The 127,131-nt window shown below is 49.4% G+C and overlaps 1 protein-coding gene across 1 annotated transcript; it reads right to left on the bottom strand.

Annotated features, from left to right (window-relative positions):
- Positions 1-23,637: 23,637 nt before the first annotated feature.
- Positions 23,638-125,340, bottom strand: RPH3AL (rabphilin 3A like (without C2 domains)). Its single transcript, XM_035721422.2, is given in 10 exon segments — positions 23,638-24,756; positions 26,487-26,516; positions 26,518-26,633; positions 29,590-29,703; positions 50,427-50,601; positions 76,962-77,048; positions 103,226-103,355; positions 106,767-106,910; positions 112,217-112,328; positions 125,322-125,340. Coding segments are annotated over 9 exon segments (1,056 nt in total). The 5' UTR covers positions 112,294-112,328; positions 125,322-125,340; the 3' UTR covers positions 23,638-24,573.
- Between the last annotated feature and the right edge of the window lie 1,791 nt (positions 125,341-127,131).

The raw sequence follows: 127,131 nt of genomic DNA, 5'->3' as shown, positions 1-127,131 counted from the left end.
ACAACCATTAGGTCTATCAGTGGGGAAAAGTTAACACTTACCTGATGATGTTTTGCAGATGTCAAATGTTCTTGGAACTGCCATCATGGGCTAAATGGCTTAGAGATGCTCGTCGTCTTCCCCTTCTGGGACGCCTGTTCAGTGGTGTGTGGACCACAGACGTGTGAGCCCCTCACTCGCCCCCCTCGATTCCTATGTGAGGAAACAGGCCTGTGGAGATGGAGAACCTGGCCCAAGGTCACACAAGGTAGAGCCAGACTCATACCCAGGGGTTTGGGTAGAAGGACCACAGCCCTGTCTCCCTCATGCAGGGTGTGGTCTGTGCTGCTGGACAGGAAAGAGACCCCGGTGAGAAGCTCATCTGCTAGGAGGGGGCTTGCCTGGGATCAGGCTCCCTCTGGCTGGAGATCAGATGCCAGCAAAAGATAATGCTGAATCTTAAGGGAAGCTCCAGAAATGACCTGCTGGAGGACAAGAGTGTAGCCTGAGGCTAGGGTGACAGCACAGAGGAGGCAGTGGCCCCACCACCCTGCCCTCAGAGACCTACGGGCCCCTGGAGCCAAGGGTCTTGTCTCAGTGTCTCTGGGACTGGGGTGGTCATGTCAGCATTATGGGAGGTTAGAATGGGCAGGAGCTCTAACTGGCAATTTTTGTTCATTTGTTTTGTTTTAAAGATTTTATTTATTCATTAGAGACACACACACAGAGAGAGAGGCATAGACCCAGACAGAGGGAGAAGCAGGCTCCCTGCAGGGAGCCGATGTGGGACTCCATCCCAGGTCCCATGCCCTGGGACCAGGGCACCCAGAATCATGCCCTGAGCCAAAGGCAAACGCTCAACCACTGAACCACCCAGGTGCCCCTAACTGGCAATTTTGAAATCCAGGTCAATAGCCACAAATGTTCCCTCAAACAGCTTTATATTAATGATGCAATTCAGAAAGCACAGCGCAAATAGTGGCTTCCAATTTTAACTCATTCTACTTTTAATGTTCAGGTAACTCATTCTACTTTTTAAAATTTATGAAATATTTCTTTTTAAAAAAATTTTTAAAGATCTTATTTATTTATTCATAGAGACACACACACACACACAGAGAGAGAGAGAGAGAGGCAGAGACACAGGCAGAGAGAGAAGCAGGCTCCATGCAGGGAGCCCGACGTGGGACTCGATTCCGGGTCTCCAGGATCACACCCCGGGCTGCAAGCGGTGCTAAACCACTAAGCCACCAGGGTTGCCCTAAAATTTATGAAATATTTCAATCATACAAAAAAGGCCCAGAGTTTAATGTAAAGATTGCCTGAACCCATAAGCCAGACTTCAAATAAAACATTACAGGCTCCTCAAAAAGCTAAATATAGAATTATCACAATTAAAAAAAATTACAAGGGGGATCCCTGGGTGGCGCAGTGGTTTGGCGCCTGCCTTTGGCCCAGGGCGCGATCCTGGAGACCTGGGATCGAGTCCCACGTCGGGCTCCCGGTGCATGGAGCCTGCTTCTCCCTCTGCCTGTGTCTCTGCCTCTCTCTCTCTCACTGTGTGCCTATCATAAATAAAAAAAAAAAAAAAAAAAAAAATTACAGGGCAGCCCAGGTGGCTCAGCGGTTTAGCGCTGCCTTCAGCCCAGGGTGCGATCCTAGAGACCCGGGATCGAGTCCCGTATTGGGCTCCCTGCATGGAGCCTGCTTCTCCTGCTGTGTCTCTGCCTCTCTCTCTGTGTCTCTCATAAATAAATAAAATCTAAAAAAAAAAAAAAATTGCAGATGCATTTAAAATGCCCCAATATTTCTCCTCCATCCTATTGCCCTCCCCAGGGGATGTCGCATCTTGGAATTTTAAAAAAAGATTTTATTTATTTTTTCATGAGAGACCCAGAGAGAGGCAGAGACACAGGCAGAGGGAGAAGCAGCTCCCCACAGGGAGCCCGATGTGGGACTCAAACCCCAGGACCACGGGATCGCGCCCTGAGCTGAAGGCAGACACTCAACCGCTGAGCCACCCAGGCGTCCCCACATCTTGATTTTTTTAAAAAAGATTTTTAAAATTTATTTATTCAGAGGGAGAGAGAGAAAGAGAGAGAGAGAGGCAGAGACACAGGCAGAGGGAGAAGCAGGCTCCATGCAGGGAGCCCGATGTGGGACTTGATCCCAGGACTCCAAGATCACACCCTGGGCCAAAGGCAGGCGCTAAACCCCTGAACCACCCAGGGATCCCTGATATTGTTTTTTAAATAAGATTTTATTTATTTATTTGGGAGAGAGCACAAGCAAAGGTAGTTACAGAGGGAGAGGGAGAAGCAGGCTCCCCCCTGAATAGAGAGCCCGATGTGGGACTGGATCCCAGGACCCCAAGATCCTGACCTGAGCCAAAGGCAGATGCTTAACAGATTGAGCCACCCAGGCGCCCCTCTATTGATATTCTGATGCACTAAAAACCTTTTCATCTCAGAAGTATGGTTAAATTAAAAAAGAGGAGGCATAAACAGTATATAAAATGATGCATACACACATGGATATTTTCATATCTTTCAGATACCTCTGGGACTCTTGGTTTCAGCTCAGGTCATGAGCTAAGGGTTGTGGGATAGAGCCCCGCATTGGGCTTCACACTCAGCATGGAGTCTGCTGGTCCCTCTTCCTCTGCTCCTCCCTGTGCTCTTGTTCTCTCTCTCTCTCAGGTAAATAAATAAATAAATAAATAAATTTAAAAAATCTTTAAAAAAATAAAATAGTTCATCTGGGAAGGGAATTGGGGGATAGGGAGACATTTTTCTGCTCTGTGCACTTTTACTACATACATGTATTACCAACTCAAAAAAAAAAAATCAGCCTGGAATAGATGAATTGAGAGAGATAGAAAGTATATAGAAGTTACCAGAGGCTTGAGGGGCGGTGGTTATTTTTTAATGATTATGGAGTTTCTCTTTGGGAAGATGAAAAAGTTCTAGAAATAGCAGTGATTCTTGCACAACGTTGTGAAAGTACTTAGCCCACTGATCATACTCTTAAAAATGGTGAACATGTGGGTTTTATGTTATGTATATTTTACCACAATAAAAAAGTAGGAAAAAAATAAGCCCACAACGTAAACACGTTTTTAATTGCACCATTAAAAAATAATAATGATGGGGCAGCCCTGGTGGCCCAGTGGTTTGGCGCTGCCTTTGGCCTGGGGCATGATCCTTGGGACCCGGGATCGGGTCCCACATCGGGCTCCCTGCGTGGAGCCTGTTTCTCCCTCTGCCTGTGTCTCTGCCTCTCTCTCTCTCTCTCTCTGTGTGTGTTTCTCATGAATAAATAAATAAAATCTTTTTTAAAAAATTAAAAATAAAAATAAAATAATGAGAGAGTAGGTCTTCTGTAAGTAGGCTCCAACATGGGGCTTCAACCCACGACCCTGAGCTCATGACCTGAGCTGAGATCAAGAGTCAGATACTTAACTGACTGAGCCACCGAGGCACCCCAAGAGAATATCTTAAAAGTTCTCACCATGAAGGGCAGCCCAGGTGGCCCAGCGGTTTAGTGATGCCTTCAGCCCAGGGCCTGATCCTGGAGACCAGAGATCGAGTCCCACGTCAGGCTCCCTGCATGGAGCCTGCTTCTCCCTCTACCTGTGTCTCTGCCTCTCTCTCTGTGTGTGTCTCTCCCAAATAAATAAATAAAATCTTAAAAAAAAAAAGTTCTCACCATGAGACAAAAAATGAGGGGTGCCTGGGTGGCTCAGTGGTTGAGAGTCTGCCTTCAGCTCAGGCTGTGATACTGGGGTCCTGGGATCGAGTTCTGCGTTGGGCTCCCCGCAGGGAGCCTGCTTCTCCCTCTGGCTCTGTGTCTGCCTCTCTCTCTCTCTGTGTCTCTCATGAATAAATAAATAAAATCTTTAAACAAAATAAATAAAAAGAAAATGAGACAAGAAATGATAACTATGTGTGGTGATGGATGTTAACTAGACTATGTTGATCGTCTTGCAATATACACTAATATTGAATCATGATGTTGTATACCTACATGAATATATGTCAATTATACCTCAATAAAAAATTATAATTGTTTAAACAGTCACTGTCTGTATTTCCAGCCCCCAGGGCAAGTCCTAAACCTGGATCCAGGGCTGGAATGGTGGGATTCAGGAGAAGCACGGGGATCCACCAAGGCAGGAATCCCCACGGGAGGGCGCTGTGACTTCCCAGGTCCTCCACTGGGCTGAGGCGGCTGCTCCAGAGGCCTCCCCTTGGCTGAGCACTGCCTACCTCCCAGCGGGACTCCTGTCCACAATGACCCAACCGACAGACTGACCGACGGACCGGAGCCCTGGGTGCCCAGGCATCTCTGAGCTTCCCTAGCTCCACGTTTCCTCCCACTGCTGGCTTCCCTCTCAGCCCTGTCCCTAGGGCTCAGAGATTCTTGCTCCTCTGTAGGTAAGACTTCTGAAGACCTGGGCCTTCCCCACCATTTCAGCACCCTCCTCCATCCCTGGCAGTGGAGTCTCCCCAAATCCCTCTGAGGCTCCTCCCAGCACATCCCCCGCATCCCAGGCCCTGTCAACACCCACACTATCCATGCCATTCCAGGGGCTCCCGACGCCTTGGCGGCCAACACAACAGATCCAGGCCTGGACACCTCAACCGCCAACCACCTTCCTGGTAGCTTCATTTCAGTCACCATCCCCCATGGTCATACCCTGGGCCCTGCTATGTTCCTAAACCACATCTGTGAGCCCAGACAGGGTGCAGGGATCAGGCACCAGATGTGGGAGTGCCTGGCTCACAGTCCAGAGGTGCTTCCTTCATGGCCCTCTGCTGCTATGGACCACTCTGTCACCCAATAGGCCATGCATCTCCACCTGCCCAGGCTTCTGGGGTCCCAAGGTCTGAAGAACAGTTTGAAAACCATTACCCCTGTGAAACCCCAAAGCGGAGCTAAGCAGGCCCTGAAACTGGCATTCCTCAGGCTCTGTTGCTTATGAGCCAGCTTCTCAACTGAGACCTGCATTATTTACTTTATAGTTTTCTTTACAAATCAACTTGTTTTATTTTTTTTTTAAAGATCTTATTTATTTATTCATGAGGGACACAGAGAGAGAGGCAGAGACATAGGCATAAGGAGAAGCAGGCTTCCTGCAGGGAGCCTGATGTGGGACTCGATCCCAAGACCCCAGGATCATGCCCTGGGCCAAAGGGCTCAACCATTGAGCCACCCAGGTGTCCCAAATCAACTTGCCTTAAAGCTGCTTTAAATATCCAGCTTAGCTTTGTCCTAACAATAGCACCTGTGACAGAAATCGATGTGTCAGTTATATTTCTCTACCGCACACTGACATAAACATGTAGTTATTACAATGAAATATTTTTCATTAAGTACATGAGGGTGAGTCAGTTGCCCAAGGTCTCACCAACTGAAATGAGACAGAAGCCACATTTGAGCCCAGGCAGTTTGGCTCCAGAATCTGTGCTCTTAACCATCCCCTGTCCCGATGTGTTCAGCCCCATCACCCTGGCTGTGACAGCGACTGTCCCCCAACTTCCACGGACAATCCAAGTTTGCCACACATATTTAAGCTGAAGATAACAGAGCACAGCTCTTTGCAAGTGTGTTAGGGGGTCTGGAGCCTGGCTGGGGTTTGCTTACTGTCCCCCACGGTGATGGTCAATCCCAGGTCAATCCCCTGCCTGCATGGGACAACCGTTCTGGGGCCCAGGCTCCTGCAGGGTAGGCCTCAGGGCTCGCCCCCAGCTCTTCGGAGGACCCAGGGTCGGTGTGGGGGAGTGGGGTTAGCAGCAGCAGCCCTGCCTCCCTTGCCCCACTTGCTGGGTCCCCGAAACCCAAGGCTGAGAACGAGTTAGCCTCGTGAAGGCGGTGGAAGAGCGAGAAGGGGTCCTTGCAGGGGGCACAGCCCGCACTAAAGGCCGTGTGGGAAGGTGTGGCTGCTGGCAGAACTGTTTCTGGTTGAGTTGGCTGGAGCGTGTGGTGTGCAGGGGCCCAGGGGATGGGGTGGGGGGGGGCCTGAGGCCCAGCTGTCACCCCCCCCTTGCCCCCATGCTGCCTGCCTTCTGGGTGAGTGTGTGGAGCACTTGGTGGCATCTGTACTTAGAGTCAAAGAGTTAGGGACAGTGAAGGGCTCCTCCAACTCCTTGGGCACCTCTCCTGCTGCTCAGGCCGGTGCCCAGACAGCCGCTGGCGGGGCTGCCTCTGCCCTCACCCCTCCCTGAGCAGCCAGCCCCTCGGTGCCCTCCGCGCCAGCACAGGTGTTCTTCCCACCATGTCCCCTTGTGGCCACGTCCGTGACATGTTACAGGGCTTGTCACACATCTGGTGATTTTAGTTTAAGAGTCTGTCTCCCCAACAGGGTCAAATTTCTTGAGGACCTGGAGGGAACCGCTCCATCTCTGTGGCCCTTGAGATGTGGGGTGTTACTTCAGGTGACTTTGGACCGCCCAGGAGGTCCTCGGGACTCACCCTCAGAGAGGCCTGGAGCTGGAGTGGGGCCTGGGAATCACCCACGTTCCCAGGGTTCTGCAGTCAGGGGCAGGCAGGGTCCACAAGCATGGCACATCTTGGCTAACATGGAAACCGAGGTCCCGAGAGGTGCCCCAACCTGTCCAAGGTCATCCAGTAATTTTGAGGCAGGGACAGGGCTTGAGGCTCCCTACCTCCCTCTGCTCTGAGGGGCAGAGAGGGTGGTCGTCCCCTCTCCTGCCATCTGGGATCCTCTAGAAGCAACCTTAGGTTCAAGGCTTAAAGCCCACTCAGTAAGCCAGTGGGGGTTTCCTGGGGCTCCTCCCTTGGCCCTGCCTGGGTTCTGGTGGCCCTGGTGGTGACTCTACCTTGACACCTCCCCTTGCCCCCCAGGGCCATGGCAGAGGGTATTCAGTCTTGAGGAGGAATCCATTTCATTTCCTTCATCCAATCCTCCCCTGAACAGAAGCATGGGCTTGCCTCAGGGCATTTGTACTAGCCTGCTCCTTTTCTCTTTCCCTCCCTCCCTCCCTTCTTTCTTTTCTTTTTAAAATATTTTATTTATTTGAGAGAGAAACAAAGAGATAGGGAGAGCGCACCATGAGCAGGGGGCAGGGGCAGAGGGAGAAGCAGATGCCCTGCGAGTGAGAGCCCCCAGACGGGACCCAATCCAGGACCCCGAGATCATGACCTGAGCCTAAATTAGTTGCTTAAGCCACTGAGCCACCCAGGCGGCCCCAGTCAGCTTCTTTTCTAAAATATTCTTACACCAAATCACTTGATGGGTGCCTCATTCTCACCTTTTAGATCTCTGTTCCAGACCCTCTTCTAGAGAGGCCTGACAACCCCACCGAAGCCAAGGGTGCTCATTGTTTACTGTCCAGGGGCTCCCTTGGGGCAGGGATCTAGCTCAGGGCCTGGCCCCTGCTGGTGGAGCTCCGTTCACAGGAGTTGAAGGGGAGGGATCTGAGCAAAACAGCACCCCAGGCCTAGCTCTGGCTGTGGGTGAGACCCCGGGGTTACTGGCAGGGCAGCTTGGGTGGAAGGAGGCCGGAAGGCCAGCCCAGGCCCTGCCAGCCCGCCCAGCTCCTCCCGCCTGTGAACGTGCTCCCACTCTGGGCGGGTGGCCTTGGAGACAGAAGCATTTAGAGGGAGGAGAGAGGGAAAGCACAGGTCATCCATCAGCAGGGAGACGTGGAGAGCCTGGTAAATCAGGGAGGCTGTCTGAGGCCCCTTTGGCAACTGTCTGCCAGCGCTCAGTGCGTCTGGGAGCCCGGGGAGGGGGTGAGGCTGAGGGGCCGCTGCAGTGCAGCTGCTCCCATGGGGACTGAGAGCAGCCAAGGTAACCCCAGGGCCACCCTGGTTGAGGAGGGAGGACCGAGGTGATGCTCAGGGCTCTGCCCCCCTCCTGTGCGCTTCAGTCTGTGGTCCCAGAAGAGTCTCATTACCCTCTACAACCCTCACCCCAGCCCGCAGGCAAGCCATTATCTTGTTTTAACTATTTTGAATTTCAACAAATAAGAGTATAGAGATTAACATAACAAACCCCAAAACATTCTCAACAAAATGAACCCTTTCATGTTTGTTTGTTTGTTTGTTTGTTTGTTGAGGGTTTCAACTTAAAAAGAAAAAAAGTGCTTGAAAATTGCCTGGAGCACGGATGCATAATCACATTTCCAAGTCGTGAAATAAGGAAGTGACTTCTGGACGCCAAGCCTCCAGCAAGGGTCCTTCAGTCACGCTTCTCAGCTTCTCCTGCCCCCTTGTGCTCTGGTTCTGTGACACCATGGCCTGGATTTCCCAGTTTTAAAAATGTCCATATTGTGAAATACCACAGATAAAACTTTCCCTTCCTGGGTCTCATGGCCAACCCCCTCTCCCGCGAGTGAACATAATAATGATGCAGCTGATGTGGGTCCCCTCGGGGCAGACTTCAAGATTTTTACTATGGGTATTTGTATAGCAGCAGTATTGTTTTATCCAGTTTAGAACTGTCCATAAATGGCACAATACTGCATGCATTATTCTGCAACTCAGCTCTGAATGCCTTATTAAAAAAACAGCTTTAATTGAGGCATAATTTATATGCTATAAAACTCAACCGTTTTGTGTACGAGATAATGATTTTTAGTAAATTTACATGGTTGTGTAACTATCCGCACAATCCAATTTTAGAACTGTTTCATCCCTCCTGAAAAGTCTAAATAGTTTTTTGTTTTCTCTTTTTCTCTAAATGCTTCTCAACACACATTTTACTGGCTGCCGTTATAAAGCTCCCACTGTGTGCCAAGCACTGTTCACACAGTATATCACTCACTGAGCCCTGACAGCCCCTGTGTCAGGGAGGGTCTCTTAGAGACCGGGACACGGGGCACAGAGAGGGCGAGAAACCACCCGAGCTCACACTGCAAGAAACCTGCAGGACAGGCTGTGAATGCGGCCTCCTGAGCCCAGAGCCTGCAATGCAACAGTCCCATGTGTGCCTGCTCCGGCGTCCGAGAGCCCGCGTTGGCCTGTGGTGCAGTCTGTCAAGCAAACACCCCCAGAAGGGACTCTGAGGCTTTGGATGGGAACTGGCCGAGCTGGCATTCAGACCCATGGCCCTGTGACTTCCAGGTCCCCTGGCCCTCTTCTAGTCTCCTCTGCAGCTTGTCTTTTTTTATTATAGGGAAGGGAGAAAAGGAGAAAAAAGGAAGGGGAGGACGGATGGAAAGAGAGAGAGAGGGAGAGAGAGGTCAGAATTTTAAGGGGATCCCCGGGGGACTCAGCAGTTTAGCACCTGCCTTTGGCCCAGGGCGTGATCCTGGAGTCCTGCATCAGGCTCCCTGCATGGAGCCTGCTTCTCCCTCTGCCTGTGTCTCTGCCTCTCTCTCTGTGTCTCTCATGAATAAATAAATAAAATCTTAAAAAAAAAAAGAACTAACTTTTAAATTCTTTTGTGCTCATGCATATACCACAAAAACACATATATACCTGTATCTGTGCATGCACACCCACACTTGGACATGTGACCGCATGTGCTTACATGCTTGTGCACACATCTGCACATACCCATACAAATGCACATTCATGCTCACGTGCACACATGGCCACGTGTGCACAGTGTACACACACTCAGCTGACCAGAGTCAGTGTTCAGAGATCCTCTGGTGCTGAGGGAAGAGACTGTCAGAGTGCATACATGCATGCATGGGTGTGTGTGCATGTGTGTGTGTGTGTGCGTGTGTGCATGGTAGGAGAGGGGGTTTCAGCCCCGCCTCTGTACCCACAGCCCCCTCTTCTGCCCCATGCCTGCTGAGGACCTTTGTTAAAGTTTCAGCGGAGCCGGGCATGGTCTCTGGAGACTTCCTGGAGCTGCTGGAGCCACAGGGCCAGCCCCACCTTGCACTGCCAGGAGTCCAATCCACCGTGTCTCTGCTCCCTGGCCTGGATGCTTCCTGTCCCCAATGATCATTCCTGTCCCTAGGCTCTTTTGAACATACACAGACCTGCAAGGAACTGTGGGAGCTCATTGAAAAGCACCTCTCTCTGTGCTCCTCCCTCTGCTCATGCTCTCTCTCTCTAATAAGTAAATAAAATTTAAAAAAATAAAATGGTTTAAAAACAAAAAAGAAAGAGCACCAGTAAACATCGAGTGAGCAGGCGCTGTGTGCCAGATATGTGGCCTCATCATAGGCCCATGAGGTGTGCGTGGTCACTGCTGCCATTATAGATGGGAAACTGAGGCATGCAGGTCTTTAGCAGGATCTTACAACTAACAAGAAGAGAGCTCTTGATGCAAAGCCAGGCTGTGTCTCTGCTCTGGCTGGCTGGGGAACAGCCAGCCCCATGCCATGCAACAGCACAGGAGCTGCCCTGGGCCCAGACCCAGGAGTTCTGGCATCTAGCTCCCAAGTCTTGGTCCTGCCTGGTGGTTTGCAAAGGCTAGGAAGCTGACGGGTCGTGACGAAGGCTTTGCCCAGCCATGGTAAAAGAGGAAAAGCAGAGGACAACATAGTAAGTTTTAAACAAGGTTAAATCCCCCCCCGCCTCTTTTTTTTAGATTTTATTTATTTATTCACGAGAGACAGAGAGCTAGGCAGAGACACAGGCAGAGGGAGAAGCAGGCTCTTCAAAGGGAGCCCGATGTGGGACTCGATCCCCGGATCATGACCCGAGCCAAAGGCAGACACTCAACCACTGAGCCAGGTGTCCCGAGAGTGATCTTCTACAGTGGTTATGATTTGATATTCTTACTTGGCAAGACAAAAATGTGGGCAACATCATGCTAGTCCCCAAATCCGGGGGAGATTTTTTCTGGTTTGTGCCCCCCCTGAAAGTTTGGGTCTCTTTGGGATGACCACCACTTGGCATACCTCAGCCTGCAACTGGGACCTATCCTGTATCTATCCTTCCCCGTTTCATATTTGCATTTGCCAAGACAATCTAGTTGGGGAAATGCTATCCAGGATGTTTGCAATTTCTATGTTACCAGCTCAGACTCTGGATTGAGTTAACAACAAAATGGACGGAAACTCTTTCTCCTTCAGCAATCAGACTTCAAGGCAACCTCAACCCTGGGAACTCAGCCAGTTCCCAGGAAGTGAAGGAATCAAAGGCCTCTGAACAATAAAAAAAAAATAAAAAAAATAAAGTCTTTAGAACGGAGCTCAATTCAGAGCCCAAGCTTTGGCCTCACTGCAAATTAAGAACAATGAGTTGGTAAAGCTTGTTTATCTCCCTTGCGCCAGCCCCAGCCCCGGGGGCAGTGAGCATCAGGTTCCAAAGGCAACTGGGAGGACTGCCGAGGGCTGGTCTGCTAACAAGAGCATTTACTTATTTATTTATTTTTTAAAAGATTTTATTTATTTATTTGCCAGAGAGAGCAAGCGCAAGCAGGGGGAGCGGCAGACAGAGGGGGAAGCAGGCAGAGGGGAAAGCAGGCTCGCCACTAAGCAGGGAGCCTGAAGCGGGCTCAATCCCAGTGATGAAGTTTTGGAAAATAGGTGAGGTCTGGAGCCGACGACCAAAAAAGAATTCTTGAGACATTTTTGGTGCAAAATGGTGGTTTTATTAAAGCCTAGGGACAGGACTCTTGGGCCTGTGAGGGGAGGCTGGGAGTTGGGAGGGGTTTGAGGATAGCGTCCTCTCTAAGGTATTTTGGAAGCAAGGTTTTAAGGACCTTGAGGGGGCAGCTATTGTTGGGAAAAGGTCACTTACTACTGCCCAATAAAACCTGAGTCATGAGACCCTTCAGATGAATATCGGTGGGCCATGTGCTTGGGGGATGATCGATGGCCAATATATATCTTGGGGGTTTAGAGATAAAGGAAATTTCTAAAGGAATTTCTATATGTTTAGGTAGACTTACAGGATCCTGGGGGTTGGGCTAAGATTCCCTTCTGCCCTTAGCAAAGTATAACATCCAGGCAGTTGAGTCAGTTGAGTCCGTAGAGGAATGTCCCTTTGCCTGTTTCAAGGATTGTCAATGTGTTGCCCCAGGCTCGTGCCTTGTCCTCAGCTAGCCCTGTGTTTTCCCATCACCAGGACACTGGGATCATGACCTGAACCGAAGGCAGATGCTCAACTACTGAGCCACCCAGGTGTCCCTAACAAAAGCACTTAGAGGGAAGGCTGCTGCCCCCAAAACCGAGGGTCATTTAGTGTGGGGGCAAAGAGCTCTCATTTCCACAGCACCCTGTATGGTCAACCAAAATGGACAAGACACTGATAGGCTGATCTGGAGAAACAGGATGCTCTTAATACATCTCAGGAAGTTTCCATAAAACTGGCTAGGAAGCAATCATAAAACCAAAACAAGACCCCACTGGCAAGAGAAAGGATGAACATCAGTTCTCTGGCAGCTTCACAGAGAGTGGAGAGCACCCCAGGGTGAGCGCCTCGGCTGGTGTGAGGCAGACATCAGCATGGGCATGAGCTTTTCTTTGGGAGCTGGCCTTGGAGTGGGCCCGGTACCCCGGGGCCATGGGTCCAATTGCTTCTGGTCCTGGCCTTGCTGGCTGAACCTGCACCCGGAGCCCGGTAGCCATCCTGTGTCCCCCTCTGATTCTGGGGAGTGGGCAGAGCCAGAAACAGTGGGTGTCAGGGCATTTCCCGCCCTCCCCTTGGACGAGGCAGTGTTGAAGCCCGCGCCATGCACGGGTTCACACTTGTTACTCCCGGAGACTGAGTCCTCACGGGGGTTCCCGGCCTCCCATCCCGCCGCGCTGCGCCCCCGGAGAGGACACAGCTCTGCTGCCCGTCCCCGGGGCCTGGGCTTCCCGCCGTGGCCTCTCCAGCCTCTTGGGCCAGCGGGCCGCAGGTTCTGCTGCCTGGGGATCCCTCTCGGGGCAGCCAGCCGTGGGCCCGGCCTGGGCTTGACCTCACCTCCTCTCTCACCCCGAGAGAGGCATGACAGCGCCAGCAGAGTGCTTTCATTCCTCCTTCCCAGATACCAGCTCCGACACCTCCAATTTCTACTGTGATCACTGTTTTCTGAGTCAAGCAGGGTATAAGGGAAATTGCTCTTTCCCTGGCATAATTTATCATCTTGTTATTTCCATTAGCTGACTCTGTTTGAGCCTATTCCATGCTGAGCTGTTTGAATTCCCTGTTTGGAAATCCCTTGAAAATGCTGCTTCCCACTGGGGGCGTGGCTGGAGGAGTGCTGTGGTCAGATGGGGGACGGGGCTGAGGGTAAGAACCAGGGCAGGAAGCAGGGGGCGTTCTTGCTTCTGCTGACTCCACACGCGTGCGTGTGTGTGTGCGTGTGTGTGCGTGTGTGTGTGTGGTGGAGGGGTTCCACAGGGCCCTGTTGGCTGATGGTGGGGGGTAGCAGAGCACCCCTTGGGCCCACAGCTAGGGGACATAAGGAAGGCAAAGCCACTGGAGGGTTCCAGAAAACGGGACTGTGGCCCTGGACCAGGGCCTGGAGTGAGGCTGGGAAGGATGCTGACTTCAGTTTCCGTTTTCCACCAGTTGCGCATCCTCAAGAGACCATGGACAGGCGCACACAGCTTGAGAGCAGGAGCCTTGGGTGCAGGCCCCGTGCTGGCTATGTTATCTTGTGTAAATTGCTTTCCCTCTCCCAGCCTCAGTTTTTTCATCTGCAAAGTGGGAGGAATACTAATGCCTTCCTCTCAGGGTTGTGAGAACTAATGGGGGGGGGCGGGGGGAGTACGGGAGGGGTTTAGTCTAGCAGCCAGCCGTGGCATGTGTGACTCAGATGGACATGGGCTCTTCCCAGGCTGCCCAGGGACTCTGCTGGCTTGGGCATTTTTATTGTGCATCCTGGGCATCCTCTTAGTTGTGGGGAGACTGGGACGGTGGTCGAGCTGGCTCCAGGATGGAAGCTCTCAGAGCCCACCTCAGCGCCCTGGGGAAGGCCAGAGCCTTTGCCAAGGTTCTGTATAATCCTGAGCGCCAGCGTCACTCGGGCTCTGAGCTCTTGCTCTGGCTGAGGGAACTCCTTGTTGGGGGACAAACTTAAGTTTCCTTATTCAAGATTCTGAACCACAGAGATCCAGATGTGAAATTCGGGCCCTTCTTCACTCAAATCCATATGCATAAGCTTCCGGGTGTGCAGGCGACCCTGGGGGCGATCAGGGTGGGGTGAGGAGTGGCTTCTATTGCTGCAGCACCCATGGCACCAAAGAGAACATGGCACGCTGCTGCTTCTGCCACCCCTGAGGGGAGAGTGGTCATGTCGGGGGCAGTAGGGGTGACAGTCAGGGATCCCCATCTCTCTAGTTTCGGCCTCTGACCTCTTTCCCTTCATTAAATACCTGTTCACTTCTGATATCTTTTTTTGGCCTCAGTCCCCTGGTGAAACATGTTCTTAGGATCATCTATGATCATCAGCCTTTAAAAGTAATTTCCTAGGGCAGCCTGGGTGGCTCAGCGATTTAGCGCTGCCTTCAGCCGAGGGCGTGATCCTGGAGACCCGGGATCAGGTCCCACGTCGGGCTCCCTGCACGGAGCCTGCTTCTCCCTCTGCCTGTGTCTCTGCCTCTCTCTGTGTCTCTGTGTGTCTCTCATGAATAAATAAATAAAATCTTTAAAAATAAATAAATAAAAGTTTTTTAAAAAAGTATTTTCCTAAACAAAGACAGTTCCTCCCTAGGGGGACTCCCGGGGCCAACCGCCCAGATATTAGCAGCTGTGCTTCACAGGGAACGGTGCTGAGTCATCTGTTTAGATTTGGAAAGCCCTGCACATGGGAAAGGCCACGTTTGGGATCCGTTCCATCCCTCTCTCCCTCCCTCTCTCTACCCTGTCTGCCCACTCATCCACCTGTCTGCCTCCCATCTACCAATCTCTTTCTCTCTCTTTTTTTAAAGATTTTATTTATTTATTCATGAGAGACACAGAGAGAGAGGCAGAGACACAGGCACAGGGAGAAGCAGGATCCATGCAGGGAGCCCGACGTGGGACTCGATCCTGGGTCCCCAGGATCACGTCCTGGGCTGAAGGCGGTGCTAAACTGCTGAGCCACCCAGGGATCCTCTAATCCAGCAATATCTCTTGCCAGCTAAACCAAAGATGAATAAGGCCAGGCCTCTGCCTTTAAGTCGGTGGGATGTCTGGATGCCAGGGAACCCAGCCCTGCACGCACACAGTGTGCAAGCAGAGTCCAGGCAGTGAGTCCCGGGCACTGATCTGAGCAGGCCTGTGTGCTGATGGGGGGAGGGCAGGAAGACAACCCCCAGCCTTCTGTTCCTCTGCCCTCCTGAACCATGATGAGCTGGAGAGCTTGCAGTCAGGAAGGAGGGAGTGAGCAAGGGAGAGGCTTCACTTGTCAGCTGCTCTGCAGGTACAGTCAGAATTAAAATGTCCCCAAAGAGTGTCTGCTGAGAGGCAGGGGGTGAGCACGCTGAATTATTTCTCCAGTAATTGGCCCCGAACAAGCCGCAGACATCCTGGGGTCTGCCCAGAGCTCGCCTGTCTGGGTGAAGATTAGGGGGCAGCTTGTCTGGGTCTCCTGGGGCTCTGGCAGCCCCACCGTCCTGTCCTTTCCCCTCCCCCTTCCGACTGATGGGGTGAGCGAGCTCTCCTTGGCTTTCTGCGCAGGCAGCCGGGGGTGGGGCTGGGTGCGGGCAGGTCAGAGCCCTGGCTGTCTGCAGTGGGGCCTCGAGCCTGCTGCGGAGGAAGGGCCAGGGATGAGCACACACATCGAGCATCATCCACCGAGCATCCAGGCCCTTCTCTGCAGGGAACAGCCTTGCCAGAGGCTCTGTCTCTGCCCGGTAGCGGTGTGGGCAAGGCCAGTGCTGGGTTTTCCTTTGGTCCCATCCTTCGGTGCAGAAGAGCCTGTGCTGGCATTTTGGATGAGCAATCTGAACCGACCGGTCAGACAGTTTGTCAGTGGTTAAATCTTTCTGTGTCTGTTTGCACTAGCGTGTGCATGTGTGTAGGTGCTCGGTGTCTGTCTCCCTAGGCAAGGGTTTCTGGCTGGCCCCTGGGGCACCTGTCCCACAGCTGGGCCCTCCAGCTGGTAGCCTCATGCTGGAGGCTTCTCCTCCCTCCTGAGAGGCAGACTACTTAGGTCGGCAGCTCGGGGTGGGGGTTCCAGACAGGCCAGTTCCTAGCCATCTCTGCCTCCTTCCTGCCGTGGAACCAAGGATTGAGAACAGGTCAAAGGGGAGCCCCTATGTTGGCAGAAGGGGTGGGCATGGGTCTGAGACTGCCCCCTAGGACTTCCTGTGCCCCCACCCTCACCCCAGGCACTCTGGGGAACATGATTAGAGAAAACTTTCTATTTGGTTCAGTTCCCCCGTCTCATGGATGGGGCGTGACAAAAGCAGAGGGCTGGCAGCAGGGCCAGGATGAGGGCCCATGTCCCACATTGCCAGGCAGGGGCTCCGGCCCCCAGCCCAAGTGGAGAGCTGAAGGACTCTCTTCATCCGGCCTCCACGGAGGATCCGGCCCTACTCACAGAGTAGTAGTTCTTCAGCCATAAGATGGAAGGAAATTCTGACGTAGGTTACAACGTGGATGGACCTTGAAAACATTCCACGAAGTAAAATAAGCCTGATGTGAAAGAACACATGGCGTCTGAGTCCATGTACACGAAGTACATGGAGAGTGGAGCTTGTAAAGGTAGAGGGATGCGCGCTGGCTCCCCGGTGGTGGTGGTGGTGGGGCTTGCTCAGTGGGTGTGGAGTTCAATTTGAAATGACCAAAAAGTTCTGGAGATGGATGGTGGGGATGGCCGCCTGACTATGTAAAGGTAGTTAATGTCACTGAACTGTACATGTAAAAATGGCTAAAATGGTTAACTTCTGTGGATTTTGCTGCAATAGGGAGAAAAAGGAAAGAAAGGCAGGTGGCATGGGAAGACAAGACAGTTGTGGGGCTAATAAGATGTGCTGGGGGCTGAGGAAAGGTAGCTCCCCCTCCTGGAGTTCAGGAGCCAGGTTCAGGTGCAGCTCCCCTAGGCCTTGGAGGAGCTGCAGGGCAGTCCAGAGACAGGCCCTCGTGCCAAAGGCCCCGAGAAGCTACTTGATGGATGGAAGCTCTTGGAAACCCTCTAAGCCAAATCCATCCCTGCCTGCAATTGCCTATACATTGTGGCCGGAAAAGAGCCACTTTACCGAACCCACCCCGGGTGTCCCCAAGAGGCATGATTTATGAGAGCGCCTGGTGTTCTCAGCCACACTGGGCCACGGGCACAGGACAGCGTCCAACATGGGGGCAAAATCTCTGGGCTGTGCCTGAGCCTAATTTTCATTTATTACATTAGCAATGGAAAAACACCCCAGTGGGACAAGTGGCTGACTTTACCCTATTTATCTAGAAGTTGGGATCTGTGCTGCTGACGCAGCCCCACTCCCCTTCTATCTGTGCCCAGCTCCCCCAGTCTTGGAATCCCTATTAACCCCCCACCCTGCACTGAATGTGGTCTTTGGCATCCAACTGCCCTGCATTCAATATGGGCTCTTTTGACTCCTCTGGGTCTCAGTTCCCTCTTCTATTAAACAGGAACAATAGAAATATCTGCCTTATAGGTGGGTGAGGATCCCTAAAGCTGGTAGGTAATTGACTCACTAGATGGTGGCTATAATGGTGTTTGGTTTTTTTTAAAGATTTTATTTACTTGAGAGAGAAGGAGAGAGAGCACCAGCAGGAGCTGGGGGAGCAGGGACAGAGGGAGAAGCAGACTCCCCACTGAGCAGGGGGCCCAATGCAGGGCTCTGAGATCATGACCTGAGCTGAAGGTGGATGCTTAACCAACTGAGCCACCCAGGCGCCCCCATGATGGATATTATGCAGCAAAATGCGCCCTCTCTCCCTGGCCCTGGCTCAGTGGACTTGAGGGCTCTGCTTGTCCTCTGCAAACAAAGTGGTGTGAGGAGGTTGGGGAGGGCAGCGAGGGAAGCCAGGGAGTCCTTGCTGGGCCTCCCTCTGGAGCCCGCCCAGCAGCTTCTCTCTCAGTCCTGCTGTACCCGCCCTCAAGCAGAACACAGAGACAATTCATGGGAGAAGCAGAGACAGGCAGAAACAGAGACCTCCGGCTTCTGGGAGCCTTGAGCTGCAATGCCTGGAAGGGGGTGTTTTCTCATTGGGGAAGATCTCGCCCCACTTTGTGGGTACAACAGCCCTCACCTGCTGGGCTGTGCATGCTCTCGGCTCCAGGCAGCGCATCTGTCCCCCTGCTGATATGGCAGCAGGACTCTGTCGGAAGTTTGTCCCCTCAGCTTGTGGGGGCCGCGTTTTCTCTGCCGGTTCAGTCCTCATCACTGCTTCCCTGCCTGGGTTGGCCTAGGGATGGCTGTCCAAGAAAATGCAGGTAAACTGGCTCCCACAGACCAGTCCTTTTTTTTTTTTTTTTAAGATTTTAAATTCATTTATTCATGAGAGACACAGAGACACAGGCAGAGGGAGAAGCAGGCTCCATGCAGGGAGCCCGACGCAGGACTTGATCCCCGGTCTCCAGGATCACGCCCTGGGCTGAAGGCAGATGCTTAACCGCTGAGCCACCCGGTTGCCCTAGACCAGTCCTTCTTGAGGTGCGATCTCCCAGTGAGGAGCATTGACAGTGCCCAGTGTTCAACAAACCCGTCGGGTGATTCTGATGCTACCGGAGGGCAGGGACCACGTGTTTTGTCCACGCCTGAGCTTCAGCCTCTAGCCCTACACTTGACACCAGGCAGCTGCCCGGTGAATACTGGATGGAAGCAGATGAGCATCATTATCCCAAAGGGAAGAGTGTATCTAGTATGCCCCCGACTCCATGCAACCACGGCCCTCATATTCTTATGTCATCTGAACACCTTGCGGGGCAAGCACCACATCTGAGTTCTACGGGAGTCATAGGTAATAGCAGTGGTTGGAGTTTTATATGTGCTTTCAGGCTTTGAATTTCCATGATGGTCCTGTGAGAAGTATGATCCCATTTCATAGTGGAGGAAGCTGAGGCACAGAGAGGTACCCATAATTTCAGCTACTAAGTGGTAGAGTGGGATTTATAACTAGGTGTCCAACTTCATGAGCTCTCCACTTGCTATGTGTCTTAGGGACTACTTGGGTTATCCAGTACTGATGACAAATCAGGTCATGTCTCTACTCCCTGATTTTTGCAGATGACATAACATTTTCCACCCCCCTGCCAGGAAAGGCCTAGTTCTAAAAGTTAATTTTTTTTTAAAGATTTATTTATTTTATTTTTTTATTTTATTTTTTGTGAGAGGCAGGGAGCTTGGGTGGCTCAGCTGGTTAAGCATCTGCCTTCCACTCTGGTCATGATCCTGATCCTGGAGTCCTGGGGTCGAACCCTGCATCGGGCTCTCTGCTCAATGGGGAGTCTGCTTCTCCCTCTGCCCCTCCCCCTGTTCATGTTTGACTCTCTCTTTCCAAAATAAATAAATAAAATCTTTAAAAAAAGATTCACAGGCCAGTATCTGGATAGAGACCTCCCAGGTTGTATATTCACCAGGAAGGTCTTCATTGCTCCCTCTCCCTCACCTGCTATGGCCTCAGGATTCTCACTACTACCCTGTGCAGTTATTTTGAATTTGACATGTTTCTTCTTTTAAAAAGAGTTCAGTGTTAGAAATGCAATATGCTATAAGATGAAATAAGGGCAACCGTCCTCCAAAGTTTATAACATAGGGCAGCAACTCCTTCCTCACGTCCCTCTCTAGGCTACCTTCGAATTCCTAACCCCTCTGCTGGTATTCACGTGTGTGGTTTTTTTTTAATTATTTATTCATTCATAAGAGACACAGAAAGAGCGAGGCAGAGACATAGACAGAGGGAGAAACAGCCTCATCACAGGGAGCCCAACATGGGACTTGATCCCAGAACTCCAGGATCATGCCCCAAGCCAAAGGCAGACACTCAACCACTGAGCCACTCAGGCCTCCTGTGGTATTCACGTTTGTAACTGAAATTTCATGCTGATTCTATTTCTTGATTTTTTTAGTTTATATATTTTTCAGTATTACATATTATATGTCACAATATAAAATATCATACCATATACAATCTCTCCAAAACACATGTGCTTCTTATACTTTTATATCCTTATATACCTCCTCTGTGCTCATGCTCCAGACTGGGCTGGCTGGCCTTGGCTGCTAGCCTGGCACGCAGCCACTGCCATCACACTGGGGATTCTCTTTCCTCCTGTCCTGTTTGGATCTCCAGTTTCCTGTGTCCCCATATCCACTTTCCTAGTTTTCTCTCTTGTTTGGTTGGGGTACATCCTCTAGTAGCTGTTTGAGAAAGAATGTATGGGAGGTAAATTTTTAAAAAAACTCACGTTCTGAAAGTATCTTTATTCTACTATCACTGAAATTTGGCTGGATACAAATCTAGATTAGAAACCATTTCCTATCGGGACACCTGGGTGGCTCAGTGGTTGAACATCTGTCTTCAGCTCAGGACGCGATCCCAAAGTCCCGGGATGGAGTCCTGCATCGGGCTCCTCACAGGGAGCCTGCTTCTCCCTCTGCCTGTGTCTCTGCCTCTCTCTGTGTGTCTCTGATAAATAAATAAATTAAAAAAAAAAAGAAACAATTTCTTATCAGAATTCAGATCTTTTTCTTTTCAAAAAGATTTTATTTATTTATTCATGAGTGACACAGAGAAAGAGGCACAGACATAGGTAGAGGGAGAAGCAGGGTACCTGTGGAGAGCCCGAAGCAGAACTCAATCCCAGGACCCCAGGATCATGACTTGAGCCCAAGGCAGATGTTCAATTACTGAGGAACCCAGGTGTCCCAGAATTCAGAAGATATTACTTCAAAATCTGCTTTGAGAATTTTAGTGTCATTTAAAATCCCTGATCCTTGGTATGTGACTTGTTGGTTTTTTTCTCTTTTTCCCTTTCAGATTTTTAATCCCAGAATCCTGAAACTTCATGATAAGAAGTCTTGCTATAGTTCCTTAAATTGTTTAATATTGAAAGATTTCAGACCTATAAAAATAATGCATATGTAATAATGAAGTATTATAATATAAATATTGCAAAACCATCTATCCATCATTGACATTAAAACATTAACACGTTGAAACCCCCCCTTAGCTGGCCCTGTCTTCTCAAGACATGCCTTGAGATCTGTTGTTTATCCTTCCTGTGCATTTATTCTTTCGCTGCATAAAATATATGTTAATATATGTCATTTCTCCCTGTTTTAGAATCTATATATAGATGGTGTCATAAAGTATGTATTTTTCTGCCATCTGTTTCTTAGCTCATGGTTGTAGAGTCATCTACGCTGAGAATACCCACTCATTTCCACCAGCATGATATTCCATTGTTTGACTACACTGTATCACCACTTATGCATCTATTCTTCTGTTGATGCTATGTAGGTTGTTTTCTTTCTTTCTTTTTTTTTTTTTTGTAGGTTGTTTTCAATTTTTAGCTAATAAAAAGGTACTGCTCTAAATTAACACTCTGTCCACATCTCCTGGAGCCCACTTAGAGGAGCTTCTGTATGAAAATGGTTCTCAGTTTCACTAGCACATTGGAGTCATGTATGGAGGTTCACAGAATCCTACTATCAAGGTTGTGCTCCCAATTTTTTTTTAAGATTTTATTTATTCATGAGAGACACACAGAGAGAGAGGCAGAGACACAGGCAGAAGGAGAAGCAGGCTCCATGCAGGGAACCCGATGTGGGACTGGATCCCCAGACTCCAGGATCACGCCCTGGGCTGAAGGCAGACACTCAACTGCTGAGCCACCCAGGGATCCCCTGTGCCCCCAATTTTTTAAAAAAAGATTTTATTTATCTTTTCATGAGAGACATAGAGGCAGAGACAAAGGCAGAGGGAGAAGCAGGCAGGGGAGCCTGATGTGGGACTTGATCCCAGGACCCCAGTCAACCATGGAGCCACCAAGGCGTCCCTAGAATCCTACTATCAAGGCTATGCCCCAAATTGATGAAATCAGAATCTCTCGGGGAGGTGGAGGAGGGGAAGACTGGTGTGATGTGCTTGTAAAACGTCCCAGGCAATTCCAGTTAATAGCCAGTGGTGACAACCACTGCCCTAGACTGGTGCTACAGAGTGTGGTCCTCCAGCCTGATGTGGGACTGGATCCCAGGACCCAGGGATCATGACCCAAGCCAAAGGCAGACGCTCAACCGCTGAGCCATCCAGGGGTTCCTATATTTTAATTTTTAAGAGTCTTAACACTTCCTTTTTCTTTTTTAAAAAGATTTATTTATTTATTTGAAAGAGGGAGAATGTGAGCAGGGAGAAAAGGAGAGGGAGAGAAAATCCTCAGACTCCCTGACAAGCATGGGGCCTGACTTGGGTCTCAATCCCAGGACCCTGAGATTGTGATCTGAGCCAAAATCAAGAGTCGGATGCTTAACTGACTAAGTCACCCAGGCACCCTAAGAATGTTATTTTTTTTAAGAAGGAAGTGTTAAAAAAATAAAAAATAAAAAGGGACACGTGGGTGGCTCAGTGAGTTAAGCAACCAACTCTTGGTTTCAGGTCAAGTCATGATCTCAGGGTCATGAGATCGAGCCCCACATTGGCCTCTGCACTCAGCGGTGAGTCAGCCTGGGGATGCTCTCTCCCTCTGCCCCCTCCCCCTTCACTTGCTTGATTTTTCTCTAAACATAAATAACTGAATAACTAAATAACATTCTTTTCCTGTTTCATGGGTAGGTGTCTTCAGAGGGTTGTTCCCTAACTCCTTCTTCCTGTTTATTAGAATCTCTGTATTTTTAGTTGTTGGTTTTGGTCAACTGTTGGTGCCTTTGGCTGTTTCAATTGAGTGTAACACAGCCAAGCTACAAGCTAAATTGTACGTGCAGGTGGGGCTTGCGGAAAGGAGGCCTTGCAGGGGGTGACTGGGCAGAGAAGGGGGAGTTGCTGACAGCAGGATCTATGTCCATCTTTTCTCTTTAGTCAGTTCTCCAGTGATGGGCTGAGTAACATCTTGCCTGGGGGGTGGGTAGATGGAGAATAGCCAGGTGTTGGAGGGGGAGAGGATGGAGGGTCTCTCCATTAACTGCTGCCTCCCTCCAGCCTTTGGCTGGGCTTGGGGTCCCCAGTACCAACTTTCTAGTTCACCCTTGGCCAACAGTAAACCTGTTTTCTCCCAGGGCCAGGGAAGGGCCCTGTGGGCTAGGGAAAGGGACTTGGGGGTCTCAGTGCTTGCAACCAATATGACTTTCATATCCATCCTAGTTTCCACCTTAGGAACACCTGGTCCCTCCAAGTTCTCCAATTTGGTGGATTCTGCAAAGCAAATGGACTGGTTCATGGCTGCCTTTCTCCCCTGCAGACATTTTGGGGAGCTGGGGAAGCTGGCACTAAACAAAGTATACTCTTCCATCTTTCAAAGTTTTCAGACCTCTCCTCTCCTTTCTGGCTTTGTAATTCACGCATTTCATTCCTTTAGGTTACTCTGATAGAGCCTGGGGGGCAGAGGAGATATAAATGTATCCAGCCCAGTGTATTTAACCACAAGTCCCTGTCTGCTTTACAAGCATTTTCACATCTGTGCACAGAAGTTCATACAATTCATTTGGTTAATTTTTTTTTCTAAATGTGAATGGCCTTGTTTTTCCATTCAACACCAGGTTTGTGAGCTCTACCACACGGAGACCGAGCTCATTCCTTTCACTGTGGCTCAGAGAGCGCTCCAGCGGTCAACATACGACATTCTCTTCCATCCATTTGTCTATCGATGCATCTCGGAAACACAAGTGACTACAGCCTTTTGATCAGCACACTGGCTCAATGCAAATTCTAATTTTTATTGTTAGAATTCTGAAGCGTAACTTGTCACAGGGAAAACAGTCTTTTTACCATCTGCCAGCGGCAAGAGCCAAAAAACTAATGGTGGGGGCCTGAGAGCCCAGAGAGGACTTTCAAGGACCAGGTATGAGGGGTGGTGGATGAGGGGCAGGAAGAAAAGATATGGACACAAAACACATGCACGCGCGTGCGCGCGCGCACACACACACACACACACATTCTCAATCTCTTTCAATCTCTGTCTTCATTTTCCAGAAGCATTTGCTCACATGCTGAATTAATTATTTTTCATGCCAAATCAAACCTACTGAAGAGAAGTGAATTAAAGGCTTCGGGGGGCCTTGTACCCCACCTGGGGATGCAACAGAAGGCTGTTCTTCAATGAGTGAACTCATAGTATCCACTAGAACCCTTCCCCACTCCACAAGCTGGGGAGAGGCTGAGCAGAGCCTGGGGAGGCTGTCAGAGGGGTTCCACAAGGAACCCAAGTGAGAGCCAGGTCTGGATACTGCTCCTGAGCCAGTCTCGAGCAAAGGGCAGGCGACCTTCACTCTCTAGGATCTGCTGCTCATCTCTTGGGGCCAAGTTCAGCCTGGAAGGGCAATGTTCAGGGATGGATTCCTCTTCCATTAATACAAATATGGAGAAAGCCCAGTCCAGTGTCCTCCGAAACTGCAGTGCATATGGGAGGGCCCCCTGAGTTGTCCAACCAGGACAAGGACAAACCTAAAATGAACGTGGAGGTAGCCTGGGGGAGGGCGCGGAGGCGAGCGGTAGAGAATAAATAAAGGTCATGGCTGAGGGTTGTGGCAGTGGGGGGTGCCTCCCAGGACAGAAGGGTGCAGAAAGGCACTGAGTGGGGGGAAAGGAGACTCAGCACCCCCAAACACTGGTTTGCTGGGTCTGAGGTCACGTCTAACAGGGCTGGTCCACTGAGGGCTCCAACACCGCTCCCCAGACCCACCCAGCTTGCTTTCTCCCTCGAACTCTTCCACTGGGACATCTGCTCCCTGCACCAAGCGGGCCCGTGCCAGGGCTGGCGGACGGAGCTTCGGAGGCCGTGTCAGCAGCGGGGGATTGTCCAGGTGTGCTTCTTGCCTTCAGGGGAGAGAAAAAAAGGCCACTATAGGGTGAGCAGAGGTGGGGATCCTCCCCAGTGACAGGCGGGCTCCAGCCTGCACCTGAAGCAGCTTCCCTTTCTGCCCCTAAACGGGGGTGGGCGGGGAGGACTGGGGCTGGTGCCCTGGGCAGGGGACACACGCTCCAGCAGAGCTCTGCTCCTTCCGCTGTCGCTGCCAACAAATCATCTACTCCCTGTGCTTCAGCGTGGCCATTGAGACGGGGGCAGCGAACACGGGCGATCTTAGATGCCAGGAAGAACAAACGACGTGGAGTCTAAAACTCCCCTCGGGTTGTCTCACAAGCCCCGGGCCCCTTCTAGGCTCTGGGCCACATGGCCTCCCCCTTATTGGATATATGTTTCATCTCACCCTCCTCGTGGCCCTATGAGGAACACAGCTGGTCCCCACTTTTGCAATAATGGAAACAGGGTCAGTGAGATGAGATATTAGGTTGAGTCAGATCGATGCCAATACTTGACTATTTTTGATCAAAGGATCAAAGGAAATTTCCTATGGTTGAATCTGATGGCTTGCCCAAGCTCACGTGTCTGTGGGTGGTAGGGCTGGGACACAAACGTGGTTGATTCCAAACTGTCCTCTGTGGAGGATTTCAGGAGGCCAGGCGGAGGGGAGCTGGTCTGCTCCACGGCCCTGCCAAGGGGCCTACCTCTCCCAGAGACCTGCCCACCTGTGGCCTCTCTTACGTGCCCTGCCCTGCAGCTTCCTGGCATTATGACGGTAGAGAGGGGGAGGAGGGAAGACAGGGAGCAGGTGCGGGCACTGGGGCGGGGGGCTCCCGCAGGCTTGCATGCAGATTCCCGCAGTGAGCTGTCCTCGGACCCCTGGGGAGGTCAGCTGCTGTGCAGATCCATGTGTGCACTACATGTCCCGGGGTCTTCTGGCCCAGAGGTCCCAGGTCCAGCTGGGGCTTTTTTCTTGAAGGAGACTGAGGGCAGGACTGAGGACCCTCAGCCTGCCCACCCCCATTGCACGATGATCCCAGGTTGGTCAGGTAGGGGCAGTGGGCCTGGTGGGATAGAGCCTGGGTTCCCACCCTTAGTTTCCATACCCATCAAATGGGGATAATAAGCTTTCCATCTACTGCTCCAACAGAATGCAAGTGGCCCTTAGGGGTGCGAGGGCAGGCTAGGCTCCACGCCACCAGCTCTTGTGGATCTGAATTCTCACATTGATTTAGGTCTGGGTTGTTTTGGGTGAATTGATTGGGCTTCTTCAGCCACGTGGTAGGTAGTTGTAGGTAGGTGACCTTTCTGAAGGTCAGGGACTGTGTTGTACCTGCCCAGGCTGGGCACACGATTGGGCCTGGTGAGGACTGGTTGCCTGGTGCATGGCAGGTGTTCCTGAAACAGTAGTTACTAAGGCTACTGTGGAGATGGGTAGATGCTTTGAAAAATGACATGTTTCACAAAGCAGAGGATGGTAAGAACCATTGTTAGGATTACTAAGAATGGATAGGGGTGGTTCCCCTTATTATTTTGGGTCCCTTTCTCTGTTCATTGCAGGCAGGGGTGGGGTCTGGCTCACCTCTGTTCCCCCCAGTGCCTGGCACAGCGCTCAATAAACAGAGAATTGCAAATATCATCTAGCACTCTCCAGTTTGGGTGGATTGAGTAAGGAAGGAGGAGGAGCATGGGGAAGCAGAAGAGGGAGAGGCCGGTAGGTTAGAAGGTATGGCTTGGTACTCACTGGGGCCCTTTGGGTCTGGCCAGGATGGGGTGCCCAGCTGTGGGTCTGCAGAGCCCATTCCAGTCTCACTTGCCAGGCTGCTCTGGCTTCCTGAGAGGTGGCTGGGCCGGCGGGCAGGCCCCATCCTGGGGGACTCCACACTGCCACCTGCAAGAGACATGGGTGCTCTTTGGGCCTTGAACAGAGACAAGGATGATCTCAGACTGATAAGGAGCTAGTCTAAAGTCTTCTCATTTGTGGGACACCTGGGTGGCTCAATCAGTTGGGGATCCAACTCTTGATCTCAGCTTAAGTCTCAATCTCAGGGTCATGAGTTCGAGCCCCATGTTGGGCTCCACACTCAGTGTGGAGTCTACTTAAAAACAAACAAATCTTCTCATCTAGAACTGTGGTAGGTATCTGTGGGATTGTCTGCTCAGAGCCCATCAACCCTCTGCCCCCACGTGGTTGCCATGTTCTAGTGAGATCTTCCTCTCTGGCCAGTGCTAATTGGTTCAGGATATATAAAGGCCACTACATAGGTCCCCAGATTGGTTCAGTAAGGAACAAGTCATCAACATGAAAACTTACAGTGAGGAGGAGTTTTTCTTGCCTTTATAGAATGAGGGGGAAAGGTATATATCTCCATTAACCCAATGACATTTTAAAAAACTTATTTATATATTTAAGTAATCTCTATATCCAATGTGGGGCTTGAATTCACGACCTTGAAATCAAGAGTTGCATGCTCTACTGACTGAGCCAGCTAGGTGCCCCCCGCCATGGGTTTTTTCTTTAAAAGCTGGCTGTGGAGCCTAATATGGGGCTTGAACTCACCATCATGAGATCAAGACCTGAGCTGAGGGCAGCCTGGGTGGCTCAGTGGTTTAGTGCTGCCTTTGGCCTGGGGTGTGATCCTGGAGACCCGGGATCAAGTCCCATGTTGGGCTCCCTGCATGGAGCCTGTTTCTCCCTCTGACTGTGTCTCTGCCTCTCCCTCTCTCTCTCTCTCTCTGTGTCTCTCATGAATAAATAAATTTTTAAAATCTTTAAAAAAAAAAAAAAAAAGACCTGAGCTGAGGGGCACCTGGGTGGCTCAGGTCCTGATTGGAGGGTCCTTGGATCAAGGCCCACATTGGGCTCCCTGCAGGGAGTCTGCTTCTCCATCTGCCTATGTCTCTGCTTCTCCCTCTGTGTCTCTCATGAATAAATAAGATCTTTAAGGAAAAAAAAAAAAAGATCTGAGCTGAGATCTAGAGTTGGACACCAACCAGCTGAGCCACCCAGGCTCCCCCCCACCAATGGGGTTATTCATTGCTGCCTTTATTAACTAAGGAAACTTCCTTCAGATATGGTTGCTACCTTGCTGTCTGGGAGCACAGAGGCGGGACCTGTAATACTGCACTCCATCTTCTCCCTGTCTCCCAGACCACCCTGGTCATAGCTGAGAGCTGGTGTTAGTGGGGTTTAAGAGCTCTATAAGGGGAACAGGTTATAAAACCTGCCCTGGAAACCAAGGCTGGCAAGTAGGTTTCCTTCCTTCCTTTCATTTCCTTCCCTTCCCTTCCTTCCTCTTCCCTCCTCCTCCCTTCCTCCCTTCCTTCTCTATTCCTCCTCCTTCCTCCCTTCTCCCTTCCTCCTCCCTTCCTCCCTCCCTTCTTTCTACCTTCCTTCTTCCTTCCTTCCTTCCTTCCTTCCTTCCTTCCTTCCTTCCTTCCTTCCTTCCTTCCTTCCTTCCTTCTTTCCTTTCCTTTCCTTTCCTTTCCTTTCCTTTCCTTTCCTTTCCTTTCCTTTCCTTTCCTTTCCTTTCCTTTCCTTTCCTTTCCTTTCCTTTCTTTTTAAAGATTTTCTTTATTTATTCATGAGACACACACACACACACAGAGAGAAAGAGAGAGAGAGAGAGAGGCAGAGACATAGACAGAGGGAGAAGCAGACTCCTTACAGGGAGCCCAGTGTGGGACTCGATCCCCAAACCCTGGGATCATGCCCTGAGCCGAAGGCAGACACTCAACCATTGAGCTACTCAGGTGCCCCTCTTTTATACTTTTCTAAGATAGAATCTTTAGCTTGAGAAGCCTAAGAGATCATCTGGTCCAGAAGCTGGTGTCGTCTCTTGTGCTGTTTCCACCTGATACTAACCACTTGGAAAACTATGCGGAGGAGGACTCTGAGGCCATGTCAGGCTCTGTGGGAGAGTACCATGATCAACTAGTAATGTCTGCCAAGGGCACAGGAGTGGGAGTGGAAGTACGTGTGCTAGGCATTTGCCATCTCCCATCTAGCCTGAATTCAGCCTCCACCAGGAATTTCTTCCATAACAGCTCTAGGAGATCACTCAGCCTTGGTCCTAGGACAGCACCCTGAGGTGTTCCAGTTTGGAAAGTTATTATAAAGCTCTCTGCTTATGCACTAAAATCAGCCTCCCTGAACTTTCAAATATTCTGGTTCTAACCTCTGCAGTAATTCTGAATGACATTGGTCCTTTTCCCAGGAAGGCCCTTCCAGTGTTTAAAGGAAAGAAAAATGTGCCCCCAGGCTATCTCTGCACCAGCCTCAAGGCCCTGTTAACTCTCTTCCATATGAGGTCACAGAGGAGAGCTCTGGTGTTAAATCCGGAAGACACTTGGGGGACCACCTGCTCCATCACATTTGTGCTGAACAGAAGGGGACAGGAGCCCAAGAGGTCAAGATATGTGTTCAGGGCCCCACTGTGGTTTCATGGCAGAGCTGAGCTAGCTCAAGGAACTGCATACCTGATTTTTTGCAGCTCTCAGCGTTCACGAGACACAATCTCATCTAGGGAATGCTCACAGGGAGACTGAGGAATTCTGGGTGTGCAGGCAGGCTGGCTAGGTCTGCCTCCCTCCCTCCACCCCTGCACACACAGCTGGGTCTGCCCTCCTCCCTCCACCCTTGCAAGTACAGCGGGGTCTGCTTTCTGTCCTGCTCTGCAGTGGTGCTAACACTTTAGCTCCTAGCCATCCCAGCCTCAGGCCCCCTCCTCCTTCCTCATTGAGAGTGGCTCTGTAGACATTAGCTGGGGAGCCATGATCTGAGGAAGCAGCAAAGCCATCTGCACCAGGGGGGCTTCAGAAACAAGCAGTATCCTTGCTGTGCTTACCTGGTTCACTGTAGGGTTTGTCACTTTTGGGCTCCTTGACCACCGACAGAGGAAGTCGGTCCTCCAGGCTAGAGGAGCTGAGATCCGAGTCACTGTCGCTGTCACTGGAAACCACTGGAACAGACACAGGCATAGGAGATTACCCTGACCAGTCACTCTCAGCAGACACATGGGACGGAGGGGCTGGGGCAGGCCTCCCCTCTGCCTGGACAAAGCGGCACACGACTTCAGCTGGTCCTTGTGTTTGGGACACAGAAAAGTGGCCTGGGGACAGGGATGGCAGTTCTGTCAGCCGAAGAGGCAAGTCCTGGTGTGAGGAGGCCCTGACTCGGGGCCAGAGTGACTGGCACCAGCGGGGAGGGCTGGCCCCTCAGCCAGCGGCCTCCATGTGTGACCCCATCCCAGGGGCAGACTCAGAAGCCTCTCGCTGGAGGAGGAGCCAATTATCCTCTTTGGTGCAGGCACAACCTCTCTGAGGCTTGTACCCGGTAACGCTCAGGGGTGCAATGCTGCTCTACCTTTTAATGAGGCAGCTCTGCTTGTAACAAAATTTCCAGTCCTCGCCAGCCCTTATGAAGCACTCCTGGCACTCTACATATGCTAGCTTGCTGAAGCCTCAGAACATCCCTGGAAGACAGGACTGTGCTCATTTTACAGGTGAGGAACCCAAAGCACTTGCCCAAGGTAGTAAGTGGGAGAGCTCGGACGATTACCCTGGCAGCTGGCTCTACACCTTGTGTTTGTAACCACTGTGATTTTGCTGGAAGGAATGAAGTGGGGAGGCCTGGGCCCTCATTTCAGTTCGTCTAGGAATTCACAACAGGGCCTTGTGAATGCAGAGGGGAGCCAGACTGATGGGGCTGGTGTTCCAGGAGAGGGGAGGGCAGGGAGCTCTCATGGGGAACTCCCACTGTGGTAGAAATCTTCTTTTCTGGACTAAATGGGACCATATTTGGCTGGTTGGTCAATCATGAGAGTCATTATACAGGATGTATTAATAGATTAAACATCCTATATTGATTTTAAGCATAGACATGTACATCCATTCACCAATCCTCTGATGGAGGGCTTTGAGATAGGGCCCACATGGTCTTTCATGTCCGAGCTGCACCCACATTGCACCGTCTGTGATCCCTGTGCTTAGTGTCTCTAAACTGCAGCACAGCTTAGACACTAGCAAATCCCTAGAATCCCTCTCTGCTGTTCCATTTCTTTCTCTTGCTTTTTACAGTTGTCCTGCCCACACCTGGTCCAATAGCTTTTTTAAGCAAGTAGGCTTCTATCAAGACTTTCCAAAGTCCTGGTTTTAATGAAACAACTCTGTCTTTCCTGGCTCTTTTCATCTGTTTACATAACATTTGATTATGCGATGTAACTCTAATAACAAGTTCAACAGCACAGAAAGGTTTGGGATCACAGGTAAGGAGCACTCACAGATGACTGACCTGGTGGATGGGGTAAGAGTCAGTGTGCCTTGCTAGTGAGTGTGCAAAATGCTGATTACAGAGGGAGCTGAGGAGAGTTTGGGCACTCTGCTTGGCACAGTGCCAGGTGCCCAGATGGCACTACTGCCAATCAACCCTATGCCACAGGGACCAGTCTGGTGGGAGATGAGACTGGAAATAAAATCGGTCTATGCCAAGAGTGGCTAAGAGGTTTCATCTGATGGTCCGGGCTCCTTGTGGAGCAGTGTGTAGAGGAGGGCCCTGAGACAGCATTAGCAGCCCACAGCAAGGAGAGCCTGATCAGGTAGGGAAATCCGCTGTGGGCACTGGAGCAGCAGTGGCAGGACTTGTGTCATGTAGCTTCTACCCGGAAGGGTCTTTTGGAAAGCCTTTGTGCCTTCAGCCCATGTCAAAAGGAGTCACAGGTCACAGAATTTGGGCAACCAGACAGATGGAGCTGGCCAAACATTTCAGCTCTAGGAGATTGTCAACCGTGTGCTTCCATAGCAGAGCATCTGGTACCTAGTAGGTGCTTCGGGAAGCACTGAGGACTACTTCACTCTTTTCTCCCCCTCACCCCACATTCTGCCAGCTTTGCCTCCTAAACAGTTCTTCAAACAGTGGCCTCCTCACCTTGGCCACAGCCCTTGATTAGCTCAAGAGCTCAGTGTCTCCAGCCTGGACTCCTTCAATAGCTTCCCACCTGGGCCCCACCTGTGGGCACCTCTCTCTGCACAGAGGGGAATGCTCCAACTAACACACAAATACTAGCTTACCCGTCTTAGAAGCTCCCTGTAACCTACATGCCCATGGCCCTGTTCTTCATCTACTTCTTGAGCCTTGTTCTGCACAATCTTTTTTTTTTTCAAGATTGCATTTATTTATTTGAGAGAGAGAGAGAGAGAGAGAGAGCATAAAGAGCGGGAGGGGCAGAGGAAGAAGCAGACTCCCCACTGAGCAGGGAGCCCATGTAGGGCTGAGTCCCAGCATCCTGGGATCGTGACCTGAGCCAAAGGCAGATGCTTAACTGACTGAGCCACGTACACGCTCCCATCCTGCACAATCTTACCCAGGTTTTTCCACATGGCTGAATTCTTACCAAACTGCTGGTCGGTACCTCCTACAGCAAGTTACTTCCTACCGCCCAGAATGCCCTGCTCATGGCTCTTCTTCTGGCTCATATTATTTTTTTAGTTATCTCAACACTCAACATGGGGCTTGAACTCACAATCTCAAGGTCAAGAGTCGCATGCTGTAATGACTGAGCCAGGGATCCCTGGGTGGCGCAGCGGTTTGGTGACTGCCTTTGGCCCAGGGCGCGATCCTGGAGACCCTGGATCGAATCCCACGTCGGGCTCCCAGTGCATGGAGCCTGCTTCTCCCTCTGCCTGTGTCTCTGCCTCTCTCTCTCTCTCTCTCTGTGACTATCATAAATAAATTAAAAAAAAAAATGTAATGACTGAGCCAGCCAGGTGCCCCTTTCCTGGCTCCTTTTGGACACCATCTCTTCCAGGGAGCCTTCCTTATCTCCTGTGCCTGGCTGGCTGAATGCCCTATGCATTCTGCTACAGCCACTCTCTGCTTTCAGAGTGTGTGTGTGTGTACATGTGTGCGTGTGTGTGTATGTGTGTGTGCACGTGTGCGCTTCCCCCAGCAGACTCCCAGGCTCCTAGTAGGGGCCAAAGCACACTGTGAATGATGTGCTTTTCCTGCACAGCCAGGCCCACACAGGCGGGGCGAAAGTGATGCTAACCTGATTTTTCCCAGCTTTTTCTTCCTCTATCTGCTCAAGGATCTTGCCTTTTCTGCTCTTTCCCTCCTTGCCTTCATGAGAAAGAGTTTTGCTTTGGCTTTTTGGGCTTTCGTGCTGTAGAATCAAGAGGGAATTCAGAGGGGCTGTGATCCACATGCCCCTTCATAGTATCTGAAAAATGCAAAGGCCTGATTTATTTTGTAATTGCTTTGCGGGTCCCAGATTGGGTTTCTTTGATCACGACTCCCCCGACTGGACCTTGCAGCGTTGGTTTTATAGGCATTTACATATTTTTGACTCACTCGGTGACTGACTAAGCACCAACCCTGTGGGTCCCCAGATAAAGGGAGTGGGAGGTAGGCTAGAGGTAGCAAGTGGTGCCCCCACCAAGGGAGACCCTTGAGGGGGCAGCTGTAAAGGAATCAGCAGAGGGTCTGGTAGCCTGTTAGGCAGACAGAAGTCCCTGAGGAGAGCCAGGACTCCTGTCCACACTGGCTTCCCCTTGTCTCTGGCAGCCGTTCTTCCTGATCTGGAATGCAGGATCATCCTGGGGCCAGCCCACAGCTGGGGCAGGGGGAGGAGGGGTGGGCAATGTGCAGCACCCGAATGTTGAAACAATGCCTGGGTCCTTTGGTGCTCTTGTGCCGGTGACAGAGAGCACAAAATACTTGGAGCTCCAAAGGAGACAATGGGGAAGTGTGTCACCATAAAACCCAAACCTGGGCTAATTTGCCATTGGATTGCTGATTGCCACCTTTCTCGCTGCGCGGCAGCTGTGATTGTAAATCTTCCAGGTCTATTAACAAAGCTTTCAAGCTCATAAATCTTCTGGCCCTTGCTCTTCCATCCTCAACAGAACACTCTGTGTGTCTGAAGGCTGATTGTTCCCTTCTAATTCCCCAAAGACAGTCTAGGATGGCTTGGCGATGAGTGCTTGCCTTCAACCCACGCCTCATTTTTCAGATCGAAGTTGGGAAAACACCAGGGAGAAGACTGTCCCACTTGTCCTCCCAAGAAGGAGGAGTCACCAAATGGACTCACCTGGGCTCTGCCAGGAGGCAGGGAGGAGGTTGGGCCTCCCCCACTCCTGTGGCCTGAGACCCTGGACCTCTTGCTTAGGGAGCTGTCATCTCTGAGATTTTCCCATCATGCCCCAGAAGGGGTGCCCCCCTCTGCTTGGCTCTCATCCTTAGCAGCGGCCGGCCCCAGTGCCAGCCATGCCCACTTCTCTGGGGATAGGCCAGATTTTTTTCTTTCCTGGCTCACTCTTAGATGGATCTGCAATTTGACTGTCACCATGGAAACTTAGAGTTTTGGTACATGAAGGTGGGGGGAAGTCTTCCCTTTTGGAAAGTCTTTTCTGACTCCCTCAAAGGACACATGTGGCAGCTGCCATCCTGTGAAGACACCTCGCCTGGGATGGTCCAGGCGAGAGGTAGGATGCTGACCACTTGACCTCATAGCACCATACTGGGATTTGGGTGACCTAATTTCTGGCTCTTCTCTGCCACCACCTCTCTTTGTGACCCTGGGCATCTCTCAGGGGTCACACACAGAGAATCCAACCTGGACAGCTACTCGGTCTGAATCCTAGGATTCAACTTCAGATTAGCTCTATTTCATCAGTAGAGGGATCCCAGTGTTCCTCTCTGGTGATGTGACTTCTGGGCCACAACATCCGCCTGCCTGGCACAAGAACAGCCCAGGAGCCTGGGAGGCACTTGCGAGCTGCTGCTGTTCCACCTGGAGGCTTCCAAAGGCCCCCCAAAACTACGGGAATTAGAGAGGAAGAGAGATATTTTCAGCAAACATTCTGCCAAGGCAAAGCAGATGGTGGAAAATTTTGCATACTAAAAACAAAATAATTTTTTTTAATGTAAAGGGAAGATGATAAGGCCCTGGGGAATGCATAGACATCCCCAATTAGCCTTACTCTGCCTACCAGGCTGCAGAGGGGAGCCGCAGGACTGTCCCCTGGGACAGGCGAGAGCTGCCTCACTTCTAAATAGAGCCAGGCCTGCAGACTGAATCCCACTGAGATGCCTCCCAAGTCTGGGGCTCTGGTGGTAGCAGGAGGAAGGTATGGGGTGGTGAAGAGGCACTGGCCTGGTTGGGCCCTTTTCTGGGTTGTTAGTATCATCAGTAATGTAACACAGGTATCTGGCACATGGTAGGAGCTTTTTACTTGAGGGACTCTTCCTGAATTCGTGGCCCACACCACATGGCGCGTGGCTGGCCTCTGGAGTTAGAACGTTTGGTGCCAGGGCCAACCTCACAGGGGTGGACTCGCCTTCCCCAAGGGGGCTTAGATTCCTAGGTTGTGTTGCACAGGACATTGGAGGCACGAGATGCCTTCAGGGGCCATTTGCAGGCTGAGCTGAGATGTGAGCCCAGGCCTAGCTCCTGCTGACACCTCTGCTCTTTCCTCCCCACACAGCAGGCAGGGCACCCCGCAGTCTGGCCTTGCCCTAAGGGCTCTGCTCCCTCAGGAGTTCCCCTCTCCAGGCATGCCAGCTCCTCCTCAGTCTCCGCAACATGCCCTTCCCAGGCTTCTGTCTGGGCCTTTCCTTTCAGAGGTAGGTGCTGCGATGTGAGTGCGAGGCTCCCTGCTCCCTCCGCACATCGTGGGTGGAGTCCAGCCTCTAACATTCCTGAGCAAAGACCTTCATCTCTCTGAGCCTCAATCTTCTCATGTGGAAAACAGAGACAATAGCCACCCCAAGGAAATATGATCGAGCAGGACAAAAAGCATTACAAGTTCAAAAAACTATGCAAGACTGTATATATTTTTAAAAATTCGATTCCAGTTCATCCTCCAGGAACCTATTTAAATCGTGCCTCTACTGAAAAGTGTCTCTGGCCTGGGGAAGAAGAGATGGAAGACAGGCCTTTCCTCGCTCTCCCCATGACTGCTGGGGCAGCTCTTCTGGCCCCCCAGACACTGCCTGGCATTGCATTTCTTTACCATGGATGCCTGCCTTCATTTCCCCAACTGTACCAGGAACCACTTGAGGGCAGGGCCGCATCCTAATCTGCATCTGGCTTCTTCTGGGCTCCCAGCACTGAGCCTTCAGTCAAGCAGGCACTCAGTAAATACCTGACTGCTTCCTGGAAGAACCTCCCAGGAGAGGACAGGGCACTCACTGTACAGAGACAGCAGGACCGGACGGCGGTTGGCACGGTTGGCACAGTGGTGGTGAGCCAGCTCCATCTCCAGAAGAGGTGGACTCCCCATCAGGCAGGCGCCTCCTCACAGCCTCCTCCTGCTTCAAGGACACTCAAGTGGGACAAGCCAGGCTGCTGGTGGAGCCAGGGACAGACTAATGGGGGGAGGGGCTGTCAGAGGCTGCTTGTCACAGACATGGGGTGATGGGCCCTGGGCGGGTGGTGGTAGGTGGGAGGAATGATGCACTGCTCACAGAGAGCCTGCTCTTCTTTCAAATCCAAGGCCAAGCCAGAGGAACAGGTTCTTCCTTTGTTTGGCAAACTCCCTCCAGGGCCCGGACAAGGAGAAAGGTGGCCTCAAGGCCAGGGGAGGCCATTCCTTCTCTGTGAAGGAAGAGGTGGAGGTATCACAGGACCACCTCAAAGCGTGGGTGAGCCTGTGGCACCAAGGGAGGCCCTTTGCCTTGGTCTCCCTCCTGGGCTGCCACCAAGGACACCAGTAGGGATAACACAGACCAGGCTGGGAACTGACAGCTGGGGGATGGAGGGTTTCCTGGGATTGTTTGTGCGTGCCCCATTGATTTTAATTAACTACCTCCTTTGGGCTCGCAGACAGACAGGAGGCACTGGGTAATGAAGACGAATCAATCAATAGTGATGTGGTCACCAGCACTGAAATCCTGTAGTCCTGGCTTTGCTGGAGGAGCTCCAGATAGAATGAGAGGTGGGTGGATAGAAGACAAGAACAGCTTCCTCCAGAGAGAACCGGATACTCTCAAGGGGAGGCAGAGAGTGTTCAGGGAGAAGGGAAGTCAGGGAAGTGCATGTTTCCTGCCTTTGCTGGGATGCAGAATGTGCCTTGGTTCTGTCCTTGACCACAGCTCTCTCTCTGTCTCCTTCTGCCTCTGTGGGTCTTTGGGCCTTCATCTTTTAGTTGGTCTCTTGGTGCCTCTTTTAAGGCTGATGTTTTAAAAAGCCCCTCTCTGCCTTTGCTTTCCCTCGTTCTGCCTTGTATGTCTGGTGTGTCTTTGTGTTCTGGGGCTTCCTGGTTTTCTCTTGGTTCCTCTTTCTGCTTTCAATCAGGTTCTCTCTCTCCTGTCTCATCTCTTGGCATCTCCACTCATCTGTCTCTGGGTCTCTCTCTCTCTCTCCTCAGGCCTCACTGAGGAGAGAGAGAGAGAGTCCATTCCTTAAGGGTCTAGCCTTCCTGGCCTCTGGGTTCATCCTTCCGGCTCCTGCACCTAAGCAGAGACTCAGAGCCTAGGGGTTGGGGTGGGCTGCTGGATCTACCTGGACCCTGGGTGGACCCAGAGACAAGTGAGGCAGGAGAGGCCTGGCCTCCTGTCCTGCATGGAGATCTGGGCTCGGCCAGACTCTCTTCTCCTTGCTGTGGTTGCCAGGTCAGCAGTGGGGAATCAGCTCAGCCTGTGTGCCAGGCCAGGCTTCACCTATGATGGACAGAAGACCCCAGGAGACAGCTGCGGAAGAACGGAGCCAAGTTGGCATGGCTATCTCCTTGGGCTTTACTGGAGTCAGACAGGGCAGGCAGGCCCAGGTTTATTCACTTCAGCTAGGCCCCTGAAGGCTGAGAAATCTAGAGTGGGTAGGATGGGGTTATAGGTTCCCACAGTGAGACAGGTGAATAGCTGGAGAGGGTGCGCACCTCACAGGGTTGGAGCCCAGCCCTGCCTGGCCCCTGGAGGCTGTGACAGGAACTCTGTGCACATCTACTGAACCAAAGCCAGAGGCTGGCTGGAAGCCCTGCTTCCCTGTGTCCATTCAGATGGGGTGGGAGTGGGGACAAAGAGGCCTAAGACCTTGCCTTGCACTTGGAATTGGCTAATCAACTGAGGTTATTACTGGCTTGGACAAATCAGAATGGACAGCCATGCCCCCGACCTCTGTGGTGTGGCTAACGAGGGCCTTCTGCTCTTGGGGAATCAATCCCCAAGCCAGTGAGGATGCCCAGGATAAGCAGGAGGGCTTCTGGGGCAGGAGTGCAGTGCAGCCGAGGTGCTTCTGTTCTGAGGGTGTCCCTCCCATTCCCAAACACTGGCATTGGGCTCGTGTTTGGCTTCACCAAGGGCTCTGAAGGTCAAGACAAATTAGTATGCATGGGTTTTTCTTTCAAAATACAGCCACATAAGAGATGGCCAAGCCTCTACTTCCCTGGGATTTAGGGAAAGGACAGAGTTTCCTGAACACTGAGGGGATCCCTCTGTCCACACTGAGATCACCTCTCCATGCCCTACTATGCAATGGGACAAGAGTAGCTCCCCCCACTGCCCCTGCCCCAGTTATCTGGGGATTCCATGAAACAAGGAGTGCACAGAGCCTGGCACAGGCTGCAGTGAGCAACCATGCAATCCTTGGCAGCTACAGTTGTTGCTGATTTTATTTGGCCACTCAGCACTGAGGCCTGAGGCTGCCTCTTTCACCTGCACAGACCTACAGGCAAACAGCACCCGGGCCCTCAGAGCGTGGAGAAATGGTGGCCACGTGAGAAGACTGCCAACTGCCTGACTATGGGTGTTTGCCCTGGTGTGGTCCACAGGGGTTTGGGCAACCTAGCACCATCCCCATCACCTTCTCCTGCTCATGGAGAAGGATAACATTCAGTTCCCCAAATGGCTGGTGGGAGCCCCAGACAGCGCTGTCTCTGACTCTTCTTTATTTACCTTCTGGACCCAAACAGCAGACCTACACCATGCAGACCTGAGCCAGGGGGTGTCTGGGGTTCTGTGAGGGACCCACAGTGCCTTCTCAGATGGCTAGAAGCCTCTCCCGCCCTCCTCTCTAAACCTCCTGGCTCGTGTGTGTGTGTGTGGTGTGTTTAGTGGTTTCTATTAACTTTATATATAAAAAACTACCAGGTACTTCCACCACCCTAGGACTCCAGAAGCCATGCAAGGAGTAAAATGGACACGACAGAGAAGGCCATGATTAAGTGAGTGACATGATCCCGGGGACAGAACTTTGAAAGGAAGATTCAGTCAGTTGATAGACACTTAGTGAGCACTTACCACAAGCACCATGCACAGGTGTGGTGGGGGTGGCACGAGGTACTCGGGGGTCTGAGGGGCTCCACTGGCAGTACACACTAGGGACTGTGTGTGTGTGTGTGTGTGTATGTGTGTACACGCGTACCCACGTGTATGCACAGAGGGCAGGGTCAGTGCTGAAAGGAGGCTGATCTCTGCAAGACGGGCAGCCTTAGTGTACGATCTGCAAGCTACCTCACCACCTGCCAGAAATTTCTCCAGAAAGTTTCCTTCCCTTGGATTTGGAACCATAAGATATGAAAGCTGGAAGAGAACAGACTCTGTCCTGGCTCCCTGGTCTCCATCCTATTCTTGGGGCAACCAGAGTCCAGAGAGAAGGAAGGACTTCCAAAAACTCATTTCCCTAGCCTGGGATCAGGACTAGGAGTGGGAATGCACAGATGTGATACGATCAGGCCTGTCCTTGGCTGGTCAAAGGGTCAGTGGGTGACGTGGGCTGGATATGATATTTATTTTGATATACTTATTATGATATTTCTGGATATGAGTAGTGATTTCCACAGAGAAGTGTGTCCACTTTTGTTGCAACAGATGCTCCCACTGGTCTAATTCCTATTGTTCCTCTTTTTTTTATAAAGATTTTAATTTATTTATTCACGAGAGACACAGAGAGAGAGGCAGAAACATAGGCAGAGGGAGAGCAGACTCCCGGCGGGGAGCCCAATGTGGGACTTGATCCCAGGACCCCAGGATCATGCCCTGAGCCGAAGGCAATGCTCAACCGCTGAGCCACCCAGGTGCCCCTTGCCCCTCCTTTTGTAGGGATGTGGAAACAAGAACTATTTCACTTTCTTCTTAATAACCGTGTAAGGTGGTGATCAGAGTGCCAAGGGACACCAGAGAATGGTGGGGACCACGGTAAACCCAAGACTGCGAGCCCAGCGTGGAGGGGGAAGCTGCTACTTAAGCCTGTTCAATTTGTCCAAGGAGGGGGAAGTATTGGCAGACATTCTGATTTTCAAAAAAGTAGCCAGAATTCCATAATTTTTTAGTAAGAATTCTCCATGTTTAAAAAAGTTGTCAGTGAATGTAAAGCAGTGAGCCAGATCGAGTCACTGCTCCACCAGTTTGCAACCGCTAACACCAGCAAATGTCTAACCCTTGGAGGACAGATGGCATCCCACCTCCCAACCTGGAAGCCTTCCTGCTCTGATGTCCTCTGCTTCTTTCTCCAAGCCTCAGCCAGCCTGGCCCCCCTGCACAAACATACCCTCCCAGCTGCTCCAAAGGCTGCAGGGAGTTCACATGCCATTTTTGGGCCAATGTGACAGAAATGGCAAGTCCAGAGTCTGCTGGGGAAACGTTGGGGGAGGGGGTGTTGAGTCGTGGGTGGGAGAGGGCAGCTGAGCACTCGGAGTAGCTTCCAAAATGCTAATTTCTTAGGAACAGAAGAAGAAGGAAGGTGGCATAGCAACAGCTGGCTCTGGGCAGTGAGCAATCCTGTATGAAAATAAAACATTTTACAATCTACAACCGTGGCTCATTAAGAATGAATGGATCTACTGGTATAAATAGCACGCTGCGTTAAGAAGTCAGGAAACAGCATATGGGTTTGATGGAAAAACGGCTGCCACCGAACTGCTGATTAGCTCAGTTGGCTGCAGCTCTGCACTACCGAGACAGAGGTCTCTGGTCCCAAGCTTTCAGGAGCCATGTGGACTTCTCTATCTTGTATCCCCATCTCTCCAGCCCTGATCACAGTATGGGGGCTAACTCTGGGCACACAGTAACAAATCCATATTGAATTTCTCTCAGTATCTAAAGCATAGCATCCTCACTATCATAGCCCGTCTCTTCTCGAATGCTCCCAAAGATAGGGAACTCACTACCATATCAGATACAAGATACCCAATTCTGTGACTCAGCGGCTACTGAGCAAGATATGCGAATTCCTTCCTATGCTGTCCCAGCCTGCTTTCAGGGAAAGTAGCCCTAACTAGCCATGTCATCTATTATATCTGATAGGACACAAGCTATATGCAAAAAGGACAGCCTGAGTAGGAATGAGTTGGGCCTATCACCTCCTCCTTGAGTGCAGATGTGGGGTTCTGAGGAGAGCAGGCCAGAGGAAGGGCATATGCAGATGTGAGACTGAAGATGGAGCTGATCTAAGAGTTCCCTGAGAAGCAGAAGTGGCCGCTGCCATACTCCTCTCCACCACAGGGCTTGCAAGCCTTATCTCCTTCCCTGCTCTGGAAGACCTCCCCGAGTGCCTGGCACTGATCCCTCTACTTGAGCTGGCCTCGGTGGTCTCTGTTCCTGGCAACCAAATATCCTCTTGCCAAGTCTGAATGGGGACAGCCAGTGTTCGTGGTGATTTGGGCAATAGCCTAGTCGGTGTTAAATTCGGGGGGCTGGGGGGAACAGGCTGGGATTCAGAGGCTTCTTGGCCGCAGCCTCTAGGACAGCTTCCCCCTCCTCATCCATCCTGAAGCTGCCCCCACGGGCTGGCTGAGCACCCACAGAACTCCAGCTGTGCCAACATGGCACCCAAGGAACGTGGTGGCATAGGGGTAGGTGGGCCAGCCGGGTTCTTCAGGAAGGCTGGCCCAGGGCAAACATGTGTAGCCTGACTTGAACCAGACCGCTCAGCCCAAGCAACCCTAAAGCTTGCTTTTCTGGACTGCAAACAGAACTGCAGCTGAGGATTTTTAAAAAATTGCTTAAAATGTAGTGAACCAATGAAGCGATAATGAAACCCCTCTATTTTTCTCAAAACGATCCAACTGGAACAAATCCAAAACCTTGAAGTATTTTTCTGGAACAGACCTTGAAAGTCAACTGGTGTGTAAATCTGTTCAAATCCAGGAAGCCCCTGCTCTGCTCATGGGCTGCCAGAGGGCGGGAGGTGGGGGAGGGCGTCCCTGCAGAGGGACAGTGATACAGCCTCATGGAGATGGGATGGGAAAGTGCACTTGCTCCATGGCCATGGGAGCTTTAGAGGTCTGCTTTTGCCTCAGCCAGGGGCCTTTTGGCCTACCATGGTTTCTTATCCATCTTGGAGGAGATGGAGTGGGAGGAAATGGGTATTTGTACCCTGTGGGTAGGGCTTTATGGGGTCTAGGGTGGAAGGCAAAATGAAAGGGCCTCCCTAATCCGGCCAGGCCACAGGGCAGTGATGAAGGCTTTAGACAAGGGGTCCCCTCCCACCTGCCCAGCCCCAGGCTCCCAGGGAGAGGCTAACACAGCAAAGCTTCCCAAGCCAGGGTCACTCATCTCTCTGGTTCCCATCTGAGAAAAGTATACAGATCCTAGGAAGCCCTGTGAACAGTATATGGACTCTAGACTCAGGGCTTCAGGCCTCTAATTTCAGGAGCTCAGACCCACTTGGGTAGGTTGGGGCAGACCAATCACAGAGCAGATCCAGAGTAATGTTGCCTCTAGTCAGAGGTGGAGGCTGAAGAAAATAAGAAGCCCCATCATGTTAAGGATCTTTGCCACTGGAGAGAGAGAAGCACAAAATCCTATCTGAGAATAATGACTTCAGTCAGATAAATTCAGCTCTCTCTCTGTCTTTTTTTTTTTTTAAGATTTTATTTGCTCATGAGAGACCCAGAGAGAGAGAGAGAGAGAGAGGCAGAGACACAGGCAGAGGGAGAAGCAGGCCTCCTGTGGGGACCCTGAGCTGGGACTTGATCCGGTGACTCCTGGATCACATCCTGAGCCAAAGGCAGATAGATGCTCAATCACTGAGGCACCCAGGTGTCCGTCTCTCTAGCTCTTATAGGGAATTAGGCTCATCCAGTGTCCAGTACCAGCCCCTCCCCATTGCCTCCTTCTATTATAATGCAAGGCTGCAGAAGTGGAAGGCTTGATTTTTCAGGCTCCCCTTTTAACTTTCTTCCATTTATAATGATGGCTGGAACTGCAGCAACCATCTTGTGACCATGAGGGAAAGGGCATTACGGAGCTGCTGAACCAAAGTTGTGGGCGCCTTCTCTAAACTTTCTAACATATGACCAGAAAAGTAATCTGATTAATATGGTACCCACCACCACTACTGCCAGCAAATACCTCTGTACATAGCCCAAAGGTGGGAATCCAGCTCAAAGGAAAGAAGTTTGCTGAAGAAGTGGGCCGAGCTCTACAGCAATAAAGACCCAAGAACCCACAGTACTGGTTCTACATTTTACACCTTTTATTTCACAGGGGAACAATGAGACTCACGAGTGTGCAAAAGCTGGCTTTGGTCATTGTTGCCATACACTTGGAGCAATGATCTGCCACTGAAAAGTAGTATGTAACACGCACACTCCATTTAGACTGATCAAGTGGGAGGGTGGACCTCTCCCAGAAGTATGCAGGTCACCCCAGGGCCACTCAGGTCACACTGTTCCCTACCCCATTCTGGGGAAAGAACGAATGACCTGGTATAAGCAAGCTTGCAGAGGGCTCACTGAGGGGTCTACAGGCAAATGCTTGCCCCACAGGAATACCCACTGTCCAGAAGAGGAAGAGAGTAGCAAACTCAGGTAGTCAGCCAGTCTGTCCCGCAGGTGCTAGAGTGTCACCAGCTCTCTTTGAGATAACACAGCAGAAAAAAATAGTTTGGATATTTCTCTAATGCATTCTTTGTCTTTTTTTTTTTTTTTAAAGATATTATTTATTTATTCATGAGAGACACAGAGGGAGAGGCAGAGACATAGGCAGAGGGAAAAGCAGGCTCTATGCAGGGAGCCTGATGTGGGACTCGATTCCAGGACCCCAGGATCACAACCTGAGCCAAAGATAGATGCTCCACCACTGAGCCATCCAGATGCCCTAAAAAACATTTAGGTTTTTATTTTTATTTATTTTTATTTTTTATTTTTTATTTAAAGAGAGGTAGGGGTAGGGAGGGGCAGAGGGAAAAAGAATCTTAGGCAGGCTCCATCTCAGGACCCTGAGATAGTAACCTGAGCTGGCAGCAAAAGTCGGATGCTCAACCAACTGAGCTACCCAGGTGCCCTTAACATTTAGATCTTTAATCTATCTGCAGTGTGTTTCTGAATACACATGGAATGGGGTGGAAATCTAATTATGCTAATTCTGGTTGTTACATAAACCTGTTATTTTCTCACTGAATTGAAAAACTACCTATGTTCAGCTTCCATACATCCTTAGGTCTATTACTTCTCTATTCTGTTCTACTTCTCTATTCTATTCACTTATTCTATAAATAAATATTCTATTTATTCTGGTGCCAATACTATACTATTTCTATTGATTATAGTCACTTTATAGTAACCCTTATCATTTGGTCAGGCAGCTCCTTCTACTATCTTGCCACACTTAAAAAAAAACAAGCAAACCATTTTGTTAAATTGAAATATAACTCATATACCATAAACTTCACTCTTTGAAAGTGTATGATTCTGTGGTTTTTTAGTATGTTTGTTGAGTCGTGCAACTATCGGCACTATCCAGGTTCCAGAACATCTTTGTCACATGTTCTCTGTACCCATTAGCAATTGCTCCCCTGACCCCTGCTTCCCTGGCCCTGGCAATCCGGAATCTACTTTCTGTCTCCGCGGATTTGGCTGTTCTGAACATTTCGTAGAATTGGAGTAATGCGTTGTATGACCTTTGTCTCTGGCATCTTTCACTTAGCATAGAGTGTGCACATTGTAGCCTATGTCTGTAGTTCAATTCCTTTTTAAGGCTGAATAATATTCCACTGCATGATTATGCCACATTTTGTTTATCTAGTGGATAAAAGAAACTTTTGAATCCATTCCTTCCTAAAACCTCCACTGGCAATCAGACAGGAATTATTACACTTATTAATTTGAAGGAATCAAGATCTTTGCCTCTCTGTTTGTGTCTTACTTTTGGTCCTTTGATAAGACTCTATATAATTTTCTTCAAGTTAGACCTCTAATTGTCTTTTTTTTTTTTCTAATTGTCTTTTCAATTTCACTTCTAGGCATCATTTTTGTTGCAAAGATGAGTGAATTTTCCCATTGCTCCTTCTAAATTGTCAGCATAGAGTAAAACTACTGTTTTTTTTTTTTGGGGGGGGGGGTATAAACTACCGGTTTACTTTGTATCCTGTCAGTTCCCAAACTGTCTTATTAAACCCACTAGGTTGTTTTAGTAGGTTCTCTTGGGTTTTCTTAGTATGCAACCACATCATCTGCAAATAAGATCATTTCTTCTTTTTTCAACAGCAACAGATTATTTCCTTGCCTTATTATATTAGTTAAAGACTATGAAACACTGTCAAGTGATGGTGGTGATGGGGTGGGGATTTGCATCTCAATAGAACATGGCTTCAGTTCTTTACCAATGAATATAATACTTGGTGTTAGATTCTTTTCTTCTTTGGTAATTTTATCATGTTATTTAATTTCCTTTTATTCTTATATTAATTTTTTAAATTTAGCATATACTTCTTTAATCTTGGAGAGGAAGACATTTAGAATTAAGACAGGAAACCTAGAAACCACAAAACCAACAAAAGACACACTTGACTTCACAAAAATGAAAAGGAACAGGTTTTGAATGGCCAAATACTATGAGTAAAGACTAAGGTCAAACAAAATGGGAAGTCAAGGAGGAAAGCATTGTTAGCCATTTACCATCCCTAACACAAGAGCAGCACTGACAAATTAATATGAGAAAATAAACCACTTAATAAAAAATGAGGAATGGATTAAAACAGGTAATTTTTAGTATCTGTGCTACCAAAGCAAGCACCAAGATTTATTCATTTGAGAGAGAGAGAGAGAGAAAGAGAGAGAGAAAGAGAGAGAGAACACACACAAGCAGGAGGGAGGGGCAGGAGAGAGAGAATCTCCAGCAGACTCCCTGCTGACTTGGAGCCTGCCATGGGGCTCGAGCTCAGAACCCTGAGATCATGACCTAAGCCGAAATCAAGAATCAGATACTCAACCAACTGAGCCACCCAGCCACCTCAAATGTGTATGAAAATTTGAAACACACATCCCATTTTTGGAAACCCACCCCATGGAAATAAAAGCATCATATACACTTAAAGACTTCTCAGTATTGCCTGCATCAGTGAAAAGCCAGAAACAATTTGAAATGTCCATCAATAGATGAATAATTAAATCATAATACATGGTAACATGAAAAAGAATAAAGTAAAATATCTATTAATTTGGAGGGATGTTCACGATGTTCTTTTAAGTGAAAAAAGTAACATGCAGAGTTATAGGTAAGAGCCTATTTTTGTTGTTAAAAGCAATAAAACAAAGAACCAATCCTACATAAAGTGTTTGTAGGAATAGGGACAAAGGGGTTGGGGATGACAGCAAGCAGAAGAGATTTTAAATTTTCATACATTTTTGAATTGCTTAACTTGTTAAAATATATTATGTATACTTATGTAATTAAAAATCAACATGGAGCACCTGGGTGGCTCAGTCTGTTAAGCGGCTCTTTGATTTCAGCTCCAGTCATGATCTTGGGGTTGTGGGATTGAGCCTCACATTGGGTTCCGCACCCAGTGTGGAGTCTGCTTGAGATTTTCTCCCTCCCTCTGCCTCTGTCCCTCCCCCCTACTCACACTCTAAAATCAATCAATCTATCTTTTTAAAAAATTAGTACAAAAAATTTAAAGGAGAAAAAAAAGGAACCTGCCTCAAAAACATCAATATATATTACCTGATTGACCTATGGCCTGAAAAGTTCATGGCTTATATGTGTTGATTATTCTTCCTCTTGTAACAGGGCACGAGAAAGAAAGTAGGGTGGGGTGGACTGGGGAAGAAGCTGGAAGTCACAGGTGTACGAGTGCAAGGGCAGAGAGAGAGAGAGAGAGAGGGAGAGGGAGAATGAAAGAGTGAGAGAGGAAGGGAATAACAGGGGCAGGGGAAGAAGAGAGCAGCTTTTTTTTTTTTTTTTTTTTTTTTAATTTATTTGAGAGAGGAAGAAAGAGAGAGAACACACAAGCAAGGGTGGGGAGGGGCAGAGGGAGAGGGAGAAACAGGCTCTCCACTGAGCAGGGAACCTGATGTCGGGCTAGATCCCAGGACCCTGAGATCATGACCTGAGCAGATGCTAAATCCACTGAGCCACTCAGGCACCCGCAGGAGCAGCTTTCTCCCTGGGAAGCAGGGACTGTGGGGCAGGAGAGGGATGATGACCCTAGGGTTCCCAGAGGCAGAGCCTGGGAGTGGGGGTGGTTTGAATAGTCTTCAAGGGTCTCTTGGGGCTGCCCAGAACAGAACTCTGATCCAGGGGAGCCTGCAGGCCCTAAGGAAAATCCTTCTACAGTTTTTCAAATATCTTAGCAGGGAGTGGGTGGTTCATCCATTCCTTCATCCACTCATTGACCTAAGAAGCATCTGTCCCATGCACCTCCCATGCTAGGTGGTAAGAAATTGGCCTATTCAGGACAGACAGGGCCCTGCTCATAGGCAGCTTCCAGGGTGGTGGGGGTCCACACCCCAATGCAGATCACTGTATTTCCGCCCGGCCCTGAGCTCAGTTTGGGCTGGGCTTACCCGACAGGCCCTAATCTGGACCACAAACTACAGCTTTGACCCCAGCCAGCTGCCAGGCACCCAGGCATCATGGTGGGGCGGGGGAGGGGAAGCCACTCTTGGAGCCAGAAAAATGCTTATTGGCTCCCCAGCTGTCAGTGGTCTGGGAAGGCCCAGGGGTGCCCCCACGCCAGCCTCCCAAGGCTGCCAGCTGAGGGCTGTCTGCTGTCAGGAGTCTGACAGCCTGGAGACCAGCTTGAAAAGGAATTGGGGCTGAGGCAGCAGCCCCCCCAGCTTGGGAGACTTCCCAGACAGGCCAGGCCAACATTTCCCTTGTGGCTGCCACAGACTTGACCTCTAGGTCATGTACACCACCAGAAAGCCACAGAAGGGCTTGCATGGGGCTGCCCTCCCTAACCCCCAGGCCCAGGACCAGCTATAAGGAAGGCTATAAGGATGGTTCCAGTTGGCCTAGGGCCTCTAGTCCCCTACAGGTGTCCAGTAGCCACCTGAATGCCTCTGTGAGTACATGGCCATGTCTGCAATGGCCAGGGGACCCCAACTCAATTGGAAAGCACAGATCTGGGCAGCCCGGGCGGCTCAGCGGTTTAGTGCCACCTTCAGCCCAGGGCCTGATCCTGGAGACCCGGGAGTCCCACGTCGGGTTCCCTGCATGGGGCCTGCTTCTCCCTCTGCCTGTGTCTCTGCCTCTCTCTCTGTGTGTGTGTCTCTCATGAATAAATAAATAAATAAAATAAAATCTTAAAAAAAAAAAAAAAGGAAAGCACAGATCCTGGCTTCCACATAGGCCAATCAGAGGACCACAGGATCAGGCGTGGAAGCTGTTCAGGAGCAGTTGGCTTGTTAGTGGCCCCCTCCTTGCAAATGCCTGGTGCTCTGGTTCCCTGGTTCCTGTGGCTTAGAATCTCTTGGCTTTCCTCCTCCCTCCTCAGCAATGCCTCCTACTTTGTCTCCTCTGCCAGCTCCGATTCTTCCTTCCTCTCCTCTTGACTGTGGGTTTCTTTGAGTTCAGGTACCCCCATGCACCCCCAGTGTGTCCCATTTCTGGGTGTGTGCAGATGCTCCCTGGGCCTCCCCAACCAGCCTGGGGCCAGCAGCCCTCACCCTTCTGCTGTCCACAGGCAAGACACATAGGTCATCCATCTGGGCCACCTCCTCCTGCTTGGCAGGAAAAGGTGGGTGGTCACATAGCTGCAACATGCCGCCGGGCCCTGGACCTGGCAGGAAAGATGCACTGCCTCATGCTCTGGGGTCCTGGAGGCCTCTGACTCAATCTGCAGAAGGAGCTCAAGTTCACAGGGAGACCTCCACATAGCCTAGCCTGGCCACAGTGCAAACTCAGTTAATAAGCCGTGCTGGCTGCAAGCATGTGGGCCGCTGGCCTCCTCGCTCGCATTATTAAAAGGCCATCTGTGCCTGCGTGATCGAGGAGATGGAGGCTCTGCCCTCCCCAGGGGTGTGTCTGTATGTGTGTGTGCATGGATGCGTGCTCTGTGCTGAGTCTGAGCAGACAGGGCCCCCCACCTCAACCCACTTGAAGCCACATTGTTTCCCTAGCTGCAATGTCCCCCCTGAGCCCGAAGGACAAAGATGTGCCCTGACAGGGATGGGGCAGGAGAAAGCCCCAGCTCAAGGGTGGAAATGGGACTGAGTAGAGGAGGGAGCCCCTTCCCCATCAAACCCCATTTCGGGCTCCTCTCCTGGGGGCCAGTCCCAGCAGGGCTTGCTCCTCTGCCTGCCGGCCCAGGGCCCACCCGCACTTGCCCACAGTCCTACAAGGGCTTTGCCGTGGCAGTGATGGCAGGAGAGGCAAACTTATGGGAATGAGAAGTGCAAATGGAGTCCGACAGAATTAGGGAGGAGGGCCCTTTGCAGAAAGAGCCGGGGGATGCTGAGGAGATTTCAGGAGAACAGAGGCCCAGCTGTTAATACCAGTCCTGTCTGAAGGGGCTGCCCTATAGCAGATTTTTACCTTCTACATAGTATCATTTGACAACCTTCAACACTTTATAATAAACACACCTTACTTTTGCAACAAGAGAGGAAAAAAAGCCCAAACGAGATAAAGATAGATGCCAACTCATAATCCAAAGACAGAAATCTCTAAGAGCCCTTCACGTCTGCCTGCCCGCCCCAGCATCAGGTAAGCCGCTTGTCCCTCTGACTGCTCTCTCTCATTAAGGACCCTCAGTCTCTAAGTCTTGGGCTGAAACTTGGACCCTTTAGGACAGAAGGAGCCAGGGCCCAGAGGACAGGACGCTGCCTTTTGGTCTCAGCTCAGCCATACAGGGGCTCAGTAAGTGCCTCCTCTTCTTGGGGCCTCAGGCTACACATTCACAAAACAGGACTTAAATACCTGCCCTGGTCACCTCCGGAGCCTGTTGTGAGATGAGAATTTTAAAAATTAAAATCATGAACATGCAAGCCTCATGCAAGCTGTGGAGGGTCATCTACCACATCAGGAATGCTCCCGCTGGTGGGGCTGAGCTCCCCTTCTGACGGCGGCTGCCCGGGATGCAATCACAGTAGCGTAACCTCCATGAATACCAAAGGGCCCTGGGCATGAAGTCATTTTGCTCATTAGGACCAGGGACTCCAGGAGTCTTCCCTTATTGAGATGCAAGACAAGCACCAAGAAGAGATGGTACAGGCCAACTTTGGAAAGATGCATTTTCATACTCTGCAAAAAACCTTGAGGGAATCACATTTCTGCAAAGATCCATAGTGCTCACAGCATCCCCAGCCCCAAATTAGCGCTTGTTTGTGAAATGGCCTCCAGTGGATCCTCCTGCTTCGAGCAGTCACTGTTCTAAGGCCCCACTGCCCACACAAGGGCACAGGGAGGGACGAAGCACCAGTATGAGCCACCTGGAGGGTATGGCAGACGCTGGCCTGGTGCCCATGGCACTGCCCGGCTAGCGGACAGTTGCTCTCCCAGTAGAGGGGGCCAGAGGGGACTTACCTCTCCCTCGGGCCCATGTGTAGATGCGACTAGTCTCAATGCTTCTGGGCTTTGGTTCGGTGGGCTCCATGGGCAAAGGTCGGAAGTGGGAGTCATCAGCCCGGCCGGGGGTCTTCAGTGGCAGGATGTACTTGGGGAGCCCTTTGTAGAACCAGGCCCCTGACCTCTTCCAGACCTGGCAGGGGTGACATCTGCTTAGAGCAAGGGGTGCAGAGCAGCCTTCCCTGTGCCATGCTCCCACGCACACCCACCCTCCTCCCCTGTTGGAAAGTGCTTAACACTCAGTAGATGCCAATTGCATTCCTCTTGCCGCCCCTTCCCTCAAGGCTCTGGGGCAGAGCGAGCCAGGGCTGGGTGACAGCACAGTACTCAAAGCTGTCCCAGAGAGCTCCCCAGGGATGAGACTATGTCTGGGAAGGCACGGGGCGGGGGGGGGGGGGGGGGGGGGGGGGGGCGGGGCAGACCTCTGAGAACCCCAGATTAGAATTCAGAGCAGCACGGAGATAAGACCCCTGAACTCTTAATGCCTACTTCAAGAAACACCAAGTACTCCATAATCTCTTTTCCACTGAAGTAAATATATTCAGGGTATTTAGTAAGATCAGAAGAGTGTGAAGGAATGTGGCCTTCTCAGGGAAGAGCAAGCCTTGGTTTGCTAGAGCAAACAGCCTGGGTTTGAGCCCTGGATCTGTCACCTGGCAGCTGTGAGATTTGGACACATCAGCCTTCTGGATCCCTAGTTTCATCATCAGTAGGTGGAATGTAGGAACAGTGCCCACCTCATAGAGCAGCCATGAGATTTTTTTTTTTTTTTAAGATTTTATTTTATTTGAGAGAGAGTGAGAGCCAGAGAAATCACAGGAGGCAGAGGGAGAAGCAGCCTTCCTACTGAGCAGGAACCCCAATGAGGGGCCCAATCTCAGGACTCCAAGATCACGACCTGAGCTGAATGCAGACACTCAACTGACTGAGTCACTCAGGCATCCCAAGGACCAAACTCTTTTTTTTTTTTTTTTCGTATCTTTCCTTTTTTTTTTTTTTTTTAGATTTTATTTATTTATTCATAAACACAGAGAGAGAGAGAGAGAGAGGCAGAGACATAGGCAGAGGGAGAAGCAGGCTCCATGCAGGGAGCCTGATGTGGGACTCAATCCCAGGTCTCCAGGATCACACCCCAGGCTGCAGGCGGCGCCAAACCGCTGCGCCACCGGGGCTGCCCAAGGACCAAACTCTTGAATGAATATAAGGTCCCATGGCCCAGTGCCAGGCATGAGCAGCCATTTCACAGATGTGATGCTTGTGATTATCATGATCACCCTCTTCCTCTCATCTGACAAACATGGAAGTTTAGCAACTAGTGGACCATGTTCCCTACTCAAAATACAGAATTCATTCATTCAGGAAGGAAGGAAGGAAGGAAAGAGAGGGGGTAGGGGCAGAAGGAGATAAGAGAGAGAATCTTAAGCAGGTTCCATGCCCAGTGTGGAGCCTACTATGGGGCTTGATCTCACAACCTTGAGATCATGACCTGAGCCGAAATCAAGAGTTGGATGCTTCACCAACTGAGTCACTCAAGCATCCCTCAAAAGAGATAATTTAAAATCAGAAGGCCAGAGGGTACCCTGCTTTTCTCTAGGACAAGTTTTCCTAATCCTCAGTCTTCCTCTGTACATTAATTCTGTGAGATATTAACATGGACTGGACCCCCCCCACACACACACACACAAAGGTTTTTGATCATGTACACTTGGGAAGCACTAGGTGGTTAAACCAAGCATTACTGCAGGACTTGTCAGAGCCTTGAATGTGCCAATATACAAAGAGTTCTCCATCAGAGCCAAAAAACACCAAGTGGTGTTTCCCACTTGGAATCTACTCAACAAGTTTTCCTACAGATGCTCAACCCTAGTAATTGGTCTGTGTAGACTCAGCACCTAACTGTGCAGCACCGGAATCACTCAACTATCATGAGTCATCTCTTTATGCTCCAGAGTGCCAGACACAGTGCCACTGAGTCCCAACCCTGTCTCTGGCTTGAAGGGGTTGAATGGCTCATGGAGCCCCCTTTAAAAAATCCTTTCCGGTCCTCTCATGGCCCTCCTATGGGAAGTATTTATTTGAATTGACAGCGTGTATACATGGTCTAAAATTCACAGAGTGCAAAATTAAAGTCTCCTCCCCATTCCCAGAGGCATCCAGTGAGAAATTCTTTGAGGAAGCTCTTATTATCCCCACTTTCCAGATGGGAAAACCGAGGCTCTGACAACTTAAGCAACTCGCCCAAGGCCAGCCCACCATTCTATTGGCCTCTATTCCACACCGGAGGCCCCAGAGTCTCATCCCGGTGTTTACAGAAGCAAAGAAGATGCTCACTAAGTGTGGCTGAGTGGTGAGTAAAGCCTCAGCAGGGCAGACATCACCATGGACTCTAAGTGTCCTGCAGACTGGGTGCCTAGAGAGAAGGGAGCTGCTGTGACTGCCAAGGCCACCCTGTCTTTGCACAGCTGCCACATGGTTTCTGAGAACATGTGCCCAAGCCCATGAAGCCACTGGTGGCCAGTGAGGAGCTCACTTGGCCTCCCTGTGCTGAGCAAAGGTCTGAGCACCTGTCACCCTGAGCGTACCAGCCTCCTGCCCCCCAACATGCACTGGGCCTCAGAGGGAACAAATGAAGCAAGCCTTCAAGAGCCAACTGTATACCTGGGGTATATATGCAATTTTTTTGAAGGATCATGTAGATGCAACCTGTGTTTGCCTCTCTCCTAACTATGTATCACAGCAACTGTTTTGTGTTAATAAGTAATGGTGGTCTCCACTGCCATTATTTAATAGCTTCATTGTTTGGACTTATTAAACTTAATTAAACCAGCCCTCCACTCATAGATATTTAAGTTGCTTCCAGATTATCACTCTTGTTAACAGTGCTGCAACGATCGTCTTAGCACACACATCAGACAGGTGTCAGTTTCGGCCTTAGAAAACACTCCAAGGGGCGGATCTGCCAGGTCAAGAGATGTGTATATTTAGATGATGACATATATCATCAGACCACCCTCCAGGAAGAAAAGTTGAATATCCAGTGAAGTGCTAAGCGTCTTCAAGGTGGGAAGCCCACACTACACTTCCTGGTGGGATCTAGGGTCTGGCCTTGGGGCCCTGCTCAGGAGCAGTTCCCATGGGCTGTTGGGTGTGGGGAAGGTGCTTGTTAGGACCCAAGGCCACCAGAGTTAAGTGCCATAGCAGGGAGGATGGGGACCCCACTGTCCCCATCCTGGGGATGGGGCACACTGTCACATGTGCTGTTTGAAGGGGAGTGGGCAGGACAACATCAAGGGTGACTCAATGAGATGTAAACTACATCACTGTTATGTGGCTTTCAGTGGGAGAGACCAAGAAATGCTATAGAGCTGCATTCGGGGGTTCCACAGGGCCAGACACATCACTGATCCTCCTTAAGGCCTCATCTTGGGCTCCTGGGCAGTTCCTGCCGAGCTGGGACAACAGTTCTGGTCTATGTGTGTGCATAGTCCTTTCTTTCCTTTTTTGTTTTCAATTAAAATTAAGTTTTAATAGCAGAAAATATCCATAACATAAAATTTACCATCTTAGCTATCTCTAGGTATATAGTTCAGTAGTGTTAAACACACTCATGTTGTACACCCAGTCTCTAGAACTTCCTTTGTAAAACAGACCCTGCACCCATTAAACAATTCTCTATTCCTCTGTACCCCGCCAGCCCCTGACAGCCACCATTCTACTTTCTGATAATCTGACTCAGAAAGAATTTGATTACTCTAGATATTTCATATGAATGGAATTGTATGGTATTGATCTTTTTTGTGACTGGCTTTTTTCACTTAGCATAATAACCTCAGGTGTTGCAACCCTGTGTCAGAATTTTCTTCCTTTTTGAGGTTGAATGGTGTTCCATTGCAGGTATGCATCACATTTTGTCTAGTTATTCATCCATTGATGGACACTTGGGTCATGTCTACCTTTTGGCTGGTCCTTTCATTTATTTATTTATTTATTTTAAAGATTTTATTTATTATTTATTCCTGAGAGAGAGAGAGAGAGAGAGAGAGAGCGCGCACGCGCGTGCAAGAGCAACAGCGGCAGAGAAACAGGCAGAGAGGGTGCAGCAGGCTCCATGCAGGGAACCCGATGTGAGACTCAATCCCAAGTCTCTAGGATCAGGCCCTGGGCTGAAGGTGGCGCTAAACCGCTGAGTCACCTGGGCTGCCCTGGTCCTTTCATTTTTAGAAACCACTTGACTTAAACTCCAGGGGGGCAGGTCCAGGGCACTGTGTTCACCACTGTATCTTCAAATTTCTAGCACAGGCTTGACACACAATAGGTGCTCAGCAAACACGGGCTGTATGGCTGAAGTAGAGTTATAGGTAGTTTGCTGGAACGTGCCCAATCTATATAGTTGCCACCTTTCTGGAGATGTGGCCTGAGGGTAATTAATCAAATGGATTTATTGTTTCAGATTAAAGAAGGATAAAGGAGAAGTGCTTAGCAGGGCCTGCCAGTGAAGAGCAAGCGGCAGTGAACCTCCCTGGCTGTGCGCTCCCAGCTCCTCATCAAGCACCAATGTGCCCCTGGCTGCCCCTGGCTCCCCTGGAATGTCACGGCCAGCAGTCCCCATGTCCTCAGCCTCATCTTCCGTTGCAACAATCCACCTCTACCCCTCCCCCATGCTTAAAAAATACTAATCAGTAAAGTGCTTTTAGAAAATAGGATAAAGAGGCCAAGATCCAAAGTATTAGGGTGAATTGCATGAACATGCTGATAATCAATGGTTTTTTTGGTATTTGATCATTTTTTATCTATAAATCCTCCCATAAGGTTCATATAATTCATTCTGATATTTATACTCAGCAGGGCAATGACCCCATGGGGTTGCCAGGCCTGCAGCACCTCCCTGGGGCCCAGGAGGTCAGTCATTCTACCTGAGTCCATGGTCATGGGGCCTGGGGTCTGCCTCCTTCTCTCCCGTTGGCACGGTGGTCCAGGCAGAAGGACCAAGACTGAGACCAGAAAGGCCCATGGTCCTGGACCAGCTTGAGGAGCTGCAGTTCCTGAGACCCCACTGTAGGGGTACTGGAGCACACAGGTGGGGCCAATATGGAGGGGCCCTCCTGGGTAGGAGTGCATGAAACATGGTGTTTTGGAAACTGCCTTCCCCATGGGAGAGCAGGACTGCTGAGGTGAGGCATAAGGGACCCCAGCTGGGCTGAATTCTGAGCTGCCACCCCTCTTCCCTTCATGTCAATCCATGGCCATCCTCAGACCTTCTCTAGCCTTGCTGCCCATTCCACCCTGCAAAATGCACAACTGTAGCTTTTAATCACATGATGTCTGCTCTGTGCATCCAGGCCTATCACCCACTGCATGGCCCAACACCCAGCCACCTCTCCAAGAACAGTAGCAAGAAATGCCCTCCACAGATTGGAAAACCTTCACTTTCTAGTGAAGCTGTGGGATCTGCAAAACCCTAGTTGGCTCCTCATGTGTGGTTTACTGTGATAAGGCCAGCACAACAGCCAATCTTGAAAATGCCATTTAATAAGAAAAGACCCACACAGCCGCCATGGCACTCACAGGAGTGGCCAGCAGCATTAAATCCTCCCCATAGCACTGCTTTGTGCTCTGCTTCAAGGTTTTCATTAGGATTTCAGTTCACAGCCAACCTGACTGCTGATGGATATTAGCCAAGCCGTTCCCAGGGAATTTTAATTACCATGATAACAATTGCTAATCATTGGCATTTCCTAAATGGCTGTGGCTGGAGAAGGTGGTGATTGCCAGGCCCCATTGGGAAGAAGAGGATCCTAGGGGACCAGTCACTGAGGAGGGTGGGCAAAGGACAGCCCAAGACCTCTGTCCTTGCCCACTGCCCCACCCCTTCTGAATGTTACCACCTCTTCTTGCCTCCCAAGCAACTCTGGAATGCACCTGCACAGATTCAGGCAAGAAGTCCACACCTGGGTCGGAGCAGGGGTACAGTTTGCAGACTTTGCACATGCTGTTCCTTCTACTTGTGATGCCCTTCATCCTCATCTCCCACCAAGACTGTGACACTGCCCCTAGGAAGTCTTCTGTGCCACCTGGTGCAGAACAAGAGCACCTCTGCCATGCTCTTGGAGGCCACATGGAGCTGAGCCCAATGGCAAGGCTGTGTCTGTGCCACCCCTGTACTCCCAGGACCCCACGAGGAGCCTGTGTGAGGCAAGAATGCTGCTGACTAACAAAACGGATGAATGAACGAAGAAGGCAAAGAAAAGGAATCATCCTCAGGGGACAGAACATGGGACTCTGTCTTTGGGGAGACAAGTTCTGTCTGCTTAACAAGCTTCCGGCTGGTCCAGTCTTGAAAAGCCACAAGAAATGGCCTATTAAAAAAAAAAAAAAAAAAAAAAAAAAAAGAAAAGAAAAGAAAAGAAAAGAAAAGAAATAAAAGAAAAAAAGAAAAAAAAGAAATGGCCTATTATAGAGAAGTTTTCTTGCTTACACTTTGGTATTTTAAAAAAGGGCTCTTAAAGGGGCAACCCACCTGGCAGAGAGGCCGGACAGCCTTCCCCCTTCAGTTACCTGAACACACACACACACATATGCACAGAGTGCCAGCCTGCCAGGAGCTCTACCAGGCAAGCAAAACTCCTGTTAGCATGACCAACAGGACCCCAGAACTCTGCCATCCTTGCCACCCTCACCAGACTCATCTCTTGCCTCCTCCTGGTCCATGCTTGGGATCAGCCAGACACAGCCACTCTCACTCCCTGGCCACATTAAGCTTGCTTCCAGGTTTTTGTACATGCTTTTCCTTCTTCCCTCCATGGGCTAGGATAAAGAAATCCAGCCTTTAGGAAATTACTATTATCCAGAAGCTTCCACAGAACTGTCAGGTCTCCCACTGCAATGCACACAAAATTATGTACGCCTGTTTCCCGCACCAGATCAAAAGCTCAAAACTCCATACTGGTAGGATGCATACAGGGGCCCCAATGCATGATAGCACACAAAAATCTGTCATCTGAGGCTACTGAGCACATCCAAATTTCAAGGCTTTATGTAACTCAGGTTACTTAAGAGAAGCACTGGCTTAGAGGGTGTCATAGACTAAGCTGTGCCCCATGCCCCAATTCATATGTTGAAGCCCTAGGGGGCAGTGTTGGAACATGGGCCTTTGGGCAGTGGTGAGGGCTAGATGGGGCTATAAGGGTGGGCCCCTCATCGTGGGATTAGTGCCCTAGAAGAGACACCAGAGGGCTTTCATCTCTCTCCTCTGTGTAAGGACATAGAGAGGTGGCTGACATCTGTGAGCCAGGAAGAGCACTCTCACAGGGAACCCTGACAGTACTTTGATCTAGGACTCCAGCCTCCAGAACCATGAGCAGTAAACTTGTTGTTTAAGGATCCTGTCTACGCTCTCTAGTTATGGCAGCCTGAGCTGAGGACAACACAGGAGAAGATTCTCAGGAGGCTGTAGAAGATGAAAAATGGCCCCCAGTTATTTTCCTCTCGTCCCATCAAATGGTGAGGTCTATGTCCCCCACCTGCTCTAGGCGGGTGACTTGTTTTGACCAACAGAATGTGGTGGTGGTGCCATGGGACTTCTGACCAGACCTCAAGAGGCCCAGCAGTTTCCTTTCTCACCGTCTGGGAACACCTTGGCCACCACGAGAGACTGCCTTGTCCAGTGGATGAGATGAGAGGCCCGGTGGACAACCAAGACACCCCAGCCATAGCGAGTGCCACCAGCAGAGGAGTGAGCCTTCCTGGGTCCCTCCCTATTGAATTGTCCAGGCCTGCAACCCTTGGATGAGCCCTGCTCAACCTCCTTGCTGAGCCCAGCCCAAACTGCTGGATCACAAGCAAAGGAATGTTGTCGTTTTAAGCCATTTAAGGCTCCTTGCCTCCAGTAGGTCACCTATCCTCTGTTTAGACACTCCTAAAAAAAGAAACAATCAGGTATGTTGATAACTAATTGAATAAAGCAATAGAGTTAAATTCAGGGACTTAAACGAAATAATTAGAAAGGAAAAGGCTCCTAGGAAGAATACAGTGCAGAAATATAAAAATGTAAAATAAAGGCTCAAAGATAAAAATGAGGCCATTTGGAATGTGGAGCACAAAGATAAACAGAAAAATGTAAAAGAAGTGATAAGGGGGGGGGGGGGCGCCTGAGTGGCTCAGTGGTTGGGCTCCTCTCTTTGGCCCAGGGCATGATCCTAGAGTCCTGGGATTGAGTCCCGTGTAGGGCTCCCTGCATGAAGCCTGCTTCTCTGCCTGTGTCTCTGCCTCTCTCTGTGTCTCTCATGAATAAATAAATAAAAATCTTTAAAAAAAAACAGTGATAAGGGACAGGGTCACCTGGGTGGCTCAGTGGTTGAGCTGCTGCCTTCAGCTCAGGTCTTGTTCCTGGGGTCCTAGGATCGAGCCCTGCATTGGGCTCCCTGCAGGGAGCCTGCTTCTCCCTCTGCCTATGTCTCTGCCTTTGTGTTTCTCATGAATAAATAAAATCTTAAAAAAAAAAGAAGTGATAAGGGACAAAAATGCTCAATTTGAGGGGTCTATTTCCTAATAATAGACTCCCCAGAGAGAGAAAAATGAAAAAAATCTCCAGGCACTGAAGAAGAACGTGTCTTTAGATTAAAAGATTTTTATTGAATATAAGGCAGGAAAAATGAAAAGTAAAAAGCAATAGACACACATACTCATAAAATCATTTAGTTCCAAATATAAAAAGAAGATCCTGAAACTTCCAGAAAGAAAAAAACAGGCCTATGAGGAAACCAGAATCAGAACAACATCAGTCTTATCATCAGCAATACTAGACGCTAAAAAAACCATGCATCTAGAATTCTATCAAACTATCAATCAAACATGAGAGCAGAATAGAGACATTTTTAGACTTGCAAGGACTCCAAACTTTTCTTTGTATGGGTTTGTACAGATGGGTTCCAGCAAAATACTGGTGAAAAATAAGAAAGAGGAAGACACTGGGATCCTAGAAACAGTGTCTCCAACTCAGGAGGGCAGTGGAAGGAGATCCCATGAGGCTGGCTCTCAGTAACTAGTGCAGGCTGGAGCTGGGAAGGTTGTGCAGGGGTTTCTGACACGGCAAGAGAAGGCTCTGTACAACAGAAGATAAAGGTAAAGTTGCACAAAAGGGCACCTGGGGGGCTTAGTCGGTTGAGTATTTGCCTTCCGCTCAGGTCATGATCCTAGGGTCCTGGGATTGAGTCCCACGTCCGGCTCCCTCCTTCTTGGGAAGCCTGCTTCTCCCTTTTCCTCTCTCCCCTGCTCATGCTCTCTCTCAAATAAATAAATAAAATCTTAAAAAAAAAGGAGCTGCATAAAAGGACATAAGTTTCATGATTCTTTTGTCATTAGAAAAAAATCAATAAAAACCTTGAGGGAAAATTAAAAATCAGATCGGAAAGGTCATGATCTAAATATTAGGTAAATTAAAATGTGACAGAAATGAAAAATTTTTTTTTTTTTCAGAAATGAAAAATTAAAAAGGAATGCATCAGGTCATGTTATTAGGATCATTTTCATTTGGGGGATGCAGGGGTCAAGGTAGTTACCAAAATGTGATCTTCACATACCATTTGACCCTGAGCTGTTTAATGTTTATATACAAATTTTTAAAAATTCAAATCCCCAATAATTACTGAGCACTTGGTATATGTCAGGCACTGTCCTAAGAATTTTAAATACAATAACTTATTTAACCCTCAGCATTATCCTATGCTGTAGGTACTACCATCAGCTCTATTTTACAGACAAGGACACACCAGGTGCAGAGAGAACAGGGAAGAAAAGGACAAAACTGGAACCCAGGCAGTCTAGCTCTGGGATCTGCCCTCTTTACCCTCTCATAAAATCATATACGGGTTTGCTAAATTAAATGCTATTTATAGATTTCTCAACCTGCACTAACCTGGAGACAAAGTGCTCTAACTTTTCTTAGATTCTTTATTTGTCTATCTGGCATCCATTAATCACATGGCCAAAATAATGGCCAAAGATGTTGCTATTTATCCTGTGATGTGGCTTTTGCAGGCCTGTGAAAGTCATGTTGCAAACCCTCCGGCCAATCCTGAGTCCACACTACACCACTGCCTCAGCTAACCCTCACATACCACGCCAAACTCCTCTACTGTAAATCACCCAGGGTCCCTCCCTATTCCCCAATGCCTCCCTAAACTGCTTAAACTAGCCAATCTGAAGATAAGTACCCTGCCCTACCTTGCCTTTCCCATAGAAACCCCAATAAAGGAGAGCCTGGGTGGCTCAGTTGGTTAAGTGTCTTCCTTCAGCTCAGGTCATGATCCTGGGGTCCTGGGATTGAGCTCTACATTGGGATCCCTGCTCAGAGGGAAGCCTGCTTCTCCCTCTCCCTCTGCCTGCTGCTCCCCCTGCTTGTGCTCATTCTCTCTCTGTCAAATAAATAAAGTAAAAAAAAAATATTAAAGTTCTAACAAATTGGTCATTGGATGTTCATGTTATTGAATTCCTGGGCTGCATGGCAGGTGGACACATGTGGAGTTGGGCCATCTATGGCTAGTATACTGAACCTGGATGTGATTAAGAGAGAAAAGTTGGTAGTTCAGGAAAGGAAAAGAAAGCAGTAATTAAATTTTTAAAAAAGATCTTATTTATTTATTCATGAGAGTCACAGAGAGAGGCAGAGACATAGGCAGAGGAAGAAGCAGTCTCCCTACTGGGAGCCCAATACGGGACTCAATCCCAGGACCCCGAGATCACGACCTGAGTCAAAGGCAAGACGTTCAACCACTGAGCCACCCAAGTGCCCGGTAATTAAAAATTTTTGTAGTAGCACAGGATAGGAAAAGAACCAAACTATGCTTAGTTGAAAAACACCTGCATGAGTTCATATTACTGAAATTTCTGTCCCTGAAGAAAGCCAAGTTCCCCCTCAGATGTCACTGTACCCATCTAACCTCCAGGAGTCAGAGATGGGAAAAACTTGAACAGTTTTTCAAAGGGAACCAGGGCTTCCAAGCATAAAAGGCAGGCAGAGCTGGATCCCTCAGAAAACAGGAAGGGCCAGGAGCATTGGGTTAGAGGGAGACTGCTCTCAAAGACAGCTGGCCAGTACCCTTTGACCAGGTTTCCGTGGTGACAAGCTGAGTATGAAAAGCCATAATTACAGCCAAGGCGACAAGCTGATACTGAGCAAGGCAAGCTGACATGAGATGTGCTAGTGCAATGCACATATACGTTTTACTACCAGTTCGTGCTGGTAATGCTGTCGCTCAAACCAGATTGGGATCATCCTACCTTAAAGTTCTGGCTGGCAGCTTGATAACTTGCTGCCCTACTCAAGGAGCAAGGAGACTCAGCGTTTACACAGTGTGTGTGACTCTGGCATGGACTTGACCGTGTGCATTTGTTCAACATGAGCAGTGAGTGGGGGCAGGGAGCAGGTCCCCAAGGCCTGTTACCACAGAGGCAGCCCAGGGAGCCCTCTGTCAGCTGTAATGCCTACAACAGCAACCTCTACATACTCCAGGAAACTGGGTGCCTCTGTGATCCAGAAGGTGGCTGCGATTCTTGTCCTGAAAAGGTACTGTGGATCACATTAGCAAAAAACAGAAATCAGGTGCATCCAGTCTGCCTAAAAAAATTGCTCAGAAGTAGAGTTCATTTGATCAACAGATGAATTAAAATAAAAAGCTCATGAATGAGGAACTCGTGGTACCAGAAAATGAAATGATCAATGAAATAAAGACAGAGTTTAGTCTAAATAACTAGTGTATGTATAACTACAAAATGATAAAAAATGTGAAGGAAATGATGCTTAAAATATTGATGTAAAATAATCAGTTAACAAAAATAATCTGACCCCAGATTTCAGATTGTCTCAAGAAAAGTGAAATGTGGCTTCAAACCATAAGATACTTTGGAATAAACCTAACCAAAGAGAGAAAGGATCTGTACTCAGAAAACTATAGAACACTCATGAAAGAAATTGAAGAAGATACCAAGAAATAGAAAAACATTCCATGCTCATGGATTGGAAGAACAAATATTGTTAAAATGTTATAAAAATTAAAAAAAATAAATAAAAATTAAAAAAAAAAAAGGGATCCCTGGGTGGTGCAGCGGTTTGGCGCCTGCCTTTGGCCCAGGGCGCGATCCTGGAGACCCGGGATCGAATCCCATATCGGGCTCCCGGTGCATGGAGCCTGCTTCTCCCTCTGCCTGTGTCTCTGCCTCTCTCTCTCTCTCTCTCTCTCTGTGACTATCATAAATAAATAAAAATTTAAAAAAATAAAATAAAATAAAATGTTTATACTACCTAGAGCAATCTATACATTCAATGCTATTCCTATCAAAATATCATCAGCATTTTCCACAGAGCTGGAATAAATAATCCTAAAATTTGTATGGAACCAGAAAAGACCCCAAATAGCCGAAGGAATGTTGAAAAGGAAAATCAAAGCTGGTGGCATCATAATTCCAGATGTCAGGCTATATTACAAAGCTGTAATAACCATCAAGATAGTGTGGTACTGGCACAAAAACAGACACAGATCAATGGAACAGAATAGAGGACCCAGAAATGGAACCTCAACTCTATGGTCAACTAATCTTCGACAAAGCAGGGAAGAATATCCAATGGAGAAAAGACAGTCTCCTCAACAAATGGTGTTGGGAAAATTGGACAGCCACATGCAGAAGAATGAAACCAGACCATTTTCTTAAACCATACACAAAAATAGACTCAGAATGGATTAAAGACCTAAGTGTGAAACAGAAATCCATCAAAATCCTAGAGGAGAACACAGGCAGCAACCTTTGTGACCTCAGCCATAGTAACTTCTTTTAGACCACATCACCAAAGGCAAGAAACAAAGGCAAAAATGAACTATTAGGATTTCATCAAGATAAAAAGCTTTTGCACAACAAAGGAAACAGTTGACAAAACCAAAAGACAACCAATGGGATGGGAGAAGATTTTTGCAAAGAATTGTCAGATAAAGGGCTAGTATCCAAGATCTATAAAGAACTTGCCAAAATCAACACCCAAAGAACAAATAATCCAATCAAGAAATGGGCTGAAGACATGAACAGACATTTCTCCAATGAAGACATACAAATGGCCAAGAGACACATGAAAAAATGCTCAACATCACTTGGCACTAGGGAAATAAAAATCAAAACCACAACGTATTTCAAGTCAGGAAATGACTGATGTTGGTGAGGATGCAGAAAAAGGGGAACCCTCGTACACTGTTGGTGGGAATGCAAGCTGGTGCAGCCATTCTGGAAAACAGTATGGAGGTTCCTCAAAAAGTTGAAAATAGAGCTACCTATGCCCTAGCAATTGTACTATTGGGTATTTACCCCAAAATACAAATGTACAGATGTCCATCAACAGATGAATGGATAAAGAAGATGTGGTGTACATATATACAATGGAATACTATTCAGCCAACAAAAAATGAAACCTTGCCATTTGCAACGACATGAATGGAACTAGAGGGTATCATGCTTATGATTTCACTCATATGTGAAATTTAAGAAACACAACAGGCGACAACCATAAGGGAAGGGAGGGAGAATAAAACAAGACAACATCAGAGAGAGAGACTCTAAATTATAGGAAACAAACCAAGGGTTGCTGGAGAGGAGGGGGTGGTGGGATGGGGTAACTGGGTGATGGGCATTAAGGAGGGTATGTAATGTAATGAGAACTGGGTATTATATACAACAGATGAATCACTGAACTCTATCTCTGACACTAATAATATACTATATGTTAATTAACTGAATTTAAAGAAGTTAAAAAAAGTGGCTGAAAAAAAGCTTTGGACTCCTCATCCTCAGCAGCAAGGGAAGTTATTAGACACTGTTTCTATTATAATATAAGCAATTAGACAAATACTGGCTTAAATATTTAAACACTAATATGTGTGTATATATATATACATATATATATGTATATATATATGTATCTATATCTATATATATATACTTATCTGTCCCTTTAAGACAATCAGCAGAATTTAAACTAGGGAAAAGTTTTGTCACACCAAAATACATGATTTTTGAGTTTTTTTTTTCCTCTTCCTTCTTCCCTCCCTTTCTCTCTCTCTGTCTCTCTCTCTGTCTCTCTCTCTCTCGGTTTTAAAAATTTTCTCCTTGTTCTTGCCATTTTTGCTTTGAGCAGAAATTGAGTTTTAGAGCAGCCATCTTTTCCTCATTGCTTGCTTCCCCTCCTTCAGAAAGCTGAAGCTGGCGGTCAACCCCTGAAGACAGAGTGAGTAGATATTAATTTATTCAAATAACATTTATTCAGCACCTCCTATGTGTTAAGACAGAGCCTCGGAGAAGAAAAGATCAAATGTTCTTGCAAATGAGTGGTCCAAGGCATAAATCCATACCAGGCTGGGGTCTGTGTCCATGTTTTCCTTCCACATGAGAGTGTTCATGCTCTGCCTTCGTGAGCTGTTCCGCGCTGATGCAGCTTCCCTACATCCATCCCCCAAGCACCTGGGGTGAAACCTTCAGTCTGTGATGTAGAGTGTGAGTAATCAATCCTGAGCCAACAGTGGGCTTTGAGAAGCACCAGGGCAGCGGGACAGAGCTCTCCTCCTCCCCCAGGCTCTCCACTTATCCCTTGGGAAGTGCTAACTCAGAACTGAGGCTTTAGCAGAAAACTAAATGAGACTCCTCTCAGGAGTATTTGTGTATTTGCATTTTAAAGAATGCTACTTTAAAACCTCCAGGTGTGTGTGTGGTGTGTGTATTGGTGAGTCAGAGAGAAGGCCTCCACTGTCCTCGAGCTCACCCTGCTCACCCTGTCTGAAAAGCCTCCAGTTCTTTGGGTACTGCTGATGGCTGGCCAGCTCCCCACCCTGGGGCCAGGCCTGCATCTCACCAGGAGGTAGGTGGGAAATTAAGCCCCAGCAAAGACGGAGCACACACTTGATGACCCTTTCTGCAACCCCACTGCAGGCAGCTCCTCCCTCACCCCAGGAGCAGGTGGCCCCAAGAGCAGGAGGGAGCCCTTGTGAATTTTCTTTTTCATTTCAAGTGGGTTTTGAGTAACCAGGTCAATCTGGAAGGCAAGCCAATTTGCCAGCATAGTAGAACGGAAAAAAATGCAGTGAGCAAAATCTTCTGAGAGTGCTGTTTTCTTGACAGATAATTTAAACACCTTGGCTAGATTATTTCTGAACCAAAGGAAATGCTTTGGCTTCCATTAACCTCTGGCGAGGGGCTTGCTCCAGTGAAGCTTCTGCACAATTACTGGTGAGGTAATTCTGCACAATTACTTGCCAGCCTCAGAGGGAGGTGGCTCCCAACAATGGCTCTCCACATCTGCGGGCTGTGGGGCTGTGTGCCCCCAAGGTGTCTAGCCCTGCATCTCCCTCATTACCTGCACTGTGCAAAGGTCCCTGCAAGCCACTGAAAACAGGGACCCCATCTCCCCTCTCTCTCTGGTCCCACAGGCCATCTTCTCCCCGTATTCAGAATGGTCTCCGGAATTCAACAAATCCATGCAGGCTAATGATGCTCTTTCACAACTGTTCTTAATTACTTGCTTTGTCAACACTGCATATAGGCCCCCTCGCACTCTTCATTTGCATGCAGCATGAAATCCCTTTGAATCCAAAATATTTAACTATCTTCTCGGGTCCAAGACAGATTTGAGAGGACAAGCGTGTTCCAGTGGGTTTGGCTGCAGAGCACGCCTCTGTCCCCAGATGGAGTGGGCCATACACGGGAAATGAATAGAGCTGGAATCAGAAAATTGGACAGGCCAATTAGACCCAGCCAGGTCTTTTCAGAGGAGCTTTATGATTTTGATTCAATTCCCAGAACAACAAACATGCCTATGTTTAAACACAGTTTCAGAAACATATTCCAAAGCCAATATGACAGCATTTCTGGGCTGACCACTCCCTGGCAGGGCTCGTGGGCCTTGCAGGAATGCTTTCCTCAGCTGTGGATTTGATTATTGCTTCATTTCCAATTGGTCTTGTCCCTTCTTGGGGAAAACCTAGAATTCTGAGGTTCCATGGCCATCCATCTTCCAGATTCACTGTAGTGTCTCTTACTGTTTTCAGCTCTTTTGTCCCTGCCTTCTGGAAGAGCTTTAAAAAAAATTTTTTTTAAGATTTTATTTATTCATGAGAGAGAGAGAGAGAGAGGCAGAGACATACATAGGCTGAGGGAGAAGCAGGCTCTCTGTGGGGAGCCTGATGCAGGACTTGATCCCAGGAACCCAGAATCATGACCTGAGCCAAAGGCAGATGCCCAACCACTGAGCCACCCAGATATCCCTAAAATTTTTGTTCCTATCACTGATTCAAGCTTTTTGGGGGTCTGACTTTTGCGATCCCTTGTTATATTTAAGAGGTGTGCCTGTGAAATCCAGCATCCATACTAAAGTACATAAAGACATAGTACACTTCAAAGAAACATACTCAACTCAGCACCTGTGAACTCATGGAGAAATTAAATATTACTGAATCTGAGAGGCCTCTTTAAGCCCTCTTTGTCTTCCAGAGGTAAGCACTGGGAATCTTGCATTAAGCAGTCCCTCACTTTTCTATTCAACAACAACAATAACAAAAAACATTTTGTTTTTTGTGTGCATTTCTAAATAAAATTAATATTTACTATTACTTGTTTGATCATATTCTTGAATCAATGTATTCGTTGGTAAATTTTTTTCTTTTGCTTATTGTGTTTTCAATTTATCCTTTGATGAGTTTAGCTGAAGTTCTTTTTTTTTTCACTGCTATTATTTTATAGCCACGATTTATCTATCCATTGCACCATGAAAGGCCAATTGGGTAGTCTCCAATTTTTTTGTTGTTACAGAATATGCTGCTACATGCATTCTTGGTCATGCTTCCTAGGGAGCCTTGTGAAAGTTTCTCTAGGTCGTACAACTGGGAGTGGGGTGTGAGGTGGAGCATCTTGCATAGAAGATGATACTCACAAAGTCCAGGGGCAGTGTGGAGATGAACCAGCCAAGGATGCTACTGAATGGGCCCCTCTGATTTAGTTTGTAGACAAGAGAGCATCAGGACCTGGCCCACGACCATGACATGACCCTCAATTTGATGCATCTTGGGAGCAGTGAGAAAAAATTCAAGGGACAAGGGGACAACCAGGTGCTGGGACCAGGCTCAGAGATGCAAATCATTATTAGAAAGTGGTCAGGGCCAGGCTGGGCTTCAGTTCTGGGTACATCAGCCCAGTCTGGGATGTAATTACTTACAAAGTCAAAGCAAGAAGAAGTGAGGCAGAGAGCTAGGAGTCCCCCAGACATTGGGGGATGACCACTTTGGCAAAGAAGGGGAAAAAGGCTGAGGGCCTCTATTTATTTATCCTGTCTTCCTCCAGCCCCAGAGCTGTCCTGGAATAGGAAGGGGTGAGGGCCTATTCTTGAGAGAAGTGGTCACAGGTTTGGTAGAAAACCAGGAGCAGGAAGCTGACCTAGTGGCAAGAACCAGTCGGACAGGTTCAAATCCCAGTTCTTTGTGTCTTCGCTGTGTCTCCTTGGGCTTGTCACTTAACATCCCAGAGCTTCCATTTGGCTGGAAAATGAGACACAGAGCCCCATGCCTGCTTCAGAGGAGGATCCCAATAAAGGCCGGTTCTTTTCTGCTTCCTTTTTTGATAGACGGTTTTCTGGCACTGTGGTATGTTATGTGTCTTGAGTTATTTCCTTAGAAGAGGGGATGGATGTGTTTTTCCAGGGCTGGCACCACCTAGGAGCTTAATAAATACTTCCTGAAGGATGCAGTCACACTCTACTCCCTAGTCTCCATCTGCAAAACCACTTGCTAGGGAGAAGGGCACAACTGTACTAGCCAATGTCATTTGACATCTGAAAAATGGGCAGGAAAATCTGATTATTCAAAATTTTATTCAAATTAATGCAGGAAAACGACCAAATTATATGCTTTCTCCCTAGCTTTTTGCCCACCGCCCCAGGAGGGTACCATGGCAAGGAAAACCAGGTCATAGAGGCCCAAGACAGGGGGAGCCTGGGGGAGCTAGGCTGTGGTGTCACGACACTATTATACCAACACATCCAGAGGGACAGTGAAGCCGGTCTGCACCTTGTTATACTCAAGGCTGGTCACATGATTCCTAACTCCACAGGCTGCTGAGTACCCTGGGGTGGCTGAGTAAGCAGGGGCTAGAGGGATATTGGTGTGACAGAGCCAAGTGCTAGGAGCTGTGGGCCATGCTCCTGGTGGGGCTTCATATCAGGCCATGTCAACTAATTTCCCTACTCCCTGTAGCCAAAAAGCCTCTAGTACTCAAGCCTTCCTGCCCCCACCTCAGTAGAACCCAGGACCTTGAACGTGGAAGGTGAGGAATTTCACTGGCTCCATGCTGCTCTGTGAACACGGTACAGTGTGTCCCCATCCTGGACGGCCCCTGGCCTCCCTGCTATACCTTCTCTAGGTCTTTGTTCACATCTTATCTTCTCAAAGAGCTTCAAGCCCTGGTTCTATTGATTACCACTTGGGATCTTTGGGCAAGTGATCTCCTTTCTCAGTTTCCCCATCTGTCACATAGGACTACAATGAGTACCTCACTGGGCTCCTGAGAGGATAAAGCTAGATATTCACTGTCTAGCCCACAGTGGGTGCCAGACTGGATTCCTTTGGCATGCATGGGCAGGACAACTGGCCCAGTAGACTAGAGCACAGTGGTGACAAAGTCCTCTTGGACTGGAGAGCAACTCTGAATGTTCTTTCTCCAGCACATAGACACAGGCACAGGTAGGCACCCCAAATAAGGGGCAGGGAAGTGGGGGGTACTACTCTGCCCCCACACCCTACAGGAGGAAGGGGGGCTGGTGGGCCCCAGCATCCTACTCCTCCTGCCACTTCTACATGTGTGGGAGGCCAGGAGCCTGTACTGATGGTTGGCTTGGCAGAGCCATGGAGTGTGGGAGGTGACCAACACAATGAGGAAGTCTGACCACCCGGGTCCCCCCGGGACGCTGTGACAGCAGTCCAGAGCCAGACACAGATGGTGGGGCACTCAAGCAGCCGCTCGCCTGCCTGCTCCAGTGCCAGCCACCCACTCCTGAGTGCGCTTGTGGGCCTCCGGGGGGGTTCCTCTGGCAAAGCTGTTTGCAGCAAAAATCCAAACTGCAAGTAACAGCAGGACCAGGAGAGAACCAGCGTGGGGAAGCAGATGGCAGTGAGCACAGGCTGCCAGCCTGGAAGGCAGGCGCCATGAGGGTGCCGGGCTTGGTTGGCACAGCTGCTCCCCACTGGTGCTGGCTTGCCATTGAGGAGCTCTTGCTTCTCCTGGCTTCCTGCAAGCCTGTGCCAAGGTGGACCCTCCACGGGGCCTACCCGGGCTGTACTGGTCACCATCCAGGCTGTGCAATTGAGAGATGAGTTAAAGACCACCATGTGAAGCCACTTTCCTACTTCAGAAGCCCCTCTTTCAGTCAATCAACAAACAGAAGAGAGGGGCCAGGAGATGAGAATACAGACTCGGCACCAATGGGCATCAGTGTAGGACCCCAGCCAGGGCCAGCTGCGATGAGACTTTGGGGGAAAATCAAATCAAAAGCGCCCTGCTGGGAAAAGGTTCTAAAGTGATCTGAACAAGGAACCGGCTTTCCTTTTTTGCAAATGTCTCTTTCAATCAGCAAATGTTTCCTGAGCACCTTTCATGTGCAGAGCACTGCAGGAAACAGAGTAAGTGTCCATGGCCCCCCTCCCCCTTCCCGGACTCTGCTGAGTTATAATCAGGATGTGGAATGAAACTGGGAAGGCAGAGCATGTGCTCTAATTGTATTAATCAGCTTTCAATTGCTTAAATTGGTCTTCTCCCCTCTCCAGCTCAGCTGCCTTGGAGAATGCCTGCATCCTCAAAGACTTACTCCAGAGCTACAGGCCCTAAAAAGAGCTAGAGGAAAGGTTTCTAGAATCCTGGGGAATTTATTTTTTTAAAGATTTTATTTATTTATTCATGAGAAACAGAGAGACTGAGAGGCAGAGACACAGGCAGAGGGTGAAGCAGGCTCCATGCAGGGACCCGATCCCTGGTCTCCAGGGGTCACGCCCTGGGCCAAAGGCAGGCGCTGAACAACTGAGCCATCCAGGGATCCCCAATCCTGGGGAATTTAGAATCTAATTAACTTCTCCATGGGTTACAGTGTAACTTTGAGTGTGTGCCACTCTATTTTTTTTTTTTTAATGAATCGAGATTAAAGGCTAATATATATATAAAACATGTCCATAGCTTATTTAAAGAGGAATAAAAGCAAAGTCTGGCTCTAGACTTCTCCCCCATGTCTGTGCTTGCGTGAAAACTACTTTCTGTTGTGCACTGGATCTTGTCATCCCGCCTTCTCTTTTTCTCAGTTTTCTCTTAACGGGCTTCATCTACTTGTAGGCTCAGCTGCATCCTTGAAATGGTCCTCTGGCTCACAAAGTCTGTCTTGGGGTTCTGTGGTCCTGCCTGATGTGCCATTTAACCAGTCTACCGAGGCTGCTTCATTCCCCCTTCTGGTTTTGTTTTGTTTTTTTAAATTCCATTTGCCAACATATAGTATAACACCCAGTGCTCATCCCATCAAGTGCCCTCCTTAGTGCCCATCACCCAGTTACCCTGTCCCCTCACCCTCCTCCCTTCCACAACTCTTTGTTTCCCAGAGTCAGGAGTCTCTCATGGCTTGTCCCTTCTGGTTATTTAAATCTTGAACACATGTCTGAGTTTATTCATTTGACCACAAAGAAGTCAGGAAAGTGACCACAAAGTGTGCCTGTTCAGGGAGGGAATGGATATGGGGGTGGGGGGAAGGAGTTCAGAGATCGAAAGCTTACCTAGAAGCAAATTGAAAAAAGGCTAATTGGGTAAGGATTGTAGTTTTGTGTGGTCACAAAGACTTCATATTCACGACAGTTGGTATAGCAGAAATAAAGACTCGGGACTCCAGGCTGTTGGGTGTGCCAACCAGAGATCAAAAATCAAAAACAGTAAGAAGCAAATGGTAAGGAAACGTGTGTGGCTGCTAATGGGAATGACAAGGTTTATTGCTTTACAAAATTACTGAAGCATGGTTCAGTTGAGTTTTTAAATTTATAACATTTCTCATTTTTAGAAATGAAAACGTTTCAATGGGTATTTTTCAAATTTGCTGATTCCCTTTTTAAAGGTCCTATTTGTTCAGTGTGGTTTCTCCTCTGTCTCTTATCTCTTTTATTTCACTAATTTAAAAAATGTATTTATATCTCTTAGTTTCTCTATTATCCCCAGTTTTATAGACACCAATCCTAGCTGTTACATTTGCTGACTCTCCCTCATGGTGATTCTTTCCACATATGGTTGGCAGACAACAGGGGCACAGAATTTTGAGTGGGAAAGATTATTATCAATTCTACCATCAGTCAATTTGTCTTTTTGTGTAAAGGCAAGAACTACTGGGGTGCCTGGGTGGCTCAGTCGATTGGGGTTGTAAGATGGAGCTGCATGTTTTCTGGTTCTGTGCTCAGCGGGGAGTGTGCTTGAGATTTCTCTCTCCTCCCTCAGCCCCCTCCCCTGCTCTCTCTCTTTATCAAATAAATATTTTTGAAAAATTAAAGAATAAAAGCAAGAGTTATTATTAGATAGCAAAAGACTCAGAAAACACCATCCATGTGCCCTTATTTACAATTACATAAAATTATATACCAGCTAATTATTGGATGAATCAAAATAGTAACTTGAGAGCCTATAAGAAAAGAGGGAATATAAATGCTGGTGTTTATTTTCCCCTTCTAAGAACCCATTCTGAGGATATAATTTAAAATTTAGGCAAAGAGTTGTGTACAGATGTATACTGCGGTTGTTAAAAAGAAGGGAAAAAAAGGAAGTAACTTAGATATCCTAAATTAAAAGAAATAGCCATATGGCAGAATATTTACAAAGAGTTACTGATTATTTTGGAACTACTTACGATATAATGTTAATTTTAAAACACAGGTTCAATAATATAAAGAAAAAAAGTCAGAAAAAAAGTCAGAAGTAAACATGCCAAGATGTTAGCAGTGATTGTCTCTGAATCATAAGATTTTCGATTTGGGGGGTATTTCTGTTTTTTAATACACTGTAAATGTCAATGATTCATATTAATTTCATAATCAGAAAAGAGTAAAATGTATATAATGTTTCAAAAAAAAGGAAAACTTTGGGGCGCCTGGCTGGCTGAGTCAGTAGAGCATGTAACTCCTGATCTCAGTGGTGTGTTTGAGCCCTGCAATGGGGAAAGAGGTCACTTAAAAATAAAAAAAAAAACTTTTAAATTTTAAAAAATTTATTATTTTTATTATTTTTTAAAGATTTTATTTATTTATTCATGAGAGACACAGAGAGAGGCAGAGACATAGGCAGAGAGAGAAGCAGGCTCTATGCAAGGAGCCCAATGTGGGACTTGATCCTAGGAATCCAGGATCACATGCTGAGCCAAAGGCAGACACTTAACAGCTGAGCCACCCAGGCGTCCCCTAAAAAAATTTTTTAAAATGAAAACTTCTGAGAGTAACAACAGCTAAGAACTTAAATAACATGATTAGGAGAGATGAAACACTGACATTATAGTACATGATTTATTCTCAAAACAATATAGCCAGAGCATCCTTTAAAAAGAGGGAGAGGAGGGGCACCTGGGTGGCTCAGTCGCATCTGCCCTCTGCTCAGGTCGTGATCTCAGGGTCCTGGGATCAACCCCTGCATTGGGCTCCCTGCTCAATGGGGAGCCTGCTTCTCCCTCTCGCTCTGTGCGTGTGCTCGTTCTCTCCATCTCTCTCAAATAAATAAATAAAATTAAAAATAAAAAGAGGGAGAGGATTCGGGTCATGTCTCTCCTCTACTCAAGACCCTCCATGGGTTCCCCATTTCACTTAGAGTAAAATCCAAAGTCCTTACAATGGTCTAGAAGGACCAACCTGCTCTGACCCTGGCCTTACTCTGACCTCCTCATCCAGTCACACTGGTCTCCTTGCTGCTCCTCAAACCCACCAAGGACACACCTACTTCAGGGCCTTTGCACTCACTGTACCCTCCACTTGGAATATGTTCCGATCACATAGCCACATAGTGTCTCCAACGTCATCTTGTCAGTAAGCCCTTCCCTGACTCCCATGTAAAATATAGCAGCTACCAATGTTTTCAGCACCCTGCTCTTTGTCCTGAGCATTTTGTCACCATCTGTAACATGCCAGAATTTACTTTAGGGTGTCTGTGATCTCCTTTCCCCACAAGAGAGTTATTTTGCCTGGCACATAGAAGATGCTCAATAAATACATGTTGAATGCTTGAATAAATATATGCATTAGATTAGGGGCTGCATGGCAGCCCGGGTGGCTCAGCAGTTTAGCGCCGCCTTCAGCCCAGGGCCTGATCTTGGAGACCTGGGATCGAGTCCCATGTCAGGCTCCCTGCAGGGAGCCGGCTTCTCCCTCTGCCTGTGTCTCTGCCTCTCTCTCTGTGTGTCTCTCATGAATAAATAAATAAAATCTTAAAAAAAAAAAAAAGATTAGGGGCTGCAGTTCGCACTGCTGTACCACTGAGGTACATAAGGTGGGCAGCAAACCAACGTGACAGCCCCAGGGACATTTAACCAGTATCCAGAAAAAATAACATACAATTACAGTCAGAGAGGACAGAAGGGAAGCATCAAAAGGAAAGATAGACAGGAGTGTCTGGGCATAGCAGTAAGAGTTTCCATTGGAAAATTCAAGTTCTCCCATTGGATGTGGCTTCTGCTGCAGGACAGAACACCACATTTTTATCACAGACTCAGAATCAGCTATGTGCGGCACTTAAAATGACATTCTAAATGCTCTATCTTCTTGTGATTAGATAATTTTTTAAGACAAAAAGGCATGAGAAAACCAATTACCCTGTCACTCTCTCACCCCAAAAGCAGGCAGGGAAATGCAGCACCCAGGTATGGTCCCCACAGGCACCCAGATGCCTAGACACATGCACTTTCACAGCCTGTCTACACACTCACCCTCCCAGCTGTCCACTGTGTGCCCAGTGCTGCAGAGAGGAAATGGGCCATTCCTGGTCCTGCTAAGTTATATCAACCTCTAGAAATTCAAGGACAAACTGATAGCATAATGCACAGCCTCATATTCTTTGCCTTAGAAGAGATAAGAAAATTCACCCTAAGTTATTTTGGACTTTTCTGGGCACCAGAGCACTCTGAAGATTAGGATGGGCCAGTGGTGGGCCCTGTGCGTGGCAGCTCAGGAAGGTGAGGGGGTGTGAGGGCACCCTGTGGGGGGCTGGTCAGGGGCAGCTGCCTCCTCAATGCTCCACTAAAGTGTTCTGTTTGCTAAATTTGTCTTCCACCTCCTTTTCCCGGATAGCTCCTTCCTCTCTGTCCTCCCACAGCTTGGCAGGTGGAGGGGTGACCGGCACTTCATCCTGCTCAGTGTCTGCCACAGGATAATCTCTGGAGGGATTTCCTTTCTCCTGACAGTTGGTATCTGCATCTTAAAAAGGGAGCCCCCCACCTCCAAGACCAGAAGGACCTCAGGTTCAAGGTGGGATTTCTGGCTGGGTGAGAGGGAGGCCTCTGATATTACGAAGTACCTATCCTAGGCCAGACATTCTGTGCATTTTATACGCTTCAGTGACCTTGCTGATTTCCATGACACCTCTAGGAAATTGGTGCTTTCATCTCCATTTCAGGGAGAGAAATCAGGTACCTCTGGGCAAGACAAAGTGTTGATCCATACTCTTAAGACCTTCTCTGTTCCAAAAACACAGCAGTGACAGATAAAAATATTCTAAAAACAAACAGAAAACTTATCTGTGTTTAAAAATAAGATCTATCTACCTATCCAACAGATCAGAAACTCCAAAGTTACTATTTTGAGGGGCTGAAGACAGAGCCTGCTGGGGTCTGGGTACAGAAGCAGATGGAGGAAGCCAAAAGCCAGGGAACAGGGGTTAAAAGTGGTGCCTGGGGGGTGGGGCCCAAGAGCCAGAGTCACTGAAAATGGGAACTGGTGAAGGGATTTCCCACCTTGAGAAGGAGGCTGAAAAAAGCAGAGACTGCCTCCTGGCCCAAGACCAAGAATGTGACCGCTGAGGCAGCTGGAAGTAGCACACACACATCCAGGGCCTGGCTAAGCTGCCTGACGTAGTGATGCTCAGCTCTGGGCACTGTCACTATGGACACAAAGCCCATCGCTAACCCAAGACACCCGGCTCTGCACTGACATGGGAGGTGAGAAGAGGGACCCGGGACCTGGGTGGAGGAAATGCAAGATCTTTTCGCAAGGACAGCTGGGTGGAGATGGTGGGAAGGGAGACAGATGGACTCCCACTCAAGTGTACAAACGCAAATTCCAAAAACACCTGAGGAAAGCAGACGCTAAGAATGGCATCCGACAAAACCAACAGTTGGGAGTTAACCTCTAAAGTTTAGTGAACTAAAGACTCTCCAGAAAGTATCCCAGCAAGATAAAGAAAGAAACAGGAAAGAGCTGTTGGGAGCTCCAGGAGGATGGACTGAGGCTCTACAAAGTATCCAACGGGACTTCCAGAAGAGGAGACATGCATTAGCAGGAGAGCAACATGTAAGGACAGCATGGCTGAAAATCTCCCATAACTGAAGACCTTTTATGGATCCTCAGATTAAAAGCCCATTATTGGTTGCCAAGCGAGTTAAGTGAAAAAAATAACTCCACATCTGGAAAAGCAGGGGATCTACTCCCTGGTGCTGGGATTGTTCTGTTACCACACTCCCCATCTCATGACCCTCTCCAGAGAGAAGCTGCCTGCCAATGTCCTGCTCTGTTTTAGCCCTGATCCTGGTGCAGTGAAGGGGGCTCTGGGTTTGGGGTTAGGAGACCTACTTTGAGTCCCTGATCATGATTGCCTCAGAGAACTCACTGAGCCTTGATTTCTTCTCCTAAAATGGGGTCAGAACTAGAATTATGGAAACATCGCATCAGAAGGGACTTTGGTCCCACAGCAGACCACGGCTATGTTTGGTTTCTAGCTCTTCCATTAACTAGCACTGTGCCCCTAAGTTAATCTCTTGTGTCTCCATTTTTCCATCAATAAAAGAGGGTAATAATAGCACCCACCTATGGGGTTGTGTCAGGATGAAACAAATTTATTTATGTAAAGAATTTAGTGCAGTGGCACTAAATTTAGTAAACCCTCAACCTGGGATAGCCGTTACTATTACAATAATAATAACCTTGCCCAAAATGCTGCATGTACCTACACACAGTGTGAGGGGCTTCCCACTGAGACCACAGAACCCAGGCAAAGCAGAACCAAGGCGCATGCCAGCTCTCCACTATGGAACAGGCAAGCACTCACTATAGCTCAGGCTAGCCCTCCCCACCCTGCTCCTTGGCCATGCTTGGTAGGTCCTCCTTGGCCTTTAAAGAAGGCCCTTTCAGCGACCACCCATGAATTTCCCCAAGTGCAAGTGTGCTCGGACCTGCCCCAGCCCACCTCCACCTGTTGTCCTGGGCATCCTACCTCTCTCTGCTCACTGCAGATCTTACATAGCCACAGAGGCCGCTTCTGGCCAGGGGAGGCCTCAATTCCACATTTGGTGCAGACTTTCTACAAGAGAGAGGACATGGGAATGTAAGCACTTCAGCTAATTCCTCCTCAGCTTAGGGGCTGAGAAATCTAATCAAGGAGCCCTTTGGCATCTTCCAAGGGGATGGTGTTAGCTTTAGGCTGTCAGAGTACCCAACTCAGAGGGCACAGATCATCTGTAGCTGGCTTTGGGGCACAATGGATGTACCCATCCATGCATTCACCACGATATAAAGTCATCACTACTATCCCCATTACGTTCTGTTTGGATCACCAGGCAAACAACAGAATATGATGTGGCCTTGACTTAGCAGATTGTGTCAATACTTGGTAATGCAGCCAGGAAATGATATTATTCAACACAGAAAACACACTTTTGTATATAACTGCACAAAAACCTCACACCTGTGCCTGACAAGGTAAGAAGGTGATTGAGTGAGAAACACCAGTGACAGCTTTATGCCCCGTTGCCCACAGAATGATTCCAGGAATCCTATTATGTAAATATTAGGCCCATTTCACAGGTGAGCAATCTGGGGTCAGAGTAGTTTGAAAATTTGCCCCAGTTCACATAGCAGGTAAATAATGCACTTAGGTATGACTCTAGAGCCATTATATTATTTTCTTTAGACAGACACACAAGTAACCAGAACCTAATTTCTGCAGTGTTTTTCCTTCTATGGTGTTGCCTAAGTTCCTAACCTCTGCATCATTTCCATCTTGCTTCTCTGAAACACATAGCAACAAGCGGGGGTGGGCAAGGTCAAATGAAATCCGCAGGGAAGCAAAGGGAGACTTCGTGAGGCTGAGATGAGTTTCCAGCAAACCCAGGCAGAGGATGATTCAGTGACAGTGCGTCCTCCTCAGAGAGCTGTCCCACCGGCTAATCAATCTTCCTACCGCAGGGCAGCTGCCCGGTCTCTGCCAGGCTGGGGGGCTCTCTCCTGTCTCCCGCCACCCAGGGAAGTCCAGAGCTGTAGCTTGGCCTTTTCTGCAGGCTGCCAACTGAGCAAGAAGCACACTCTCCTCCGAGAGGAAAATGTCACCAACTTGGCTTCCCAGAACATGTCGTCACCCGGCTCAGGTGGCTGAGCCCAGCGCTGCAGGAGGTGGGACTCAGCTCTCAGCAGAAGGAAAGCTGTGATACATTTGTGGGGGGTAGACATTTTCTATCATTTGACACTCAGGTATGAGAAGTGTCACTTTTATTTCTCCAAATAAAATGGAATCTGCTTCAAGCTCTTGTCTGTCGGGGCTAGAAGAGACATCTACCCAGCTCTTGTGAAGGTCCTATGCTTGGGGTCTTGGGTGGTGTGGTTCCCCATCTGGGAAGGGGTCAGTGAGTGCTGTCTGGGCTGCTCACTGCTGTGCTTCTCTCCCTCCTGGGCTCCCACAGTCCCTCAGAGGGGGAAGAGGCCCAGCCACTTCTGTACCAGGCCTGGGCTTGGAAATCTGTGACAGGCTGGGGCTTGTGTCACCAGGGGCCAAAAGCCCTGGGCTGACCTCTCTGACCTAGTCTGGGGATTCCTCCTACCCCACCTGACAACTGTTCTACCACCTAGGACAGGGGCTCCCATAAGCCCATCAGGTGGGCCTCCAAAAAACCTAATGTGGACCTTTCTTGCTGGGGGGAAAGAGAGAGGTAGGAAGCACTGAAGCCAGTTGGCTGTTTTCCTTGCTAATTCCCACCATCCTGTATAAAATGGGACATGTGGGGATCCCTGGGTGGCTTAGCAGTTTGGCGCCTGCCTTTGGTCCAGGTTGTGATCCTGGAGTCCCAGGATCGAGTCTCACATCAGGCTCCCTGCATGGAGCCTGCTTCTCCTCTGTGTCTCTGCCTCTCTCTCTATCTATTATGAATAAATAAATAAAATCTTAAAAAAATAAAATAAAATGGGACATGTGTGAAAGTAAGTGTGGTCCTCCCAGAGAAGCAAGATTTTCCTACTGTTTAGAGGGTAGGATGACAGCTCGCCCTCCCAGCATGCTCTCCTCCTCCCAGTGAAATGAAGGTGCGAGGAATAACGAGAGAGTAGGGGACCAGTTGCTACCATTTATTGAGCAATGGCATGTGCCATGCACTGGGACCCTGACGACAAAGTATGAATGAGGGCGGGGATATCACCATCTCCATTATAAAGATGAGGAAACTGAGGCTCGGAAGTGTTCGCGATTGCCCAAGAACCCCAGCTTGCTGGGGGCAGTCAGGATTTAGGAGGCTCCCTTCTTCCAGATCTCTTCCACCATTTCTTCCAGGAAGAGTTGGATAACTCCCTCCCCTGCCCAGGTGCCCAGCTGATGCCCATGGCTCTCCAGGGAGCTGGTTCATGTCCCTGGGAGTGGGGCTGATGCCTCTCGAATAGGCAGAGAGGGCAACGCAGGATGACCCTGAGACAAGGCTTTGCTGGGGATGGGGGAGCAGCCACACTGCTTACCAGCTGCATGACACAGGTTCTAGGAGCCAACACCTGGACGTGAGGCTAGGAGGGTGGGTGGGCACATGCCCTCTATAAATATCTGGCTGAATGAACATCTGTGCTACCAGGGGCAATGCAAGAAACTAGAACAGAGTGCATAACAGCTGTATTGTCTTCTACCCACAGACCCATCCAGTCTGGGGACAGGAGTGGCATGGACCAGTGGCACTCGAGGCTGGGTTAAAGGCTGTTGTTGGTCAACTCCCAGTCTGGAGGGCAGGAAGAGGGATGGGATGCATGTCCCAAATGTCCCCCTGCCTCTTGTCCTGTGGAGTGCTGTGGGGGGTTCAGAGGTGGCACAGGTGGCACAACAGGACACATCTGCTCCAGCCCATGCACAAGCCTGTTTTCAGGTGACCAGCCATCGCTGGTTGAGCCACAGGTCTCGCTATTGCGCTGTTGTCTTCACATGCCTGCAGCATCTCTGGCTGGGGAATCCAAGCCAGCAAAAAGATATCATGCTCCAGTTCAAATAATACACAATTGCTGCTCTATTAAATCTTGGATCAATATGTGAATAATGAGACCTTTCACCTTATGGGCTTGGTCTTTGTTCCTAGGTTCCAATAAAGAAAATTAGGCAGGTGGCATTTTAAAAAGCCAGGGACAGAGAGGGCAAGCCAGCCACAATATCGACTCGGTGGAAAGGGAACACCGCGCCATTATGTCGGGATGGTCTCCGGGCCTGAGGTGCTCACTGACTTCTCTGCCTGGGGAATTGAGCTTCCACTGAGCAGAATTGCCCTAGGGGGAGCTGGTACCAGCTTCCCGGGCGTGGCTGTCTCTTGCTTCCTGCAGCCTAGAACTGTGTCCAAGAGTGAAATAACACGAGTCTAGCTCCTGTGCCTGCCTCCAAGCAGAAGTGACAAAGTCTCAGGCCTGCAGCCTGCCCTTGTTCTCTCCTTACCCTTACACCTTCCTCTTACAACTCTGTGTTCCAGCTCAGAGGGGTGGCTCAGGACACAGTCCACGGAACACAGGCTTTGGGGCAAGAAAGCACAGTCCACCATTTAGATGCAACCTTGGGATTGTTTCTAAGTTTCCCTGAGCCTCATTTCCTTGCTCATAAAATGGTGGTAATAGGCAGACTCCTGCCACTGTTGGAAGGATCAAGGGAGATGATTCATGAAAGTGCTTAGCACACTGCGTGGTAAAGAGCAGCAACAAGCACCGTTCTTTCCTGCACACCTGTTTCAGTGAAGGGTGCCAACACTCATCAGTCACACAAGCAAACCCAGAATCATCCTTGGTCCCCATGCTCCCTCCTTCCCACCAAACAACCCACTACTAAGAACTCTACATCTCACCTGACACTGTCACCTCCCCTCTACCGTGCCCCTACTCCACCCTGTGGTCACCTCCAGTGCCCGGCCTGCACTGCGCCCTCCCAGTAGATCTCCTCACCCCTATCTTGGCCAGCTTCCAGTTGGTTCCCGGCATAGCAGCAGGAGTGATCTTTTCAAGATGCAAATCTAATCATGTCATTTCTCCTGTCCCTGCCAGCTTAAAAGCCTCCAGAGTCTTCCCACTGTTTTCTGGATGAAGACCACCTGCTTTTACATGCTGTGCAACACCTGCTCAGGCTGGGCTTTCCTCATCTGCCTCAGTTTACATCCCTCTCCCCTGTTTTACTACCTTGCTCTCCACGTGCTGAGACCTAGCCTTGCTGGTTTGCCTTTAGTCCCTGGTCCTCACTTGCTGCCTCTGCCACAAGACCTTTGCATATGCTGCTCCCTCTGTCTGGGATATACTAGGCCATACTCTCTCATTGTTAACCTATGCATCCTTCAGACCTCAGCAAAAGCACCACTTCATCAAGGAAGTGTTCCCTGACTTCTTACCCCATTGGAGCTTCCATAACAGGCTCTTGCCTCTTTTCCTCCATTGTCACGGTCAAGATTTTTGCCCTCCACTGTCACTGCCTCTACTAGGCTGTCATATCCCCAACTGTGGAGGCCATGTCCATTTCTGTTCACTTTCCTGTTTCCATGACTGTCACAATGAATATCTGCGAAATGAATAAATGAACAAATAAATAGGAGATACTTTTAGTATTATAATTGAGGAGGCAAGACATAGTCCTTCCTAGAATGTGCCAATTTGTTGGGGAGATGAGACACCCAGAGGCAGGAAACAGTATACACCACAAGCCAGGGTGTGCACTCCTGTCCACACCAAGCGATGTTCACCAGCAGGGCAACAGGAGAGCCCATATGTAGGGCAGTGTCCAAGGTGGTAGGGATGCTGGCCAGGTGGGCCTCACTGTTAGGGTATATGGGGCATGAATCGAGGCAGCCCCAGTCACAGAAGAAATGACACTGGGGTCCTTTGTTAAGGATGGTGTGGTGGGAGGGATGTGTCCCCCACCCTTTGTTTGACTGCTTCTGCCTGCTACCCCAGGGTACACCCTACAGGCCACCTGTGTGTGCAGACTCAGCCCAAGATCTCATTGGGTGCTCTCTTCAACATCCTCATAATCCTGGCCACTTCAGTTACCCCTCTACTCCCTGAAAATGCGCATTGCAATCCAATAGCATCACCTTCCCACACCACAGCCAAGAAGCAAAAGTACAAGGTCTATGAGTCACATGCACCAGAGCTCACGCACTTTACTCCCAGGCCAGGCTTTCTCATCCTCAGTGTGAGCCCCTGACCTGTTTCAGGGAGATCCCATGCTCTCTGGGGGTTCCCAACCTACTGCCAATTAGGAGAAGGGAGGGGGCGCAGCACCAGCACTGGGCAGGAATGACGCTGCAGGGCATGCAGACTCCAACACCTCCCAGGAACAGAGGTCTGAGAGCATTTAGCAAGTGGGAAACAGCCATACACCCCTCAACGGGTCCTGAGAGCTTCACAGCATTATCAGTTATCACACAGAAAGCCACACTTGTGATGCTCAGTCAAGCAAAAAGAGATGAAAATGTGCTCAAATGTTCCATGCAAGGAGACCAGAAGATGTCCGCTGTGCTGTAGAAATGAATATTGAAGATGGCTAATTTTAAGATATTTGATGCTTCAATTCAACAAACACTAGGGATGCCTGGGTGGCTCAGTGCTTGAGCGTCTGCCTTTAGCTTCAGGTCATGATCCTGGGTCCTGGGATCAAGTCCTGCATCCCCCCACCATAGGGAGTCTGCTTCTCCCTCTGCCCATGTCTCTGCATCTCCCTCTGTGTCTCTCATGAATAAATAAATAAAATCTTTACAAAAAATTCAGCACACACTTGATACTGGAAGTAAGGCTCTGTTCTAGGAAGGAAGGGGATGAACAAGGCATGACCCCTTGTCCACAATGACTCAGTGAGGTCCCACTGAATGGAGGAGTTTATGAACTGACAAAACTCATCGAGAAAAGGACTTTCCTAAGAGTTCCCATCATCTCAGGGTAATCTGGAGGAGAGATGCCATCGTGAGGACCAATGCTGCTGTGATACTCACGGAGTGGCCTTCCTATCCCCATGGAATGGGGGAAGAAACGGCCCCACCCGAATCACTGTAGCACCTGTATGAAGCCACGTGAAGACCAAGCCTGCAAGCATGCCCCTCAGATCACACAATGTGCTCCCAGGGCTAGAGATCAAATCCTCAACAACGAACAACCTGCTTTTGCTGGAGAAAGCCATGCAGCAATAAAAATGCTGACAATGGAAACCAAAAGAGTGAAAACAATCACAGTGAAGCTGTATTTGTACTGAAATGGAGCAATACTCACAATAAATTAAATTTAAAAAGCATGTTATAAACAGCATGCATGGTGTGATTCTCCACCATATAAATATGTATAAGTGCCTGTATCTATTTAGAAATCAATACATGTACAGGAAAATATATGGAAGGATAGTGCCCCAAATGTAAATCACATTGTGCTAAGTCAAAATCTATTTTAAATGGTTAAGCAGAATTCCTATTTAAAAGAAGCCTATGCTAAATGCTTTGGGAAATCACTCGCCCCAAGTTCATTTTCTGGCTGGATCTGGATTTTTGTGGGTCAGGAAGGATTAAAGAAACTGAAAGCACATGCATGAATAGGCAGGAGACCGGGCTTTTTGGCTGACTATGGCTCAAATGTCAACAGTCAGCCTTGTCCCCCAGCCTCTCCCAGATGGTGTCACTGAGTCACTGACCACCCCCCTCCCCATCACAGGCTCAGCACTGCTCAACCCTGGAGTCGTGAGGCAGGTTAGGAGGTGCTTCACCTGCCCCAGGGGCCAGGAATGCAGGGGCTGGGGATGGACTTGTGGCCACACATTCAGTATCTGGAACCCAGGTCCTGCTGTCAAAGGACCTCAGATAGCTGAGATACTGAGGTACATATTATAAATATTTATACACTTTACTGAGCACTTATGCTACACCAGACACCAAACTACAAGTGTTTTATGTAGAATCTTACTAATTTTTATAATAACCTAGAAGGTGGGCATTACTGTCCCTGTTTCATATATGAGGGATCTGAGGCTTGAGGGTTAGTAACTTGACAAAGGGGAGCTGGGATGTGAACCTCAAACTATTTGGGCCCCAGGTAGCTGCTTAAGCAGATACTCACCCAAGCCTTCACCCCACCCTCGCCCCCACACAAGCAGAGCTGGCCCCTCTCCGGGGCTGCAGACTAGGTCAAGCCTAAAGTGGGAGAGGACACAGCCTGGCGCTGTGTCCTTCCCATTCAGTGGGACACAGCCTGGGGGCCAGTGGGGCTGAAGGCACACTGACTTTAGCTCTGACCACCTACAAACATGGAGTCACTGGGGCCCAAAGACATGCAGCCTTGACAATGCCAGCCTTCTGCTGCTCCTTCAGAGACAGAAGCCAGAAGACAAACAGGAGAAGAATTTCGGAGGGAAGTCAATTCTCTCCGTGCTCCCCCCATATGCCCAGCCCAGGAAACACCTGCTCTCTCCAACCTGGCTGTGGGTGGCAGGTGCAGGGCCATGCAGGGCCAGGTCTCCCCTCTTCACCCAAGATTCCGGGAGGCTTCACAGTCAGCTTTGAGCAGGCCCACCTCCACCAGATGAGCCACCGACGCCTGCCCATCAGCCACCCCCAGGCCCCAGCCCCCAGCTGCCTCTCCCATTTGAAAGAAACCACGGCAGATTTCAGGAACACCTCACCCCAGCCAGTCAGCACTGAGCCCTGAGTGGACAGGGGGGTTCAAAAAAGCAACAGAATCATCTCTGGATTGTTAACATTCATAAGCGCATGATAAGAAGTTGTGCTTACATGCGGCTTTGGGTCATCTCTGGGCTCAAGCCCCATAGTGCATGTCTGACGGGGATATAGCTACTTTGGGTAAGATGAAGCTGCCAGGCTGTCAGGGGTGGGGGTATGGATGCTGCCCCACCTGCCCCCTCAACCCCACTAACTCTTTCAGGTTCTGCTTATCCTCAGCATCACCTTTCAGACCAGACCCCGTGTGTCCGACTTTTGCCTCTTTTCCAGACAAACATGGGAAACAATGTGTGTCTCAGAACTTGCCACTCCTCTGAGAATGGTCCTATCAGGTCCCTGAACACAACCCTCCTAAAACCTCCCGGGCCCGGTATGCACCTTGGGGCTCCCCTGTCCCTGAGCCAAGCGGCCAAGGGAGAAGAATATACGTGGTCGATGGAGTTCCACCAGCAAGCTCTCTATAAGCTCCGAACATGACCTGCCTCCTCCTGCTTGGCTCTAACAAGTCCTGGGACTAGAATCCTGAGCCCTCACTAGCTCCTTCTAACGCAGGGGAAGGACTCCTGGCTTTTGCACCCTGCTTGCCAGCCTGGACTCCTGGAACTGATGGCGGTGGAGGCCTGGCTGAGCACATCTTGCCCCCGACTCCTAGCTGCAGGTCCACTGGGCTCCACTGAATCTCTGGAGGCTGAGGCTCTGACCAACAGGCTCTCAGGACCTCCTGTCACACAGCGGCCAGTAGCTTTCCATCTCTGTGCCATCAGGATGGAGTGAGGCCCAGGTGGTGGAGGGAGCCGGCTTACATCCATCTTGCTCCCTGTTGGGTGGTTACTTAGAATTACAACTCATAATAATGATAATAGCCACCATTTATTGAGCACTTTATTCTGTGCCTGGCACCATGCTCAGCGCTTAACACACATTATCATTATTACATTCAATCTCGTCTACATTTGCAACAGCCCTGTGAGGGTGGTTTTATGATCTGAATGTTGTGGATGAGGGATTGAAGGCCCAGAGATGCTGGGTGACTTGGCCAAGTTCATGTTACAAGGAAGTGGCAGAGTCAGGGTGGGGACCTGGGTCCATAATAATAAAAGTAAGAGCTTATATAATACATACTGTGTGCTTGGCAGGGGATGAGTGCTTCATATGGATTATTCATTTAACAATGACAGGAATGGGGCAGACAGCTTAGGTAACTCATCTGGGGTCATACAAGGGTAGGAAGTGGAGAGTTGGGCTGGGATTCTGGTCCTGATCTTGTCTCCTGCCTGTGCCCTCTATGATGCCCCCTTCCACCTACACTCTTGTTAAGAAGGATGCTTATAGGGCCCAGGAAACCGAGTCACTGGGAGAAAACCAGTGGACAGAGTGATCCTATGAACAATGGTGGTCTGAAAATAAATAGCCCACTTTCTGAGACAGACACTGGCCATGCCAGGAATATGAATACACGGAATTAAAAGTCCCAGAGCCAGCTCTGGCCTCCCTCAGCCCAGCCATGCTTGCATAATCAATCTCTGCTTTCCAGAAGCCCTAGGCCCAGGCCTCTCACAGACAATTTCTCACTGGGAGGCACTCCTGCCACCTGGTAGAAATTTGGCTCGGGTTCTATTAAAGGAACCTGGCTCTCAGAACCACAGCTGAGGAAGAGACTGGATTTTTTTTTTTTTTTTAACCTCCTTACGTCTAGCATCTTGAAAATGCCCTGTCCCTTTCAGCATCCCCTGAAGTAATAGCTGCATGTAATCCTGGCTCCTCAGGGGCTGCCACAAAGCCATACCTTGGAGGCGGGATATTCGGTGTGGTCAGCACTGGCCATGCACGGAGCCTTTGGCCAGGTATGCCCAACAGATCCTAGCTCAGAAACTCCACGCCTCCAGGGCATGTGACCAGTGTGGGCCTGACCTCCAAAGACCCTGACGTCACAACCCCCAGTTGGAAGGCTTGAAATCTTTATGGTAAGGTGAGTGTTCTGTTAAGCCTCCACCATCCCTTTCCTTAGAATTTGGTGGGCAGCGATCTTAGCTGCAGGCCAGAGATAATGCAGGTCAAGGGGGTTCAATAAACACTTCCCAAGGCCCTGCTACTGCCAGGTCCTGGGCCAGGCTACAAGCACAGTGAGGCTTCCGGCAGAGAGAAAAGAAAACACGCACACACCCCTGAGAATCTGGCCCCTCCTTAACTCTTCAGCCCCTCCAAGCCCACCCCCTGCCCCACTGTCTGCTTCCAACACTCTAGGGACTTACGTGCTTTTTCTTGCTTCATGCCTAGCAAACTTCTGTGTATCCTTCAGGCACAATGCAAGTATCTCCTCCTCCAAGGTCCTTCCTTGATTTACCTCCCAGCAAAGCACTAGTTAACTCCTTCCTGTGCATTTCCATAATGAATAGACATTTCTAGAGTGCTGACTGTATCATACTGAAATTGCCTCTCCCATGACTGTGCCCCCTGAGATAACGACTCCTTGGAGAAAAAGGACATGGTTTGCATCCAAATGCTCAACTTTAGCAGGTAGCTAGCATGACGTTGGCTAGGAAAATATGGAGGGGGCTCAGGACAAGCACAGGCTGCTGCATAGCTGGGATTCCATGGCTTTTAAGGAGAGAGGGACAGAGTAGATCTCCGTTTCAGAAAAAGTGCCTTCGCTGAGAGTGATTCAGTCACTTTCCCAGTTGATCTGTCTTCCACATTCTTGGCAAAGATGCTTTTTCTGGAACATTCCCAGATGCCTATGGAATTCCAACTCCTGGCTGGGTAAGGGAGGTAAGGCAAAGGAAGGACTCCAGGTCATTCTGAGGCTGCTAGCATGAAAAACAGGATGCATATGGTGGTGGAGTTAATGGGGCAGGGTGAGAGTCAGCCTGGATAACTGGCTTTGGACATGCTATTTGCAGTGTGTGTGGACTCCCTTGGAAGAGCTGCCTGGTGGTAGCAGATACACAGGACCAGGGCTGGGGAGAGAGGGCTGAGCCTGGGTACTTAAGGGCGGTGGAGAGGCCTTGGACATCAGTGAATTTTCTATAGTGATCTGTGTGCTGTCTACTGTCAATTTCACCAGCTCTAGAAGGGGCTTCAGGAGGGCGTGCCTCATTCTCTGACGGGGCTCTAGAACTTGGACGGTGCTGTTGGTGCTCAACAAATTGTTTAGTCTGAAGGGGACTTGAACACTTGGGCTCTTACGGATAGGAGCTGATGGAGAGGGACAGCACAGAAGGGGTAGGGGGTGCCACGGGGACCAGCACCTGGGGAGAGGCAGATGGGGACCCAGAGCACATCCATGGGGCCCGAAGCTGGACACGACTGCCAGTCGTTCAATAAACTCAAGTTGCTTTGGCCAAAAAGACCAGATTGGGAGATAGGAGAGGGTTGGGGAGACAAGGGATGGCCAATCAGGGTCCGACAGAAGCCAAGCCAGCAGCAGCTGCTCCCTGGTGAAAGTCAGGAGACCCCAGCCGTCCCCCAGCCCTGCCCCCACCAACTCAGCATAAGACATTCTGGCCTCTCGGGAGCCCCCACCTTCCATCTGGGGGTTAGGACTGCCTTCTCTGACTTTGCAGGATTATCGTAGCTCTCCAAAGGTCAGTTTAAGTGAAAATACCCTTTCCCTCCAGTGCCTGGGACACAGTAAACATCCTTGAAGCCAAAATAATACCTGTTGTTGGAACCAATTTTTTTTTTTTTTTACTTGAAAAAATACAGCAGGCTAGACAAACACCCCAGGGCTTCAAAACATTCCAGGAGCAGCAGCACTAATAATTGAGAAGGGGCCCTGATGGGGTGCAGGAACAGAGCACCAAGGGGAGTGGAGCCAGGCCCAATCCTCAGGCCTCAGAACTCCCAGCACAGGGGGTTTGTCTCTGTTGCTCAAGTCAGCAGTTTGTGCCCAGGGAACAAACTGAGGCCCTGGATACCATACGGGGATGGTTAGACTTTATTCTGTAGGCAGTAGGGAGCCATCAATCCCACCTAAGCAAGATGACAGAGCAAAGAAGCAGAGGAAAGCAAATGTATTATTTTATTATACTCTACTATTTCCAGCAAATAATAGAGTCTCATTTGCTGGAAAGCAAATGAGACTCTACTATAAGCAGGCAGGAACTGGGCGGGGAGGCCCCACTGGGGCAACCCCACTCCTGGCCATGTCTGGAAACTCCCAGAGGGGTCTCAGGAACTCCTCTTGGCCTCCTCAGCTTCTCCATCTGTCACCTGGGAGAGTCATCCCTCCCACGAAAGGTGGGGTGATAAGGGTGAGGAATGGGCTTGGAATGGAAGTTACGAAGCCCCCAAGCTGTCTCTGAGAAAGCCCTGGTTCTTTCTTGGTTTGGAAGCTGGGCCTACTGGGAGCCACAAGAGGAGAGTCAGCTCCCCCAGCCCCCAGACTCCCCTCAGCAGGAGAGGTGCCCTGTGCTCCCCCCATGGGGAAATGGAGAACTGGCTAAATCCACCTCCAGTTAAGGTCAGTGAACAGCAAACAGCCGGGAGGGAAATGTTGTGAAAGGAAAAACAGAGGCCGTTTGAGAGCAATGAAGAATCGCAGGCCCTCCAAAGCGTGGCGGCTTGCAGGGCACAGCCGGAGAGGCGAGGGCCACACCACTAACTGGAAATGTCATTATCTGCTATTTACCACAACAGAGGACAAGAGGCTGCACAAAATTACTGTTCTTGGTAACAGCCACTAAACCGATTTGCCAACACTGCTTCCTGCTGTCGACGTGCTCTCAAAGCTACGCTGACCAGACCTGAGGAAAAGAGCCACTGAGCTCAGGTGGCAAGGGGCTCAAGGGGGTGCTGGACAGGTGTCCTCAGGGAAGAGGCCTGACCAGGGTCCCCAATACCCCCCAAGCCTGCAGAAGCGTTTGCCTGCTCAGTGAGGATCTGTCCTCACAGTGACTCTGGTCCCTAACAACTCCCTGCAGATCTCCCCCGCACGTCTTGCCACCCGGATACCTCAGGGGTGTGATGAACTAGGCTAAGGCCCCAGGATCACTCTGTGATGAGTCTGCTTCGAGGGGGCAGTGTTAGGATTGAGGGCTGCAGCATTCTGTGATACTCGGCTCTAGGGGTTATGCAGTCAACACCTTTGGTACCCCATGGGCAAGCTGGCACTAGAGACCATCTTCCTTTGGTGGGGGGGCGGCAGTGGCGGTGGTGGTCTCCTGTATGTCTTTATTTTATTTTATTTTATTTTATTTTATTTTATTTTATTTTATTTTATTTTTTTAAAGATTTATTCATTTATTTATGATAGACATAGAGAGAGAGAGGTAGAGACACAGGCAGAGGGAGAAGCAGGCTCCATGCCGGGAGCCCGATGTGGGACTCGATCCCGGGACTCCAGGATCACACCCTGGGCTGAAGGCAGGCGCTAAACCACTGAGCCACCCAGGGATACCCTCCTGTATGTCTTTAGCTCTCTCTACTTCCCATAGGGTATGTGGGCAAAGTTTTGAACCAAGCAGTGAGAGTAGTTCTCACTTAGCTTATCTCTCCATCTAGAAAATGGGTATAATCATTGCCTTTTGCCTACCCTACCTCTGAGGGGGGATGTGAGGGCCACATGGCATCAGAGAAACATCGGAGGCAGAGCAGCTCCCAGAAGCACATGCCAACCCCCACACTGGCTTCCTCCTACTGAGAGGACACAGATGCAATCACAGCCTGAGCCAAAGCAGACTAGGAAATAAACTGATGATGGCTTTAAAAAAACAAGCCCAACTGTGTTCTGGAGGCTCGAAAAATGAGGTTTAGCTCTCAGCTGTTGCTCCCTGATCTGCAAGGCGGGCACTGGCCCCTGGGGAGCAGGTCTGGGGCAGGAATGATGCTGGCTGACGCAGCCTAAGCGTCACAGGAGGAAGGTGCTGGAAGGGCCCGAGAGACATGCTCACCTGGACCGTACTACCTTCTACAGGGGGAGGACCAAGGCCTGGGAGTGGGGGATGGTAGGGATTCTGACTCAGAATCACCTGGGGCCATCAGAACAGAGTTGCATCTGCAGCCGGCTCTCCTGATTATGGGTCCCCTTGCCACAGGTGTGGGTACCACTGACACAGATGTGGCGTCTGTCACCTACAGGGCCAGGCACCACTGCTCCCACCACACCCACTGGCTGTGTCCACCATCGGATTCCCTTCTGAGAAAGAACCTGACCCATGCCCCAACTGGATTTCAGGCATGGGGAGCTGGGGTTTGTGTGTGGGAAAGGCCTATGCAGAGGAAAGCAGCAGAGCTGAGCTGCAGGGTGGGCTGTGGCCCTGGGAGAGGAGAAGAGTCCACACCTAATGGGGATGGGGGACAGAGGATGGCCCAGCATCCCACCTGTGTCCTGACCTCCAAAGGGTATGCAAGCAGCCTGAAGAGAAGGGCCTCAGGGAAGTGTGAAAGATCCCCTTCATCATAGAGCTCCCACAGAAGGAAGTAGATTCCATGTACAGACCTGAAGGGGAGGGATCTTTGATGTTAATAAGTGGGGGGAAAAAAGGAAACTACAGTATAAAGAGTATATTATGGCCCCATTTAAGTGCATGTGGGTGGCTATTGGGTCACTGTGTCCACTTGTATGCATGCGCAGAGAGAAGGGTGCAGAAGGACAAACGCTCAGGCTGTGAAGGATGGGTGTGTGGAGTTGAATTTTATATACTCTGTATTTGACTTTTAGAATGGTTGTGCAGGTACCATGTGCTGGGCATTGTTTCTAAGAGCTTACCATACATGTCACTCATTCCGACCCTCCTACCACCTCGTGAGGTAGCTGCTATCAGGAGTTTTCATGTCCAGGTCAGGAAACTAAGGTAGAGAGGGGAGGCAATGTGCCCAAGGGAGGAGGAGAACCCAGGCAGCCGGAAGTCAGGGCTCTCAACCTCTATGAGATGCTGAAAAGTACTTTTTAAAATTCCAAGGGGAAAAAAATAATAATAAAAATTAAAAAATAAATAAATAAAATTCCAAGGGGAGGGGTGCCCGGTTAGCTCAGTTGGTGAAGTGTCTGCCTTCAGCTCAGGTCATGAGCCCAAAGTCCTGGGATCATGTCCTGCAAGGGGCTCGCTGCTCAGCGGGCAGTCCACTTCTCCCTCTGCCTCTCCCCACTGTTTGTGTATGTGCTCTCTCACTCTCAAATAAAATCATAAAAAAGTAAAACTCCAGGAAAACAGAACTAATACAAATAAGGGAAGGTTATCTTACTAAATCCTTTTACTCTGGAGCCCCAGCAAAAACCCTGGCCACCCACAACACATAGCAAGGAGGGGAAGGAAGTTACACACCCCTTCTCACTTCTCAGAGGCCTGGCGCCCTGGGCAGGGGCTAACAGGTTGGCACAGTTTTTTGGTAAATGGCCAGAAGATAAATATTTTAGGCTGTCATAACTACTCAATGGTGCCACTGTCAAGCCAAAGTAGCCATATGTACATGAATGGGCAGAGTTTGTTCCAACAGAACTTTATGGATGTTGAAACTTAAATTTCATGTAACATTTGTGTGTCACAAGATATTCTTTTGATTCCCTCCCCCCCCAAACCATTTACAAAGGTAAAAACTATTCTAGTTCAAAGATGGTACAAAAATAGTTATTGACCCCAGCTCTTGGTCCCTGGTGCGGGAGAGGAACAGGGCATAGGCAGGGTCCCCAGGATGCTTGGTATAGGCTCCAGAGTGCACAGCCTGTAGGGGACAGGAGTTGTGAATTCTGGAAACACGCTCAGAGCTGGAAGTGCAGACGCTGGCAGAGTCAGGGCACGGTCAAGAACCCTGAGCTCTTGGTTCTGCTGAAGGGGCTCCACAAGGGCCAATCAGGAGGATGGGTGGTGCATATCTCATGGCTGGGGAGAAACCCCCCAGGCCTAGCTCTCTGCAATGTCCTCTGCCCCCCAACACCCTACCAGGCAGCTTCTCTGACATTTATATGGATCAGTACTTCTCAGTGTGACTCCTTTACACCTGGGTGATCTGACTATACCTAGCAGGTACCCAGCCTGGTTCACCTGCTGTACAGAGAGGCCCCAACACTTCAAAAGTATGACACCCACGTGGTGACAAGAAGTCACAGAAATATCTCCAGGTAGGTCATTTAGGCAGGTTCAAAGGAAGAAGACAGCTGCCCCCTACCTTTCCACCATGCTGCATGTGGTGGGAGTCTTCTATTCAACCCAGACCTTTACTTTCTCCCATGTCACTTCGGTCACATCTGCCCCCCCGCCCGTGGCCCTGACATCCCAACGTCTGGGCTGCTCATCTCCCTCCAGGGTCCCTCTTTAAATCTCGTGGCCTGGGATCTTGCCCACAGACCACACGGTTCACATGACTTCCCCCAAGGATCTCAGTCCCATCCGCACCCACATGCCCCAAACAGTCCCACCAGCCCCTCCCCATGCCTGCCCCTGCCCAGCCCAGCCCAGCAGGCCAGGCCCTGAGCACAAGCATAGCACAGAGGTCAAGGCTGCCAGACCTGGCCACTGACCCTCGTGTGGCCAGATGAGGGATTAACTCCCATACACCTGTTTCTTCACCTGCAAAGTAGGGATCATGACCTCCCAGGGTGGCTGGTAATTCAGTGGGCTCTCAATCCCTGACAGCTTTCGTTATTTATAACTCATAACTGTCTTTTGAGTCTCCATCCTGGTTCCTCTCTGAATTCAGACCCTCATTATTGCTACTTGGATAATTCAGCATCCAACAGGCTCTCCAACCCACTAAGCATACCCTCCTCCAAATGTGCCTCTGGATGGAACCTCTGCAAAGACCCACCTGTTTGTCATCCCTGTTTAACACTCTTTGATGGCTTTGCTGCCTACAGGATCCTCAGCAGCCCCGCCCCCTTCCTTCCCTCCTCCAGCCTGCCTCTTACCCCTCCCTCCCCTGCTGACTCTCCCACACCCTCAACCACCAGCAACCAGTGCCAGCACTTCCACTCACCCTGCTTCTACACAGCTATGTCTCCTGAAATGCCCTCCTCTGGCGCCTTGGTGCCCACCCTCCTGGGCCTGGCCCGGCTGAGAACCAGCTATACTCTGCAGCCCTCCCACTTCCATCACTCCACATCCACACCTCTGAGCCACACAGTTCTCACATCACACTGCACTGTCCAGTCACCAGGGGGTGGGGCTTGGCACGAAGGTGATCTAAGTGGGAGGGTCTCCAAAGGGCTGCCGGAAGTGACCCAATAGCCACAACTCTGCCCTCTCTCCCTGGGAAGCTGTAGGGCTTGACCTCTGGAGGTTGCATGGTTCCCAGAGGCCACCCTTGCTTGGCAGCTCCTCTGGGGCCTTTGTTCTGATGACCCTGAGTTGAAGGGTAGTGGCCTGACAGGGTGAACAGAATGGGCTTGGAACTGCATACAATAGCAAAAAGGAAGCCAGGGTCGGGGAAGGGGAGCCATGCCACAGGCACCACATGGGCACCAGAGCAGCAACAGAGATGTGTGCCCGGATGGAGATATTCTGTCCCTTAGACTCCGGAGCAAGGCAGATGTTCCAAGATGCTGTGTGGTGTCTGGTCCAATCCTCCGATCTTGGCAAGAGCAGCCAAGTCAATTCCTGCCAAGTAGCCTGGGCAATGCACAAGCAGCAAGAGCAGGCCTGCAGGGCAGGCGAATTAAGTGATTTTTCCCAGGAATTAAGGAAACATGAGTAAGCCGAATGAAAAAATCCATCTTGGTAATGAGGCACCAATGCACGTCTTCTACATCTGAATTAGGTCATGGAGGAGTAAGGACAAGGTGAGGAGATGAGGCTGCCTCCCCCATGGGCCAGAGCAGAGCCACTGGAGGGAGGCTAAGAAGGGGGACAGGGCGTCCCGAGTGACCTACAGCTGTCTCATCCAAGGGGCAGGTTGTGCGGGGAAAACCATTCCCTCCTAGCCTTCCTGCACCCTGGTGGCACTGTGAAAATGGGGCGGCTGCCACAGAGACCAGGAGGACAGCTCCTCAGAAATTAGACACAGAATTACCACATGATCCAGCAATTCCACTTCTGGAAAGGATGGAAAGCAGAGCCCTGAAGAGAGATTTGCACAACTCATTTTCATCGAGGCACTATTCACAACAGCTAAAATGTGGAAACAACCCATGTTTCCATCAACTGATTCATGAATCAACAGAGTGTGTTACATACACCCAGTGGAATATTATTTGGCCTTAAAAAGGCAGGAAATTCTGACACCAGCTACCACGTGGACGGACCTTGAGGACATCATGCTAAGTGAAAGAAGCCAGTCACAAAAGGACAAACACTGTATGATTCTGTTTACATGAGCACCTGAAGAAGTCAGACTCCTAGAGATGGAAAGGAGGGTGGCAGGTGCCAGGGACTGGGTGGGTGGGAATGGAAGTTAGTGTTAATGGATGCAGAGTTTCCATTTTGCAAGATAAGAAAGTTCTGGAGATGGTAGGACAGCAGTGTGAATGTACTTAATGCCCCTAGACTATATACTTAAAAACGGTTAAAATCGTAAATTTTTTGTTATGTACGTTTTACCTACAAATTAAACAACATTTGAAAAAATTACCTCTTGTCTTGAGGGACTCAAGTCAATCCAAGGAGCAGGGTGGGGCAGCCCCACTCTGTAGGCCAAGCGAGGGGCAGACTACAGAGATTTGAGGGGTCATTCGTGGGGCCCTCTCCCTCCCCAGGCTCCCTGGCCTTCTTCCTTCTGCTTCTCACTTGTGCCTCACTCTCCCCCCCACCAGCACCTCGTCCACACACCCCTTGGCCTGGGACACTTTCTTCAGATCCAATGTAAGTGTCTTGTCACTGTCTCAGCTCGAATGTCATCTCATAGAGACCCATGCTGTGTGTCCAAAATAAAATAGCTCCTTCCTCCTCTCGTCCAACTGGCAGTTGCTGTGCCTCCCTCTGCTCTTCATGTTTTGCCCACCGCTTTCTGAAATTATTGTATTTAGCTATTCTTGTCCATCTTGCCTTTCTAGGCCATATACTCTACAGAGGTGAGGTAGGGCCACAGCGCACAGCCAGGATGCTCAGAACCAGCCTGCGTGATTTCAAATCCTCACTCCATAACTAACTTGCTGAATGACGTTGGGCAAGGTTTAACCACTCAGTGCCTCAGTTTCCCCACCTGTAAAAGGATGATGCTAACAGTGCTGCCCCCATAGGGTTGTTAGGAGGACTGAGTAAGTGAATGTGTGAAAAGCCCTTAGACCAGTATCTGGTATGACATGAGAGAAGTACTGATTGTCAGGGTTATGAGCATTGCTTATGAGCACAGGGCTGCCTCCTGCCTTGTTCATCACAGGTACCTCCATGGCCTGCATATTGTCAGTACACAATTAACACCACAGAATGAATGAAGGACAGAATTCTGGAGAGAGACAGCCCTTCATGAAAGTCAATTTCATTTGCAAGGACAGGCCTAGGGAGCTGAGCTGGCTCCAAAGGGCTGCTCCCTTCTCTTGCCCACATAGGCCCTTGGCCCCTCGAGGTAGGTTCCATCCCGCTGCAGGTATTTAGCTTTTGCATTGGGTACATCCTGAGAACATTCAGGCTGCTTCTGAAGGGCTTGGAGGGTGGCTAGAAAGCTGTTTCCCCCAGTGGTGGTGAGGGCAGCCAGCTAACCACACTGCTGGCACTAGGCAGAGTACAGGTGGGAGGGTGGTCCCCTGACAGGGCCATCTGGGTGTGTGTGGGGTCCCCAAATGCATCTTCCATGCTGACACAGGCACTCACTCTTCGACTTTAATGTGACTTCCCCTGCATTCTTTATTGATTGGTCTATCTTTCCTCCAAAAATATTTATCATTTTACCTTTCACATGTAAATCTGAAATCAATTGCAGGTTGACTTTTGTGACTAGTGTGAGGTAAAAGTCAAGATACATTTTCTTCCACATGAATATCCAGATAGCTTTGCCTTATTTATTCAAAAGACCATTCTCTGCATATCAGTGGCTCCCTTGTACTAAATTGTACTTATTTTCTCTCATTTCTGTCTCAGATGTATGGAAATACTGATTTTCTTACACCTGTATTGAACTTGTATACAACAACCCTGTTAATGAATTCACCTACTAATTGTACACATTTGTATTTAGATTCTGTCAGACTTTCTAGTTACATAACGATGTTATTCACAGATAATGACAGCTTTAGCTATGCTTCTCCAACCTGTATACCATACATTTCCTTCCTTGCCTGATTGCCCTGGCCTGGCTGCTGGTTCTATGTGGATAGAAGCAGTGATAAAGATCCATAAAACTTGTCTTATTCGTGATTTTAGAGAAAAATTCTCCATATTTAACCCATGAATATACTTCTCCTGCATTCTTTTGAAAGACAGCCCTGCTTCTCCAAGGAAGGGAAATGCTGTGACTGCTCTGGCCTGAGGGTGTGGAGACATAGCATGGCCCAGCGAACACCCCTGGGGGACCCAGCTCCCCACCACCTGGCGGGGGGGTGGGGAACCCAAGTAGGCCACGTGACCTCAGATGAACCACTGCTCTCCATCTGTGTGGCTGGGGAACAGTGTCACCACTCGTGCTCTCCCTACAGCTTTGTCCTGAAGATCAAAAAGGATGAGTTTTGTGAAAGAGCTTTAAAAACCCTAGAGGACATCACAAGGACTGAAAGACCACAGCCTCGGTGTCTACTGTTTGCAAGGGCAAGGACAGCCTGAAGGAGGGTGGGGGGACCCTGAGCTGGTGGTGGGTGTGTGGTGCAGGGGTGAGGGTGGGGAAGTGTGGGGGAGGACAAGGGGAGTGGGAAGAGCAGAGGGATTTTAACACTGTCCTTAGCTGTGTCTGGGTCTGGGACCTTACAGCAGAGGTTTTCAAACCAAAGACAATCGGCTTCTCCTGGAGTGTTTGTTAAGCACAGATCAATATCCCCACCCCCAGAGCTTCTGTTCAGTAGGTACCAGGGACTGAAGGTACCCCCTCAAAACTCATGTGTTACAGTTCTTTTTTTTTTTTTTTTTTTTTTAAGATTTATGTATTTATTTATTCATGAGAGACACAGAGAGAGAGAGAGAGGCAGACACAGGTAGAGGGAGAAGCAGGCTCCATGCAGGGAGCCCGACGTGGGACTCGATCCCGGGTCTCCAGGATCACACACCCTGGGCTAAAGGTGGCGCTATACCGCTGAGCTACTGGGGCTGCCCATCATGTGTTACAGTTCTACCCCCCACTGGGATGGTGTTTGGAGGGGAGACTTTGGGAGGCGACTAAGGTGAGATGAGGTCATGGAGGTGGGCCCTCTAGATGAGATTAGCAGCCCCAGGTTCCTGGAGGCTCCCCTGGCTGTGGGTCTGGGCTGACTTTTGCAGGACATACCACCTCAGAGCCTTGGTGGGGGGCAGGAATCAAGGAATCTGGTTCAGCCATGGTCCCTTCCCTCCATGCTTCCCTAGACCAGGCTAGATCCCTGACAACCCAATGAACTGGACTTCCTCTAAGGGCTTTGACCCAAATATAAAGAGTCCCTTTTCCCCAGGGACTCAGCATACATTATAGAGCCCACAGCTTCATGGGCAGGCCCCTCTGTGCCCAAACCATGGAACACATTTTGGCTAAGACCAGAAAAAATGCAATTGCTTCCCCTGCATAGTGACAGTGCCATCTGGGGCTCAGGCTGGTTCTCCTGCAGCCTTGTCTGGCTCCCCATGGTTGGTGGAAACACTCTCAATCAAACCAAAGGCTGGCTGACTCAGCTTCTAAGCAATCAGAAGCACCAGGCCTCTCTAATTAACCAGCCAGCCCCTTTCCCTTCCCACCACGGCCCTCGATAATGAGGGCTGGCAGCCTGGGCGTGCAGGCCCAATTACAGAGGGGACAGACGTGGCATCAAGGACTGGCATCACAGGCTCTACTGGCACACTCATTAGCTTATGGCTAAATACACCAAGGCTCTTGCTGGGGACAGCTCCATGTGGCCAAGAGCACCTGAGCCTTAGATCTAGATGCATCCCATGTCAGAGATCTCCCAGTATCCCCTCTCTGCAGCCTGCCCCTACATGCACACCTCCCAGCACCCAGGGCTCCAGGCAAAAGGGAAGGAGGTGGAAGGTGGACATGGAGATAAACAGGGGAAGCTCCTCAGAAATTGGTGAGCCCAGAGTAGAGGGTTCCTGAGGTACCCCCACTAGGTCCAGTGCCCTGTTAGACTCTCTCAGCCCCCAGGGCTGCCTCAGTAACCCCAATTACAACTGTAATTAATTATCCACAACCATTTAACACTCCCCTCTCAGAGCAGGGGTCTGTGTGTCTTTACGCTGTATTCCCAGGGCTTGCAAACACAGACCTACAATAAATACTTGCTGGATGACTGAATGGAGGCCACTGTCCCTCCACTCCCAGATGTTCCGAAGGGCTGTAAGGTTAAGTCTGGGCCTTGCTCCTGACTCTTCTGGGACTTGGCTCCTAAGTGACCACCATCTGATAGAATGACCCCAGGGGATTTGTCTGCATCTCTTTGACTATTTCCTGGTGGACCTAATGCCCTATAGACCTGCCCACTCTGCTCAAATGCAGCTTTGTCCTCAAATAACTCTTCCTTCTAACAACCCCCTTCTCCTTCCCAAAGATCTCAGCTCTGCCCCAGGCCTTCCAGTCCCCAGGATCTTGCCCTGCCCCTCCCCCAAGGTTCCTGTTCCCAAGTCAAATCTGATGCCTTCTCCTGGGTCCTTCCTTCTTTCAGCCCCCTTCTACTTGCCCTCAGGGCCTACATCCTCACTGACAGGTCCCTGCCCAGCCTGTTTCCTGCTCTGTGCTGTCCTTCCCTCCTCCAAACACCCTTTGTGCTACTCTCAGCCTCTCAGAAGCCCACCCAGCTTCCAGGAGCCAGCTCCTACAGGCAGATCTCTCAATTGCTCTCATCCTGGAACCTGGGTCCAGCCAGGTAGAGTACCACTCTAGAGAATACAGTGCCCACCTTGACCATCCGGACCTGAGGGAAATGACTGTTCTAGACACTTCTCCTTTTGGATTCCCCTAACCCAGAATTAGCCCACAACAGTTAAGTGACTGAGTGTTAACATTTATATGAGGTACTGTACAAAAGCCAAGGCATCTCTCTGTTGGCTCAGGACATCCAATGCTGGAGGGCTAAAAAGATATCTGGGAGGTTTATATAAATTATCAGAAATATGAGACTAATTGTGGGGAACTTCAATTTTAAGTTCAAGAAAACATGAGTTAAAAAAAAAAGAAAACATGAGTTAAAACAAGGAAAATGTGGGGAGTTATGGACTGAATTGTAGCCTCTCAAAATTCAAATATTAAAGCCCTAACCCCCATTGTGACTGTCCTGGAGACAGTTTCTGTAGGAGGTAATTAAGGTTAAATGAGGTCATAAGGCTGGGGCCCTGATCCAGGAGGCCTGGTGTCCTTTTATAAAAAGAGAGAGGCCAGAGCTGGCTTGCTGCCACATGAGAAGACTAGCCAGGATGGGGGTTTGCTAGAAAGTCGATCAGCCGACAGTGAGAAACAAATTTCTGTTCCTGAAGCTGTCCAGTGTGTGGTATTTTGTCATGGCAGCCTGAGCTAAGACCAGTGGGGTCACCAAATCTACCGGAGCTTTGTGAAAGGTCAGTTCCATTCTTTGTAACACGTGGGCAGTCTCAAAAGCTAGAACCTTGGAGTGGATTTAATAATAACAGCAACAGGTATCCCATACTGGGTGTTTGAAATGGACCCTACACTCCGCTAAAGGCTTCCTCTGAGCCTGAGATGAGCCCTCTTAGCTCATCTCCTCCTCACACCCATCCAATGGTGATATAAGTAGCTTTCCTATCCCATTTACAGTTAAAGAAACAGAAGCCCAGAGAGGTTAAGTGACTCGTATGAGGACACTGTGCTGTAGTCCAGCTGGGGCTGCAACCCATACCCGTGGGCACTGAAACGGCACTTACTGGCAAGCCCAGAAGGACCACAGTCACCCATCACACGGGATGGACCAAGTGATCCCTTGCTCTGGCCTGTCTGTAGTCTAGAACCCACTTTTCCTCCCGGGACCCTCAATCACCCACCTGCTCAGATACAGTGAAAAGATGGACTTTCTTAACATGTGACCCCCACACTGTGCTACCTTGTCTCCAGCCCCACTGTCTCACCCCTAATGACAGGCAGTGCCTAACTTATCTCCCACTGTTACTTTATGTCCCTCCGCAATCCACTCGCCAGATAGCAGCTAGGCTCATCCCTCACAAAGACAAATTAGATCACATCACACCCTGCTTAAAACACTCCAGTGGCATCCCATGAAGGTTAGAATCAAATCTCAACTCCTGACCTTGACTTACGAAGCTCTTGTGTGATGGGCATGTCTCCGATGCCTTCATTAGCTCCTTGAACATGCCCAGTGGGTTTCCACCTCAGGAACTTCATGCTTGCTGCTTCCTCTGCCTGGAACCCTTTTCCATTCAGATCTTCCCAGAACTGGCTTCTGCTTATGCTCAGGTCTGAGCTCAGAGAGGCACTCCTGGCCATACCCTACCACACTGCCCTCAATTTACTACAGAGCCCTCAGTCTACTTGACAGTATTTTATTTGTCTGTTGTCTCCCTTCTCTCACTCCTGGAAAAAAATCACCATGAGAGCAAGGGTTTTGTCTCTCTCATTCATACTATTGCTAGTACCTAGAACAGGCCTTGCACACAGCAGGCCCTCTACTATTTGCAGAATGAATGAATGAGCAAACAGGTGACATGCTTTTCTTGAGGATGGAGAAGAAAACGCACAATGCCCACTATTCAGCTGTGGCCCCAGCTAGCACCCTTTCCTCCCACTTCTACCCAGGAGCAACTCCTCTTGGAAACTTAAAGGCCTCCTCACCTTGCTGCCCAAGCCAAGACTAGGTCCTCAGCCTGCTGCAAAATAAGAACAATTTCAAACTGCACCAGCCCAGTGTTCCAGGGTATCATGGGGTAGTGAGTGTCAAGAGCATCTAGAAGAGTGGAGGGGAGGGGAGACAACAGTGGCAGTCCCAGACTGCCTGGTTCTCCAAGGACCCTTTGGCAGTCAGGACAGCAGCCTGCCCCAATAGCAGACGTCTTAGACTTCTAGAGGAAGAGACAAGGCTCTGCTCCTTCATCATGGTCCTATAAACCTGAACATTTACAGCATTTACAGTGGGGTTGAGGGGCAGAGAGTGGAAACAGGCTGCTGGGCCCCATTCTCCCAGACAGAAGTCACAAAGTATAACCTAATCTACCCAAGGGCTGGGAGCAAGACATTCCAAGTCCCTTTGCCTGCTGCCTATGTTAGTATCTAGTTCAGGGACTATGGAAGGTGCCCACCCTTATCCTGTCATCCAGGCCCCTCCCACATCTCCACTGTTCTTGGGACCCTTCACCAGCAAATCCACATTCCTTAGCCCAGTTCACCACATGTTACAAAACAGGGAAAAATGACCTTAGCCGAATCCTGGCTTTTCCACTTACTAGTTTGGTATATTGACCTTTTTGCATCTGGATTCTCTCATCCAGCTTTTAATTGCCACTCAAAATGATCTTAATAAGGTTGCCAATGACTTCCATGTGGCTAAGTCCATGTTTACTTCTTTGTCTTCTCTATATTCCATGGTCCTCTTAGCTCTAACCACCCACCATGCCCCATCACCAATCTTCTATTTCCTGTTATTTCTTCCTAGAATGTACTATTTATTTCCTGAAATATTCTTATTTATTTGATCATTATTTGTTTTTGGTTCCACCAGGAAAACTAGAGTGAAAAACAAAGGAAAGAGGAAGATACAGTATCTTGGAAACAGCTCTCTAACCTAGGAGGGCAGTAAAGGGAAGACCATGATAACAGCTATGCAGCAATTAGTCTATGCTGGAGTAGAACTAAAAGTCTAAAAGGGAGAAAAAAATGTAGGCTCCACGCAATAGAGTAAAATTGAGATGCTAAATAATCCTGAGGATTAGAAGGCATATTATACTTGAGTCAACAAGAAAAGACAATTAGAAACTCCAGAAAAAAAAAAAAGTTATTTTAAAGAAGTCTTGGACTCAACATGTAACAATTTAATATGGGGCATAATTTAGAGTAATCAGTGGAGTATAAGAAAAGGGAAAAATCCATTTGACTTTGCAGCAAAGATCATTCTCATTTGAGGGGTCAGGGGTCAAGAGCAGATCAAGAGAATAAGGAGCATAATCCTAGCACAATGATTGGTCCTGAGGAGAATTTTATTCCTTTATAATGATTAATAAAATTCACTGAGTACTTATGTGCCAAAGTTTTTAAGGCCTATGCATATAATTAATCATTATGATTTTCTAAGGTACATGTTATCATTATCTATATCTTACAGATGCGGAAGATAGGGCTCAATATATTAGACAAGTTTTCTGAGGTCATCCAGCTAGTGAAATAGCTAGACTTATACCCAGGTCTGTGGGATCCAGAGGTCCACTCCCCAGGGTTGGCCCTAGAAGCCAGGCCATTCAACCTTAGGCCCTAATTCTTCTTGCCGAGCAGCACAGGATACCATGTGCATACACATGCATACATGGACACACACAGACACATACAACATACACTCATGGAAGCCAGGGTGCAAAGCCACAGAACAGGTCCAGACTGGGTAGCCAGAGAAGGGCCTTACCTTCCTGCAGTCTTTGCAGAACACTGATGAGCTGCCCAGGAAGCCCAGTACCTCCCCACAGAGCAGACACTGGGAAAGGCCATTCCCCATCACATTCTGCCTCATGGTCTCCAGCCGCTCCACCAGGCGTCTGCAACACAGGACACACAGAGTCAGATGGAATGTTTCCTATCTTCAACCTGACCACTGCCCAGGTATGGCTCCCTACATGGCCCATGTGCTGTTCCCTCACCTGGGATACTGTTCCCTGCCCCACTTCTTTTCCAGGCTACCTCCTAATCATTCATTCACTCACCAACTATTGAGTACCAACAACGTGCCACACCCTAGGAATATTGCAGCAAGCAAGCCAGAGATAGACAGACATGATCCCTGCTCTCACAGAACTTACGTTTAATAAAGTCCATAAACAAGTCAACAAGCAAACTGACTTCAGACAAGGGAAGTGCTATGAAATCAAATAAGTGTCTCACCCAGTGTAATCTCAGGACGGAAGTTTCTATCTCTGTTTTGTTGGCCAAAATAACTCGAGGCTTAAAACACATGGAAGATAGGTACCAGGAAAACTAGAGTGAAAAACAAAGGAAAGAGGAAGATACGGTATCTTGGAAACAGCTCCAGACTGGGGAGAAGACTGATGGGGAGGGCATGTCAGGTGGTGATCAGTGAAGGCCCCTCTGAGAACATGTGAACTGAGAGCTAAAGGATAACAAGGCCAAATCAGGTAAAGAGCAGGGCAGGGGTGGGGGTAGGGTGAAGTGGAGGTGGAGGTGGAGGGCACTCCAGGCAGAGGGAAGGCAGGGCAGGGGGCAAAGACAAAGGCCTTGGCACATTAGAACAGCAGGGAGGCCAGTGTGGCAACTGCCTTGTGAGCCTGCCAGAGCCTGGGATAAAAGGAGGCTGGAGGGATGAGGAAGGGACCGGATAGATTACATGGGTTTTATAGACACAGAATGGAATTTAGATTATTTTCTAAGATCAACATGAAGCCACTGAAGAGTTTTTTGTTTGTTTTTTAAGATTTTATTTATCTATTCACAAGAGACAGAGAGAGAGAGAGGCAGACATAGTTAGAGGAAGAAGCAAGCTCCCTGCGGAGAGCCAGATGCAGGACTTGATCTCAGGACCCCAGGACTACGACCTGAGTGGAAGGCAGATGCTTCACCACTGAGCCAACCTAGGTGCCCCACCACTGAAGAGTTTTAGTTAGAGGGCTGATTTGATCTAAGGGACATTTAAAATTTTTATTGTAATTTTTAAAAGTTTGTATTTATTTATTTATTCATTTAAGTAATCTCTACACTGATGCAGGACTCAAACTCAGGACCCTAAGATCAAGAGTCACAGGCTGTTCTGACTGAGCCAGCCAGGTGTCCCCAAGTGGCATTTTTATTTTTTTAAATATTTTATTTATTTATTCATGAGAGACACACACAGAGAAAGGCAGAGACATAGGTAGAGGGAGAAGCAGGCTCCATGCAGGGAGCCCAATGTGGGACTCGATCCTGGAACTCCAGGATCACGCCCTGAGCCAAAGGCAGATGCTCAACTGCTGAGCCGCTCCGGCTGCCCTCGCGCAGCATTTTTAAAATCTCACTCCAGCAGCCATGGAAAGCCAGGACTACAGTGGGGGAGGGCAGGTGAGGAAGCCAGCAGGAGGTGGTAGGAGGCCCAGTGAATGGGCACTGAGTCTGGGAGACAGAGGCAACATCCATGGAGATAGGGGGCGAGGAGGTAAGAGAGAGATCTGGGGTGATACAGAGGTTTTGGTTTGAGCAAGTGGGTAGAGGAAGCAGCTAGAGGAAGAAAGAAAAATGAGCTTTTTTTTGAACCTGTGCTGCTGAGTGTCCAGGAGCCCATCCCAGAACCCTGCTAAGCCAAGGTAGGTGACTCTCCTCAGGGTCCCATGGCCTCTCAGCCCACTATGACCCCTCTTTTCATGGCAACACTATGACCCTCACTAAACTGGTGGCCACTTCCGTTTTGTTGGCCTGTATCTCCAGTACCCAGGGGACACTCAGTGAAAATTTCTGAATGAACGAACAGAGGACAGAGCACAGATACATTATCTCAACCCTCCCAGGGAGGAGGATGCTATTTCCCCCCATTTTAAAGTCAAGAAGACTGAGGTCCAGAGATGTAAAGTCACTTTCCACCAGAATTACATAGTTCCTAAGAGGTGGTTCCCAACGCCTAGGCCCTCATCTCATACTATACTCTCCCCTGAGGTGATCAGGCTCTCCCTGGGAGGCCAAGGGGAAGGTGCCTCTCCCTACATGCCCTCCAGCAAGCACTCCTGACTTCCACAGAGGTCCCTTCCACTGTCTCTCACCCAGGGGCCTTGCTGAAGCCCAGCCCCACCTCGGGCCTGAACTGCCTGCTCTCAGGGACCCACGTCAGTACAGCCCATGCCTTCTAACTCATGGAAACCCATAGGATACACCTCCTCCTTCTGAGACATTTAATCTGAGGCACTGCCTTCTGGGGCATTCCCTAGCTCTGTCAAAACCAGTGTTCACAATGGGGGCCAGACAGATGGATGAGGGGGTGCAAACACTTCCTGCTACGTGGGAGGACCCACATGAAGCACCCCCTGCCAGCTCCCAGCATGCCTTCCTGGGGGAGCCCAAGGGACACAGGGGGTGCTGGCATGTCAGTCATGAGCTTGGGGCTGCACAGCTTCTTGCAGGATCCTGGAAGGATTAGGCAGGGGACAGGGTTAGCCAGCTTAGATAAGGAAAGAGCTAAAGACAATCAGTCTGTCTGATATACACCATTTTTGTAATAAACTGCCCTTAGTATGTCCGCGTTATCAAGGCACATACAACAAACTGGGCAGCAGTGGTCTTTGTAGTGGTGCTTTCACATTTAGAACTATGCGTTTCTATTAAGGTCTGACTTCTTAAATGATCTTACATTTGATAAACAAAAGACTACTAAAAGACGACTAAAAGAACAAGGAGAGCAAAATCAAATGAATTCCTGCCCAGTGTAGTGAACTGCATTTGTGCTTTTCTGTGTTTTTCCAATTTTCTAGGAGGTATGAACTGCTTTTGTAATTAAACAATGGACACAACAAACTGTCTGCAGGCTGTACAGAAGTCAGCTCTGGGTGCAGGGGGCCAGGAGAAGAGCTTAGAACACATGCTGGAGAGCAGCTCTTCTCTTGGAACCCTCACTGGGACACGGAGGTCTAGGTTCAATTCCAACTTGAATCCCTCCTCTGGCTGAACCACAGCCAACCTTCCTGTATGTGAAGTGAAGAGCCCCTGATGCATGTCACCATGCTCATTCATCCCCCCCATGGCCTGGGGCCCACACAGGAGCCACTATCCACTTCTTACAGAGGAGTGTATTAAGGCTTTGTGGGGCTGGGTTACACATCTACACCTCAGAAGTGTTCGGGCAGAGCAGACTCACTCCCAGGGGTAGCAGTCACTAGGACTCAGGGCGCCATTCTCAGCCCATGGATCTGACACAAAAGGACTTTGCTTCCCTCTCCAGGATCTTGCTTCTACCCCAGCTCAGAAGCAGCCCTTACCCAATTCTCTGCTGCTCCATGACATCCAGCCGCTCTGCCCTCTGGATGACCTGCAGGATGGCCTCCACCTCGGCTGGGCTGAGGCATTGGCTCTTCCTCTGCTTCTCTGTCTGGTAGGTGTGCACAGACCAGCCTGTCTGCAGCCTGGAGAGAGAACACAGCCAGCCTTGAGGCCACCACAGTGCAAACTCAGGCCTCCCCATAGTGCCACTTCACAAAGCCCCTGCTGAGAACAGTCTGGGAACAGCCCAGGTGCAGTGTGTCAGGGAGAGGGGTTCAGGGAACAGGGCAGAGGTTTCGAATGCTGGCTCTGACCACCTGCCAGCCACTGGGCCTCACAAAGATGGCAGTGCCACCTTAGCACCACAAGAGACAGGAGCATGGGGTGTGACCCACTGGACAAACAGAGAAGGCCACTGCCACAGCACGTGGGGCTTTGAAGGAAGAGCATAGAAGGTCATCAAGGCTGAGATCTGAGGGCACCTGGGTCACTCAGTTGGTTAAGCATCTGCCTTTGGCTCGGGTCATGATCCTGGGGTCCTGGGATCAAGCCCTGAATCGGGTTCCCTGCTTGGCAGGGAGTCTGCTTCTCCTTCTACCTTTCCCCGCTGTTTATGCTCTCTTTCTCTCTTACACTCCATCTCTCAAATCAATCAATCAATAATCTTAAAAGAAAAAAAAAAGACAGAGATCTGAGGCATATAAGGGAAATGGAACTTACTATGGAACAGGAAAGAATGGTAATTAGATTAAAAATGAACCCTGAATATAAAAGGAGATGCACAGAGCAGTTTGAAAACTAGAGGGTTTGAAGGGCAGGAGGGCAGTCCCTACTTCCTTAAACCCACTTCCCTAAAAAGTGACAACAACAGGGACGCCTGGGGGGCTCAGGGATTGAGCGTCTGCCTTTGGCTCAGGATGTGATCTCGGGGTCCCAGGATCGAGTCCCGCATTGGGCTCCCTGTGAGGAGCCTGCTTCTCCCTCTGCCCGTATCTCTGCCTCTCTCTCTCTCTCTCATGAATAAAATGAATAAATAAAATCTTAAAAAAAAAAAAAAGAAGAAGAAGTGACAGCATCCAAGGGTCCTCAATGCGGGACACAGGGCAGGAGGATGAGGATGTGGATGCCTTCCTGGCGGTTCCCTGTCATGAGCTGACACTGGTGGTCTCATATCACTGCCTGATCCGAGCTACCGCAACCAACAGTTCATGTACTGTCGACACTGTGTAAGTTAGGAGAGCTAAAGAACATGTCCTTTCTCTGTAAGGAGAGCAGGCTGATTAAGGTGAGAGGCTCAGACTGGAGTCTACTGGATGGTCTTATCTTAGGCTCTGTCCCTTCCCAGCCGTGAGAATGTGGGCAGCTGCTCATCCCAGATTACCTGATCTGTCTCTTTAAAAGAAGCCATGCAGATTAAATGAGGCAGGGTATGCAAAGTGCTCTGCATATAGCAAATGCCCAATTGCTTAATCAGTGGTGGTTAATGATGATTACTGTAATTCTCATGGGTAGAACCATCAGGAATGGCTAGACCAAAGAGGCAGTGCTCATGAAAGGTTTTGCAGGATGAACAGGAACTTGGCCAATGGAAAGAAGGAGACGGTGTGCAGGCAGAGAAAGCCACATGTGCAAAGGTGCAAAGACATAATAGTCATGTGCTGCACCGAAGGTCTCCAGACTTCTAGACTGCTTATGTCTCCAATTCAAAGAGAAGCACTGCCCTAGGGGCACCTGGGTGGCTCAGGGGTTGAGCATCTGCCTTCAGCTCTAGTGGTAGTCCCAGGGTCCTGGGATTGAGTCCCACATTGGGCTCCCTGCAGGGAGCCTTCTTCTCCCTCTGCTAATGTCTCTGCCTCTTTCTCTGTGTGTCTCTTATGAATAAATAAACTCTTTAAAAAAAAAAAAAAAGCAGCACTGCCCTAGATGAATACTTTTGGAGCAGTCCTCATAGGGCTGGGGGATGCCAACAATGGGAAAGGAGTGGGGCTGGGGGACAGAGGAGGGGAGGCCAGTCCTTGGAAAGGGCAGGAGAGCACACACCCACCTTTCCTCCATCTCCCGAGCAGACTCAATGGGTTTAGGCCCTGAAAAGGAACATGCTCCCATCCCAACCTGCATGTTTTCTCCACCTGAGCATTTGAGGGACCGGGCAGTTAGTGATTGGCCAGGATGCCCTCCATGTGTGACCCCCTGGGCCAGGGAAGGAGAACTGAGAAACAGGGTCCTCAAGCTCAGAGCTGCACCACATAGGGAAAAGGCAGACCAAGGAGCACAGAAATGGGAAGGCATGGCACCACCCTGTATCCTGGGAGTACAGTTCTTACCCAGCTAGCTGTGGGCGTGGTGCCAGTCCAGGGCATGGGACACCTCCTTTTGCACCAGACCCTCCTGTCATCCTATCAGGCAGGCCTCCCCTTGGGCCTCTCCTTTTCTCAGTGGGGTAAAGAGGCTGAGAGCAGTTACATGGCTCTGTGAAGGCAAGTCAGAGGTTGGCCAGCCTCCTGACCCAAGGAGTCCATGGCCAGTGGCTGCTGCCAGACCCTCCAGGCTTCCCTGGGGCATCCTCTCAGCCTCCTTTTCTGCCTCCATCTGGTCACCAACCAAGCCCTGACAATCTGTCCTCTCATTCAACCTCTTCCCCTGGCCCACTGCTCCTGTCCAGTCAGACTGCAATTCCCACATCTGGCCTTGGTTGCCTCTGAGCATCCTGTTCCCCTAAAGGCCCCACCATATTGCCAAAGGTGGCCAACTCCTGGCCAGCAAATGTAGCTGTGGTTGTAAGCTCCAAGGAAGAATCTTCAGTGGCACCTGGTGCCCCCCATCTGTACGGCCCCCCATACAGTGCCCTCATCTCTCAGCTGCCCTGGCCTCACACAGGTTGCCAAAGCTGCCCCTAGTTCCTTGTGTTCTGGGTTGCAGCCAAGCCTTTGCTTATGCTGCACCCTCCATCTGCAGTGCCTGCCCACCTCCCAAACCTCCTGTCCACTAGGCTACTCCTGTTCTTTTTTAAGACTTCTTTTAGGGGATGCCTGGGTGGCTCAGTCAGTTACACGTCCAACTCTTGGGTTTGGCTCAGGTCATGATCTTGAATGGAGGCCCCTGTCAGGCTTTGTGCTCAGTGTGGTATCTACTTGAGATTCTCTCTCTCCCTCTCCCTCTTACCAGCCCTCCCACTCATGCCCTCCCCCCAAAATAAATAAATAAAACCTTTAAAAAAAAGACTTCATTTAGATTTCTGATGAAGGGACACCTAGGTGGCTCAGTGGTTGAGCGTCTGCCTTTGGCTTAGGGCATGATCCTGGGGTCTTCGGATTGAGTCCAGCATCCGGCTCCCAGCAGGCAGCCTGCTTCTCCCTCTGCCTATGTCTCTGACTCTGTGTGTGTGTGTGTGTGTGTGTGTGTGTGTGTCATGAATAAATAAACAAAACCTTAAAAAAAAAAAAAAAAGATTCCTGGTGAAGATCACCTTCAAGATGGGTTGAGTTCATTCTCAGAGCTCCCAGAAGGCCCAAGCATGGGTCCATCATGGGGATTAAACATTATTTCAAGGCCAGGTGGAATCCTCTGTCTCTTCCTCTAGAATGTGTCTGGAGGACCAGTCCTACACCATCTGGCCCCTGCCCACTTCCTCAACTTCCTTTTACCCTGCTTACCACCTCATTCTGCATTCAAGCCACACAGGCCTCCTGTCAGGCCCTCTATTCATTCTGTTCCTTCTACCTCAGGGCCTTTGCACATGTTCTTCCTTCTGTTTAGAATCTTCTTCCCCCTATGTCCATCTAATATTTATCCCTCCTCCAGGACTCAAACATCACATTCTCAGGCAAGCCTCTATATACCCCCAGATTAAGTCAGCATCTGTCTTCACTCCACTGCCTGTTTCCACTGTAGAAGTAGCTACACATGGGTAATTACATGTATAATGTTCACGTCTCCCCATCAGTGCCTTAAGATGAAGGACCATGTTCATCTTGTTCACTGCTGTGCAATCAGTGCCTGGGACATAGTAGGGGTTTAGAAAATGTCTGATGGTTCTGGAGGACAGACCTGAGTTGAAGCCAGGGAACGTAACTTCCCCGGACCTCCCAGAGGAACCCTCAGGGCACAGCACCCAGATGCAAGATTTGTAGTACTCTTCTTTACGGAGCCTGGCATTACAAGGAGCCTGGCATTACAAGGCAGCACACCCTGGGGAGGAGATCAAAGCATTTGCTCTATTCAAAGATGCTACAACAGCTTCTGGCTGCTGCTGAGTGCAAGACAAGGTCAGGGAGAACTGATGGAAATGCCAAAGGGGCTGCCAGGGGTCACACTATGCCCTGGTACAAGAGCACAGCTCTCCCCAGCTCCTTGTATCCTGCCAGGGAGGACACATCATCTTGCCTGGGATCAGAGCAGAGAGGGAGAGGGACTGGCTTCTTCCCTGGTCTCTCCCCTATGGGGGCTGTGTAGGGGCCAAACAGAGCTAAGCCATCCCAGAGAGAGGAACAAATTAACTGTTGCACAGAGATTCCTGCAAATGAGGCAGGACTCAACTCTTGGGCATTTTGGATTAGTTTTTCTATCTGTCTTTGATGTTTCAGCTCTGTCCCCCTGCAGGCCTATAACATCTAATTGCAAATTTCTTGAACTTGGTCCCATTTGGGAAATGCTGGCTTCCATAATTGGCATGGTTTGACAGATAGAGAGGCATTCTTGGGCTTACCAGACACCAGGGACCTCCAAATCCCTGGATAGATGGGGAAGACTGAAAGGCAGGAAAGGCATCCAGGAGGCCCAGGCCTCTGGCCATGGGAGGAAAGTAGGTAGAGATGGCCTAACCTAACTGCATCTGAGGGGCCACCAGGATGGGGCGGGGGGGACAGGAAAACTGGGATCCTAAGGGAAAAAACAAGAACCAGAGAGACCCTGACAGGGCACAAAAGAGACTGGGGATGCTTTGAGGTGGACTGTGTGTTTCAGCCCAGACGGCAACACTTCGTTCACTTAACAAGCCTTTACTCTGTCCTGTAAGTGCCAGGCATTCACCATGAAGTAGGTATCCAAGTATCCAAGGCTTCCTACCTCCGGGGGTTTGGGGACCAAAGGCTCAGTGATGGGGATTTATACTCTCAGCAGAGAAGGCAGAGGAAGTGGTTTGATCCCCTGTAGCCTGCTGTAGCCATGGGAGACAGGTGGGCCTAAGTGTGGGTCCCAACCCTGCCATTGGGCAAGGGGCTCAGCCTCCCTTTCTTCCTCGTAAAAATGAGGGTCAATTCCATATGGCAGTTAAATAAGTGAATGGCTGTTAAGTGCTGACCGCGGGGCCTGGAGTGTGGTGTGCATTAGACATGCACTTGTCTCCAAATGCCTCTTTCTGAGTCCCTGATATTGAGTCTTGCCCCTAAAAAAGAAGGAATTGGGCAGAGGTAGGGAAGGGAAGGCCGGGCAGTGCCTTGGAGGTACTCACTTGGCTCGCAGGGCGAGCTGCCGATCGTTGGGGCAAACCCACTGGTCGTTCCCACTACCAAAGATGGTGTCAGCCATGACTTGGAGTGCCCAGCCAGGACAGAGAGTCACATCTGAGGTGAGAAGGGAAAAACAAAGAGCACATCATCAGCTGGGGTGCAGATGGCAGCCAGGGTCCCTCACGCACCAGGCACTCCAGTGCATCCCCAAACCTGGCCACCTGTGGATGCCTTGCCATCAGAATCCTCCAACTAAATACTGTTCCCTCAAAGCTCCTCTTTCAAAAGGATCATAATTCTGGGAGGGTTAACTAGGTGGCTCACGTAGCTAAGTGACCAAATTGGACATGACTGGCAGGACATCACAAGTCAGAAGCAGAAAGAGGGGGGAAGAAGCACATCTCAGTAATCTTCAACTTGGCTGGTAGCCTCCTGACTTCTGCTCCTCCCAAGCACAGCCCCTACTGTACTGAGCACAGTGCTTAGCAGGAGGGGCTAGGTCCAGGGTGCACGCATCTAGACAACCCGGGGAACCCTTATACCACTCTCAAACCTGGGGGACCCATCGTGGCACCTCCAGGCCCATGGTGCAGCTAAAATTGGCCATCTTCATGGGTTCTTCTCCCCAGCATGTTCTGCTGGCCATCACAGTGCTCCCCAGAGCAGGAAGGAGGGTGGGGAGCAGCAGCTACAGCCAGGACTGCCACCCTGTACAACTGTAGGGGTACCCTGGCACAGTCCACCAAGACTACGATGAAGATGGTACCCTTGGGAATTCTGCAGGGAGCCAACCCTGCTTCAGAACTTCCTGTTGGTTTGACATGTACAGTCTAGCTCAGCTGCCTTTCTCCTTGCTATCAAGGCTATGACCAGCTCTTGGATTATCTAGTATAAGGCTACTGCTCACGTATTCTGAAAGGAGAGAGAGAGAGAGAGAGAGAGAGAGTGTGTTGGGGGGAGAAAAAAGGGGGAACTCAATCCCAGAGCAAAGATGAAAGCCTGCACTGAGTTATCCACACTCCCCTGGTCCAATCCAATCTAGACCAATAGATCTCAAACACAGGAATCCTTCATACTCTTAAAAATTACTGAATTTATTTTAAATTACTGAAATTAGTCTGGCAGTGCCTTACATTTCTTTTAAAGAGTTTACTTATTTATTTGATAGAGAGAGGGGGAGAGAGCACAAGCAGAGGGAGTAGCAGGGGTAGAGGAAGGAGCAGACTCCCTAAGCAGACAGCCTGATGTAGGCCTCAATCCCAGGACCCTAAGATCATGACCTGAGCCAAAGGTAGATACTTAACTGACTGAGCCATGAGGCATCCAGTGCCTTAAATGTTAAATGGAATTGCCATATGACCCAGAAACTACTTCTAGGTATATATGCAAGAGAAGTAAAAACATGCCCACACCAAAACTTGTATATGGATGTTCATAGCAGCATTATTCACAACAGCCAAAAGTGGAAATAATTCAAATGTCTGCCAACTGATAAATGGGTATCATATGGTGTATCTATACACAATGGAATATTATTTGGCCATAAAGGTGAAATACTGATCAAAAAACAATAAACATATTAGATGCTCACATATTTTATTTAAAAAGCTATGTTTTCCAGGGGATCCCTGGGTGGCTCAGAAGTTTAGCGCCTGCCTTTGGCCCAGGGTGTGATCCTGGAGTCTCGGGATCGAGTCGCGAGTCAGGCTTCCAGCATGGAGCCTGCTTCTCCCTCTGCCTGTGTCTCTGCCTCTCTCTCTATCTCTCCCTCTGTCTCTCATGAATAAATAAAATATTTAAAAAATAAAAATAAGGGGATCCCTGGGTGGCGCAGCGGTTTAGCGCCTGCCTTTGGCCCAGGGCGCGATCCTGGAGACCCGGGATCGAATCCCACGTCGGGCTCCCGGTGCATGGAGCCTGCTTCTCCCTCTGCCTGTTGTCTCTGCCTCTCTCTCTCTCTCTCTCTGTGTGACTATCATAAATAAATAAATTAAAAAAATAAAAATAAAAATAAAAATAAAAAGTAATAAAAAGCTATATTTTCCAGAACAAAAGCAACTAATGAAAATAACAGCTATGTATCACATTTTCAAAAATCTGTGTAATGTTTAGTTTAACAAAAGTCAGCTGGATGTTCATATCTGATTTCTTGTTCAATCTTTTGTGATTATGCGGTTTTGTTAAAGTGCATGAAGGACATCTAGACTCTCACAAATATGTACTCCTGGAAAAAGGAGGAGTATTTTCACAGTCTTTCCAGTTAATTGTGGATATTCTTCTTTCATACTGTACCAGAATTCAACAGATGGTACTTTCTTAAAGATTAGTTCTAATGTGGCATCTGAAACCATACTAATGAACTTATCCTTTTCTGTATATTTGAGAGGATAGGATGCAGGATTTTATTATTATTATGAAAATAGTTTTGACCTTGTGGATTTCCTGAAAGGTGTTGGAGATACCCCCCCCTCCCCCCGCCCCAGGGATCCCTGGATCAGTTTGAGACCTACTGTGCCAGACCAAGGTCACCGATTTTTATAATGACCAGCAGGGGGCAGCGTGTTGACAGTAGCCAACTGATCCACACAGAGACCAAACCCATGACCTTGACTGCAGTGGTCTCTCTATCCCGTGTGTAGTACATCCAAGCACCTGCTCTCCTCTGTGGGCCACCTTGGAGAGAGCCCTGGGCACATCCAGACCCTAAAGAGCCACGTGTGGAGACCCCATGGCCAGGCCTGGCACTAGGATGCCACCATCCCAAAAGCCTCCTCAAATCGAAAGTCTTGACCTTCTCCCAAGTAAGGCTAACATATGATCCAGGAAAACAGAGAGTCAAAATGACACACTCATCAAACAAGTGCAAACCAGCATCTCACTTCCAGCCTTCAGTGCTCTATGGTTTGTTTTGCTGTTTTCCAGAATCTGTTATCTTGTGAATAGCACAATCACACTGCCAGGTGGGTGTGAAAAGCATTACTCTATTCCAAGTAAACGTTTAGAACATACTATAATTCATTAGCCCTGTTTATTATTTTTTAAAAGAATACGAGTTTCAGGAAATTGAAGTGGGGCACCTGGGTGACTCAGTCAGTTGAGGGTCTGTCTTTGGCTCAGGTCATGATCCCAGGGTCCTTGGGACCTTGTCCCATGTTAGGCTCCCTGCTCAGTGGGGAATCTGCTCCTCCTCTTGTCTTCCACCACCCTGGGCTCTCACTCACTCTCTCTCTCAAATAAATAAATAAAACCTTAAAAAAAAGAAAGAAAGAAAAGTGATGAGGGGCCTCCCTGATCAGGAGGCTGTGCCTGGGTAAACTGGGCATCCAGTTGGCCATTTATGATCATCTCACAGATGCCACCGCTCCTGCCACAACCTGCAGGGGGCGCCACATCCCGGGCCACAGCTCCCAGGACTGGAGGGTCCCAAGCCGTCCTGCCTGTCTAGTAGCAGCTGGACACAGTGAGGAAAGGGGTGGCCCCTTTGCTCTACTAGGCACCCCCATAGAAGCGGGGGCACACCAGTGGAGACCCCAGAAGTTTGGAGCAAGCCAGGGAACCTCAGGGTGGGAATTCCATCTTCTGCAGAAGCTTCTAAACAGTGAGTGTATGGAGCTGGAGTGGGGGGTTGAGGAGAAAGAAGGGGTCCTATGCTCTCACACTCAAACCTTCACCTCCTTTCTGGTGAGGACAGGTGGGGACATCCAGGAGAAGACAACATCACTGGAGTAGAGAGGCAGCAGTTCTTCACAGGCCAAAATCAATCTTTAGGGAATGAGTCCCTTTTGTCCCCTTTGGGTTACTTCTAAAGAGGGCAAAATCCTTAGGGATCACTGTCAAGAAAACTTTCAAGCTAACATTTATCCTTCCTCTGACTTATTTGAATTCATTTTAAAAAAAGATTTTTATTTATTTATTTGAGAGAGCCATTGAGAGAAAGCATGAGTGGGGGTAGAGTGGAGAGAGACAAGACTCTGCTGAGTGGAGAGCCCAATCCTGGGCTCCACCCCAGCACCCTGGGATCATGACCTGAGCCAAAGGCAGACACTTAACTGACTGAGCCACCCAGGTGCCACAACCCCCCAACCCCTTGTTTGAGTTCTATTCCTCTTTTCTTTTGAAAACTTTAGGTCAAACAACTCTGCAATGACCCACAGGCTACTCTGCTCTGTTCTTCCTGAATCTAATCACTGCTTTTCCTGTTGGACAGAAGAGAAACAAGAGAGGTTAAGAGACTGAGGTGAGGTCACACAGCTAACTGTGCTGGTCCACTAACCCTTCTTTCCATAGTAACATCTCTGCATTGGATCACCTTCTGCCATAGGGCAGAGGGAGGATTTGGGGTAAAAAAGGAAGGGGGAAGAAAGACTCCAAGAAGAGAGAAAAGAGATCCGAGAGAGTCTGGCTTTTATGCAGACCTACTGGAAGGCCAGGAACCGGTCAGTTATCTTCCTCGGGCCTCGGTTTTCTCATAGGTCCCCAAAAAGGCTGAGATGGACAGGCTGGAGATACTGCCCTGAGCAATCTGAGCTGTCAACCCTCCCTGCCAATCTGCGCAGGGAGGCAAGGGGGTGGAGGTGGGGAGACGGGAGACCGGACCTGGGGCAGGAGGCTGGTGGCTGCTCCAACCTGGGAGGTGGGAAGTGAGCCCCACCCTAGCCTAGTCCCCTGGGCGGGAGCAAAAAGGCATCCCTCTATCCCCCACCCAGACTTAGGAGGCGGAGGTCAACTCCCAGGCCTGGGGCTGTGAACACTGGCTGGCCAGGTCTTCAATGATGCTAAGATCCCGGCTGAGCGTGTCCACAGGGGTAGCTCGGGGAGAGAACTGGGGCTTCTGCCCAGGCTGCACCTAACACACGTCTCCTAAGGCACACTTGTCCTCCACCCACACAGAGCAGCCTCGGGACAGATGGTGAGAGGGAAGGGCAGCTCCAGGAGCCACATTTTAAGAACTGCCAACAAAGGCAGCGTAGGTTCTCCAAATCTCTTCAGTCTGAACCACCAGCTTCCGGACTCTCCAGCCAAGCCCCATTCCCGGCTTCCTTAACCCTCTTCATCCAGAACCACTGTGTGCTCACACACCCTGGGCTGGGCCCCCCTCCATTGGGGACTCTGGGAAGAGGGCCAGGGAGGCCCCCTTCCCCAGACCTGTGCCCTCTTACGAGCTGGGTCCTTCAAGCTTCCAAAGAGCAGTGCTAGGGGAGCTGAATGTGGGCCACACCCTTGTCTTAACCAATGCTAATGCCTGGCCACAATCAACTGATGAGGGAACCACACAGGGGCTAGAAGGAGGCAAGTGAAAAGGCAGGAGATTCCCCCTGGCAATTCCTCAGGGGGAAAGAGGGACTCAGCCAAGGGCCTAGAGAGAAGCAAGGCCACACGGTCTGTGGAAAGAGGGCTGCATGGAGCTCTGGCCTCCTCTGGAAACAAGGGGAGAACAGGCTGCTGGGGCCAGGCCTGTCCCTGAAGTCCTTCCAGCTGTAAGTGGGAAGGAGAGAGGTTATGTGGTGTGCATTTGTGCACGTGTGCGCACCTGTGTGTGTATGTGCACATGTGCTTGTGTGTTCTGCTGAGGAAAGAAGACTTCCTGGGGGAGGTGGGCTCACACCTGGGGACCCAGAGTCCTGCTCTACTGACAGTCTGCTCCTCTCTCCTCCCCGACAGGCCTGTGGGCTCCTAGGGGCCTGTGTCTCCTCCTCTCTCCATCCTGGAGCCCAGCGCAGGGCCTGCTACAAAGCAGGTGCTCAGTGACTCTGTTGGGTGGAACTGACTTCATCAGAGAGATGGCTGTTCCCAGATAAGGAGTAATTCAGACAACAGAGCAGAGTTGGGTTCCAACCATGCTCTGTGACTTGTTCACTCACAAAACACTTTGTTCCTCAGGACTCCCCACAGGGTAGTCAGCACCCAGTGGCTTGGCAGCTGAGCCACCTCCCCTCAAGAGACCAGCGTGCCCTAAGGTCTCCACTAGGACGTTGAGCCTCCAGGTGCCACCTTTATCTTGCTGAGTGAGACTAGCCAAGCTAGCAGAGGCTGTGCCCTCAGGAGCCCATGGGCTCAGGGGGCCTCACGGTGTGTGTGGGGTGTGTGTGTGGGTGGAACCAGGAACCAGGAACAGGAAATGCCTGCCTAGGATTTCCTGATACATTTCAGGGTGGGGGAAGAAGGAGGTTCTGGAGCCTCCAGCAACTTTCTGAGGCAGATCTGTGAAAGCCAACTCATTCTTGCAGGAGACCTAATTCTCCTCTCCCTCAAGTCCAAAGCTCATCACCCTGGGTGTTAGTCACCACCAGCAAACACTACAGTCATGGCTGGCTGTCTCTGAGGGGCAATGGCCATGACGCACCTGCACACAGCGTCTCCTAGGGTCTACGGGGTATCACAGGGAAAACCAGCCCACACACATCATCACCCACCCAGAGGAAGACTCCTGACATCTCAGTAGGAGGCCTCCCAATTTTATCCAGGTATTTCTGTAGAGATTTCAAATAAAATCGATTCTCACTACACGTCCTGTTTGCTGTTTTCTTCTCACGCTGTACTTTCTCACAGTATTAAAATTTCTCAAAAACATGGGTTTTAATTGTAACTTAGCATTCTGTATTTTATCATTTTCCTTCTTGGGAGCACACAGATTGTTTCCAATTTTGTTCTATTATATATTTTTAAAGATTTTATTTATTCATGAGAGACACAGAGAGAGGCAGAGACACAGGCAGAGGGAGAAGCAGGCTCCATGCAGGGAGCCCGATGCAGGACTCGATTCCAGGTCTCCAGGATTACACCCTGAATTGAAGGCAGATGCTCAACTGCTGAGTCACTGAGGCCTCCCTGTTCTATTATGTTTATATTCAACACAAAAATAGGTATCAGGGAGATGAACCTCTGTGCCTATCTCTGATCATTTCCTTAGTACAAATTCCTCAAAGGCAAAGTATACTTTTTCTCTAATATATTGTTGAAGCAACTTTTACCACACTGACATTTATAGCCGCTCAAAGCCATCACTCACGGGCCTCAGCCTACTCTCTTGAAGGTGCTTCTAGAATGGTCCACTTCTTCTTGTAGTGACAGAGTTGTAGCTCTGTCTTATTGGCCTCATGCGGATTTTGTATTTTCGATCCCAGGATTCCAAGATGGAAAAGCTTATCTGGAACACTCCCAAGTTGGTTTTATAATGCACATAGTCCTGTAATCACTAAAAAGGCCTCCTCTCTGAACGCCTGGGTGGCTCAGCAGTTGAGCATTTGCCTTTGGCTAGGAGAGTGATCCTGGAGTCCAGAGATCGAGTCCCACATCAGGCTCCCTGCACAGAGCCTGCTTCTCACTCTGCCTGTGTCTCTGCCTCTCTCTTTCTGTGTCTCTCATGAATAAATAAAATCTTTAAAAAATAAATAAAATAATAAAATAAAATAAAATAAAATAAAATAAAATAAAATAAAAAGGTCTCCTCTCCACAAACATTCATATCTACTTGAAAGAAACCTTCTGCCCCTTAAAGGGTTTCATGCGCTCAGAATCCAGTAGAGTGAACACAGAGCTGAACACAGAGCCCCAAGTGACCCAGGTGGTCACAGAACACCCCTCCAGCCAATGTTCTCCTCCAAAAAGGGCCAGGGGCTCTCCCTCCACCCCAGGTTCCTGGTGAGGATGAGATAAAAGCACACTCCTGGGACGCCTGGGTAGCTCAATAGGTTAAGCATCTGCCTTTGGCTCAGGTCATGATCCTGGGGTCCTGGGGTTGAGCTCTGCATCGGGCTCTCCGTTCCACAGAGTCTGCTTCTCCTTCTGCCCCTGCTCGTGCTCTCTCACTCACTCTCTCTCAAATAAATAAATAAAATATTTTTAAAAAAGCACCCAGAGCAGCACAATCATCACTAATCATCCAAGAAAACACCGTTGTCAGACCCCCAACCTTCCAAAACTTACAACTGCTTTAACAGAGCTGGGAAACACTGCAGCCCACACTCTCTCTGAGGTAACAGAGGGTGGTGAGCTACCAAACAATCTGCCCTTTGAGAAGGATTACACACACACACACACACACACACACACCCTGGGGCTCTCTGCTCTGCCTGCCAGGGCCAGGATGGGGATGAGAGGCAACTGCCCTCGTTACCAAAGCTAATAACCTGTCCTTGGTGTGCTTCAGTCTCCTGCCTTTGGACCCTGGCATTTTCTGCCTCCTTGATTTTGTTGATGACTCCCCCAGGTGTGGATAGACAACTTTGTGGAAAGAGAAGAAATGATACAGAGAAAACAGTGGGAACAAAGCAGACCAAATGGACAGGCTCAAAGAGACCACAGGGTCTAGGAGGGGACACCACATGCAAAGGCAAATACAAGTCAGCAGCAAGCACAGTACACGGCTGCTCCAAACAGCCAGTGAGAGGATAAGTGAACACACATCCCTCCATGTGAGGCGCAGGAGGTTTTCTCACTGCCGAAGCACAATGAATGAAATGTGGGGTCCAGCCAAGAGCCACAGACAGCTGACCCACCGACTTAGGAACAATAAATAAGTGCCGTACACTGTCAAGTTTGGGGGTGGTTGTCATGCAGCATTATCACGGAAACATATAACTGATACAAATTATATCTGGTAAATAAAATCCCGACCTGGACCTCAATATCCAGCCAAACCCCTCCTAGAGCTGTCTGGAGTTTGACTTTCAAAACTGTGAGTGGTGAGGGGATCCCTGGGTGGCGCAGTGGTTTAGCGCCTGCCTTTGGCCCAGGGCACGATCCTGGAGACCTGGGATTGAATCCCACGTCGGGCTCCTGGTGCATGGAGCCTGCTTCTCCCTCTGCCTGTGTCTCTGCCTCTCTCTCTCTCTCTCTGTGTGCGACTATCATAAAAAAAAAAAAAAAAAAAAAAAAGACAAAATTGTGAGTGGTGAGAAGGCCGACAGACCAGGTGAGGGAGGCAAACAGGAGACACGAGGGGCCAACAGAATCCATTTACTCCCGCCCTCACTCTGTCCAGAGTGAGGACAGAGGGTGGAGGAAGGGCCTGGAACCTTCTCAGGTGGCCAGTGCCAGGCTGGAAAAGAGGCTTCATCCTGGTGCCAAGTCTGAGCCAACATCCAGAGAGCTGCCCTGGGAAGGATTCAGAGCCTGTATCCAGCTTCTGGGGGAACATACTGCTGTGTGCCTTCAATCATGCCTGCCTGGGGCAGCCTGGGAGAGGGGCTATACATCCGCTACTGTCCAGTTTGCCATCCCAAGACAAGCTAGCTGTGATTGGCCAGGGTAGAGGGTGGGGAGCAGACAAGGTAGGGAAATGGAGGAAGAAAAAGCAGAGATGAATATAAAAAATACTTGCCCCCAAGCTGGTGCTTCCCAAGGCCTCCGAGATGCCTGTAAGAGCCCTCAGCTCTACGCCCAGGTATTAATATTCCAGGGAACCCTTAGCAACAGGCCCTGACATCTGTTCTGTTACCATGATACGGGCACCATGCTAATAGCAAGATAAGGTGAGCTGAGACATCCACCTTTCCTCCACCTGTCACACCACACCAGGAGGATGAAAGATCCAGACCGGAAGCCTCAAAGGCCTGTCTGAAACCAGAAGGAATCTCTCTATGGTGTCTTGGGCTAATTATGCATGAGGCAAGGCTTGAGGGCTTGGGAGACGAGACAGGAATCCCGAGGAAGCTAGTGCCTGACAAACGTCCCTAGAACCCACTCTGTCAGCAGGCGTCCTGACAGATCTGTTTCCTTGGATGACTCTTCACCCCTCCCTGTTCACTTCTTGATCTCTCCTGCCCTGATTGTGGCAAAAGCCTTTGGACCTCCTGAGGCCTCACGCCATTCCCTTGCAGCCAGAGAGGTCTTCCTTAAAGCTCAGGTCAGGACATGTGATTCCCTTGTTCAAAAACCTTCGATGGCTCCCCACTGCCAAAGGAAAAAAACCCAGAAGCCACACTCAAGGTCATCTATGATCTGGCCCAAGCTACCCTTCCAGTCTCACCAATTACTGCATCCCTCCACAAAACTCACACTCCAGCCACTGGGCACCTGGACACATTCTGACTGCTCAGCTCTTTCTCCAGAACTTCACATGTAAAGTGTCATTCCTGCACACTATCTACCTGCAGAGGCCTGGTACCACCTCCTCCGGGAATTCCCTCCCTCCTTCCCATCCAGCTCCTGTTTGGATTCTACCTCCCTTGCCTTCCCACAGCATTTCATCCCCCTTTGTATCCTGGGGGGTCTTTACCTCCGTCACCTGTATGAAGACCACAGCTCCCAGGATACACCTCAGTGTCCCGGGGCTAGCACAGTGCTCAGAACTTAGCAGGTATGCGTACACCTCTGTGGACCCAACACTAACTTTCAAGAGTTTACCGCAGCCCAGGGACTAACACCTGGCCTCCCTGGTCTTGAACCAAAGGCCTCACAGTGTGACTCTCACATTTCCTCAAACACACACAGGCCCATCCACTGCATGGGCCTCAAGCACCCTGCCTCTGGCCTCCTCTGCAAAGTGGTTTTCCCCAACTAGAACCACAGGAAATACAGAAGGACCCCAACTCTTGAGAATAGTCAACCATACCAGATCTGGGCACAAAGGCACAATTAATATCACAAATAACAAATGACCCAGAAAAAGGTTTACGGCAAAATTAGTTTCAAGAAGTAGAACGAGTGGTAAACACAATGATGGCACGATATCCCCAACATGTACCCATGTGGGAAATGCAGAGTCCCTGTATTAGAGGAGTACAGTGTGGTACTGTGGGTGAATTTATTTCAGCAATATTTTCCAAGGATAAGTTAGGCACCCTACCTGTCCTTCTGGCTCCTGCCCACATTCCTCCTTCTAGGTGGGGCTCTGTAAGACCCAGCAGCCCCTGCTTGCATTCCCACAGCCTTTCTTGTCTGTGGTCTTCCAGGCCAGCCAATCCTGGACACCCTGTGGCCTGTTCCGTGGCCTATCCCCACTGAATCACAGAGCTGAGTCTGCTGTGGTCCTCAGAAAGGCAAGAAGCAGGTACTTTTGGCTCCATTGCCCTCATTCATTCAACAAGCCAGCCCTGAGTGTTGACCGTATGTCTGAGTCTGCTGCTGGGTGAGCTGGGGCAGTTCTTTGTGCCCCCCAGAAAGTCTCAGGTGGTAGGGGGCCTCCCTGATGTCGGCAGTGCCTCCCCCTATGGAAGTGAATCCTCATCCACAATGCCCACTCTGTTGGGCCCAAGCCCCTGCCCGTCTTTTTGTCTAACCGAAACCGTTTTCTTATTCCCAGGATGAAATGCTATGGAAAGCCTCCAACCAAAATGAGATGCAAAGCATCCCACTTCTCCCTCTCACTTCTAGAGCCAGCCCTCCAATTTTAACAGCCACAAGCTCTGCCTACATGTCCCTAGAGGCACAGCTCGCTTTTGTCATTTCTGAAAGGTCTAAAACAGGGCAGGGACATGTCCTAGATCAAAGCAGGCACTGTTGGTGGGGCCCCACTACCAAGTAACCAGACCCCCTGGGCCAGACACAACCTGCAAGCGTACAGAGGGAGGGAAGCTTCACAGGCTGGCTGCCAGGCCCCAGCGGTGGGCCATCCCCCACGGGACCACACAGCATCAGTCTCCTAGGGCTGCTCCATCTGTTTACCACAAACTGGGAGGCTTACACAGTTCTGGAGCTCAGAAGTCCAAAGCTGAGATGTTGACGGGGCCAAACTCTCTCTGAAGGACCTAAAGAGGAATCTGCCCCATGCCTCTCTCCTGGCTGCTGGGGTTTGCACAGCAATCCTTGATGCTCCTTGGCTTGAAGCTGTGTCATTCCAGTCTCTGTCTTCATCTTCACATGGTCTTCTTCCCCTGTGTCTTTCACTATACAGGAAGGAGACAGGGAGACTCCAGGGTGACCTCCCCATAACCAATGACAACTGCAGTGCCCTCATTTCCCAATAAGGCCACATTCAGAGGGGCTGGGGCTGGGAATTCAACATATCCCTCTGGGGGACAGAATTCAACCTGCAACACAGGGCAATGCCAGAAACCGAAGCCCTCCCTGCCCTGGGGGGAGGGCCCTTGCGTGTGTACGCACAGTTGGTCTAAAATGCCCCCTGGAGTTTCTTAGTGCAGAAAACTAGGAGAGGAGTCTAAATCTAAGAAAGCCATCACAGTTGATTCAAAATGAGGATTCAAGAAAACAATCTCCTTTGGTCATTGCTTCTCTTGGGAGCTCTTAACAGGGGAGCCATGAACTCAGATGGGAATAAGTTATACCTTTATTTTCATTAACCTGCAACTGAAATTGTCTATTTTCTTTCACTATGAATGTAGGCAACACATCACAGTCATATCATCAGTACCCATGGCTCGGTGGTTAACAGATCAACAGATATTTACATATCACAGAATTGTAGATATCTCAAAATATTATTCATGTTCATCGCTACTTCAAAATTAGAATAGTTATTAGACCTATTGTGAAGTCGTTTACTTAATGATTCAAAAACCAAGGATATAGATTACTGTATCTAAAGCTTGTTTTTAAAAAAATATTCTGATAACTCTAAGTCAATATAATTAGCTCCTCTGTAATCCTGTTTGTGCATTTAAAATCATTATCTTGGGATCCCTGGGTCGCTCAGTAGTTTAGCACCTGCCTCCGGCCCAGGGCATGATCCTGGAGTCCCGGGATGGAGTCCTGCATTGGGCTCCTGCTTCTCCCTCTGCCCGTGTCTCTGCCTCTCTCTCTCTTTCTCTCTCTCTCTCTCTGTCTCTCATGAATAAATAAATTAAATCTTTAAAAAAATCATTATCTCGAGAAAGGTTCCACAGGATTCACCAGACTATCAAAGAAAGGTGGTCGATGGCACAAAAAAAGAACAGGAGATAGAATTAGAGCTCGATTAACATTACCAGGAGAAAACAAGCTTTATCAGGATAATCAGGTATCTGTGGCCCCAGGGACTCTGCTCAGAAAATGCTCAAGTCCTCCAGGGCCGCCAGGCACCTGGCTTAGGGTACACAGTAAAGGGTGTTAGTGCTGCTTATCTTTCAGTACAGAAAGGCAAGCCTGCTTCCATGGATGTAATTTGTGTGTGTCTGAAAAGTCGTAGACAAACAATTTTTGCAAAGGAAATCTGAGTTTAGTTCGCACCTGGGAGCAGCTTGTTGGAGGAGCCCAGTAGAAACTTCTCTGTGAAGCAGAGAAACCTCTGGAAGGAAAGCATGTTCACCCCTTCTCACCTGCTTGGTAAAGTCCCAATCTTCAGGTATGCTGCCAGGGGCAGTCCTCCAGGTCCCTGGATCAGCTTCTGCACCGCTGCCACCCCCAGTGCCCACCCCCCCCCCCGCCCCCAGTCCTGCTAGGACACCAGCTCTCAGGTGGTTCTTCTCAGGCTCTGCCAGGTACTTCTCCACTCTTCTTCCACCCACTTCACCAGAGCCTGGGTGGGAACCCTGGCCCTGGCTATTTGTTTAAAGCCAGCAGCCAAGGCAAGCCCCAGCTGACCTAGCCTGCTATCTGCCAGCCAGCTGTCCCCTCTCGTTCATGGAAACACAAACAGACGTTTCTCTGTTCCAACTTCAAGGTTAAGTACTGCGCTGCCAGGTGCCAGCTGTCAACTTCTCTGCATCTCCCTGTTCCCCTGGTAGAGACTTAGACCCCAAACAAATAGGGGTGCCCTGATGAATGCCCATGGTGAGGACTGCTAAGGACTCCGGATGAGAGAGGGAATCATCCCCAGAGCATGGCATAGCACAGAGGAGATGAGCAGGGAAAAAGCCAAACAGGACCACCAGCATCTTGCCATAGTTTTTGAGGATTTTAGAAGCAGCCTACAAATTAAAATGTATCTGCAAATGTTCATCCCTGGCCCTGAGCTATCTGATTGGAAAGGGAAAGCAGTTGGCTTTACGGGGCATGGACAATCTGCCAGTACTTGCCGTAGGCTGACCTACTGAAATTCATCACAATCCCTAAGGGAATGGCTTGACCATCATCCCCTTCCAGAGAAGCAGCCTGAGACTGGACACAAGAGCTGCAGCCTCAAGGCCATCCAGCTGGCCCCTGGCCCTTTCTGTCACCCTCTCTGTCCCCCAAGGAGCCCTGGCTATGGCATGTGACATCTTATGAAAACAACAGACCCAACCATCTTCTGTGTTCCCAGCACAAGGGAGTATGCCAGGAGTTCAAAGAAACTGAGACATGGAGAAACTGGCCAAACAGTTCTGAAAAGGCTCAGGGTTACCTGGGTCATAGCAGCACTTGCAGGCTGCTCTGGCCCAGTCTATGGCCCACAGAGCAGTGTGGCACAAAGTCACAGGTCTGTGACACCCCTGCTCCTCACCATTCCCACTGCCTAGCCCAGGAGCTCACCCAGACACCAATCACCCTCTGATCCTAAGTGGTTCACCTGTCCAGGCTCCCCCGCCCAGATGTAACCTACCCTGCCACCAGATGGGCCCGACAAAGGCCAGGCTCTACTCAGACACTTCCAAATCAAGCCCAACATCTTCACCTAGAAGTTCATGGCCATCCACAGGCTCTACTCTACCTTGCCAAATTTGTCTCCAGACACACAGAAACACTTGGCATCATCCCCTGTGTCTAAGCCCACTCCTCCTCCAGGCTCTCTCTCGCTGCCCCCTCCTCCATACCCACTATCCCAGCCTGAAGCAACTACTCCCTCCTTGACATCTTCATAAACACTTACTTTTTACCCCTTCCCAGCATGTGCCAATTTCTGATGGCTTATGAATGTGTCTGACTTTTCCTATCAGACCAAAAGCTCCCTGGGAGTGGGACGAGACTCATGCCTGGACGATGCTCAAAACACGTGCAATGGAAAAAAAAAAAAAAAAAAAAAAAAACACGTGGGATCCCTGGGTGGCGCAGCGGTTTGGCGCCTGCCTTTGGCCCAGGGCACGATCCTGGAGACCCAGGATCGAATCCCACATCGGGCTCC

The sequence above is a fragment of the Canis lupus genome, chromosome 9, assembly GCF_003254725.2.
Source record: "Canis lupus dingo isolate Sandy chromosome 9, ASM325472v2, whole genome shotgun sequence".
NCBI classification, from domain to species: Eukaryota; Metazoa; Chordata; class Mammalia; order Carnivora; family Canidae; genus Canis; species Canis lupus.
The sequence above is the reverse complement of the archived record's forward strand: the minus strand, read 5'-3'. Positions and strand labels throughout refer to the sequence as shown.